Source organism: Ochotona princeps, chromosome 3 (genome assembly GCF_030435755.1).
Source record: "Ochotona princeps isolate mOchPri1 chromosome 3, mOchPri1.hap1, whole genome shotgun sequence".
In the NCBI taxonomy this organism is placed as follows: domain Eukaryota; kingdom Metazoa; phylum Chordata; class Mammalia; order Lagomorpha; family Ochotonidae; genus Ochotona; species Ochotona princeps.
Window position 1 is genome coordinate 26,645,834 of NC_080834.1, and position 139,025 is coordinate 26,784,858.

The 139,025-nt window shown below is 56.7% G+C and overlaps 4 protein-coding genes and 1 non-coding gene across 10 annotated transcripts; 3 read left to right on the plus strand and 2 right to left on the minus strand.

The window, feature by feature from the left end:
• Window positions 1-14,167: 14,167 nt before the first annotated feature.
• On the plus strand, window positions 14,168-23,623 carry U2AF1 (U2 small nuclear RNA auxiliary factor 1). Of its 3 annotated transcripts, none has more exons than XM_058661575.1 (8): window positions 14,168-14,284; window positions 17,242-17,329; window positions 19,253-19,319; window positions 22,409-22,458; window positions 22,546-22,644; window positions 22,919-23,052; window positions 23,138-23,230; window positions 23,356-23,623. In XM_058661575.1, the coding sequence occupies exons 1-8, from the start codon at window positions 14,241-14,243 to the stop codon at window positions 23,498-23,500; spliced, it is 720 nt and encodes a 239-aa protein (XP_058517558.1). In that variant the 5' UTR covers window positions 14,168-14,240; the 3' UTR covers window positions 23,501-23,623. The 3 variants fall into 3 exon arrangements, with proteins under 3 accessions (XP_058517558.1, XP_058517557.1, XP_004594148.1); XM_058661574.1 differs by lacking the exon at window positions 19,253-19,319 and adding an exon at window positions 20,095-20,161; XM_004594091.2 differs by lacking the exon at window positions 14,168-14,284 and adding an exon at window positions 20,095-20,161 and having other exon boundaries at window positions 17,257-17,329.
• A 7,211-nt stretch (window positions 23,624-30,834) lies between these two features.
• Window positions 30,835-40,022, plus strand: CBS (cystathionine beta-synthase). 2 transcript variants are annotated; one of them, XM_058661571.1, is made up of 15 exons: window positions 30,835-30,939; window positions 33,843-33,949; window positions 34,426-34,560; window positions 34,815-34,894; window positions 35,012-35,146; window positions 35,267-35,336; window positions 35,986-36,077; window positions 36,190-36,315; window positions 36,437-36,521; window positions 36,590-36,695; window positions 37,324-37,401; window positions 37,482-37,616; window positions 37,865-37,973; window positions 38,969-39,053; window positions 39,818-40,022. In XM_058661571.1, the coding sequence occupies exons 2-15, from the start codon at window positions 33,898-33,900 to the stop codon at window positions 39,919-39,921; spliced, it is 1,392 nt and encodes a 463-aa protein (XP_058517554.1). In that variant the 5' UTR covers window positions 30,835-30,939; window positions 33,843-33,897; the 3' UTR covers window positions 39,922-40,022. The 2 variants fall into 2 exon arrangements, with proteins under 2 accessions (XP_058517554.1, XP_058517553.1); XM_058661570.1 differs by lacking the exon at window positions 39,818-40,022 and adding an exon at window positions 39,311-39,465.
• Window positions 33,001-33,107, plus strand: LOC131479943 (U6 spliceosomal RNA). The gene has a single exon (XR_009245190.1). It is a non-coding gene; the product is annotated as a U6 spliceosomal RNA (small nuclear RNA).
• Window positions 40,023-47,732: 7,710 nt separating the features above from the next.
• On the minus strand, window positions 47,733-120,325 carry PKNOX1 (PBX/knotted 1 homeobox 1). Of its 3 annotated transcripts, none has more exons than XM_058661580.1 (12): window positions 120,155-120,325; window positions 89,829-89,898; window positions 87,133-87,238; window positions 84,366-84,493; window positions 75,648-75,819; window positions 74,882-75,052; window positions 67,615-67,711; window positions 66,723-66,820; window positions 61,623-61,751; window positions 58,818-58,894; window positions 49,456-49,628; window positions 47,733-48,058 (listed from the first exon to the last, which is right to left on the minus strand). In XM_058661580.1, exons 3-12 carry the CDS (start codon window positions 87,181-87,183, stop codon window positions 47,847-47,849), a joined length of 1,308 nt encoding a protein of 435 aa, XP_058517563.1. In that variant the 5' UTR covers window positions 87,184-87,238; window positions 89,829-89,898; window positions 120,155-120,325; the 3' UTR covers window positions 47,733-47,846. The 3 variants fall into 3 exon arrangements, with proteins under 3 accessions (XP_058517563.1, XP_058517562.1, XP_058517564.1); XM_058661579.1 differs by having other exon boundaries at window positions 67,615-67,714; window positions 120,155-120,324; XM_058661581.1 differs by lacking the exons at window positions 87,133-87,238; window positions 89,829-89,898; window positions 120,155-120,325 and adding an exon at window positions 86,983-87,109 and having other exon boundaries at window positions 67,615-67,714.
• Window positions 92,648-93,633, minus strand: LOC105942291 (large ribosomal subunit protein uL10-like). Its single transcript, XM_058661586.1, has one exon. The coding sequence runs from the start codon at window positions 93,564-93,566 to the stop codon at window positions 92,727-92,729; it is 840 nt and encodes a 279-aa protein (XP_058517569.1). The 5' UTR covers window positions 93,567-93,633; the 3' UTR covers window positions 92,648-92,726.
• Window positions 120,326-139,025: the final 18,700 nt, after the last annotated feature.

Here is a 139,025-nt window from a genome sequence, read left to right on the forward strand (position 1 = left end):
CCTGGTTCCCAGCATCGGGTCGGCATGCACCAGCCGTTGCGGCTCACTTGGGGAGTGAATCATCGGATGGAAGATCTTCCTCTCTGTATATCCGGCTTTCCAATAATAATAAATCTTTAAAAAAAAAAGTCACGGGCTCGGCGGTGTGGCCTAGCGGCTAAAGTCCTCACCTTGAACAAGCCGGGATCCCATATGGGCTCCGGTTCTAATCCCGGCAGCTCCACTTCCCATCCAGCTCCCTGCTTGTGGCCTGGGAAAGCAGTCGAGGACGGCCCAAGGCTTTGGGACCCTGCACCCGCGTGGGAGACCTGGAAGAGGTTCCTGGTTCCCGGCTTTGGATCGGCTCAGCACCGGCCATTGTGGCTCACTTGGGGAGTGAATCATCGGACGGAAGATCTTCCTCTCTGTCTCTCCTCCTCTCTGTATATCTGACTTTGTAACAAAATAAATAAAATCTTTAAAAAAAATAAAAAGTCATGAGCCAGGAGCTTGTTTCTGGTCCCCCACATGGGTATAGGTGCCCAAGCACTTGGGCCATCTTCTGCTGCTTTCCCAGGCGCTTCGGCAGGGAGCTGACTGGGAACTGGAGCAGCCGGGACTCGAACCTTCGCCCATATGGGATGCTGGCCTTGCCGGCGACAGCTTTGGTGCAGCCCCAGCCTTGTAGAGGCATTTCAAATTGCACACCATTGGGAGTTGGCATGAGGACATCTCCCACCATCCCGCCAGCCCCTTGGAGTGCTGCCCATCCCCCACGTCCTGCCCATCCCCCACCGTCCTGCCCATCCCCCACGTCCTGCCCATCCCCTGGCATGCGCCCCAGGCCCTGGGCAATGTGTCTGTGTCCTAGATGCCCACAGCCAGCCACTGTCATGATTTTCCCATTTGTGGCTCCATGTCACACTGTCGCACAGTTCCCAGTAACCCCAGATCAGGGCACCAGAGCCGACGCCCAGAGGAAACGCCGTGGAGTGCTTCCTGTATGGGGCCAGGGACAGTCATCACAGACACGGGCTCTGCCAGCTTGATATAGTGGAGAGCGGAAAGCTCTGCATGCCCGTAGGCTGCCCCCAGCAGGGTCTCAGGTCAGGGGTGTCACTGGGCTTCGTGGCAGTGCCTGGACACTAACTCAGGTGGGAAACCAGGAGGCTGGGTGGCCTGGCTTCCCTGGCCTTATAACTAGTAACTGTTTATTTGAAAGGCAGTCAGAGAAAGGAAGAGACAGACAGAGAGCCCTTTCAGCTGCCTGTTCACTCCCCAACAGCCAGGACCAGGCAGGAGAAAGCCAGGAGCCAGGAGCTTCTTCCGGGTCTCCCACAAGGGCGCAGGGTCCCCTCTGGGCCGTCCTCCACTGCTTTCCCAGGCCACAGCACAGAGCTGGACGGGAGCGGAGCAGCCGGGGCTGTGCATGAGTTAACTCACAGGGAGGCCCCTGCAGTGGGTGTTGAGCCTCGTGGGCAAGGGCAGTACCCGCACACTGGAGCAGGCTTCCAGAAGCAACAAGAGCACATGGGAAGCGGAGTGGAAGCCACTTGAGGTGCCCATTTCACAGATGCAACTGAACACACACGGGTGTCACTCCTCCACGTGTACTGGCCATGCCAGCGTCCTCGGGTGTCGCTGCCTTTCAGGGCCTGGGACTCGGGTCCCTGCCTCTGCGGAGTGCGCAAAGGGATAGACAAGAGGCAAAGCTGACCAGACCGAGGGCAAGACCAGTACTTGGCCACTGCGTGAGCACTGCGTGACCACTGAGTGACCACTGAGTGAGCACTGTGTAATGACTATGATCACTGTTTGTGTGGTCACTGTGCGGTTGCCCAGGAAACACTCCTTTGTCAGGTGGAGTTGACCCCTCTGGGTGTCAAACGCCCCAGGCACCCTGCCCGCTGAGGGTTCCCTGCAGGAGGGAGCAGCCCTGAGCGCCCCACCCCAACAGGACCCCTGAGGCCTCTGCCTCCACGGGTCACGGGAAAGGGCAGCTACCTGCACCTGCCAGCAACACCTGTTCCACAGTCTCCCTGTCGGCGGCCTGACCTGCAGTGGGAGAGGAGGCACCCTGCTGGCTCTCATCCCTCTCGGGCAGACCTGAGACCTGGGCCAGGCCTGGGGCGTGTGTGTGCGCGTGCATGTGGCGGGTGGTGTTGCTGTGGGGTGTGTGTGTGTCTCTTCGCGGGACGACCGAGCTGGCCGTTTTCCCAGCGGCAGGAAGCGCCGTCGCCCCCGCTGCCCCTCGCAGCGTCCGGCCGGTTTCCCGTGCTCAGCAGTTTCCCGGGCGGCTGCCCTGGCTTATCTAGCAGATTCTCCCGGCGCGCCACAAAGCCGCCCCGATTTTGCACGCCAGGGCGCGGAGACTCACCCCAAACCCACCCTGCGTGGCCCGTGGCCATTGTTGGGGCCGCGCAGGAATGCGCCGTGCTAAGCCCTGGGCTGTGCCGGGTCAGCAGGTCGGTCAGCACCGGCGCGCTGGGGCCAGGCTGGCGCCCCAGGGTGCTGGGGGGGTTGGGGACTCAGGGCTCCCACAGCCGGCAGGACCAGCCCGTGCCTCGCCCCTCGCCAGCGTCAGGGGCCTGGAAGATTTTCGCTTTTCAAGGAAACTGTTGTTTTCGACGTTTTGTTTGACTGTTTAGGGCTAGACAGAGCCCCCATCCTCTGGCCCCCTCCCCAGACGCCTCCAATGGCCACGCAGGGCCTCTGCTGCCTACCATCCTTCCGCACGCCTCTTGTGGTGTCCTCCGTGAGCCTTGGGGACAAGCAGCGCTCGTGAGGAGCTGATCTTGCATCTCTGGACAGAAGGGGGTGAGACACGCTGGGAAGGGGCAGGTGTGTCATGCGACACCTCCTCTCCCGGACAGTGCTGGACCCCAGGGGCCAATGATGGATTTGACTGGGATCCCGTGGACAGACCTAGACCACATGCCTGTGTCCTGCCTTCCATGGGCGACTTCCCAGGACCCGGCCAGGGACACAGAGCACCGTGGCTCTGCTCGGTGCTCGTGAGGAGGGTGTGGTGGGACACACGGCCCAGCAGCCTGGGATCTGGTGGGATCTGGGATCTGCTGTGTGGGATCTGGGGTCAGGCAGGAAGGGCCTGTTAGGAGCTGGGGATCGGCACTGTCTTGGGAAGCAAAGGGGAGCCCTCACAGACCACTGCTTTCAGGAGTTAGGTATGACTTGACAGGCAGAATTCCAGAGGGAGAGACAGAGAGCAATCTCTTCCATCTGCTGATTCACTCCCCAGGTGGCCACAATGCTGGAGCTGAGCTGATCTGAAGCCAGGAGCCAGGAGCTTCCTCTGGGTCTCCCACGGCTTGGGGCCGTCCTCAAGTGCTTCCCCAGGCCACGGGCAGGGAGCTGGATGGGAAGTGGGGCAGCCAGGACTCGAACCGATGTCCATATGGACTTTGGCATGTGCAAGGAGAGAACTTTAACTACTAGGCACCAGCCCTTTTAATAATAATAATAATTGGGAGTGGCCCAGGGGGAAATAGTGGGCACCCCCCTCTTGGGTTATCACTCCCACTGGAGAGCATGAAAACCAGGACTGGGGCAGACCAGGCTGGACAGAGCGACACCTACCAGTATGTGTGTGGGCAGGATGATGGGCCTGGTTGGGTTGAACTGGGCCTCAATGCCTCTTGACATGTAGGAGAGCTGGATGGGATGTGGGACAGACTGGACAAGCCTGCGGTACATACTGGCAAGCACGGGAACCAGGGCAGGGGACGGGCCTGGTGGGGGTGATTGGGAGTTGCCCCGACTGGGCTGCAGCTCCTACTGGTTTGTGTGAGGGCTGAGGGTAAAGAGGACAGAGTCAGGCTGGACTGTAACACCCATTGGTTCCTGTGGAGAACAGGGCTGGAAACAATTGACCCAGCAATTGCAACCACCAGCATGTGCATAAGCTGATGGGGGTGACGAACTCTGCCAGACCCTGCACTGGCAAGCACACACAAGACTCTGGAACACCTCAGACAAGTTTCTTTAGGGATCTTCCTAATCGAACTGCTGGACTCGGAACCGTAACCATGGAGAGAAGTGCAGGTTCCACGGTCTGACCATGGAGTGCATGTCAGAGCCGGGCCTCCTCAGGGGCTCAGAGCAGTGGGCAGCATACCCAGGTGCACAGGGAGGGTATGGCTGTCCATCGGAACCTGCAGAGGACACCTGGTACCACAAGAGAGGACAGAGGACAGAACAAATCAGTAATCTACCCTAGCCATGTGTGGGCAGTGAAAATCTGGGCAAACGGAGATTATCAGGTGGACTGTGTCAGCCAGTGGATTCACACTTGAAGTGGCGAGATTGGCAGCAATTCAGAACTGTTGGACTATCCAAACCACCTGAGCAGGAGCCTCGGAGCGTGCCCCACGCTGGGGACCTGGGCTGGGTGGGAGGCTGCGTGGGGCTTCTCGCTTTATCTCACCCTTTATCCCAGAAAAAAAAGTAATAAATTGGAAACAATGGTCTTACCCACTTTTCTGTAACCCTTGACCCTTTGTGCCCTAATCAGTTATGTAAAGATTGTCAAAATAAAGCAAATTTAAAGAGAAATAATAATTATTATTATTTTAAATTGATTTATCTTAATTATTATTGTTGTTGTTACTGAGTTACCACAGCTGTGGCGGTGCTGTGCTCACCACGCAATGAGTGCGCCTTCAGTCTGTGTCGGGGTCCTACTGGCTGCTGTCCAGAGGGGATCCAGCCACTCCCCCAGGACAGAACCTGCCGCTCCTAGGCCTGCCTCTTCCTCTGGTACACCCTCAGACCCTCCACCACAGGATGCTGGCCCCAGACAGGAGCTGACGCCAGCCCGCCACCGGGAACAGAGGCACCCCATACCCTGTTCCCTCCAGGTTTGCGTGGAGACCACAGCCCCTTGTGGATCCACCTCCCTCCTGCAGAACCCCAGCCTGGCAAATGCCCTCTTCATCCCAGCTCCCCTGGGGGACCCATCTGTCCATTGCCAGGTGTGGGGTGCCCATGGTTGCTGCCCGGAGGGCTCCATGGGGTTAACCAGTGCCTGCCCACTGCGCCAATGGCAGCCTGGGTAAGGCCAGGAGAGTGTGGGAGCAGGGGCCTGGGCGGCTTCCTCAAACCTACTCGGGGTGGGCACTCCACCAACCTCCCCGGCCTGGCCTCCAGCCACCTCCCACTGCCCACCCTTGACCTGGCCTCTTCCAGCCTGGCTTCCAGCCACCACCCTTACCCTGCCACACCCTGGTCTGACCTACCCTAACACACAGCAGCCTGGTCTCCCCTGGCTTGGCCCCCCACCAGCCCCTCTCTACCCCTCTCCTGGGCTCCCATGCCTCTGGCATGGCCGATACCCACGGGTCACTCCATAGGCCCTGCTCCTCCTCCTCTGGCCTCCAACTGGGCCCCACCCTGTGGGCTCCCCCACTCTATCCAATGCCCATCCTCCTCCCAAGGGGCCCATGGGCCTTTCGAGGCTTTGCTGTGGGTATGGCCAGCCCCAGGTTCCTCCCCGGGAACTCCGCAACTCACCCATAGCTGGCCCCGTGGCCCTCCCCACGCTGGCCTCTGGTTTCACCCTGTGGTAGCAGCTGATGCCCTCCCAGTGACCACCCTCACCCTGCAGCCCTGCTGAACTTCCCCTCCTGACCACACCCCCACCCTCACCCTGCATTCCCTCCCACTCCTCCTTGTACTCTCAGCCGCCCCTCTTGGGGACACAAGCTCCGTGGCAACAGGGCCTGCACCTTCTCTGCCACCGTCTCCCCTAGGCCAGGCGGAAAAAAGGAGATGCTGAACAGATATTGTCAAAGGGTTGGTGGGGTTCGGGGTAGATGGATGGTGGATGAATAATGGGAGGGTGGATGGAGGGGTGCAGGTGGGGGGTGCACATGGAGGAGTACAGGCTGAATTAGCACAGAAATTTTTAATGGCTAGAGGCAGGTGATGCCCTTGGGACAGAGGGGACGTGTGGGACAGTGTGCCCAGGAGCAGAGGATGTCTCGCTGCCCACAGCACTGCACAGCTTCCTGCAGGCCGAGGTGGGAGCACGTAGCACAGGCACAGTGGGCTGTGCACCCGGGGTACCTGACCCGGAACCGACCCGCGAACAGAACAGAACAGAGAGCCACAGGCCAAGTGGCAGCACCTGCTGCTCTGTGACAGCGCAGCGGCCAACGCGTGCTCGCCTTTGCCCATTAAATGGTGCCCTCAGTGGCCGGCCGGGGTTGGGAGGCAGTAAGGCAGGTGCTGTGAGGTAAGCTCAGGAGTGGCCAGCTGATCAGGACAGGGACTGCCGGCAGGCGGCCAGGGACCGGCGTCATCCGATGGCTGAGGGCCACTGCTGCACACAACCAAACCAGAGGCCGCTATCTGGTTGCCAATTGCAAGTGGCAGTGCTCGAGTCCGGCTCTCACTGCCGAAGGGGGCCTGGCCCGCGCCGGGGTCCCTAGTGGGCCCTGTTGTCTCATCGCCGCCGGCGTCCCCGCGCTGGACACAGCCGCCCTCTGCTGGCCATTGCCGCAACGCGTGGGGCCACGAACCAGGCTGTAAGATGAACCCCCAAATCCTGACTCCAGCCAGGACTGTACATCGCAGTGAATGTGTGCGTCTGCACTGCTCCACAAGCCGCCTCCCTTGGGGCAGGCCCTGGGTGCATGGTGGAGACCCACGCGCGACACCCACATGCCGGACCCCAGTGCCCAGGCTGAAGCCCAGCTTCCTGCTCATACAGGTGACGGCTCAAGAACGTGGGTCCTATCGCTGGGGTGAGAGACCCCGATGGAGAGCAGGGCTCCTGCCCTCAATCTGGCCCAGCCATGGGTGTCGCAGGCATTTGGGACGTGACCCAACAGATGGGAGATCTCTGTGTCTGTCTCCGCACGAGAGGGCTGCCTTCACATCTCCACTGTGAGAGGAGGGTAGGAGCTGGTGTTACGGCTGTTTTTTATGGACTGGACTTTTAACAAGTTATTTATTTGAAAGAAGTACAGAGATAAAAGGAGAGAGAGTGTGTGTTTGTGGTGGTGGTGGGGGGATATCTTCCATCTGCTGGTTCACTTCCCAAATGGCCACAACGACTGGGACTGGGCTAGGAGCCAGGAGCTTCCGGGTCTCCCACGTGGGTGCAGAGCCAGCCACTTGGCCCATCCTCTGCTGCTTTCCCAGGTGGATCAGTAGGGAGCTGACTGGAAGTGGAGTGTAGGAGGACAATTGATTGGACATCATTAGAATGGGAACAACTGATTGGATATACAAAACAAAGAGATATACTTTCAGGCAAGGATAGACAGGTTTACATTACTAAGCAGAATCCTCAAAGCCTCCTCCCTTATCCTATGTGACTCGCAGCCTATAAAAGCGTGATAATGTAAAACTCCCGAGGCTGGCATGATGGCTCGGCTGGTTAATCTTCCACCTGCCAGCTGGCATTCCATATGGCTGCCAGTTCGAGTCCTGGATGCTCCATTTCCCATCCAGCTCCCTGCCTGTGGCCTGGGAGAGCAATTGAGTACAGCCCGAAGCTTTGGGACCCTGCACGGGCGTGGGAGACCTGGAAGAAGCTCCTGTCTCCTGGCTTTGGATCGGTGCAACTCCAACTGTTGCAGCCAGCCAATGGAAGATTTCTCTGTGTAAATGTGTCCACTAGAAATAAATCTTTTTTAAAAAAAAATAAGGTAAAATTTCCATTACATAAACAAAATCAGACTCACGGTGCAGTGCTCGGATAATGTTGGAAAGCCTCGGTCTCCATGTGGGCCCCCCTCTCCCCGGCCCCCAGCAGCCCTGCAAGAGGAGGGGCGGTGCCCGGGCAGCCCTGCCAGCGGCTGACACCTTGCTCCTGTCCGTTGTACTCTGGTCTGGCAGGGTGCCCCTGGCGAGGGAGAAGACACCGTCCCTGGAGACAGAGTGACAGTCATGCCTGAAGGAGCATGGGAACATTGAGGCTCCATGCACAAGCCCCGAGGAGCAGGAGCCCAGCTGACACTCAGCTCGGTTACCCCAGCTCACTGATGAGGGGCCTTCAAACGAGCACCGGCAGCGCCATGACGGGTCTTGCGGCCCCATGCCCACCGCCACCTGCTGACCACCTGCTAGTTCCACCCACGACGCCCTCTGATCCTGACAGTTTCAGTGGCATCGTAAGGACACCCAATGAGGTCAGGAAATGTGGCAGGACCCCGGAGGGGCTGCCACCCAAAGAACGTGAGGAAACGTAGGGGACCTGGTCTTGCGCCAGGTGACACCAGCATGCCACGTGGGCACTGATTCGAAGTGGTCCTGCAGTGATGGACTTGCTGCATACAGCCAATAACAACACGCGTGGACGACCGGCTGATGGTCAATGGTCGAAGTTTAGTAGTGGCATCAGGCTTAAATTTTTTTTTTTACTTATTTATTTAAAATTTATTTTTACTTTAGAAAAAAAGAATAAAAATGAAAAATGTATTTTAACTTTTAGATAATGTTTTAAAGATTTACTTATTTTTATTGCGAAGTCAGACATATACAGAGAGGAGGAGAGACAAAGAGAATTATCTTCCGTCGGTGATTCATTCCTCAAGTGGCCGCAACGGCCCGTGCTGTGCTGATCCGAAGCCAGGAGCCCAGATCCTCTTCCAGGTGTCCCATGTGGGTGCAGGGTCCCAAGGCTTTGGGCCGTCCTTGACTGCTTTCCCAGGCCACAGGCAGGGAGCTGGATGGGAAGTGCGGCTGCTGGGATTAGAACCGGCCCCCATATGGGATCCCGGCGCATTCAAGGCAAGGGCTTTAGCCGTTAGGCCACCACACTGGGCCCCAAAGATATGTATCTTAAAAAGACATTGTTGTCCTTGTCTCTTTCTGTGGGGGTCTCTGTCGGTCGCACTTTCTGCTTTCAAGTCCCTGTTCACGGGCAAGCTTGATGCATTGGAACAGTCATGCGTGTGGACTGCTGACTGCTGGTCAGTAGCTCGGCATCAGGCTTTTATAGGCTGCGGGTCACATAGGATAAGGGAGGAGGCTTTGAGGATTCTGCTTAGTAATGTAAACCTGTCTATCCTTGCCTGAAAGTATATCTCTTTGTTTTGTATATCCAATCAGTTGTTCCCATTCTAATGATGTCCAATCAATTGTCCTCCTACACTCCACTTCCAGTCAGCTCCCTGCTGATCCACCTGGGAAAGCAGCAGAGGATGGGCCAAGTGGCTGGCTCTGCACCCACGTGGGAGACCCGGAAGCTCCTGGCTCCTAGCCCAGTCCCAGTCGTTGTGGCCATTTGGGAAGTGAACCAGCAGATGGAAGATATCCCCTCCCCACCACCACCACAAACACACACTCTCTCTCCTTTTATCTCTGTACTTCTTTCAAATAAATAACTTGTTAAAAGTCCAGTCCATAAAAAACAGCCGTAACACCAGCTCCTACCCTCCTCTCACAGTGGAGATGTGAAGGCAGCCCCTCCTGGTAAAAATGTAGAATCGAAAACAAAATAGAGCAAACATGGCTCATTGCTACTAAGAAACTGTGAGCTTGCAGGCCAAACAGCCTATGTGACCTTTAGCACCGATGGGCTCCAATTCTCATGAACCAAGGCCTAAGTCTGGTCATCTCACAGGTGTCTCCAAGCAGTTAAGTGCGTGGTTACCATAACTGCAGGACCAGAGAAGAGCCAGGCCTGGGCTGTCCAGCTGAAGGTAGGGAATGTGTGGTATTCCCCTCACCTTACGGGCTATTGTGAACTGCCCCTTTCCAAGCTATTGTGCACTGCCCCTGTTAAACCCTGTGCTGTTCGGGGCCACACTCTGGTAAGGGCTGTTGGTCCCGGCTGGCTGGTCGGCAGGTCAGTTGGTTGCCTTGCCTCTCATTTATAATAAAACTTTGTTGTGACTGTCACTGGTGAATGTAACATTCTGTTTCAGCGGTCCAGTGGACACAACAGAAGTGATCCCATGGCACGCCTGCTTACGACACAGCCTGTGGACACCTTCCACGGAGGGTGCCATGCCGTTCCTCCTCCTCAGAACCCCCTCTCGGGGCAGGGAGCCCTTGCTGCGTGGGCAGGGCTGGGGCATCCATGGTGGCTCCTCCCTTATGGTATCCCAGCGCTTGCAAGGCGAGAACTTTAGCCACTTGGCTACTGTGCCAGACCCAGGACACTTCCACTTTTACAGCCCAGCCCATCTCCCTGCGACTCCAGCTGCACTCGGGACCAATCACTGCCAGGCACACGCTGGCTCTGCCCCAGCCAGCTGGAGGCTCTACACGCACCCACAATTTCCAGGCAGAAGTAAGAATCTCAAAATTAGAAAATATTTTCTGGGCCCGGCCGCGTGGCCTAGCGGCTCAAGCCCTCACCTTGAATGTGCCGGGATCCCATATGGCCGCCGGTTCTAATCCCGGCAGCTCCACTTCCCATCCAGCTCCCTGCTTGTGGCCTGGGAAAGCAGTTGAACACGGCCCGACGCTTCCGGATCCTCCTGCGTGGGAGACCTCGAGAAAGTTCCTGGCTCCTGGCTTTGGATCGGCACAGCACTGGCCGTTGCGCTTACTTGGGGAGTGAATCATCGGACGGAAGATCTTCCTCTCTGTCTCTTCTCTCTGTATATATCTGACTTTGTAATAAAAATAAATAAATCTTTAAAAAAAGAAAATATTTTCTGTCACTGGGGGAAACAAGCAAAAAGCTGGAAGCAGAGCTGGATCAGGCTGAAAAAAAGTATTCAAGAATTGAAAGACACTATTGAAAGGCCAAATATAAGAGTTATGGGAATCGCAGAAGGTGCAGTTAGAGAAGTTGGGATTAAAAATTTAATGAAATAATAAGGGAAAATTTCCATAATCTAGAGAAAGAATTGGGAAACAAGATCCAGGAGGGGCCCAGAACTCCCAACAGGCTTGACCAAAAGCGATCTTCACCAAGACGTGTGATAATCAAGCTCTCTTCAATTGAACATAAGGAAAAGACCCTTAAATATGCTCATGAAAAAAAAAACCTGACATATAAAGGAATGCCAATTAAACTCACAGGAGATCTCTCACAGGAAACTCTACAGGCCAGAAGAGAATGGAGTGACATATTCCAGACTCTAAAAACAGAAAATTACCAGCCCAGGATAACATACCCAGGAAAGCTTTCCTTTGTCTTTGAAAATGAAATAAAATTCTTCCACAGTCAAGAAAAGTTAAAAGAATATGCCTCTTTCAAACCTGCCCTACAAAAGATACTTCAAGATGTTCTCTTGACAGAGAAGAGGAATAGCACCCAACGAAACCAAAGGCAAATGTGAAGAACATCCCAGTAAAATGACAACAGAAGATAAACCAATGAACAACCCATTCCTAAAATGACAGGACCAAATTACTACCCATACATATTAACCCTGAATGTAAATGGCTTGAACTCAATCAATCATAACAGATTAGTAGACTGGATTAAAATACCAAACTCATCTATTTGTTGCCTACTGGAGACACAGCTCACCAGTAAAGATCAGTGGAAACTGTATCTCACAGATCTTGATTTTTGTTAGTTTCATCTCCTCAAAACTTTCTCCTCATTAAACTCTTCGATGACTCATAGATCATACAGTAGCATCATTTTCTTCAAAAAGGTTTCTGATTTTTTTTTCGTATTTTCAGCCACACATTAGTGATTTAGTAGTATGTTATTTAACCTCATGCTGTTGTAAATTTCTATTTTTCTCTCTGTTATTGATTTTGTTTTGTGGCTTTTAAGGGGAAGTAAAGTAACTGTGTAATGGAGACAATCATATCCAGATGTGAGGATACAATGCAGTATGCATCTCTATTTCCAGACAAAGATGGGCTCCCAATGAAACTGTTTACTATATCTTGACAATAGGATGCTAGACTCTCTGCCATTGTCCATGCCCGCAATGATGGACATATGACTGTGTATGAAGAACTATACTATAGTAATGATATAGGGGAACTCAGTGAGGGGGAGGGATTTGGGGAGGGGGTAAAGGAACTCCCAGGGCCTATGGAACTATGTCATAAAATGATGATAATAATATGAAGAAATAAAATTTTTAAAAAACTCTAAAAATAGGGCCCGGCGGCGTGGCCTAGCGGCTAAAGTCCTCGCCTTGAAAGCCCCGGGATCCCATATGGGCGCCGGTTCTAATCCTGGCAGCTACACTTCCCATCCAGCTCCCTGCTTGTGGCCTGGGAAAGCAGTCAAGGACAGCCCAAAGCTTTGGGACCCTGCACCCATGTGGGAGACCCGGAAGAGGTTCCTGGTTCCTGGCATCGGATTGGCGCGCACTGGCCCATTGCAGCTCACTTGGGGAGTGAAACATCAGATGGAAGATCTTCCTCTCTGTCTCTCCTCCTCTCTGTATATCCGGCTTTCCAATAATAATAAAATCTTAAAAAAAAAAAAAAAAACCTAAAAATAGATCCATCCTATGGTTAAAAAAAAAAACCCACAGTGGCCTGCGGAGAAGCCTCCACTCCAGAACACGTGCCCGCACCTCAGGAGCAGCCAGCTGTGGCAGCGCACCGATAGTCAGAAGCACAGGTTTCCAGAACGCTCCGGTTCAAGGGGTCTCTCCTGCCAGGGACCCTAAGGGCTGAGCTGGCCTGCTCCCAGTGCCTGGTGTGGCAAGGCATAAAGCCAGAGCACCCCTGGACGGTGGCTGTGGCGGCTATTGCCACCAGCGCCCACCAAACCCTGGCTGCCCAGGGACGAGAGGACAGAGGTGAGTGAAGAAAAACAGGACTGGTCAGTGGACGTGTTGTGCCCAGGCTTTGAGATCCCCAGAAATCACCAGGAGTCTGCGAGGCAAACACGCAAGGACATTAGGGCGGTTTGCTCAGGCTGGACGGGGCTCCCAGCCATCGCCCAGCCCAGTGGGCCTGGGGAAGGGCAGTACCTGAATTAGCAGCAGCAGAACAGGCAGAAGAGATTGAAGTTGGACAGCACAGGTTCTTACCTATTTCAGGCCAATTCCACACAATTATATAGTCATGATTGGCCAGTTTTAACTGTTAACTTTCAAACAGAGCAAGTTGGCAGGCTTCTATTGGCGGGGTTGAAGCAAGCAACTTTCAGAGTACAAACTGGTGGGCTATAGGGCGGTGAGGAGACTTATCCAACACCAGGGGCCTCCTCTCTGAAGAGTGCTCAGGTGTCACCTGCCAGGTGTCACGGAGACGGTCAGGTCTGGAGTTCACACAGCCCTAGCCAAGCAAGCAAGGCAGACTCACAAAAGCAGCAAACACTCGAGTTCTTCAGACATCAGGGGTCGGATGCCCACGGCATGCTGCAGCAGGGGCAGTGGACGGTCCGGCAGACCGCCAAGCAGAGGGCTCAGTTCCCAGTCTGCATGTGTGCACCTACCACCGGGTCCGCCCTGCCCAAACCACTGGATGGACAGATGGTTGGCCAGCCAGATGTGCAGACGGACATGTGGATGGATAGGTGGGTGGGTGGACAGACAGGGAAGTGGGGCCCTGGAAGGCATCTACCTGTTTTTATTTATTATTTTATTTTTTATTATTGGAAAGGCAGAGTTACAAACAGAAGAGAGACAGAATCTTCCGTCCACTGGTTCACTTCCCAAATGGCCGCACCGGCCAGGGGCTGTGCCAAGCCCAAGCCACAACCAGGAGCTAACTCCAGGTCTCCCACCTGAGTGGACAGGTGCAGGGTGCCAGGCACTGGGCCGTCCTCCACTGCCAGTCCGGGCGCATCAGCAGGGAGCTGGACAGTAAGTGGAGGGACCCACGCTTCCCACGGGATGGCCGTGTCCACCCTGCCCCCTCCCAGCTGAGACCCCACGGCCTGTGTGGACATCACACTGCAGGCAGGCCTGGCATCCTGCAAACAGGTGTGCAGCTCGGCCACACAGCCCTCGCCTGGGCGCGGCCAGGAGGGGGGACCTGGTCAGGAAGCCGGGCGCCGGGAAAGGGGACCTGGCCAATAAACGGGGCGCCGTGAAAGGGGCACCCTGCCGGGAAGGGGAACCCGGGAAGTGGGGATCCCGCCAGGAAGCGGACGCCAAGCCAGGAAGCGGGGACCCCGGAAGGCCGCCGCGTGGCGCGCAGTCACCTCGCCAGCGGGCACCAGCAGGGGGAGCTCGCGGCGTGCGCGGGGCGGGGCCTGGCGCGCGCTGCACGTCCCGCCCGCCGCGCGCCCTGCAGCGCGTCGTCCGATTGGGCAGCGTCGCCACGCCGGGGGCGGGCAGAGCGGGCGTCGTCGCGTGAGGGTGACGTCTCCCGCGGGCGTCTGCAGGGTCGGCGGCGGAGGCGGGTGGGAAATGGCGGAGTACTTGGCGTCCATCTTCGGGACCGAGAAAGACAAGTGAGTGAGGGCAGCCGGGCGGCGGCTCGGGGCGGCGGGCGGGAGCCGGGGGCGGCGGGGGACGGCTCCGGGCTGGCGGGGAGGCGAGCCCAGCACAGCCGGCGGGCTCCCGCCCGGCCCCGCGCCGACACGCGGGCTGCCTTCCCGAGGCGGGCCGCCTTGGCGCCCCGCGCCCGCCTGCGCCTCTTGCTGCCCCCGGTCATCTTGAGGGGTCCTCGGGGGTGGGAAGCGGGGTCGACGCAGCCCGGCCCTCTGGCGGCCAGCGGGGCACCTTGGACGGGATAGGAAAGAGTGCCGTAAAGGGTTTTTCTTTTTCCCTTTTTTTCTTAATTTCTCGGGGTGCGATTCCAGGGGAAGAGCGAGGCCGAGGTAGATTTCTTTGGGTTTTATTTATTGCGCGCCCCGCTCCTAGGCCGTGGTCATTTTAGACCCGCGGGGAGCTGGGATGTCGGGGCCTTTGGGGAACCTGCAGACCGAACGGGTTCACCTTGGCCTTAAGAAAAAAAAACCACAGGTCGACGCGGGGTTAATGATTAGCCCCCCGGGTGGAGCTTTAATGACAGCCGGCGGGGTGCGGGCGGCCATTCCGAGGGCCCGAGGGAGAAGGCACCCTAAACACACCCTGGGGTCCCTGGACTCCTCACTTAAGGTTCAAGCCTAGGAAAAAAAAAAACACCAGTCGTATTCAGGCCGGAAATACTGTTGAGGGCGGGAGAGGAGGAGCAGGTGGCTCCCATGGGCCGTGTGGGGCACCCCTGGGGTAGAGCGAGGCGCCCTGGGCCTGTGGGGCACCCCTGGGGTAGAGCGAGGCGCCCTGGGCCTGTGGGGCACCCCGGGGGTAGAGCGAGGCGCCCTGGGCCTGTGGGGCACCCCGGGGGTAGAGCGAGGCGCCCTGGGCCTGTGGGGCACCCCGGGGTGGAGCGAGGCGCCCTGGGCCTGTGGGGCACCCCTGGGGTAGAGCGAGGCGCCCTGGGCCTGTGGGGCACCCCGGGGTGGAGCGAGGTGCTCTGGGCCAGGGCGTGCTGCTAGCTGTGTATGTGTTCGGGACACCCATCCCCCTCTCTGGGTGCTGTATCCAGGAGTGTGCCCCCTGGTCACGACGCTGTGGCTTCAAGGACGTTTCCGCTGTCTGTGGAGCTGACCTGTGGGCTGAGGTTCCATCCAGTTGTTGCACGTTCATTTCCAGCACCATGTGGGCTTTACTTTCGGGAAACAAGAGCACCCTAAAAGCTGAAGGGCACGGGGTAACCCTTGAGTGGTTGGCTCCTGGGCTGGGCAGAGCCAGGCACTGCCAGGTGCAACATTCTTTTCTTTTTTTTTTTTTTTTTTTTTTTTTTGAAGATTTTTTTGTTGTTGCGAAGTCAGATATACAGAGAGGAGGAGAGACAGAGAGAAAGATCTTCCGTCCAATGATTCACTCCCCAAGTGACCACAACGGCCGGTGCTGAGCCGATCCAAAGCCGAAAACCAGGAAACTCTTCTGGGTCTCCCACGCGGGTGCAGGGTCCCAAGGCTTTGGGCCGTCCTCGACTGCTTTCCCAGGCCACAGGCAGGGAGCTGGGTGGGAAGTGGAGCTGCCAGGACTAGAACCAGCGCCCATATGGGATCCTGGCGTGTGTAAGGCGAGGACTTTAGCCGCTAGGCCACGCGGCCGGGCCCCAGGTGCAACATTCTCTAAGGAGGTTTCCCTCGTGGTTCAGGGGCACAGCACTCAGTGTGGCGCTGGAAACATTGTGCTTAGTTTGTGGAGCTGACCAGCAGGCCGTCCTGCTGAGTAGCTGCTGCTGGACTGGCTTTCGGGGGGAGTTGGTGGTGCTGTTGGGACAGGAGCCAGACTCCTTGGGCGACATCCTTTCTGGGCTCTGGGTCCTCGCTCCCTGTGACCATGTGGGAAAACAATGGGGTGGGGGGGTGGCTAGGCGTTGACCTGGCTGTTGACCACCTGGGGAGTAAAGGGTGGAAAGTGGACCTCTCTGAGTTTGAAACAACTCTGTTTAAAGAGATGTGCTTGGTGAGTTTAGTGCCTCAGTAGGCCGCTCTGCAGCCGGAGAGTGCGGCGGCTGGCCTGCTAGCTGGCGCGTGGGGAGAGTGCTGGCGCGTGGGGAGAGTGCGGCGGCTGGCCTGCTAGCTGGCGCGTGGGTCGTCACTTTCCCAGGTTTTTCTTCCAGGTTTTATTTATGTGAGAGTGATCTTCCACCTTCTAGTTCATTTCCCAGGTGGACAGACAGGCCAAGGCTGTTGTCCGCCATGCTCCCAGGGTGTTTCCACAAGGCTGAATCAGAAGCCGGGCACCTGGTGTCAGAACTTGGCTCCGTGTGGTTGGTGATGCCTGCTAGGAAGTGGGGTTACTGCGCTGCCGGTCAGTCCTGCCTCATCGGCATTCCTGCCCTGAGTCTGGTGGGCTGTTGGATAAACCGCTCTGCAGGCTGACCGTCCGTGACCTATGAGAGGACACTGGAATCATGTCCCTCTAGCAGTTTAGGCCTCCCCACCCCTGGGTGGCACGGTATGGTTGTCTTGAAGCTGACCACTGGTTTAGCCTGACGCTGGGAGGCAGAGGGACTCAGCCGTGGGGAGGGCTGTGGGGGTAGCAGCGGTTCCACCCCCATGGTTGGATTGCTCGTGGCCCAAGGTCCAGGACTGAAACCCGAGAGACTGATCCTTCAGGCCTGTGTGGAAACTTCCTGCTGGCCGGATGTTGCAAGGTTCCGGAACCCTGGTTCCTGTCTGCTGTGCCCTGCGCCCGCCTTGTGGTCCGAGCAATGGGGGTGGGGCGTGTCGCGATGCTGTGTGGGCATCGAGGGAAGAACGTTGAATCCCGGAAGGCTGAGCGCTGGCCAGGCAGAGGGCCGTGGTGCAGTGGTCCTAGCTAGCTCGGGCAGCAGGCAGCCTCCTGCCGGCAACACCGTGAGTACCGTGTGGCCAGCAACATCATCAGCTCTTCTTTTCCCTTGCAGGGTCAACTGCTCCTTTTATTTCAAAATTGGGGCATGTCGCCATGGAGACAGATGCTCTCGGTTGCACAATAAACCGACCTTTAGCCAGGTTTGTGTATTTTTTTTCTCTTTTGTGTTTTCATGTAAATTATCAGAACTTTATGTACTTTTCAGGGGCACTTAAACATTTCTGTGCCTTAATCATCAAGTGGGTTTCTTGTCTGGCTTTGCTTTCTTTTGTGTACTAAGGGTTGTGTTTCCTGAGAAGTGAGAGGGGCGAGCTGCCCCTGTGGGGAGATCTGGGGCCCCTTGCTGCTGCTCAGCAAAGTTTCCCGTTGGCCCTGTCCTGGTGATGCGGTGCACTGTGGCGTGTGGCGCCACTTGCAGAGGGTGCCGTGAGGTCGGGGGGCAGTGGAGCCTGCAGCAGGAGCTGGCCCGTGGCTGAGAGGCCTGTCAGGGCGGCCGCGCTCTGCTGTAAGCTTGCTTCAGCTCCGATCCCAGGTTCCTACAGCTGTCTCAGCTTCCTAAGGAGGCGAGGGGCCGCGCCCACGAGGAAGGCCTGAGAAAAGCGGGGCCGCCTGTCCAGGCCTGGGCTGCAGCTGCCACTGAATCCGCACCGGCATTGCTGGAGCTGCCTGCTGTCCCCGGCCTCTGTCCCATCGAGCCTCCTGCCTTTAGGGGTTTGAAGAGACTTGGCTTGTTGGTCTGCGAGAGCTGGGAGTGAGCCCACGGGAAACTCCGCAGGCTGCACTGGTTTTTAGCAAGAAAAACATTGGTTTAATGACCCTGAACATGTGTCTTTGTGAATTTCAGTAAACCGAGGACTTGGTTTAGTCTCTCTGTCTATGATAACCTGTTGAGAAGCGCTTTGAGGCCCAGTCTCCAGCTGAAGCGCAGTGGCAGGTGCACCTCCAGTGCAGGGCATCTACCCCAGCGGGCTGAGTATTGAGCTGAGAGACAGAGGGACTCTCCCAGCGGGGTGCTCGCTCTGCTTGTATCTGAATCCTGGGGTGTACTGGCAGGGTCGGCATGAGGTTTCGGGGGCACCCTAGGATAGGTTCCCTGCAGCCTCTCATTTTGTTGGCTGGGTGTCAGTAACCCAGGCACCCCGATCGCCCCTCAGAGCAGCAGGCAGCACCTGCCAGTTCGTCTGGGTGAGACGTGCAGTGGGCCCGTCAGTGGCTGCACGCCAGAGCTGGCCAGTACCCACTCAGGGACAGCTCCGAGGCCCGAAGGGAGGGTACCTGCCCAGCTGGCGCAGGCCTGCCCCGTGGTGCCCACCTCCTGGCCCTGGTTCATGAGGGGTGGCCGCAGGCCGGGCTGGCTCCTGGAGCCCTCCCGGGGACAGCTTGGGAGTCCAGCGGGACAGTGGGGGTTGGAATCAGCTGTCACAGTGGTGTGGACGTTACGATGCGTGTCATGTATTAGCCTACTAACTTAACCATGGTTTGTTTTTTCAGACAACTTGGTTTTCAGAAGAACGGTACAGTGTAAGGTTTCAAGTCTGCCTGATCCAGTTTAAAGCACAAGGGCTAAAAGGAGATTTTTTTTTTCCTTAATAGAAGGATTGGAAAAGAGCAAATGTGTTAAGCTATTGTATTATGCAAACAGAGATCTCCCCAAGAAAGTGTCAATGAGACGGGTGCCGGGCCGGTGCCGGGCTGGAGGGCTGCCCGCGCTGCCCACGGCCGAGCAGAGTGGCTGTGGGGAATGTGGTCTGGGAGCTGTCCCTGTTGTCTGCTACCTCCACGTGCGAGAAAGCCTTGGTGCTCTGTTCCCGGGCTCGGCTGGGCCTTCCCAGTGCGACCGTGGATTTGCCGTCTTGGTTGCTGGCTGACTTACCGAGTCACTGCTCAAGCTCTGTTTTCATAATATGATGGCTTCCTCTGGTGTCTCCCGGAGCCGGGGCCAGCGTGCGGCAGCAGGAGCAGCGGGCGTCTTAGCCATTTGCAAACAAGTTGTCTCTTTGCAGTTGTCTGATGTATGCGCAGCAGCCAGTAGAATTCCCCTTTTTATTTTTTTTTCCCCGCAGACCATCTTGATTCAAAACATCTATCGTAACCCCCAAAACAGTGCACAGACGGCTGACGGCTCACACTGTAAGTCCCACAGTCGGAGGAACTTTAACGCCATGGTGGGAAAGAGCCCACTCGTAACCTAGACACTCGGCCCCTCCGAGCTGCTGGCCTAGAGCTGTTGCAGACAGGGCAGCTGCCGGAATGGGGCGCACGGCCGCGCTCGGGAGGCCCGTCCCTCCTGGGGCAGGCCGCTGGGCAGGCCAGAGTGTCCGGCCACGTGAACCGCATGCCGACGTTGTTAGCCGAGCATCGGTCTTGACCGTGGCCGAACCCCTGGCCTCTCCTAAGCTCTTGGTGTAAAATTAAAACAAAACAAAACTGTAGGCATGTTGAGGAAAGCGGTAAGGTAAGTGGCCCCGTGAGCGTGGGCTTGGTTTCACTGTTCCCGTCTCTCCTTCAGGAAGTGGAGATGTCATGATGTGTGATCATTGTGTTTCTCAGCTGGAGAACGCTGGCAGGTGTTTAGAGGTCCCCTGTGTCTCGGGCATGCTGCGTGGCGCAGGCCGGCCCGGGCACGGGGAGTGGCCTTGCCAGCTGCTCGCACCGTCAGCTGGAGGGCGCAGAAATGCAATGGGAGCACGTCATGAGATCTCCTCGCCCCGCAGTTAGGGCGCGTCCAGGCAGCCGGCGCCCCCGCCGCGTGCGGCCGAGGGAAATAACCTGCTCTCTTTTCAGCGTGCGCCCGCCGGAGCACCGCCGGAGCAGCCGGTGAGGTGTCGCCACTGATTTCCGTCTGATTTCCATCTAATTTCCATCTGATTTCCATAATATAAAGTTGTTGCGTTTTGTATTTCAGACCATTGCCCTCTTGAACATTTACCGTAACCCTCAAAACTCTTCCCAGTCTGCTGACGGTTTGCGCTGTAAGTCATCCAAGTTCCTCCCTGTCCCCGGGCTGCGCGTCTAAGCTCAGTGTCCACGCCACTGGTCGGGGACTGTGTGTCCCACGGGGAGTGACCACCTGCCCGTTCACTGAGACCGTCACGGGGGGGACAGACTGCGACTAAGCTAGAGTCTTGCCCCCCCCACCCCGAGAACCCCAGGATTTGGACATTCTTTCACTTTCAGGAACTTAAAAAAGTAAAAGTGGTTTCGGAATGCTTTTCCTGTTTCCCACCAGCCTTGTTGCTGGAGGGCACATGGTGATGGGAGCCCGGCCGTGACCCAGCCACGCCCCAGCTAGGGCCTGGACAGGAAGGGCACCGCAGCAGGTAGCAGCGTGTGCTGGGGGGCCTGCACGGGCCATTGCCCAGTTCGGGAGTGTCCCTTGAGCTGTGAGCAGTCGCTGGCCGAGAATTCCCAAGCTAAGCTGTGTGCTCGCCGGTTTTCCGCCTGTCGACCTTCAGGAATTGAGTTGTAGATGGAGCAAGAACACTGCGTGAGCCGGGCATCCTGGCCAGAGTGGCTGTCACTTGGCTGGTGTAGAATGAACCCCATCTCTGGGGTGGCTGCATACCTAAGTGGAGTGCAGCCTTTGGGGCGACCCGCTCGCTGCCCCCCACCCCCGCTCGTAGGCAGGTGGGCTTTCCTGCCACGTGGCTCCTGAGCTGCGCGAGGTTTCTCCGAGCTGAGGCTGACCTCATGGTCGCGTCCTCTCCCTGGAAGGACTCACGTGTAACCCCGGCTTTATTTTCCGGAAGAACTAGGTGGAGGGAGATGTTGACGCACTAATGTTTGCCGACAAGTGCCCTTGGCTCCGAGTGGCTGAAGCAGCTGGTGTGACAGTGGGTCATCCTCTGGTGTGGCCAGGGGCTGGGAATGCCTCACGTGCTCTTAGTTCCCGTGTGTCTCTGATAACTCACAGTACTATTGTTCTGCGTGTGCTCTAAAATAAAGCTTAGCTGTTACTAAGTACTCAGATTCTGGGGTCCGGATTGCACAAATTAAATGAAATACTGATCCTGCCTTTGAAGAGGAAAATGAGATCATTAAATCACCGGTTCTTAACGTACCCTTTCCTATATAGAAAAGGAAGTTTTGTACATGTGGATGTAAGTTAAGCAAGCATCGCAGTTAAAGCTGCCCGTGTGGCCGAGGGGGTGTTTCCAAGGGCTGAGGGCCGGAGTCGGCTTACGGCTCCGCCTTGCCGATGGCGCGGTGCGGCCACCACAGCACCTCTGCAAAGTCGCTGGCCCTTTTGTTTCACAGCCCTCTTGCCGTGAGGAGGTCACTGTCCCATGTGGGCTCCTGCACTGTTGGCAGTGGGGCTGCTGCGGCCGGTCGCTCAGGACACAGCGTGGCTGGCAGCTGAGGAGCCTGGGCAGTCAACCCTGGGGGACATGGCACAGAGCAGGTCAGGGTAGGCTGTGTCCTCACAGGTGGAGGCTTGGGGTGTTGGGAGGCAGCCGCGTATGGTGGAGAGCCTGGGCCCGTGGAGAGCCTGGGCCCTGCCAGGAGCTGTGGGGCCTACAGCAGCTCGTCTGCTGCTTTCCCACGGGACCGTGGCTGGCAGTTAGGACAGAGGCAAAGCCAGCCAGCCCTGACCCCCAGTAGGCTGTGGCTGGCCCCCTGGACTGAGGGATTGAACGTGGGTTTCATGGCATACGGGCTTTGAAAAGGGCCCAGGTTTTTAGGTTAGGTCAGGCAGAATTGGGTCTGTGGAGTAAGGCAGAGTGGTGAGGGGGTCTGCGTCAGTGTAAGGTGGGGCCCGCGGGGGCTGGGGCTGGCCCCGAGCAGTGCACCGCGACCTTCCCTGTCCTGGGGGTTGCAGGAGAGGAGCCACCTGGTAACTGTCGTGCTCGCTTGGGATCAGACCACGGCAGACGGGTCCCAGCATGCGGTGGCTGGCAGTGTGAGACACGAGCGCCCCCAGTCACCCCTGGTGGGCTTCCGCCGCAGTGAGACGGGAAGGAGCTGTGGTGTAGTTTCCTGATCTGAGAGTCGACTTGGTTCTCACACTTTGTGAACATGTGGCCCTTTGGCTGCTGCTGAGAAGGCTTGTGGTTTCCACGTGTGGACGACTAGCCAGGACCGGGCCTGCCTGGGGACGCTGGCGGCCTCCTCCAGCGCTGGCCTGCTGCTCAGATGGCCTGTGTGTGTCCCCGTAGCGGTGTCTGAGTGTGGCGCAGAGGGCTGCCGCCCGGCCCTCACCAGCCAGCTCTCTCCCGCAGGTGCCGTGAGCGACGTGGAGATGCAGGAGCACTATGATGAGTTCTTCGAGGTGAGCGCCTGCGGGAGGGTGGGGGCGGGGGAGGGGACGTGCGGGGCCGCCGCGCCGCGTGCACCGCTCACACCCCGCATCTCGCAGGAGGTCTTCACCGAGATGGAGGAGAAGTACGGGGAGGTGGAGGAGATGAACGTGTGTGACAACCTGGGCGACCACCTCGTGGGGAACGTGTACGTGAAGGTAGGAGCCTGCGGGCTGCCCACCGCGGGCAGGGGCTTGGGTTCTTTGGGCATCACTTTCTCATGCCATTCAGTGGCCATCATCCAGTCGTGGTAGGAAGGAAGGGCAGCGTTGGGCCTGATGATTGTCAAAGAATCCCTCTAGTTGTGATTCAGTTGGTTGGTTTTAAAGGCTTCTGGACTGTGGCATGGTAGCTCTTCCCCAGGGAGCACATATGTGGTGGGCACTCGGGCCGCTGACTGGCAGGGTTGGCAACTGGTCTGTATCTTGGCAGTTTCGCCGGGAGGAAGATGCTGAAAAGGCTGTGATTGACTTGAATAACCGTTGGTTCAATGGGCAGCCCATCCATGCTGAGCTGTCCCCCGTGACCGACTTCCGGGAAGCCTGCTGCCGGCAGTACGAGATGGGGTGAGTGTGCGGGGCGGGCATGCCCTGACCGGCCGGCCAGCAGCGGAGGCTGCAGCCGAGTGACTGTGTCTGTCCCGACCCACAGGGAGTGCACACGGGGTGGCTTCTGCAACTTCATGCACCTGAAGCCCATCTCGAGGGAGCTGCGGCGAGAGCTGTACGGGCGCCGGCGCAAGAAGTGAGTGTAGTGGCCTGTCCCCCACCTGGCTCCGGCCGCTCCTGGAAGCCCATGGGGCAGCCCTTGGCTGGCGTGGCAGGGGTGCGGTGGGCTCTGACTGCAGCGTGTCTCTTCTCTCCGTGCAGGCATCGGTCCCGGTCCCGATCCCGGGAGCGCCGTTCTCGTTCCCGAGACCGTGGCCGTGGAGGCGGAGGCGGCGGCGGAGGCGGCGGGGGCCGGGAGCGTGACCGGAGGCGGTCCCGGGATCGGGAGCGCTCGGGCCGCTTCTAAGCCCGTCTGGGAGGAGGTGTTGTGGTGGGTCAGCCAAACCAGTTCATAATGGGGATTTTTTTAAAAAACAAAAAACAAAAAAACAAAGATGGGTTTCTGAATAAACTTTGTAGTGATACAATATTGTCAGTGTAACTTGTCTGCAGTCTGTGTGTGAAATCTTTCCAAGCTTTCCAGCCGTGAATTCTGTGGTGGAAGGCAGGGTGTCCTGTGGGTACTCCGTGCTTGGCCAGTGAGCCCACGTCAGGAGCCTAGCGTGGGTGGGAGACACCACGGCCTTTACACTTCATGACGGCACACGGGGGTAGGGTGCAGCCTGGCGGGGTGCTGGTGTCCCAACTGACAGCTCCCCCCACCAGCTGTGCCACAGCCCGTCCCATCCAGAGTGTCTTGTTGGCCAGAGACCCACCGTTCTGACCCTGAAGAGGTGGCTGCAACAGCCAGAGCTGAGCCGACCTGGGACCAGGGGACAGGAACTGTCTCCCGTCTCCCCGCATGGGTGCAGGCCCAAGGACCTTGGCCAGCGACTGCCAGCATCCCCGGAGCTGGCCATTTGTGGGTGGCTCCTGTCGCAGAGACAGGCTGCTACAGTGCCAGGGCACGGCCAGCACCGTCCACCTGTGGTGAGCAGGGACCAGCGTCCCAGGGCACAGCCAGCACCGTCCACCTGTGGTGAGCAGGGACCAGTGTGCCAGGGAACAGCTAGCACCGTCCGCCAGTGGTGAGCAGGGACCAGTGTGCCAGGCCACAGCCAGCACAGCCAGCACCGTCCGCCTGTGGTGAGCAGGGACCAGTGTGCGGTTGGGAGTTACCACTTATTTCCTGTCACGTTTAATTTTTTGTTTTTTTTAAGGATCCATTTTACTGGAAAGGCAGATACAGAGAGAGGAGGAGAGAGAGAGGAGGAGAGAGGAAGATCTTCCATCTGATGGTTCACTCCCCAAGTGGCCGCAAAGGTTGGAGCTGAGCCGATCCGAAGCCAGGAGCCTAGGGCTTCTTCCGGGTCTCCCATGTGGGTGCAGGGTCCTGAGGCTTTGGGCCGTCCTCGGCTGCTTTCCCAGGCCACAAGCAGGGAGCTGCATGGGAAGTGGAGCTGCCAGGACATGAACCGGCGCCCATGTGGCCGTGCCACTGCTGGGGTTTGCTGATCCCTTCAGTGGCCAGCAGTGCTGCAGTCTGTCCATCTCCTGGGTCCCTGATAGGGCTCCTTGCACAATAAGGCTCGGCCTGGGGAGGGTGGGGCAGGGCCCAGTGGACAGGGCCTGTGTTGAGGGAGGGCCTGGGCAGGGGCAGCCACACCCAGCACCCACCTCTGCTCTGCCCCTGAAGGCTTGCAGCAGGCAAAGCTGCCAGATTGGGACTGTTGCTGGGCAAGTAGGGTCGCCTCTGTTGGAATCACAAAAGGGGGAGTCCGGTCAGGAGAATGGGAAGAGTTTGTTGTCAGGCCCTGCGGTGGCTTTTCATGTCCTAGGTGGGCTTACAGCCGTGGCCTTGGGATGGGCTCAGCCAGCACCACTTTCCTTAGGCCCCCAAAAGATCCCTTGGGGTGCTGCAGTGGAAGGTCTGCCCTGCAATTTCTCCACATGGAAGGCCTTACCCGTGAGACAAGGACCAAGAGGGCGCGATGGTTCTGGCACTGTGGCTCAGGTGGGATTACACGGCCGCTGGGGCCCAGCTCAGTCTTGCTGGCCGGACGGACATGGTGGACAAGTGATGGCTCGCTCCATGCTCAGGACTTTCCAGGAGTGCTGGGGCCCTGAGGAGCCACTGGGGAGAATCTATTCCCACACCATTTTTAATCCCGTCAAGTGCCCAGTTGCCACCTTGGCTAGTGGCTGGGACTGGCGCCCTCTCAGCTGTAGCTCTAAACACCTTTGCTAAAGCTTCTTGCTGGAAAGTCTGCTGGCCAGTCAGGCCCAGGAAACTGGACTTGAGGTGCTGTTTAGACAGGACTTAAGATTGCTGTGCTGTTCCCTCAGGGCAGAGTGGTGAGACGCAGATATTTGACCAGGCAGTGGCCCAGGGTGCCCGTGGCCCTACGAGTCCCTCCTGGTACCTGTTCGTACTCTTTTTTAAAAAGATTTATTTATTGTTGATCGAAAAGGTAGATTTACAGAGAGATCCGCCCATCTGATTAGGAGCCAGAAACTTCTTCCACGCAGGTGCAGGGTCCCCAGGCTCTGGGCCGTCCTTTACTGCTTTTCCAGGCCATAAACAGGGAGCTGGTTAATGGACTGGTGCCCATGTGGGATCTTGGCGGTTGCAAGGCAAGGATTTAGTCATTGAGCCATCATGCCAGTCCCTTAAATCTTTTTAAAAATTCATTTCATTGGGCCCGGTGCAATAGCATAGTGGCTAAAGTTCCTGCTTTGCATGCAACAGGATCCCATATATATGGGCGCTGCTTCCCATCCAGCTCCCTGCCTGTGGCCTGGGGAAGCAGTTGAGGACGGCCCAAGGCCTTGGGACCCTGCACCATGTGGGAGACCTGGAAGAGGCTCCTGACTCTTGGCTTTGGATCAGCTCAGCTCTGTCGTTGCGGCCACTTGGGAGTGGACCAGCAGATGGAAGATATTTCTCTGTCTCTCCTCTGTAAATTAGATTTTCTAATAAAAATAAATATTTTAAAAAGTATTTATTTGAAAGGCAGAGTTAGGTATCTGTCCACTGGTTCACTTCCCAGTGGCTACAAAGGCTGGGGTTGGGCCAGGTTGACACCAGGAACCAGGAAATCGCCTGGGTGTCCCGTGTGGGTGCAGGGGCCCAAGCTCTTGGGCCATCGTCCGCTGCTTACCCAGCAGTAGGGAGCTGGACTGCACGCGGAGCAGATGCAACTAAAGGCAGACTCGCAAGCAGACAGGGTGGCTGGCTGTGCTCTGCGCCGGCCCCGATCCTGTTTACTGACAAAGCACTGATGCAAAGTTGCGCCACATTAATAGACATCCTTCATTCAAGAGCCAGATGACTTACTGCTCAGGTCAAAAGGGCAAACAGCCACTGGGAAAGTATTCTGGAAAGAACTTCAGCGAGGCCTAAAGGAATGGCATGACATCCCATGTTTATGGAGTGGGGGACTTTGCTGTCCAAGGCCAGTGTTCCCCAGGAAAACATCCTCCCAGGGCCGTGTCCCTGCAGTCCTAGCCACCTCCCAGTGGCCCGAGAACAGACCCTAAAGTTTACGCCAGCACTGCAGGGGGCCCCAGGTAACCAAGGACATTTGAAAAAGACCAAGGTGATGGGACTCAGGGCTCCAGCAGGCATGGCTCCATACCGGGGAACCTGCCCATGCTGCAGGGTGGACGGTCGACTGCTCCACTCCCTCCCACCCCCAGCTCATGGCTCAGCCAAAGCCAAGGGTGCAGGGGTGGGTGGGACAGCCCAGGGAGCCAAGCCAGCTCTTCCCCCCCCCCCCCCGTCTGCACAGGTGGTCGCCTTGCCTGCCGCGGCCCAGGTGGGGCACCAGTGCTGCTGGGACAGGCAGTGCTTCCCCAACCCTTGGCGCTCTGCACCTGTGCCCTGCTTCCTGCTTCAGCCTGGCACTGACTCCAGCACCTCCGTCTCCCTGGGATCTGTTCCTGCCCACCAGGCCCGCCCAGCTTCCCTCCCAGCCCCTTCCTGCAGTCAACCACAGCCCCCGCCCCTTCCTGTCTGCCCCTTGCTGGCCTCATTTCTGGGGTTCCCAGGGGGAGGGGATCCCCGCTCCTGCAAGCCCCAACCCCTCCCACCAGACCCAGCGACCAACCAACCTAGCTTGAGAGCGCCTCGCTTCCAGTTGGCCTCTCACATTTTGCAGTGTTAAACTGTTAAAAAGCAGACAGCGAAAGACCACAGAATATTTACACAGTAACTCAAAGCCTCGGCAGGAGGTAAGACATCCAGAGTGCAACAGCAGCCACCTGAGCCCCACAGCCAGCGTGGGCACTGGTAGGGGCTCGGGGGCCCATGTCCAAACCCCAGGCACTTCCCATTCACCCTGGGCTGCCACAGGGCGCCAGTTGGAGACCTAGGGTCCCTGACCCATGTGGAAGACTGGCCTGAGTTTGTGGCTCCTGGCTGCTTGGGCGGTGAGGCAGCCCACTGGAAGATCACGGGCTGTGCCACACACTCAGAGACTGCGAGGCCTTGGAGTGTGAGAGCAAGAGGGAGAAGCCAGGGCAGAGCGGCGGCAGCAGGCACCAGCTCTTCAGGGTGCTGTCTGGGGCTGGGGCAAGCTCGCAGCTGGGCATCAGGGGCCACTTCTGTTAGTTATTTAAAACAGTTTAAGTTCTAGTTCATACGATATTATTACGCGCAGCTAATTCCCGCAACCTGGTTCTTTACCGTGAGCTGAAACACCAGACGCAAAGAGGTATCTTAGGAGGTTTATTCCAGCGGGGCAGGAACGGGGTGGAGGTGGTGGAGAGGCGAGGAGGAAGAGGGGCAAGCGTGGACATCAGAGGAGACAGCCCAGGAGTACCAGGGAATGCTATTAGTTCCAGACTGTCGAAGGCGAACTTTGATGGCTAACAGGTGTTTAACATCTTGCTCAAGCACCCCTGATTCGTTGATGTAAAAGCAACGTTCCTCATGGAGGAACATGCAGGTGCCTCCCTCTTCTGCTGTAAGAAGGTCCAGGGCCCTTCTGTTCTGAGTTACCTGAGCCAAGGAGGCGAGTTGGCGCTGGAGAGGCTGGGAGAGCAGTGTTATCTTGGGCTGATTTGAGCTGCTCTGAGAGCTGCTGGATTGAGGTGACGGAGTATCCCAGGCTCCCTGCTGCTAACCCAAGAGAAGACAGGGAAGCAACTATGGGCGCCCACAAGTACTGGGAGAACTGCATCCATGGAGTCGTGCAACTTCCCTGCTGGGCCAGGTGAGTGTGGCAGTGGGAAACAAGCTGATCTTTCTGGAATGTGCACTGCACTCGGCTGAGGCCCTGGCTGGTAGAAACAGCGGCTCCTGCAGCACCTGCATCCCACAGGGCACTGCTGGAGTCGGGCTGCTCCACTTCCGCTCCAGCTCCCTGCTGGTGCTCCAAGTCCTTGGGCTCCTGCACCCTGCAGGGATTCCTGGAAGAAGCTCCTGCCTCCTGCCTGGCCCAGCCCTGGCTGTGTGACCATCTGGGGAGTGAAGCAGCATGAAGACTGTCTCTCTCGGTCTTTCAAATAAACAAATCTTAAACACAAACAAACAAAAAACAAGAAAACGACTGTGGCAGCTTCCAGACCCCACTGACTTCGGCCAAGCTCCAGAGCCGGCCTCGGCCTCCGGGCGGCAGCCACCTCTCCCAGGCCCTCCCGCCCCAGGCGGCCCAGTCCGGAACGTCTCGGTCTTGCCCGGGCTGCACGAGGCCACCGCCCTCCAACCGCTGCGTCCCGCGCCACCCCACCCCCATACACACCCCGGGAACCCTTCGATCGCTCGTGGCCGGTCAGGCCCAGCCTCCGCTTCCAAGGGGCTCCGCGAACGCGGGGGACACTTCGGCCCGAGGAGGTCGGGGACCATCGGAAGCCGGCGCCGGGCTCGCGCGACCCGGGGTGCGGGCAGGTCTCCCCGGGACCCCGGCAGGCGACGGGCGCACGGCGCAGGCGGGGCGGGGACCCAGCGGGGCGGCGCGCCCCGGGATTGGCGCCGCGGGCCTCCGCCCTCCGCCGGCAGCCTCCCGCCCACTCCGGCCGCCTGTCTCGGCCGCCATCCCGCGCGACGCCGTCCCGTTCTCCTCCGCAGCGCCTCGGAGCAGGTGAGCTCGGCCCCGCCGAACCCCGCGCCGAAGCCGCAGGAGTCCGCGCACCCGCGCTGCCGCGGCGAGTTGCATCAGCCGCTCCTGGCCTGCTCCCCGCTCGACCCTCCCCTCTCCTCGGCCCTGGGCTCCCCTCCGGCCAGCTGCCCCGCACCCCGCGCGGCCAGGCCGCCCCGACGTCCGCGGGAGCGCGCCCACGTGGCCCCTGGCCCCCGCACGCGCCGGGTCCCGGGGCGTCGGGTAGGGAGCGGATGGGACGGTGGAGCCGCCCGGGGACCTCCCAGGACCCGGCGTTCCCGCCCCGCGCTGCGCCGCGGGGTCCCTCGGAGCCCGGTGCGGGAGCGGAGCCTCGTCCCCGCGGCGCGGAACGGCCTGAGCAGGGCCGGGGGCGCCTCCAGTGTCCGGGGGCGGCGGGGGGCGCCTCTGGAGACCCCGCCTCGGGGCGCACCTGCCCGCGGGCCGATCCTCACTCACGCCGGAGTGCCTGCGGAGGGTCGCCGACTGCGGGCCTCTCCTGTGATCGGCTGGGGCACCCCTGCGTGGCTTCAGGAGGGGCGTTACGTGCCCCGGGGCCCTAAGGGGGTCATGTGGTGACCCGCCAAGATGCCAGAAGGGCTGGGAGGTCCCAGGGACAAGGTGTAGAAGGGGCCTCGGGAGGGGAGCGGCTGGGCCAGTCCCAGCGAGATCCTCCTCAAGGCCCCGGATGAGGGGCCATCCAGCAGCCGGTTGGTTTGTGTGTTTAGATGTGCCTGAGGAAGGGAAGGAGGGAGAGAACGCAGGAGGAATTCCCTTTTCGCATCCATTTCCTAACTGGGGCCAGGCTGAAGCCAGGAACACCCTGGGGTCTCCACACGTGGGCGGCAGGGGCCCAGGTGCCTCCCAGGCGAGGCCCGAAAGCACAGGGACTTTCGGGCGTGGGGCGCCAGGCACCTGCAGAGAGGGGTGGGCTGGCCAAGTTCATGGCTGATTCCTTCCTCTGGCTCACACATCTGCTTTGTCCCGCCTCCCGCAGCCATCCTCGCCATGTCCACCTGTGGCTTGGCCATTGGTGGCTGGGCATGGTCCACGCCCAGGCCTGGCCTGCCTGAAGCTGGGGGTGGGGTGTCCACTGAGCCAAGGGGATTTTGCCCTTGGAGCTTTCGCTGACACACCTGTGTGGGCACCCCTTCCCAGCTACCCCGCCCCTGTGCTCACCGGTGTGACCACAGGTGTGCTGAGGCCAGGCCTTTGATGCTGCTCAGTATCCCCTGAGCCACCTCCGCCTGGGTGGCTGCCAGCAGCAGCTTCGGCCCCATGGCCATTGTGGATGTCGTATCCAGGCACGAGGGTGTGCCGCTGCCTAACCGCTCATTCCTGGCTCCGAGCCTGGAGAAGAATGCTGGGTCACGTGCTCTTCTGTGTTTAACGTTTTGAGACGCGGCCAAACTCGATATCCCGGGCAGCCAGAGCCTATGTTCTTGTGCCTGCTTGTTCTGGGGGGGTACCCCCTACCTGACCCACATCTGCCCCTGCCTCAGGTCCCATCAGTGCCCTCTGAGATGGCCCCAGCAGGAGAGGAGCCCGCAGGTTGCCCTCACCTCATGAAGACCCACTCTGGAAAAGAAGGCTTGGACAAGGACCAAGAGGCCTCCGAACGCCTCTGGATCCGGCCGGATGCCCCAAGCAGGTGTACCTGGCAGCTGGGCCGGCCCATCGCCGACTCCCCGCACCACCACACGGCCTTGTAAGTCCCTGCTGTTGGCTGTGACACAGCTACTCTGTGGCCCCAGGCTGGGGAGACAGGGTGGTGGGCAGTGAGGACCCCTAGGTGTAAGCACCCCCATTGTCTGGGCCCAGGGGTGCTGGGGTTCACAAGCCAAGGGCTGTGCATGCTGCTGGTACCTGCATCAGCGAGCCCCAGGCAGTGGACACTCCAGGTCAGTATTTGCTGAGCAAACAGGTGTGGGTGTTCGCCTCATCCTCTTGGGGTTTCGGGGGGGGGGAACTTCTGGCCGACTGGCCAGGCACAGGGAGATGGACACTAGGGAGCGTGGGTCAGGCGCCCACCACTTCTCCCTGGCCAAACACGAGGCAGCACAGGCTAATGCCGTCTGAGCCCTGTACAGGGCGTGGCTCTGGCTACAGTGTTGCCTCAGGTGAGGCCTTGAGTCCGAGGAGTCATTCAGCAGCCAGCCAGTCCCCTTCTGGGCATGGAAGATTGATCTGGGGAAGGAAACAGCTTAAAAGCTGCCTGCTCACCGGGGCCGGCCCGGCCAAGCACGGGGCTCGACTGTTCCGTTAGCGTGGGCCCCTCAGAGTGGACACAGTGCACTTGGTTTTTTTTGTCATCAAGTCTGGAACCGGGCAGCGCATTAAGTGTTGTTACTACTGCTTGCACGCGGCGGATGCCCGTGTCCTTGTTGACGATCAGGAGTCAGCCAGTGAGCTGGGTGGAATGCTGCCAGTGGCAGCAGAAAGGAGCAGGGCTGCGAGCCCAGGAGCTCCAAGTGCGGCTGGGTCTCAGATCTGGGCTGCCCGCCAGGTGGACAACAAACCCTGACTGCCCAGGCTGACCAGAGCCAGTGGTGGGGCTACGGGAGCTGGGTGTGGGGAGGAGCGCCGCAGGTCCCTGGAGGGGGTGGAAAGCCAGGTCAGTGCCAAAGCACTGCTCCCTGTCCCGGGTCCCAGCTCACGCACGCGCTCCAGGAGCGTCACCAGCACAGGGACCACAGTCTGTTGGAGGGGACATAGTCAGCAGGGTGTTCTGGGGTGGGGCCACGGGCGCTGGGGTTCTAAAGCCAGAGGGTGTGATGGGACCTGCAGAGGCGCTTGGCACCTGCAGGTACCAGCTGTGACCAGTAGAGTGTCCAGGGGAGCTGAGGCAGTCTTGGAAGAGGGCAGCGGGCCCACCCCTGCTAAGGTTGGGTGAGTGTTGGGCATTTGCCCTTCCCTTCCGCCCACTTGGCCCGTAGCTTCTGCCTTTTGGTACGCTCAGCGTTCCGACCGCTGCCAGCTCCTCAGGTGACCATGAGGCCTTCCATTTGCGTGCTGACCCCGCAGCCTGCATTCTGCCTCCAGTGTGGCCAGGGCTGGACTCCAGCCCAGCCTACACCTGGGCTATGGGCAGGAGCTCTCTGCCCACACTTCCCATTGCCAGCCTGGATGCCCCGACCTGGTTCAGCTGGAGGGCAGGACGACGTCTCAGCCCCACCACGGGGCTGGGGCTTCTGACCCGGCCTGCAACCTGCTGTGGCCTGCCTGGGCCCTGGGGCAGCTTCTGCCTCCACCCTGGCAGGCACGTGCCTGCCGCGCCTCCTCAGGGTTGAGGTCATCCCCTGCCCGCAGCCAGGAGAGGCAGAGGTGTGCAATCCAAGTGGTGGCTTTACCTACTGTCCCCTCACTTTTTGTTTCATATTTTATTATTTAAAGATTTATCCAGGGGCTGGCGTCGTGGTATAGAGCCATCAGTTGTGATGTTGGAGTACCTTATGATCAGTGTAGATCCCGGCTGCCCCACTTCTGACCGGCCCCCTGCTGGTGCGCCTGCGTGGGAAGGCAGGGAGGACGGCCCAGTGCAGGGGCCCTGCACCTGCGTGGGAAGGCAGGGAGGACGGCCCAGTGCCGGGGCCCTGCACCTGCGTGGGAGGCCCAGATGGAACTGCAAGCGCCTGGCAGCCACTGGGAGAGAAGCAGCAGATGGAAGATGTGTTGCTCTCTGCTGTGTAACTCTTGCTTTCAGATACATGAAATAGATCCTCAGAAGAAATATATATATATATGTATATATTTAAAAAGTATAGTGCTGGTGCTCGCTTCGGCAGCACATATACTAAAATTGGAACGATACAGAGAAGATTAGCATGGCCCCTGCACAAGGATGACACGCAAATTCGTGAAGCGTTCCATATTTTTGAAGGAATTCATGATGGGGGAAGGGTTTGGGGTGAAGGGGGGGGAATCCCAGTACCTATGAAATTGTGTCATGTAATACAATGTACTTAATGAATAAATGAATATTAAAAAAAAAAAAAAAAGTATAGTGCTGGCACAGGAGGTGAGAGATGACAGGGAGATCTCTGACAGTGCACTTCCCAAATGCTTGCGACAACTGAAGCCCGGAGCCCAGAGTTCCATCCAGGTCTCCCCAGGGAGTGGCCGGAGCCGTCGCCCATTGCCTTCTGGGGTGCAGTGTAGCAGGAGGCTGGGGCGGAAGTGGGGAGCCGGGCCTCGAGCTGGACCGGGTGTCCTGGGCTGCAGTGCTGCCAGGTGGCACCGTGGCCCTGGGCCCTCCCTGCCATGCTTGCTGTGCCTTCTTCATTGGGAAATAATTGGATGCTCGTGGAGCCGGCCCCTTCACCCCTCGCCCAGCTGCCACCCTCTAGTGTCCTTTGCAGGTGACCCAAGTTCACCTCCAAACCCAGGAAATAGGGGCATGAGTTAGTTTGTGTAGGTTTCCACGGGTGAACACGTGTGTCACTAACTTCCACGTGTGGGTCGATGTGGGCTCCCAGGTCCCACCTTGCTGCCGGCTCTCAGCTCTGGGTCCGTCTCCAGCAGCACACGCAGGCTACGTGGGGCTGTTCTGCTTCGTGTATCGCCTTTTCCATGTGACTGTGGGCTCCCCTCCCCTGTCTCTCTCTGCCTTAGGACAGAATCGCCAAAAATCTTGCCAGACATTCTGAAGAAAATCGGTAATACCCCCATGGTCCGCATCAATAAGATTGGGAAGATCCACGGCCTGAAGTGTGAGCTGTGTGAGTTCCCAGGGGAGTAGGGGGACAGGCTCGGTGGGCCCAGGATGAGGCTGGGAGCTGGCTTCTGCAGGGTCGAGGTCCTGCCCCAAGGTGGGGTGGGGGGACGTGCAGCCGTGTGCTATGAAGGGTGGAAGACCCAGGGTCAGGGGTCAGGGCAGGTGCGGAGAGCCAGCTAGGTCTTTAGTCGGGAACAAGTGTGGGAGTTTGCTGTGGACTCAGCCGGGGAGGCGTGGTCGGGTGTCCGTGGGGCCAGCATCTCTGCTGTGGGCTGGATAGCAAGCGGCTGTCCCAGGCAGGTACTTGGCCGGCCGGGCATCCCAGGCCATCTCCAAGCCCAGTGCTTGGCATAGAGCTGGTGCAAGTGCCTAGGTCAGACGGTCATGCGCTGTGCCCGGGTGGAGGTGTGGGGGTATCCCGGATGACTGCCTGGGGCGGGGTGGGCCTCCTCACTCCCAGTGGCTTGTGCTGGCTTGCAGTGGCCAAGTGCGAGTTCTTCAATGCGGGCGGGAGCGTCAAGGACCGCATCGGCCTGCGCATGATCGAGGATGCAGAGAGGGCTGGGACCCTGCGGCCTGGGGACACCATCATCGAGCCCACGTCAGGCAACACGGGTGGGTGCTGGCCTGAGCCCCAGGTCTGTATGTCCCCACCCAGCTGAGGGCCCCCGGGGGCAGCCAGGCCAAGGCCTGGTAGGACGGGGGGGGACGTCCGCTCTGTGCACCTGCTTGCCCCTCTTGGTGTTGCTGTGTCCCCATCCGTCACTCATCCGCTGGGAGAGGGCAGAGAGGAGACCAGTCCTGGGGCTGGACAAGGGCAGGGGTTAGGCTGGAGGCCCTGGCCACCCTCATGCCCCTGCCACCTGCAGGCATTGGGCTGGCGCTGGCTGCTGCCGTGAAGGGCTACCGCTGTATCATTGTGATGCCAGAGAAGATGAGCTTGGAGAAGGTGTGGGGTAGGGAGAGGTCGGGAGGGGTGGGTGGCCCTTGAGGGAAGAGGTGGGCGTCTCTGGGCCCTGGGTGGCTGGTAGGCAGGTGGCGACTACGTCTCCCCACGTGCACACAGGTGGACGTCCTGCGGGCCCTGGGCGCTGAGATTGTCAGGACGCCCACCAGCGCCAGGTTCGACTCCCCTGAGTCCCACGTTGGGGTAGCATGGCGGCTTAAGAATGAAATCCCCAACTCACACATCCTGGACCAGGTGAGACTGGGTGGTCCGGGTAGGCTGGGTTAACCCAGGTCGGGGCTGGGGCAAGCTGGCCGCTGGGCTTGGAGAAGGGTGCTCCCCACCTTGGGTTCACAGCTCTGCCCTCACCCACAGTACCGCAACGCCAGCAACCCGCTAGCTCACTACGACACCACGGCAGAGGAGATCCTGCAGCAGTGTGACGGTGTGTGTCCAGCCCCGTGCCAGCCACCACGCCCTGCCTGGCCTGTGCCCGCTCTGGAGTTGTAGACGTGCAGTGCCAGGTGCTCGGCCTGTCTCCTGTTCCTGTTCAGGCTGAGCTGGGCTCCTGGCTGGCGCTGCAGGCTTTTGGGTGGCAGCCTGGGCCTCGGGCTCAGCCCTAGGTTTGCTGAGTCCAAGGTGGGGGAACTGGCTCCTGGGAAATGCCCCTACCCCAGGTGCCAAGGCTGGGGGAGGGGTGCTGCTGCAAGGACTGTGCCCTAGGCTTCCTGTTGGGGCTCTGGTGTCTACTTTGGCTTGGCACAGCCCCATGCCATTCCTCATGGGCAGGGCAAGAATGTGTAGGTGTAGCCTGGTTGGCCCTCTGCCTGGCACCTGGGTGCCCGCTCCAGCCCAGGCATGTCTGCTCTGGAGCCCGAGGCTGGGTGATGGGTTAGTTCCCAATTCCATTGCTGTTCTTATTGTCTAAGACTCTTGAGAGCCTGGGAACGAACCCCACAGAAACCCCACCTGTGCCAAGAGCCTCCTGCTGGCATTGGTCCCCATGGACCCTGCCGGACACTGGGTGCTGTGCAGAGCCTTTGCTGGCAGGATGGGGTGGGTGGGGCCTGAGGCTGGTCTCTTTCCGCCCCCAGGGAAGCTGGACATGCTGGTGGCCTCTGCAGGTACAGGCGGCACTATCACGGGCATCGCCAGGAAACTGAAGGAGAAGTGTCCTGGCTGCAGGGTAAGAGGGTGCCCCTGCCCAGGTCTGGAAGGGTTGGTAGGGGGAGTTGCTCCTGGCACAGGTGGCCCTCACAGAGCCTGAGGCCACCCACCCTGTCCCACCGCACCTGCAGATCATCGGTGTAGACCCCGAGGGCTCTATCCTGGCGGAGCCGGAAGAGCTCAACCAGACGGATGTGACAACCTATGAGGTGGAAGGGATCGGCTACGACTTCATCCCCACGGTGCTGGACAGGATGGTGGGTGTGGCCGGCACCTGGCCAGGGCAGGGAGGGGGCGGTGGTGGAGCCCAGGTGGCCGTGGCCCTGGCATGGACGGGGCCAGAGCCTCTGAGGTGACAGCCGGCCACGCCCGCCACAGGTGGTGGACAAGTGGTACAAGACCAGCGATGAAGAGGCCTTCGCCTTTGCCCGCATGCTGATCGCCCAGGAGGGGCTGCTGTGCGGTGAGTGTGTGCACAGGGCGTGCAGGCGCCCTCCCGCTGCCGGGGGTCTGACCTGCTCTCCTCGGCAGGTGGCAGTGCCGGCAGTGCTGTGGCCGTGGCTGTGAAGGCAGCACAGGAGTTGCAGGAGGGTCAGCGCTGCGTGGTCATCCTGCCCGACTCCGTGCGCAACTACATGTGAGTTACGTGGAACTACCCTGAGGCCGGCGGGGAGGGGAACCCAGCCCCTGCCCTCAGTTTTGGGGCCCCGTGTCTTAGGGTCGCGTCTTCCCACCTGCTTTGGGTGTTGGATTGGAGACACATTTCCATGGTGACTGCGCCGCCAAGCGGAGTCACAGGGCACGCCACTGGCCCCTCGGGGCGCCTCTTGTCCCGCTCCCTACTTGCTGATTCACGGTTCCCCGAGAAGGGAGAGCCAGGACAGCCTGGCTGGTGGCTTGGAGCAGGAGCCGGCCCTGGGAACGCCTCCCTGCCAAGCTCAGTCTGGCCCAGCATGCAGGAGCTAAGCCCACCCTGCCCCAAATCAGCTGCCTTTGGCAGAGGCAGCTCGGGGCCTGAAGCCCCCTGCTGGGTGGCCTGAGCCGGGCTCCCATCCCCCGCTCCCTGTGCACTGGGCTGGTCTGCTGTGTGTGCCACGGGCAGTGTGTGCGTCCGTGCCTGCACGAGGGTCGGGCCAGGTGCCTGTGTGCAAGGTGTGCGGGCACGTCTGCTCCCGGCTTCGCCGGCCTTGCCTTTTTGGGCAGATCCCACAGCCCCTGAGGTGAGGGGCCAGGCAGGTGGCTGCTTAGCAAGCCTTCCCATGCAGGTCCAAGTTCCTGAGTGACAAGTGGATGCTCCAGAAGGGCTTCCTGAAGGAGGAGGTGCTGTCTGAGAAGAGGCCTTGGTGAGGATTCTGGGGTGGGGTGCCCGGCTGGGCCTGGCTGTGGACGCACCCGCTAAGCTTGCCCGGCCCGCCCTGCCCAGGTGGTGGCCTCTCCGGGTACAGGAGTTGAGCCTGGCGGCCCCGCTGACCGTGCTGCCCAGCGTCACTTGCAAGCATACCATCGATATCCTCCGTGAGAAGGGCTTCGACCAGGCGCCCGTCGTGGATGAGGCAGGGTCAGTGCAATGGCTGTCCTTGGCCACTGCCCGCTGTGCCCAGGGCCCACTGAGCTGGTGCCCGGGCTTCAAGCAGGCCGCTCTGGGCCTCGGAGGCAGGTGCCTTCAAGCAGGCCGCTCTGGGCACTAGGGGAGGGTGGCCCCTGCCACAGGGAGGGGCTCTGCCAAAGCCCAAGTGTGAGGGGAGCAGGGCGGCAGGGTGCGCAGCCCCAGGGCCCGTCCCCCAGCCTGCGTCTGCCTGCCCGCAGGGAGATCCTAGGCATGGTGACGCTCGGGAACATGCTGTCATCCCTGCTGGCCGGGAAGGTGCGGCCGTGGCAGCCCGTCTGCAAGGTCCTGTACAAGCAGTTCAAGCAGGTGCGTCTGCCCACCTTGGGGTGAGGGCCTTGACCTAAGATCTGCTCCCCACCTGGGAGCCAGCCAGATGAGGGTCGTGGCACATGCCAAGCACAGGAGTGAGGACATACTGGGGTCTCATCGCAGTCCTCTGCCGCCCACCATGGGGGTTCCCACCACCTATGTTGAACCCCCATCTGTTCTGGGAATGCAGCCTCCACTGCCCAGGGCAGCACAGCCAGGATTTGGAACCTGCTGTGCCCATTGGGACTTGGTCACCGTGGCTGTGCCCTGGTCCCCACCACGTGCCCAGGATGGAGTGCAGCCCGAGGGTGGCCCTGGAGGGCACTGAGCCCAGGTGGAGCTGGGTTCCTCGGCCCTGTGGGGCCTCGCAGGGGCCCTGGAAGCTGCCCAGGGACTGACTGATTTGAGGAGCAGAATTGCGGTAAAGAAGTGCCTGGCACTGTGGGGCAGCGGGATGAACTGTCGCCTGCAGCACCAGCATCTCCTGTGGACGCTGGTTCCAGTCCCGGCTGCTCCACTTCCAATCCAGCTCCCTGCTGGTGCACCTGGGAAAGCAGCGGCCCAAGTGCCTGGGTCCCTGCAGCCACTCGAGAGACCCAGATGGAGCTCCTGGCTTTGGCGCAGCCCAGGCCCGGTGAAGGCCATTGTGGGAGGTGAAGCAGTGGATGGGAGAGCTTTCGCTTTCCTCCCCCTTTCTGTAGCTCTGTTTTTCAAAAAAAAAAAAGGATGATTGAATAGATAGCTCTGGGTCTCCCACATGGGTCCCAGGTGTATCAGCAGGGAGCTGAATGGAGGTGAAACAGCCTGTGCGCGAACCAGTGTTGAGGTGTGATGCTGGCGGCACAGGCAGCAGCTTTACGCGCTATGCTGCAGCATCCGCCCAGAGTGTCACCACGAGAAGGGCACCCCCCACGCACCCTCCCTGACCCAGCCCAGGAGTAGTGGCCAGGCGGCAGCCCTCAGCCTGGCGCTGACGTAGCTCCCCTCCGCAGATCCAGCTGACGGACACGCTGGGCAAGCTCTCGAGCATCCTGGAGACGGACCACTTCGCCGTGGTGCTGCATGAGCCCACCCAGTGTGAGTGGGGTGCTTGCAGCCCTCTGCCTCACCCCGGGACTCCCAGGCCAGAGGCTGTGCCCGCCTGCAGTGCCTGGGCGAGGAGGCAGTCTTGGGGAATGTGTCCTGTATGCCCTCCGAGGGACTGCTGTCGGGGAAGCCCAGGGCCCATAGGCAGTGCGGGATCCTGGTCCGCCCCCATCTGCCTAGCCTGGCCTGGCTCAGCCCGGGGCCAGCGCGAGGGCCCTGCAGCCTCTCTCCCGTCCTTGGCTCTGCAGCACAGGACCAGGCCTGGCCAGGAGTGGGGGGGCCTGCAGGTAGGTACGCCCCGCCCGGGGCCCAGGAGCTGCCAGGGTCTGAACCCAAGCTCAGGGCGGGGGTCCCTCCTGGCGGTCCCATGCTTAGTTTGAGTTTGTAAAGGTCTCGGTCCCAGATTCAGAGCCCCAGCTGTGTGATAGGCTCGTCCCCCAGGCCCTCGGGGACAAGAGTTTGGGGGGCATGGGCTGAGCCACACCTGAGAAGTTTGGGGTCACAAATGCATGCAGAACGCCTGGTTTCAGAGTCGCACACAGGAGGCTCCAGCTCTGCACTGTCCTCTCGGGTGTCCCATCCTGGAAGTCACAGGTGGCCGGGCCAGCGCTGTGACTGCACCTGGCCTGTGAGGGTTGCTGTTGTCCCACTTGCTGCCCTTGGCTCTGGGAGGCCAGGCGACACCCTGACACCTTCCCTACCACTGCCTCGGCTCTGGCGGCCTTCCAACCCACTGCCCACTTCCCCCCCTGCAGACCATGGCGCTGGGCAGCCCAGTAGGCGGCAGGCAGTATTTGGCATCGTCACAGCCATCGACCTGCTCAACTTCGTGGCCTCCCGGGAGAGTGACCACCAGTGACCCGCCCCCATGCCTTCGCTCCCTGCCTGGCCCTTGGTCTGACGCTCTGGGCCTTGTCTTGGTTACACTAATGCTCAGCTGTCCTGTCCAGATGAATCTATGGCTTCTGGATTAAAGGTTTTCTTTAAAATAAACTGTGCTGTCTTTCTGAGGAGCTGTTCCTGGCAGGGTAAGGAGCAGGAGCTGGGGACGAGGGAACTGGGGAGCGCAGCATCCAGGCTCAGTAGGCTGGGTCACCACTGTGCTCGCAGTCCTGGGTCACCACTGTGGCAGCATGCGAGGTCCCACACTGGGCCAGGACAGTTTTCCCATCCTTGGGCCACCTGTAGGCTACTTCCTGCCTGGGCACTCCCACGTCTAGCCTTCCGCCCTGCGCAAGACTGGGCCTACAAGTGGCAGTACAGTGGGTCTCTGTGGCTGAATCCCACCCACTGCCTGGGGATGCCGGGCCCTGCCCACTCCCCGTAGCTCCTGTGACACCGGCATCTTGAAGGGTTCATGGAAAATGCAACTGGTGTTGGGCCCAGCTTGGTGACCTAGTGGCTAAGGTCCTCGGCTTGAAAGCGCTGGGATCCCATATGGGCACCGGTTCTAATGCCAGCAGCCCCGCTGCCCATCCAGCTCCCTGCTTGTAGCCTGGGAAAGCAGTCGAGGACGGCCCAAAGCCTTGGGCCCCTGCACCTGCATGGGAGACCTGGAAGAAGTTCCTGGCTCCTGGCTTCGGATCGGCACAGTGCTGGCCATTGCAGTCACGTGAGGAGTGAACCATTGGACGGAAGGTCTTCCTCTCTGTCTCTCCTCCTCTCTGTGTATCTGACTTTATGATAAAAAAAATGTTTAAAAAGAAAAGAAAATGTAACTGGTGTCATTAGCAGGGACCTGAGATGCCCCTGGCTTGCTTCTCGGCCATCCTGCACACATGGCTCCCACCTCATGTTTCATGGTGGCTGTGTGAGCACCAGCCTTTGTATCCAGTGGGAAGGGCGACAGAAGGGAACACTCAGTGCCCACAGGTGAAATAGAAAAAGCTAGGTAGGCATGGCCAGACATGGGTATCTCATATGGGCACTGGGTTCTATACTTCCTATCCAGCTCCCTGCTAAAACCCCTGGGGAAGGAGGGCCGGCTGGGGTGGGAGGCCCTGACCATTGCGACCACACTCACAAGTGAGCGCTGTGACATCACTCCCGAGCACATGCCGTGGCATCCCCATGCAGCAGGCTTGGGCCCGGCCTCAGCAGGAAGGGCTCCACAGGGTGCTCCCAGGGAGTGAGCTGTAGAGACCAGCCACTGTGCAAGGCCACTCCCGAGGTGTCCAGAGGACGCCCGCCCACAGAGGGCAGGGGAGGAGGTGGTGGGGGTCCTGTGTGGAGTGGGGAAAGGCAGCTCTAAGGATGGCTGCATGCTGGGCTGGTGCTCCAGTGTCAGGCCTGCCTGTGTCCCACAGGGACCTGTGTCATGGGACTCCGGCTGGGTGTCTGGGTTTGCATCTGGGTTCAGCTGCCATCTGTAGCTTCTTGCTGTTCTGCACCTCGGTAGGCGGCAGGTGGTGGCTCCACTGGTTGGTTGGTCCCCGGCCACTCCCGCGGGGAACCTGGGTGGAGTTCTGGGCTCCTGACTCTGGCCTGGGCCACGGAGGGCTGTGGGGAGTGGATCTGTGGCCAGAGTTCTCTGTATTTCTGCCTTTCAGATGAATGGGGTCACCCTGCATGACCTGGGGGAGCCTGCCAGCCGTCAGCGCAGACTCCAGCTGGTGCTCCATTTCCCATGCGGACCCCTGGTGGCTTGCACCTGCTGCACCGGCCTTGGGGGACGCCCGTTCTTACTGTCGGCCTGCTGAGATCCAGCAGGCATCAGGCTCCCTGGGCACCAGCTGTGCGTCATGCATGGGCCCATGGGCACAGTCAGTGCCCAGCGCCAAGCCGAAATGTCCCGTTGTTGGCTTAGAAATGCCGGCTGAGCAACTGTCATACCAACAGTTATACAAGAGACATGTCGCCTGCTCAGTGGACAAATGGCTGCCTAGCTGGGACACCACTGGACAGGGCTGACCCAGGAGCCCCTCAGGGACTCAGCCCCAGAACCACGTGCAGCCCCAACAAAGCTTGTGTGGAGGCGGAGCCAGCCAAAAGGGCCTGGGAAATTGGGGCAGGGAGGGGAAGAAGGCAGGTGCCTCCCAAGCATCAGCTGGGCAGAGGTCTCCTGACGGCCCAGCATGGTGGAGGCAACAGGCTCACCCCCAGGCGGGCACAGCCATGCAGACCTGGGTCAGCCTCACCTCACCCAGGCGGGCACAGCCACGCAGACCTGGGTCAGCCTCACCTCACCCAGGCGGGCACAGCCATGCAGACCTGGGTCAGCCTCACCTCACCCAGGCAGGCACAGCCACGCAGACCTGGGTCAGCCTCTGTAGCAGCATCCTAAACAAGGTCCCCAAGTGTGCTACCCACGCATCAGCACTGGGAGCCGGAGTCTGTGCTCCACCGCCAGAGGGGAGAGCTCTGAGTCTGGGCAAGAAGCACGCGGGCTGGGCCGCCTGTGCCAGGCTCTCTTTCCCTGTGCCCTGGGCTGCCATCCAACACAGAGACTGGGAGCCCAGATGAGCGCGCTTCAAGCAGTGGCATGTCCTGGCACCATGTCCAGGGTTGGTGGTAAGGAAGGTTAATTTGGCATCAAGAGGTCCACAGGGCACAGAGCCCACAGGCCACGAGATCCTCACTGCTCCTGGAGACTGCTCACCACCCAGGACCAGGACCAGCAGGCAGAGGCCTTGAACCTGACTCCACTCGGTGCCCGGACCCAGAGCATTGCTTCGCGCCCACTCCCATTTCTGTTCAGCTCATAGCCCTGAGATGAGACCCCTCTCATCACATACATTCCTGCAACCCAGCCAGGTTCCCTGACCACGCGGGCCTCAGCGCCCTTGTGGGTGGCACCCTGTGGGCCTTCCCAGAAGTGTGTCCTCAGCCTCCAGGGCCAGGGAGCGTCTGGCATGTTCCCGCTGCCCCTTGCCCCACACAGTCCTGGTTCAAGGTCTCCTACCTGTGCCCATCAGCATGCAGAGGGCATCTGAGGCCCCCACCTTGCCAGGCAAGGAGGAAGGTGGCTCATCCCGTCACCCACCCAGAGGCAGGGGCACATTCAGTGACCCTCGGGGGCCGCTGCTGGAGGAAGCTGAAGCCACACACACCCCAGCCTGCCACTGCAGGGCCCACTTCACCCTGGCGGCCCTAGCATTCTACGCAGCCAGCATCCAATCAGAGAAACTGCCTCCACTGTTGGGGACAAAGCCGCCACCGACCCAGAGCAGGGCTACCTGGTGTGACACCTTCCCCAGCAGTGCCCTCCACCAAGGGGCCCGCAGGGCTCTCCCTGGGGCCTCCACCATGCCCAGGGCCGCAGGGGAGCCTGTGGAGCCCAGGGTAAGGACAGTGTTGGCCCTTCCACGACACACTCACTTCATTTGGCACTGCCTGCACTCGCCAGATGCCTGTGCCAGGTCCCTGTACTCCTCCCAGCAGGGCATAGATACGCACTCCCCCACACACAGGGCCACAGCTCTAACCACTGCCTGCCAGCTGGGTCCATCCCCTGTGCTCCCTGGCTACAGCGGAGCTACACACCCCCTGCTACCCCTCTACTCGCCCTGACTCCCTCCCTCTCCTCCCCAGGGTGGCAGACCCAGCTCCCACACTGTAGCTCCTCAGGCCTCCTCCCATTAGGTCAGCCCAGTCCCATGGCTTCCCAGCAGCCCGTGCAGCCAGGCCTCTCGCCCTGATGGAAGAAGCCGTGGTGCTGAGACCTGGGGTCTTCGCAATGCACAGGGGCATTCCTGAGCAGTTCAGTGGGTGTGGACTGCTGTGTTCTCAAAATACGAAAAATCTGATTCTTCCTCGAGCCGTCTTGCACACGTGTCTGAGCAGCCAGCAGCGTCACTCTCCGGAGAAAGGCCAATTCCATCCTGCTGGGACCCGACTGCTCCGTGCTCACATTCACGCTTGCTGGTTCTCAAGGGCCGCCTCCTGTGTTCCCTCGAGTAGCAGGACGGAGAACAGAGAGCTGACCAAGGCAGCAGCCGGGAAACACGGCTGGGGTTGGGCACACTGACTCAGCTGGTGGCAGCGTCCTGTGTGGACCGGAGAGGCTGAGCTGCAGGACAGGCCTGGCCGCAGTGGGGTGCATGGGCGCAGCACCCACTGGGCTGAGGCACGCATATCTTGCCCAAGGCGCCCCGAGCACTGGCCGCAGGTGTGCGCTTTCCAGAATTCTCAATTCTTTTTTCTAAATAATAAACTCATGTTTTTTATACTAACATATTTTTTCAGTAGTGACTTTTTTAATGTGTTTCTGTAATGTTTTCTTGTCAGTGTGTCTTCAATTATCCCCAGCCCTGGTAACAACGGTATCTTCCAACAGAAGCACTTTGGACAACGTACCTGTGAACTGTCACCTTCCACTGCCCTGTCCCAGTGCGGCCCAGTCCCAACCCCCACTGGTAAGTGCTGCAGCCTAGTCCTGCCCAGCCTCCAGCTGTCCCTGGCCTTCACACAAACCAGTAGGTGATAGCCTAGCCTAGCCCTGCATGGCCCACACCCCATCCTGGCTCCTGTGCGTGCCGGTGTGCCACAGTTTGGCCTAGCCCTGTCCAGTCCATGCCCCGCCCGAAAGCCACAGTCCACGCCTCCACAGTCAACCCACTCACTTGCCAGGTCCTGCCTGGCCTGACCAACACCCAACCTATTCACATGCTCAACAGTGAGAACAACGGCCCACCGGGGGGGTTCCCCAAGTTCCCCGACCAGGCCCACTCCCAGAACCATGTCACGCATGCCAGTGGGTATGAGGCACTTACCTGGCATGAGCTGTCCCCCATCGGCAGCCTGTGTGTGTGCTGGTGGATGTTGTGGCCTGGCCCACCCCATATCCAATTCTTGGGTGCACCTGTGGGTGCTTCAGCCTGGATCAGCCCAGCCTGTTCCCCACCCCAGCACCCATGAGTGTTGGTGAGTTCCACGGTCATGCCTAGCTCTGCTCATCACCACTCCCAGCCCTCAAGCATACCAGCTGGTACTGGAGTCACACAGGGGTGAGCCCACGATCCCCCACAGGATCTGTTCCCAGACCCGGTTCTCTTGCATGCTGGTAGTGTCATGACCCAGCCTGGTGTATTCTACCCCCTGCCCCGACACTCTCTGACGAGTACTGTGGTTGAGCCCTGCCAGGCAGCGCCCCCACTCCCCGCCAGCACGGCTTTAATGCCAGTAGGCAGTGGCTGATACCCCGAAAGATCCTCTGGTTTCCCTCCTCCAAGCCCGCCCCCCCCGCCACCGGTCTCAGCCCCCTCGTTTCCCTGCAAGTGCAGCAGCCTGGTTGGGGAAGTCCCTCAGAAGTCACCCCTCACCTGTCACGTTCTCCCTCAGCAGTCCTCCCTGCCACACATCCCCAGACCTGCCTCCCCGAGCACTCCACAGCCCCCACGCCTGTGAGTGCACAGATCCCCACACCCAGTCCTCCAGCACGGGGCCCACTCGTGGAAATGTGAGTTGAGCTGAAGGTGCCAGGCGAGGGCCACCTCTTACTGCCACACAGCAGGCAGGCTTCAGACACACACGGAGCAGGTTTACATTTTTTAATGTTTTTGATTTGATAAATCAATTGCTTCGCAAAAATCCTTTTAAAGACAACAATCCAAGAAACATTGTTACAGTATTCACATTTTAAAGATTGTCAGTTTCAAAGACCAAATGTGACGCCATCAGTGGGAGATCGCTGCCTTAGATCTCCGTCAGAGGGCCTAGCGCCGGCCACGCACCCAGCGGCTGCCCTGTGGCTGCTCACGGGCACGATGGGGCCCTCCGCTGGCCACATGCAATGCCCCAGCGTCCTGGGTTGTAAGGGGTTACCTAGCATTCTGGGTAAACACGTCTACACATCTGACTAAGTGGAACTGGACCACAGGGAGCAGAGTCAGCTGCCGCCAGTGTCCTCTTGTCCACCTGCTTGGCTGCCACGCACCGATCCAGGCCTCAAGACACACCCACAGGGGTCCTTTGTAAGGAAGAACAGAGCGGGGTCACAGCAGGGGCAGGTGGCAGGAGCTGTTACCAGAGACCACCGCCACCAGAGCCGCTTCTGGTGTCCATGGGAGGGGAGAGGGGCACAGGAAACCCAGGCTGATCCCTCAGCTCTGGCTTTCCAAACCTGCTCCATCCTGCCAGAAGTCAACACGTGCACCCAGGAGAGCCGGGCTCAGCCGGGGAGAGGCCCCGGCGCAGGTGCTGGGAGAGCCGGGCTCAGCCGGGCAGAGGCCCCGGCGCAGGTGCTGGCGTCTCGGGTCAACGGCCATCTGCCACACTGACAGGACAGCAGCCCGGGCAGGAGGGGGGAGGGATGAGAAGTGCCAGCAAATGGAAGTAAAATTGGTGGAATACAGCTTAAGTCATCTTTTAGTTTTGTCTAGACCTGACTTAAAATGTTAAAACCTACTCATAAATAAGGAAGCCAATGGCTGCTTCGAAAGGCGGCTTGCCCTGACGCAGGTGCTGTCACCACCCGCCCCGGGTTGGCGCTCCGGAGCTGCTGCACAGCTCTGCGTTTCTCGCCGACTTCGAAGTCAATCAGGAGACGCTCTGCTCTTCTTCAATCGATTGACTGAAATCAGCACTGATTTCTTCAAGAAAAAAGTTCCAGCAAAAAGCAGATCTACACCAGCTAAAACAGTCGCTCACCCACACCTCACACCTGGCTCTGCAGGTGGCCCCACGCTGAGTCTCAGCACAGGACCAGCTCGCCACCCGACCACCCCACTCGGGGCAGCCCACGGGGATGACACACAGCCGAAGCTATTCCTGGGGCTTGTCTTCGTCCCTCGATGGTCTCCAGCCTCAGTGGTCCAGGGCGGCGGGGGTGGCGAAGCGATGGAGGCTTCGCAAGGTAGGAAGCCCCCACCACCCCGAGACAGCCTGTGGCCTGCTGCCCACCGCCACCCTGGCTCTGAGCCAACGGGGAGAAGCGTGTCATGCTAGTTTACAACAAACATCTTATGCATAACATACGGTGACTAAAAAAAAGTTCTAGAACAATACAGTTAATGTGGTGAAGGAACCGTAACTGTGGTTGGGCCACACAGGCCAGGGCCAGTGCCGGGGAGAGCGTGGAGCACAGCCCCGGCGGTTGTCCCCCCTCGCTCACCTGGGCCCGGCCTGGGCGTGGGACACAGCACAGCACACAGCAGCAAGCCTGCAGAGCCCACGGCGCCGACTCGCTGCGAGGCCCAGGGTGGCCCGTCTGAGGGCAGCGCCCTGCAGGCTGCTGAGTCCCCACGCTCCAACGGGAAGACGGAGCATGGACGGGGTCGTCTCTAGAATTTTCATCCTCAATATAGTCATAATCCAATTCATAATGAATTTATAAAAATAGCTTTTTATCCAATAATTCCAGCAAGGTAAAAATAGGAGTTTCTTTTTTATATATATAGCAAACCAAACAGGCTCCCTGGAGGCGAGGGCACCCCAGCTTGGTGGAGCCGCCAGCCACGCACCAGGGCACCAGGCAGTCTGTTCTGGTGCTGCCATCACCTCGCACGGGCAATGCTGGCCGCAGAAGCTTCGCGTGGAACGGGGCCACCTGCCCAGCCCGTGGGGGCCTGCAGCAAGCCGCAGCCTGGAGCTCAGACTGCACCACCTTAGGGAAAGCAGCAGCACTGTTTCCTAATCAGGTCGGGGACGACTTGGACGGGGGCCACTCGGCACGTTCCTGCCAGCGACTGCTTTAAAAACCCACACGCAAACCCCGAGGAAGCTGTGGCGCTCCCTGGGCTTACTAGGCAATACAAAAGTGCACTCTTCTATAGCTACATATAAAACATACTAGAAAGAAACTGTAAGATGTTTGCTGTGCAAACTGGAAGTCCCGGAGCAGCCCGTCTAGGGCAGGGGCCCACTGTTGTCAAGCACCAGCCCGCCGAGGTGGCCTGCGGCCAGTGCACCCCCGTCCTCCTCGGCGCTGTCCACAGACTCGTCCTCGCTCTGCCCCGCCATCAGCACCTGTTGCACGGCGAGGGTGGCCCCGTCGGACGAAAGTGACTGCAGGCTGTCCACGTTCATGTTCACAGGCGTGGTGATGGTCACAACGGCTCCTGCGGCACAGCACCGGGCATGGCCTCAGCCAGGGCGCCCCCTCCGCTCCAGGGACCCGTGTTTGTCCTCCCGGAGACCAGAGCCTGGCTCTGCCAGGGCTGATTGAGAACCCAGATCAACACGGGCCAAGAGTGGGTGGGTGAGCGAGATGAGGAGGCCGAGGAGACGCAGAGGGAGACGGGAACCATGCAGCCCGGGGAACATGCCTGCCCCCACTCCACAGGCTAACACTGAGGTGGTCGCAGGTCACCCAACAGTACCCCCAGACCAGATTAGAGGTGTGGCCTGGGGACCTGGGCCCTACTGAGCTGGCCCAAAGCCCAACCCAAGGAGCCTACAAGACAGACAGCGAGTGTGGGAGATGTGGCGGGGGGGTTGTGGCACGCTGGGGCAGACTGATCAGGGGGAGACAGACTCCTGGGTTCCTGGGCCACATCAGACTAGGGGTACTAGGGCACATGTGGGAGGCAGAATGAGGGACGTGGGGAAGTCAGGATGGAGGCAAGATGTGCCTTCCACTGGCCATGCGTGTCCGTCATTCAACACCCAGAAAAGGGAATGCCTAACTAACACCCAGATTAAAAGAGGAAAGAAACATGAGGGGCCAGTGTTGTGGCATAGCGTGTTAGGTCTCTGCCCATGGTGCTCCACTTCTGATCCAGCTCCCTACTAATGTGCTTGCAAAGGCAGGGGAGGATAGTCCAAGTGCTTGGGGACCCTGAGGATGCTCCTGGCTGTTGGTTTCTGCCTGGCCCACACGTGGCTACATGGAGAATGAACCAGATGCTTCTCTCTCCATAACTCTACCTTCCAAATAAGACAAATCAATATGAAACGTGAGCATGAGGTCACCCCAGGTCAAAGGCCGAGTGAGGAGGACAGAGCAGTCCTTGGGGACACGAGCACAGCTCACAGGAAGCTAAACAGAGACCGGCAGTGTGACCCACAGCCCACACTAACCGCAGGACATTCATCACCATGGCGAGTGTCCCTGCGGCAGCCAGCGGTGCCAGCAGCTGCATGTCCCAGCAGGTCAGGGGCCACATGTTCCGGGCTCCCCCCAGCTCCCACAGCCACTGCAGGTTCGGGCCTGTGCTGCAAGCATGGGCAGCTGACGCCGCACTGCTGTGCGCCACCCAGCAAGTCGGCAAGGCCAAGACACCTGACGCAGCCCAGGGCACACCTGGGTCCAAAGCCCTGCAGGCTGGCCAGACAGCAGACTCGTGCCCGCCTTCCAGAAACAGCCACCGCCGGGGAAAAGCAGGGCTGTCCAGCACCCAGCACCGAGCAGGAGGGCAGTCCAACGGCCCTTTGGTGCATCAGGTGCCCCAAGCTGCTTGAGCTCACAGCCGAGGCCAGCACCCACCCGCCGCTGCGTGTGGCCCAGCCCTCCTACCTTCGGGCATGGTGAGCTCACTCGGTGGAGGCTGTGAGGCCCCTGCCGCGATGGAGTCGGGCCAGAACCTCTGCACCGGCCTGTGCTGGGCAGTTTTCTTCTTGGCCTTGGGGGTCTCTGAGCAGCTGGAGTCCAGCATGGGCTGGAGAATCCGTCTTCTGGCGTTGATGAACCTGTCGGGCAGGTGGAGTAAGCTGGGTCAGAGGGGAGCCACAGGTCCAGAAATGCTGGGTGGGCTGAGAGGGCGCCCCCTCCAGGGTGCCTTCCAGAACCACAGCCAGCAGACACCTTACTGCAGGGACCCTGATGCCCCTTGCTGTAGCGCAGGTCAACCCGAAGCAGCCAGACCCCACCAGGCCCAGCACTGAGAAGCTGCCTGTGTGTGGGTCAAGGCGGGCTGCCATGCGCCACTGCCAGCTCTGGTCCTGGGTCTCCTCAAGCTGGACGGCAGGGGGCAGCATCCGGCTCCAAACCATGCGCTCAGACGGCTGAGCCTGGTCCCTGAGCCGCCCCCACCCCCTGGCACCCTGCCCCTGTCCTGGCCACAAGAATCTCCTGGGCTCGCAGCTGTTGCGTGGGGCTGATGCCAGCACCTGGGCTGTGAGCGCATACGTGAGTGCCTGCACGCAGGCTGGCTTGGCAGTCGCACAGGGTCTCCCACTAACTGACAGAGCACTCTCTTCAGCCGCCAGCCGCTGCCTTTCAATAAGAGCTGCTCAGAGTGGGCGGGGGGGCAGCGTGCACACGGGACCCCGGTCCTCCCAGGCACGGGCTTCCCTTCAGCAGCACTGAGAGTATACACGCCCAACACAGGCTCCTTGCTATAGGACACGTGGCCGTGGCAGGAGAGCTAGCCACCACCCACAGAAGCCTGGCTCCCGTAAGAGCCCACGCAGCACCGGCCAGGGCCCTGTGTGATGGGGTCCATGCAGTAGGTGTGAATAACACGAAGGTGTGAAGAGAACAGCTCCCTGACTGGCAGGGCCCGGGGAGCTACCAGCTGCTTAGCAGGGCTAAGTGGATTCATCTCTGACCACCTTGACGCAGTTTTCACCCCCCTTTCGCATGGGCACTCAACCAACCCACTATGTAATCTATTGAGGCATTGTCTGCCCCTGTGAGATGGCTTTTACAACCAATGTGAGCTTAAGAGTTAATGTTACTGAGGATGTCCTGGTGAGTGGGCCTTTAACTACACACAGGAGTATAATTAAGTCTGTGCTGTTTACCCATTGCCAGAAAATCTGGCCCAGATATTTAGCATGCTTTCCGGGGAATGGCTTGATAAGAGGAACCCTAAAAGTTATCCTGTTACTGTGACCCTAAAGGTCATTCTGCTATGACAAAGAATATAGTTACTGTGACCCTGAAGGCCATACTGCTATGACGAAGAATATAGCTACTGTAACCCTGAAGCCTATCCTGCTAAGGCAAAAAAATAGTTACTGTGGTCTTAAAGGTTAGCCTGTCCTTGCAATTCTTTAGAATATAGAAAATGTAGTTGCTTTAGTTGTTTTCATAAATTTTTAGCTAGAGGAAATACAGGGTGATTTCACTAACAGCATAAAGTATATTTTTGATTATTGTTTGATCACTTATGAAGTTGTAGAGCCTGCAGTTGTAGAGGAATGTAATGTTTATAACTTTTTGTCTTAGATCTTCATGTTTTTTCTCTCTTGATGTATTTCTCCCATTTAGTGATACATAAGTTGTAGAATAAGAATTGTAGTAGGAGTGTATTACTGAATAAGATGTGTTGTCTACAGAGAAACTCTTGGTTGCAACGTTGGAATGGATAATGCCTTGTCTAATAGTGAAACAATTTGTAGAATTGTCTTTGGAAACACTCACTCATCCATTGTAGAGTTGAAACTTAAATAGAGTAACTTAGCTCATTGCTAACTGCAATTCTTTCCACCGTTATTACCCTTGCTTTAACAAACTGTGTGAGCTTACAGACCTATGGCCAACTAATGTCAATAACCCCGATCCCCACAGACCAAGGCCCCAGACCTTTTAACTCATACAACATAGGGGTCTGGTTGACACAGGCGGTGCCTAGGTTATAGTCCAGACCTGAGGAGAGCAGATAAAGACTGACAAGCCAAGATAAGCAAGGAATACGGAATCCTTCCTCAATCATTTCTCAAGAAGTTGTAAATTGTGCCCCCCTGAAGCTATGTCAAAATGCCCCTAAGAAAAAACTTTGTACTGCTTCTGTATAAATAAAGCGGACAGCTTTCTCGCTTTGTCCACTACATCAAGGAATCCTGGTGGTCCGTCGCCTTTCTTTCTCTCTTAATGCCTCATCCACGCACCCTTCTCGAGCTCTGAACTCTCGGCTGGAGCTGGTCTCCGGCAAGTGGTGCCCAACGTGAGTGCTCAATGAAGGTAGGTCTTTTCTTTCTCTTTGCGGCGTGGATAGGACTTCACCCAGGGCGCTGCAGGCTCGCTGACAGAAGGTCAGGTTAGGAGGGGTGAATAGTCAGAACAGTTTTTGAGAAGTCTTGTACCCTCTGTGCTGTAAAAATGGGCCAGAGTGATTCTAGTGAAAGAAGTTTATATGCTGATATTATTAAACATACCTTACATAGGAAGAGCATTAAAGTTAGCAGAAAGCAACTATTAGAATTTTTACAATTTGTGCAAAAAGTTAGCCCGTGGTTTATTGAGCAGGGCACTTTAGACTTACACACATGGGATCAGGTAGGGAATGATATGAAAAGGTGGTATCGGAGTAATGGAAGAGTGGGCATGCCATCCTCTGCATATGCCATCTGGAATGTTTTACGGCAGGCATTAGATGTGGGACTCGAGCCTTATCCCGCACCTTCAGCTCAGCGGAGAGAACATACTCCCCTTATTGATCCTGAGAAGGGAGGCTTAGGCCTTGGTTATGGCTCAATAGAAAGTGTCTGTCCTGAAGATAATGTAAAATATTGTAAAACTGACCAGGAAGGTTTAACAGATGAGGAAGATTTTTTTAAACCAGAAATATTTAGACCAGGAGTTAGAGATTGTGAAAAGGGGCAAATGGCTGAATTACATGATAAAAGGTCTCCTGCTGTTAATCACAAGCCTTCAAGGAATTCGGCTAAGCATTCCAAGCCGTTTCCAGATAGACTAGATATAGCAAAGATTGGTTTTAAAGGAGCAATGCAGCAAGTTCATAAGGAAGGCGATTTTTTCTGTTTTCCTGTGATTTACGAATGGGATGAACCTGAATGGGAACCGTTGCCTTATAAGCTTATTAAAGAACTAAAGCATGCTGTTTCAGACTACGGGCCAAACTCCCCGTACACTATGGCAATGGTGGAGAGCTTGGGAGCAAAGTGGATGACTCCTTACGATTGGTTTCAGACTGCCAAGGCTTGCCTCACAGAAGGAGACTTCCTTGTGTGGAAAGTGGAATATGAGGAATTAGCTAAGGCAGAAGAAAAGTCTCAGGGATCTGTGAGGCATGGCAAGTCTCTGACCTTAGACATGCTTTTGGGACAGGGCACTCATCTTGGCGTTTCAGAACAACTTAATCTGCCTAAGGAGACATTGCAGCTTGTCTCTTCTATGGCAATAGGAGCATGGAAACGCCTGCCGTCTCTAGTTCAAAAGTCTTCAGGTTTTTTAAATATTAAACAGAAGCCTGAGGAGCCTTTTGAAGATTTTGTAGCTCGACTCACAGAAGCGGTGAGCCGGACAGTAATTAACAGTACAGCTACAGATCTTATAGTTAAACAGTTAGCTTTTGAAAATGCTACTCCAACTTGCCAAACCTTAATTCAGCCAGTGAGGAGGAAAGGAAGGTTGTCAGACTATGTTCGAGCTTGTGCCGAGGTAACTCCGTCTTACGTTCAAGGGTGAACTATTGCTGCAGCTCTTCAAGGTCAAACTGCGATTCAGATTTTAAAGAACATAAGAGGCAATCAAAGACATAAAAAAAGAAACAATTGCTATTCTTGTGGTGGAGTAGGGCATTTTAGCCACAGTTGTCCTGCCAGAAACTCATCTCAAAATTTCAAACAGGAAGAAACTTACAAGGACACTGCTAGACCCAATTTAAATATTCCTCGCACTGTCTGTCCACGGTGTGAGAAGGGATTTCATTGGCAGAAGGCTTGTCAGTCTAAATTCCACAAGAATGGAACAGTTCTATTGCCTCGCAGTCGATCTAAATTGAGTAATCAGTCTGTACAGGGTCAGAAGCAGGGAAGCGGGAGGGCCCAGTCCTGGGCCCCCCAAGTAATGGGGTCATGTATGGATATTGTCTCTGAAAGGCACAAAACTAAAATGTTGAGTGCTGCCTTAAGCAATGGGTTAAAGCAAAACAGACTTAAATGTCATAATTGTGGCAAATTGGGACATACGTGGGAGGATTGTAGGAAATCAAAGGCCCAGAAGTCTGGTGAACAAGTTGTGGGCTATCTAACCTGTGGTAGCAGGGGGTGTTTCAGGCATCCTGCTCACCTTGCAGGGTTTCAAGCCACTGTTATTCAGAAGCAAATGAATGCTAAGAGTTTTAATTGTGGGAAACCCAGCCACCTTCCAAAACAATGCGGAACAGCGTCTCCTTTAGCTCAAAATTGTGGCACCAATACTGCTAAGGATCAATGCCCTAAGATAAGTCCTAAATGTCATAGAGGTATACATTGGGCAAAAGTATGTAAATGTAAATCTAAAATTGATCAGGATGGCCAGTGCCTGTGGTCAGGAAACTCCTGGCGGGGCCAGTCTCGGGCCTTGAACAATCAGAGGTTTAAAAGACAGCATTATCTTACCCAAGCTGTGCCTATAGAAGAGTAACAGACTTAAAACCTGATATTAATTGTGAAAATGATAATTAAAAGTTTGCATTTTCCTTTGCAATTAATTATACTACCTACTGTTCATACGCCACCTGGATGCTTGTGGCAACAAGGGTCTTCAGAGCGGTTATATCTCCTCTCCATGTATGAAAAGAGGTTATTACTCCTTATTGTGCTTTGAGCTCCACCTTTTACAAAGAGATGTCATAAGAATACGGAGCTTTTTTGGCAAAGATGTAAATAATTATTCCTTATAGCTCTAAACAGCTTACTTTTTTTAATATCTGAGGTTGACATAAGACAAATAGCACTCTAAACCCTCGTAGATACAATTTCAAACCAGTTAGCAAAAAATCCCATTTTACATTTTGTTAAAAGTCATTTGGTTATATTTCAAAAGATTTGTTCCTTAACTCCTTTGTTTTTAACCCTTTTTGTTTCCTCAGACTGTTTCTTTAGTCTTTACAGATGGTCATCTAACAAAACAGCTTCTTTAATCATAGATTTTGAAAATGTCCTTACGGGCCAATGGAAAGGACACGGTTTCCTCTTAACATTTGGAGGAGGAGAATGCCTTCATTTTCCCACAGGGCTTGGACTCGCTGACTTGGATCCCAGATCTTATCCAATTTATATTTCCACCCCCCTGCCGTTTCACAGCAGCAAGCGTCCTCTATAGAAGTTCCTCCTGCCCAACAACTTCAGGGTTAAATTCTCTTCTCTCCAGCAGGTACAATAACTCCTCTGACCCCCTCCCCTTCCTCTTTGTTAGGATACTCATCCCACAGGTGCAGTTTCTCCAGGATGCTTTACTTTTTTTTTCCTTTGTCAAGCCTCACACACCCAACCTTTTTTAGCACAAAGCGGGAGGGTAGGAGATAAACTAACTGGGCCCACAGAAAAATATCTAGCATCTTGTCCTTTATAAATAATGTTTGTACAAAATTAACATCTCTTTTAACTCTACTGAATTTTTATCTTGAATTTTTGAATCTTACGAATATAACTCTTAAGGCATTGTTTAAGGCATTGCTTTAAAAGTGTAACATTTACACCAAATATAAACTGGTATAAAAGTAACATTTAATTCACTGTTAAAAATTTTTCCAGGTATGGGATGCATCCATGTACTTTTATCTGCTAGTCTTTAATTTAGATATATAGTATTTAAAATATGATTTCCAACATTTTCTAAAACATTCATCATCGATTCATGGAATTAAAATCTGATCCTCTGTTATAACAACAAAATTTTAAAACCAAATATTATAACATCTCCTCTTAATTGTTTTTATCTAATTAATGATTAAATTTTTCTGGTTAGCTTCAGTGAACTCCAGACGTGACTTTGCTGAAGTGTCTCGGAATATAAAATTCTATATTAAAGTGATCTTTGTGTTCACATTGCTTAAGATTGATAAAAGTTATGTACTTATTTTATAGGTATTTAAAGTGATTACTTAATGCCAATAATTACATCTCATCTATATTGTGTTATATAAAGAGATTCTATTTCAACCAGATGTTATAAATCTTGATATCCTTGATATGCATTTTAAAAACTCGAAAGTTTCATTTTGCAGATACAACAAATGAGTAGGCTTTTGGATTATATTAAAAATACTGCCAGATGCTAAGTAGAGCAGAATTTTGTCATATCAAAATACTACTAATTTTTTTTACAGACGTCTAATTCAAATTTGTGTGTTTTCCAATGTTCCAGGACAAGTAGTGCTTAATAACAGAATGCAGGCCAAAAAGCCAAAAAAGGATAAATGTTTACAGTTTTGTATATATGTCCAGGCTATTAACTGCATGTCTCTTGGGCTAATTTATATTGTTGGGATAACTGAAACCAATGTCTTCAATAATGACCAATTTTTTTTTCCTCTCAGGGTTTCTATTCAGACTAAATTATCATTGTTGACTCTTCATTTATTAATTTTGAATGGGTACTGCTATCACCAAGCTTGGTTTATAAAGGCGCCTTAGTAAATCCTGAATTTGTCTGACATGATCTCTCATGCACTTTGTAACATTTTGGAGGCCTCAGTCAGAGGATAGTAGCCGTCCTGGGTTCTGGAGCCTGGCTTGGTATTCTGGGGAGGCCACCGCGATGATTAACACGGCCCCACTGCCAGTCCTGGCTTCCTAGCTCGCAGGATTTGCACTGACCTCTGCCTATATACAGATATCTTATCATCTATAATTGCTTGTTTTGAGTACTCATTTGGGACTCAGGAGAGCTTGATGCAACACAACTTCTTGAGTCAGGGTCCATACAAGACGTCTTTATGACCCATTAGCTTTTAAAATTGAGTGAGTGTGGTGGCCACCTATGTCTGTCTTGCTGTATGTCTTTCTGTTAAAATTGTTTGAAATTCTACTTTTACAGTCCTCTATTAAAAAAAAAAAGAAGAAGAAGAAGAAGGAAGTGTGTGTCTGGGTGTGTGTGTTTGTTGTTTTACTGTTCTGTTTGGCCTCAATGTTCCTTGAGATCAAATGAGAAATGGGCACATGACAGATCTTAGTTTTATGGCACTTTTTACCAGCTAGAGTTATTGCACAAAATTGTTTTAATTGTTATCATACATTACTGTTTGTGTTTGCTAGTTAGGAAATGCTATTTTTTAACTGACTTTTGCTGTTTTTGTAATAACAGGAAAATTATTTCAAAAACAGCTGTACGTGTCTGATATCTTCCCTAAGTCATCTTGGTAAAATCTTTATCATAATCCACTTTGTATTCTCTTCCATCTGTATTTGTAAACCAGCTGAACAACCATGGCAAACCTATGTTAGTACGAACAACAGGTAATTCTAGCCAACTTATAATTTTAAAATGTCTAAATATCTTAGGTCATTACTGAAACTACTTTATTGTTCTGTCCTAAACTAAGATTGTTCTCTGGCTCACATATTTACATCTCAGACTATCATTGAAAATGTTTCAAGTCATCCATATACTTGTGCTCAAGTTTACTTAATAATCAGGTTACTCAGGTTATAGTCTTGTCTCCTCATTCTATGTACTATTTAAGGTTGTACCTTCATTTTAAATTCATAGCAAACGTTAGACCTTTGGGTAAACATTTCCTAAAGCTGTTAATTAATAGTTCTCACCTAATATTGTGACTGAGCGTGATCTTTATAATTATTTTTTAACTTTTCTTCACTTCTCTTCTACTTCCTCTCTAAAACTCCAAAAGGCCTCTCAGAATATACAGTTAGATCTCCAGCATTTATATAGGTATGGCTAACTTATAAACCTGACATCCCAAAGAGTGCCTCTACACCTCACTTTCCCAGAGGCCCAGAGAAAGAATAGTGAGCTAGGTACCAGGGTGCTATCTCTCCTTCTTGCCTCCCTCTGGCCAAAACAACAGAGTTTCTCTAGCCTTAGTACTGCACTTGCTGAGATCAACAGACACTTTCACCCGGAACTGTCTTAAAGGCCGAGTGTTGGGAGCACTGCACGAGTGCCCTGCCCTAAAATAATGACTGGTTCAAGGCCAGGAGGCAGCAGGAAGACAGGAGGTTACAGGTGAGGCAGATCTGCCTCCTTTCCAGGGCCTGGCCAGTCAGGTAGCACCCAGTGGACCCACGGGAATGCAAGTGATGGGAGTGAGAGCTGAAATTGCTATGGCAATAAGTATAGTTATTGTTATTTTATAGGCTAGCCTGTTTTTGCAATTTTTTGGAGGGCCTCGCTCAGCCCTTGCTGGCCAGCCACAGCAAAAGAGTCTCCTCAAGCCGAGACCATAGGAAAATCACTAAGCAGGCGTACTTCGCCACCAATGCCACAATGTACCTGACACCCTGACACACTTCAGTATGCTGTTTAAAATAGTAGTAAATAATTCACATAGCATGGTCTACTATTAGCTACCCACGCAAAAAAAATCACTCAACTGTGAAATCACAGACATCAAAGCTCTCAGGTAACAATCACATCACCAGGGGATCTTGATTGTTTTTATCAGGATGTCAATAATTCCATCCTTGGGCACAGTGTTTGTGAGTGGGAGAACGGGAGCTGCTTCCTGCATCCCAACACGAGCGAATCAGAACAAGCTGAGTGAGCTCCCGCGGGACGGGACTGGGCCCCGAACCTAGGGCTGCTCAGAGGACGCTTGGCCAGGGCCCCCATGGCGTGAGGCCACAGCTGGGGCCAGCCCCTCCTCCACACCCACTCCCTTCTGTCCTGCGCCACATCCCGGCCTGTCGCACCGCAGGATCAGCGGCCGGGGCGAGGGGTCCATGAGGGGCCACACTGCCAGCCTGCCCATCCACCGATGCACAGCCCCTAAAACATCGCTGTAAATGAGAATGGGGTAGTAGCACAGGAGGGAGCCACTTCCAGCCAGTCAGTGGGTGAGTGGGACGTGGGTGTGAGGGAGCGGCCGGCCACTGACATTCGGGCGGAGGGTACTAGCCCAGCACTGGGCGGCAGAGCGTTGCCAGGCCCCTGGCCTCTGCTGCCTCCAAGGGGCAGACCGCTCAGCAGCCCAGGGAGCCTGAGCAGTGCTGGCAAGACCATGGCTGGGGAGGGGCGCGTCTTACCAGTTGTTGACCTGGAGCAGTGTCAGACTAGTCTGAGCCGCGATCTGTTTTTTCTCATCCTCCGTTGGGTAGGGATGCTAAAACACAAAGGAGGGCTGTCAGGGCTGCCTGCCACTCCACAAAGAGAAGCAAGACAGTACAAGCACCGCAAAAGCACGAAATGATTACCAGCAAAAAACAAAACCCAAACCTTGCAGAGGCTCCACAGCTTTCTCCAAAGCCCGACTGGGTGTGGGCGGCCACAGGTGAAGAGCAAGCACTCCTCCCAGCCCCGAGGCCGCCCCAGCGGAGTGTGCTGCAGCTGGGCGCTGCCCCAGGCCACCCTGGCAGAGGAGTGTGCTGCAGCTGGGCGCTGCCCCAGGCCGCCCTGGCAGAGGAGGGTGCTGCAGCTGGGCGCTGCCCCAGGCCGCCCTGGCAGAGGAGGGTGCTGCAGCTGGGCACTGCCGGGGAGGGTATCCCTGATGGTGGGAACTGTGGTATGGCACAGTGCAGGAGGGCTGCGCCAGGGCTGCTGCAAGCACTGCAGACCAGCTCCACATGTACCCACAGTGGAGGAGCAGGGCCCCGGGCCCCTGCACAGTTCACAGCCGCACCCCTGCTCACTCCCAGCGACTCTGAGCCCTTGGAGACAGACTTAGCCAATGCTTTCAGTTTTCCTGGTTTTTAACGTTCATTTATTTTTAATGGAAAAGTAGATTTACAGAGGGAAGGAGAGACAAGAGACAGAGAGAAAGCCATCTGCTGGCTTACTCCCCAGTCAAAGCAACAGAGCTGCGCTGGGCTGAAGCCAGCAGCCAGCAGCTTCCTCTGCGTCTCCCACGGGGGTGCAGGGACCCAAACACTTGAGTCATCTACCACTGCCTTCCCAGGCCATAAACAGGAGCTGGATAGGAACCAGCACCCTGGGGACACAGCACAGGCAGAGTGTTCGCGAGCTGCCCCTGCCAGGGCCTTTGTCTACCAGCCAAGAGACTGAGGCATTCATGAGTCCTGCCAGCCACGGCTGATGGGCGTGTGAGGTGACGGGCGTGTGAGGTGATGGGGGTATGAGGTGACAGGGTGTGAAGATTTGGGCGTGTGAGGTGATGGGCGTGTGAGGTGATGGGCGTGTGAGGTGATGGGCGTGTGAGGTGATGGGGTGAGGTGACGGGCATGTGGAGCTGACGGGCGTGTGAGGTGACGGGGTGTGAGGTAACGGGCATGTGGAAGTGATGGGCATGAGAACTGACAGGCGTGTGAGGTCACAGGTGTGTGGAAGTGATGGGCGTGTGAGATGACGCGGTGTGAGGTGACGCGGTGTGAGGTGACGGGTGTGTGAGGTGACGGGTGTGTGAGGTGACGGGTGTGAGGTGACGGGTGTGAGGTGACATGCCGCCCAGAGGCACTGCAGGAGGCCCTGCGCTTTCACAGGACTGAGCCTCTGTTGGATTCACCTGTGCTGCCGGGGAAGCGCTGGACCAGGGGCAGCAGACAGCAGCATCTGTTCCAATAGCTGTTTTACACACGACTGAAAACACTTCAAAAATACAGGGTCCAAGGGCTCGCTGTGAGGCGCAGTGACGAGCTGCTGCCCGCACTGCCAGTGGGTGGCCCAAGCGGTGCTGGTTTATGACCTGGCCACTCCGCTTCCCAACCAGCTCCCTGCTAACATGCCTAGGAAAACAGCAGAGGCCGAACTAAGTGTTCGGGCCCCGACACCCTTGCGGGAGGCCTGAATGGAGTTCCAGGTCCCTGACTTCAGCCCAGCTGGGTCTGGGCCACTGTAACCATTTGTGGAAGTGAGAAAAGACTCTTTTTATTTTAGAACCCTTCAAGGCCTTTTGCCATCCTAGGACTGGGTGGTACCTCACTCCTGGCCTCCATCAAGAGCCCAGTGGTAGTCAGGGCAGAGGGCAGGCACCGGATGACAGCGGATCCTTCATCCCTGCAGGAATCCGAGATAACCAAGATAGGGCACTGGGCTCAGGAGCCCACAGTTAGGAAGAAGCCACACCACCGCTGGGCAGGTGCAGGTCCAGCTGGGCCGGCAGGGCCTGGAAGTGCTGAGAAGGAACGGGGGTGGGATAAGCTCAGGGACGCTCTAGGCGCCAGGCCCTAGCCCGGGGCAGTGACACAGCTGGGAAGAGGGCCGACCTGGGCCTCTGCTCCAGGAGACCCAGCAGCGCCCAGGACTGCAGGCCTTCCTGCCGGGTTCCCAGAGCACCAAGGGCCAGTCCTGATGTGTCAGCCAAAGGCTGTAGGAGCGGCCCGAGGGCTCCCACTGTGTCTTCCCCAGGCACCTTGGCCCTGGTCACAGGACAGAGGCTGTTCAGCAAGACCTGCTGGGGATGGGGCACACCAGTCCTGTCCCCACTGCCCTGCAGCTGAGAAGGGGCTGCTCCTGCCAGGACACAGGAGCATGGGTGCTGGCCATGGACATGGGCTGGACAAGCCCACGGGGACACTCACGGCATCCCCACTTTCCCCCTCACTGTGCCGTCCCATCGAGCATCACACAGAACCTGGCCCGAGACCCCTCATGGTGGGGCAGACACCGGGAATTGAGCTCCCCCGTGCGCGGGAGCGTGGCGAACCCTGCAGCCAGGGGAGTGCTGTCTGCAGCCCCTCCTGCCTGTGGGAGCCGGATGCCCGGGGGAGGGGGTCAGTTTCTTGGTCAATTTCCACACCTGCACATCTGGCTGCCCTCCCTCCGTGCCCTGCTCAGCACACTGCAGACACTTAAGCTAACAGATAATTCTGTGGCTTGGCCCTGGCAGCCCAGCCTGATCCCACCCCCTGGTGGGGAGCAGCACCCTGGGGTCTTACCCCGATGTGCTGGAAGAGCCAGGAGCGCATGACGTTGGTGGCATGTTTGGGCAGGACACCCCGCTTGTTCTTGGAGGAGCCATCATCTTGATGCAAGATGCTCAGGTCCTGGTTTAACTGCAGCTGGAGCTGTCACAGACAGGAAGCAATGTCAGGGCCAGAGACGGGGCACCCGACTGCCACCTCGGATGCCCCACGGGAGACACTCAGGAACCCAGGACCACTCGGCCGGAAGGGGTCACCCTCGCGTGCCCTTCCGCCGGCACGGGGCGCCTTGTGCCGCCCGCAGCACCACCTCGCCGCCAGCACTTGCTGAGGAAGAAAGCGGTACTCCCTGTCTCAGCCTACAAGCTTCATGCAAGCAGAGACAGACAGGAAGGCTCCAAGTGCCACCACGTGGAGAAGAGCAGGAGGACCGGGGCCAGGACAAAGCCTGCGGCCCCGGCCACAGTCCCTCAGGGGGCACCCCCAGACCACAGAGGGAAACAGGTAAGTTACATTCTCTCAACCCAATTTTAAAAGCAAAGGCGGCTAAAAAAAAAAATGTGAAGGGGAGGGGAGCTGGTGCTGCTCTGTGGCGAGGCAGGGAAAGCCACCACCACCCCACGTGGGCACCGGCCCAAGTCCAGCTGTGCCTTCCCGCTCCCCACTTGCGCACCTGGAGGAGCAGGAGACCCACGTGCAAGGCCCGGATGCAGACAGGTGTCTGCATGGAGACAGCAGCCCCAGGTGCTGTGGTCATGAGGGGAGCGGACCAGCAGGAGGAAGATCTCACTCAGTCCCTCCCTGTCACTCTGCCTTTCAGATAAACAAAGCTTAAACAGCATCTGTAAACATCTAAACTGCGGACAGCAACTGAGTCTCAGAACCACGCACAATGAAGGTCACTCATGTATTTATAATTCCTTCACATTTACAACTGCTACTAAGGGAATAGCTATTTCTATGATTAAAGACCAAGGCCAACAGCTCCTAAAGCTGCCTTATGCACAGAGCAGGCGCAGTAAATGCCGCCGCCGAGCTGGGTCGCCTGCACCCCCTCAGCCCCACCTGCGGCCCTGAGACAGGTCAGCACGGGCAGCTTGGGTTTGTGGCTGAGTCCTTGAGGGTTCCTACAGACCTGAGAGGCACAGCACAAGGACCAGGCCGGTGAGAGGGCCGGCCAGGAACCCCCAACTCCAGATAACCTGAGGACAGGTCCCAAAGCACAGGGAACTGGGCCCAAGTTCCTGGAAGCTGCAAGGCCCCAAACTCCCAGCCGCCACCACAGAGCAGACCTGAAGGTGTGGACTCCATGGCAGCTGGTGTTCAGACTCGCTAAGGGGGAAGGAAAGTCTCTTCATGTGGAACAGGTGCCTGCTGCCCTGGCGTGATGAGCACGGAGGCAGTTGGTGCTCCTGGACCCTGGGCCAGGGGACACAGTGGACACGGACTAGGAGAGCAGGAGACCTCCCAGTGTCCCCACACTCCAGAGCATACAAGCCGGAGAGGCAAGGGAGTGAAGCGTAAGTGGCAGAGGAGGGAAAGCTAAGGCAAGTCCCAGCCAGCGTCGGCCACAACAGCGCCCGTCTGGAAGGCAGGGGCCGAGGGAGAGTCAGCTCCTCCCTGGCCAGCCCCGGGCAAGGCAGCAGCAAGTGACCAAGTCCTTGGTCCCTGCTAACCCCGGGCAGACCTGGAGGGGTTCCTGGCTCCTGCACTCAACCGGCGCAGCCTCGACCAGTGCAGCACTGGGGGAGGAAATCGGCAAGCGCCAGATTCTCTCTCTCCCTATCAGTCCTCCAAACAAAGCCTCTTTAAAAAGGAAAAAACCCACAGAAATTACAGTAATTAAGTGAACTGGCAAGAGCCTAGCTCCATTCAGAAGATGAGCAGAGCCGCAGGAAGCACATGTCCACTTCCAGCAAAGAACACCCTGCTCCCAGGGCCTGCGCCAAACCCGCCTCCTGAGAAGCCGGAAGTCCAATCCAGTCTGGCTGACCAGGTGCTCAGCCCAGGCCTAGGATGTGAGGACATGCCCCAGGGAGCCCACAGGCATGGTGGCAGCAGCACTGAGGGCACAGCACCACCAGGACCGAGGAGGGGCGAGGCGCCCCAGGAAGGAGGGAGCCCTACAGACGGTGGCACAAATGATAGGCGCGCATGGACGGCAGGCCACACAGGCACTGCGCGGGGACGGCGGGCCACACGGGCACTGCGCGGGGACGGCGGGCCACACAGGCACTGCGCAGGGATGGCGGGCCACACGGGCACTGCGCGGGGATGGCTTGCCACACGGGCACTGCCTGGGGACAGCAGGGCGGCCTCAGATGCTCACACGCTCACATGAGGCTGCTCAGTGACGTGAACCACCTCCCCGTTAGGCAAAGCATAACGCAGGCCACTTTGTTTACAGGACATCCTGTTAAACAACAGGACAAAAAAACCTCACTTTAAAAAAATGTATTTTTATTGGAAAGGCAGATACACAGAGAGGAAGAGAGAGAGGAAGATCCTCTGTCTGTTGACTCACTCCCCAAGTGGCTGCAATGGCTGGAACTGAGCCGATCCAAAGCCAGGAGCCTAGAGCCTCTTCCGGATCTCCCACACAGGTGCAGGGTCTCAAGGCTTCGGGCCGTCCTCGACTGGCAATACCGTGACCCGTTATGGGGATGCTGGCTTGAGTCTCATCTACCCCACCTCCAACCCAGCTTCCTGCCAATGTACCTGGAAAGGCAGTGGAGGAGGGCCCGAGCTCCTGAGGTCTCTGGCGTTGGCCTGGCCTGTGGCAGCATGGACAGAGTCCCGCCTCCGGCATCGGCCTGGCCAGCCCCGTTCAGGAAGTGAGCCAGCTGATGGGAGGCTGTTTGGGAGCTCTTTCTTTCTCTTGCTCCCTTTGGTGCTTTTATGATACATAAAAGTGCCCAGCGTGGTGGCCGAGCGGCCAAAGTCCTCGCCTTGCACACGCTAGGATCCCATATGGGCGCCGGTTCTAATCCCGGCAGCCCCTCTTCTCATCCAACTCCCTGCTTGTGGCCTGGGAAAGCAGTTGAGGGTGACCCAAAGCTTTTGGGATCCTGCACCTGCATGGGAGACCCGAGAGGCTCCAGGCTGCTGGCTTCGGATCGGCGCAGCTCCAGCCGTTGTGGTCACTTGGGGAGTGAATCAGTGAATGGAAGGAAGATCTTCCTCTCTGTCTCTCCTCCTCTCTGTCTATCTCACCTTCCAATAAAAATAAACCTTTAAAAAAACATACATAAACGTGTCAAATCGACACACGGCCTTTCCTTTGTTATAGTGCAGGCTCGCACCAGGACACTGCACTGCCTTTGCTCACAGACACCAGGTGGGAAAGACCTGGCAAGCAGGCTGGCCCCAGGCCTGAGGACCACCGAGGCCCTCTCCTCTCTCTGCTCCTGGGTCCTGGGGGGCATGAGGGCCCAGATGCCTGGGAGGTCCCCAAGTCCCATCAAAGTCCTCGACCTTGTTACCCTGCAGCCCGTGGCTCTCCCAGACTCAACCGTGATCAAAGGAGAAAACCACAGGCGGCCTGTGCTCCCCCTAGCTGCTCCCCCAGCCCCATAGCTGCTCCTGCCTGCCACACTCCCCCAGCTGCACCCTCCAGCCCCACAGCTGCTCCTGCCTGCCACACTCCCCCAGCTGCACCCTCCAGCCCCACAGCTGCTCCTGCCTGCCACACTCTCCCAAGCAGCTCCCTCCAGCTACTCCCCCAGCCGCTCCCTCAAGCCCCACAGCTGCTCTTGCCTGCCACACTCCCCCAAGCAGCTCCCTCCAGTTCCCAGCTGGTAACAGCTCAGCAAGACACAGAGAGCCCTCAGGCTGCAGAATCCAGTTCAAACACAAAGAACTAAGAAGGACCCCAGCAGCCCAGGACACAGAGCTGGAGCCAGGGACACAGTACCATCCTCCTGAGTGAGCGGGACAGGGTTTCCAGAGGGACAAGAGAAAAGGGACGGTGTGGGCTGTGGTGTGTGTGTGAGTGGTCTAGGTGTGGACTAGGTGTGTAACGTGTGAGTGGACTAGGTGTATAACATGTGAGTGGTCTAGGTGTGTAACGTGTGAGTGGTCTAGGTGAGTAACGTGTGAGTGGTCTAGGTGTGTAACATGTGAGTGGACTAGGTGCGGTCTAGGTGTGTAACGTATGAGTGGTCTAGGTGAGTAATCTGTGAGTGGACTAGGTGTGTAACGTGTGAGTGGTTTAGGTGCGGTCTAGGTGCGGTCTAGGTGTGTAACGTGTGAGTGGACTAGGTGTAGTCTAGGTGTGTAACGTGTGAGTGGTCTAGGTGTGTAACGTGTGAGTGGTCTAGGTGTGTAACGTGTGAGTGGTCTAGGTGTGTAACATGTGAGTGGTCTAGGTGTATAACGTGTGAGTGGACTAGGTGTGTAACGTGTGAGTGGTCTAGGTGTGTAATCTGTGAGTGGTCTAGGTGTGTAACATGTGAGTGGTCTAGGTGTGTAATGTGTGAGTGGACCAGTTGTGGTCTAGGTGTGTAACGTGTGAGTGGTCTACGTCTCTGGTGTGTGTGTGAGTGATGTATGTATGTGTGGTATGTCTAGACAGCCTGTGGTATCTATGAGTGACACGTGTACGTGTGGTGTGTCAGTGTAGCGTGTGAGTTACGTACATTTGTGTGACAAGTGGTGTGCATGTGAGTGGTATAAACTGTGTGTGTAGTATGTGGTATGCATGTGAAGAGTGTATGTGTGAATTTGTGTGTGTGAATAGTATGTGTATGGATGGTGTGTGTGTGTGTGTGCGCCTCTACACTATGTGCTGTGTGTGTGGTGTGTGTGAGTGTGTGTGTGCTGTGTGTGGCTATGCAGCATGCAGTGTGTGTGAGTGGTGTGTAAGTGTGGCTCTGGCGCGTATGCTGTGTGTGGCGCGTGTGGAGGACACACGCGAGGAGCAGCAGATGCAGGGAAGCTGACACCCACGGAGGGTCCCTGCCTGAGAAGGGAGGCCAGCTCACAGGTGGCGGGAAGGGGCCCTTGGACCCCAGCCCTGCATGGACAAGGGGCGGACCAGAGGGCGACTGCAGCCTGTTCTGCTTGTGTCCCTGCGGGCAGCTCACTCACTCCCACCCTTGCAGGATGCACACGTACCTGGGAGTTCTGGATCCTAATGGTTCCAGGCGACAGTGCCTGCGTGACCACCTGGCCCTGTGGAGTGACGACCGTGACAGGCTGATAAACCGTGCCGCCTCAAAAGGAGAAGGAGCAAGTTAATCGACTAGCGAGTCTTGGTGAGCTAAACTGCTTTGGCAACCTCGGCACCCTCACGCAGAAGCCAGCCTCCAGCCTGACAACTTCCCAGTCCCCTCAAATGCTCCACAGTGCTGCGCCCACCCTGCTCCCACGCAGCACCCCTGGGGGGTGGACGAGGGTGCTGCTGGAGCCTGGCTGCTCCCTGGCTTGCCCCTATTCCCTGCAGTTGGCACCTGTCCCAGGTCTGGCCCAAGGTTCAAGGCGACCAAGTTTCACTCTTCCTGGACCTCAGGCATAAGCCTGTTTTCTTTCCCTGCGGGGCTCCCCTGGTGCTGACATGACCAGCAGCATCTCCCTCACGTGAGGTCTCCTGTCGACCAGACTCTCTGTCAGCTCCAGAGCAAGGTCCACCCGAGTGCTGCCCCAGGACCCGGCGCTGCCCCGGGACCCAGGCGCCCCAGATCCCAGCCCGCTGTCTCACTGGGTTGTCACTGTCAGTCAATGACACGACTCAGGACCTTCCACGTACCGGGAAAACATGACTGACCACCGAGGTACTAGATATCACAGCTTTTCTTTTTTTTCTGTATATTTCTAGAAAATCACCCTTTTCTTTGCATTTTTTGTTTTTGCATAAAAGTTGCATAAAATGCATGTGAGAATGAATGTGACAGGCACTCCCACAGTTCTGGGCTCTAATGCTGCTGTTGCAGGCACTGACTAACCAGGACACTACCACGTTCACCCCACATGAGCACGTGGGGCAGGGGCCTGCCTCCGGGGGCCCTACCTGCCACTGTCGCCATGGTTACGTTCCCCTGCTGCAGAGCGGAGGCGGGCACCACGATGCCTTGAGGGCTGAGGGTCCCCGTGATGGCACCTTGAATCTGCTGGGGGTCAGAACACACATTGAAGGGACAGTCAGAACATGGACACTCAGGGTCACAGTTTAGAGCAAGAGGTGGAGATAGCCCACACTCAGACGCATGGGGGGCAGTCCACACCTGGATGCACGGGGGACAACCCACACCCAGATGGGCAGCCCACACCGGGATGGAGGGAGCCCACACCGGGATGGAGCGAGCCCACACCCAGATGGGCAGCCCACACCGGGATGGAGGCAGCCCACACCGGGATGGAGGGAGCCCACGCCTGGATGGAGGCAGCCCACACCGGGATGGAGGGAGCTCACACCGGGATGGAGGGAGCCCACGCCTGGATGCATGGGGAGCCCACACCGGGATGGAGGGAGCCCACACCGGGATGGAGGCAGCCCACACCGGGATGGAGGGAGCCCACACCGGGATGGAGGGAGCCCACGCCTGGATGCATGGGGAGCCCACACCGGGATGCATGGGGAGCCCACACCGGGATGGAGGGAGCCCACACCGGGATGGAGGGAGCCCACACCCAGATGGGCAGCCCACACCGGGATGGAGGCAGCCCACACCGGGATGGAGGGAGCCCACACCGGGATGGAGGGAGCCCACACCGGGTTGGAGGGAGCCCACGCCGGGATGGAGGCAGCCCACGCCTGGATGCATGGGGAGCCCACACCGGGATGGAGGGAGCCCAAACTGGGATGGAGGGAGCCCACGCCTGGATGCATGGGGAACCCACACCTAGATGGGGGGCAGCCTAAACCCAGATGCACGGGGAGCTCACACCCAAACAAGAGGCAGTCCACACAAGAAAGGGAGGGAGCATGCACCCAGATGGGGAGCAGCCCACACCGGACAGGAGGGCTTTGGGACCGCTTCAAGCAATGGGCAACCCAGGCACAGACACCAACCAGGGATTAAACACGACGGTCACTTCACGGGGTGGCTTCCAAAAGATTATTTTTCTTTTCTTTTTTTTTTTAATGTATTTATTTGAGGGCCCGGCACGCTAGCATAGCGGCTAAAGTCCTTGCCTTGAACTCGCCAGGATTCCATGTGGGTACCAGTTCTAGTCCCGGCTGCCCTGCTTCCCATCCAGCTCCCTGCCTGTGGTTTGGGAAAGCAGTCGAGGATGGACCAAAGCCTTGGGACCCTGCACCAGTGTGGGAGACCCAAGAAGCTCCTGGCATCGAATTGGTTCAGCTCCAGCTGTTGTGGCTGCTTAGGGAGTGAACCATCAGACAGAAGAACTTCCTCTCTGTCTCTCCTCCTCTCTGTATATCTGCCTTTCCAATAAAATAAAAAAATCTTTAAAAAAATTTTTTTGAGGGCTCAGCAGCGTGGCCTAGTGGCTAAGGTCCTCGCCTTGATCCCATATGGCCGCTGGTTCTAATCCTGGCAGCTCCACTTCCTCTCTATCTCTCCTCCTCTCAGTATATCTGACTTTGTAATAAAAATAAAATAAATCTTTAAGAAAAAGAAAATCAGGGGACTGCTCCTGCCCCGTGAGCAGCAGGCCTGTAGGCCAAAGTCCCCTCCTGCTGCCGAAGGGTCTGGCTGCAGCTTAAGAAAAAAAAAAAAAAAAAAAAAAAAAAAAAATTTTTTTGAAAATAAAATGTATTTATTTGAAACATAGAGTGGTCGGGTTGGGGCTGGGGTCAGCAGAAGGAAGGGGAAGACACCCTACTGGTTGACTCCCCATGGCTGGGGGCAGCTGAAGCCAGGAGCCCCGCCCTATTGTCCCACACAGGTGGCAAAGCCCAAGCACCTGGGCCGCCTGCATTGCCAGGGGGCTGCCGGCCTCACACTGACACTGATAAGAGAGGCCAGTGCTGGGAGAGGAAGCTTAACGTGCTACGCCTCCACGCTGGCTCCCGTAGGTGCTGCCTGTCTCCTGCCCCCTCCACATGCCTCGGCCACAGAGCTGTGACCAGCGGATGTGGCTTTCTGCCCCCAAAGCTCTGTCCACTCCCACACAGCTGAGACGCCATGCACCAAGCCCTCCTCAGCCAGAGGAGCCTAAACAAAGACCCGGATGTGGCGGGGCAGAGGGGCAGCGGCCCCGACGGCTGCCCGGCCCACAGCACTGACCCCTCACCGCCCTGCTACCTGTGTGTCGAGCACCTCTGGTTAGATCCACTGGCAGCAAGTGCCCCAGTGCCTGTGAGCACCTCACTGGAGACCCTGCCCATGGATGCTGGCTCCACACGGCTCTGCAAGGGCAGGCAGCTGGCAGGGGAGGTTCCGAGGGGCCCCATCTGCCCTCAGGCCTGTGTCATCACACAGCATACGTGTGCTGGCCTGAGGGCCACAGCCGCTGTGGGTGTTTGACAGGACTTCGCTGAACATCTGCCATGCTAAGTTGGTCAAAACACAAGTTCAGGGCCCGCACGATAGCATAGTGGTTAAAGTTCTAGCCTTGCACATGCCAGGATCCCATATGGTTGCCCGTTCTAATCCCGGCGGACCTGCTTCCCATCCAGCTCCCTGCTTGTGGCCTGGAAAGCAGCAGAGGACAGCCCAAAGCCTTGGGACCCTGCACCCACGTGCGAGACCTGGAAGAGCTCCCGGCTCCTGGTTTTGGATTGGCTCAGCTCCAGCCGTTGCAGTCACTTGGGGAGTGAACCATCGGTTGGAAGATCTTCCTCTCTGTCTCTCCTCCTCTCTGTATATCTGACTTTTTAATAAGAATGAATCTTGGGCCCGGCGGCGTGGCCTAGCGGCTAAATTCCTTGCCTTAAACATGCCGGGATCCCATATGGGCGCGGTTCTAATCCCGGCAGCTCCACTTCCCATCCAGCTCCCTGCTTGTGGCCTGGGAAAAGCAGTTGAGGACGGCCCAATGCATTGGGACCCTGTACCCGCGTGGGAGACCCGGAAGAGGTTCCTGGTTCCCGGCATAGGATCGGCGCGCATCAGCCCGTTGCGGCTCACTTGAGGAGTGAATCATCAGACGGAAGATCTTCCTCTCTGTCTCTCCTCCTCTGTATATCTGACTTTGTAATAAAATGAATAAATCTTTAAAAAAAAAAGAATAAATCTTAAAATAAATAAATAAATTAAAAGAAACACAAGTTCAGACATTTAAATCGATCACCTTCTAAACTGCCACCCTAAGATCCCAGAGAAAGGGGAATAGAATGAACCCACAGCAAGAGGGCAGATGGAAACAGTGACAGCAGAGCAGAAACCAAAAAACTAAATTAGAAAAATTACTGAAACAGAATGCTTGTGTCTTCGAAAAAAATCCATGCATAAATAAGCCTCCAACAAGACTGAAAGGAAAAGAAAAAAGCAAAAAGAGACCAGAAGACAGGTCAGCAGTCTAAGGAACGGAAACAGCAGCGGGACCGTGACAGACCCTGAAGGCAGCCAAGGGGGCCAGCCAACCAGGGGACGGGCCAGGCGCCAGCTCCCCGGGGCTCACTGCCACACACGCAGCCCGCCCGACACGCAAGGCCAGCTCCAGCAGCCGTGCAGCCAGCGGGAAGTGGGCTTCTAACGGCAGAACTCCTGAGAACCTATACTAACAGCGAATCTCTTCCAGAAAACACTGGGGGTCAGCTCCCCAGGCCGTCGGCTGCGGCTCATGTCGGCCAGACCCCGTTCAGGCCAAGACAGTACAAAAGCCAACCCACACCTGGCACCCCTTATGAATGAACCCAAGTCAGCTTAGCATCTTAGCAAACAGAATTCAGACAACACATTAAAAAACAATCACGTGGGCCCGGCGGCGTGGCCTAGCAGCTAAAGTCCTCGCCTTGAACGCGCCGGGATCCCATATGGTTGCCCGTTCTAATCCCGGCAGCTCCACTTCCCATCCAGCTCCCTGCTTGTGGCCTGGGAAAGCAGTCGAGGACAGCCCAATGCATTGGGACCCTGCACCCGCGTGGGAGACCTGGAAGAGGTTCCTGGTTCCAGGCATTGGATCGGTGTGCATCAGCCCGTTGCAGTCACTTGGGGAGTGAATCATCGGACGGAAGATCTTCCTCTCTGTCTCTCCTCCTCTCTGTATATCTGGCTGTAATAAAATTAATAAATCTTAAAAAAAAAAAGAAACAATCACGTGTCATGGTCACGTGGAGTTTATTCCACCAATGCTCGGCTCATCCAACACTGAAAAATGGTGAATAATCCAGCACACTCTCCAACAAGAGGGCCACGCAATCTCCCGTGTCAGTGTAGGGAAAGCGCCTAATCCAGGACGATAAAACCCTTCAGAACAACGGCAATCCACGGTGGGAAGTCCCTCACCACGACACAGAGTATCTGGGGAAATAAAACCCTTACAACCAGGATCACTAGTGCAGGAAGACTGCAAGGTGCCCCTGGAGCCCCTGGAGCCAGGCAAGGACACCTGCTCTCAGGGCCAACAGGTAGCAGAGCAGGCCAATCCTCCTGCAAGCACTAGCCTTCCATCTGGGCACCGGTTTGTGTCCTGGTTGCTTCACTTCCCATCCAGCCCCTGGGCAAGCTGCAGAGGATGGTCTGAGGCCTGGGCCCCGGCACCTTCACAGGCAGTTTGGAAAGATGCTCCTGGCTTCAGGTCAGCTCAGCTCTGGTCACTGCGGCCGTTTGGGAGAGAACCAGGGATGAAAGAGCTCTTTCTCTCCTCCTCTCTCTGAAAAATTCGCCTTTCAAGCAAATTATAGGATTTATTTGTTTTTTATGGAAACTCAGATTTACACAGAGGAGAGACAGAGAGAAAGATCTTCCATCTGCTGGTTCACTTCCTAAGTGGCCGCAATGGCCAGAACTGAGCTGACCGCAAACCAGGAGCCAGGAGCTTCTTCCAGGTCTCCCATGCGGATGCAGGGCCCCAAGGATTTGGGCCATCTTGTACTGCTTTCCCAGGCCACAGGCAGAGAGCTGGATGGGAAGTGGAGCAGCTGGGACATGAACCGGCACCCATATGGGTCCTGGCACATACAAGGCGAGGACTTTAGCCACTAGACTATTGCACTGGGCTCAAAAATAAATAAATCTTTAAAAAAAAAAAAAGCAAAAGACAGGACTGCGTGTTTTAGCCAATGCAATAAAGCAAGAAAAAGAAATAAAAGGTATATTAGATCCGAAGGGGAAAGAAATGCAACTGCCCCTATTCGCAGGTGACACGACTGGTAGAAAACACACCTAGCCATGTAAGGTCATGGGATACAAGTTCAATTCAGATGGCAGCTGTTGTGGCAGAGCCAGTTAAGCCACTGCATGTAATACCCACAAGCCACACGGGAGGGCCAGCTCAACCTGGGCACTGCTTCCAGCACAGCTCCCTCTAAAATGCCTGCGAAGCGGCATGTAACAGCTCGGACCTTCAAGTCCTTGCCACCCGCCCATGGATGAGACGGCCCTGCAGGCTTCTGCTTCGGCCTGGCCTGGCCCTGGCCTCTGGCCACGTCTGAAGCAAACCAGCAGATGGACGCGTGCTGCCCACTCTCCTCTCTCTACTCTTACCCCCGTCACTCTCAAACACACGACCTTTTTTTTTAAAAGAAGATGACAAATACATTACAAAAAACCAATGGTATTTCAGTCTAGTAACATGAACATGCAGACAGCATCACTGGATAGAACCCATGCCTGACATCGCAGGAGGCCTGCACCCCACACCGCAGGGCCTGGGCCAAGCCTGGCTCCACTGAGGATCAGCTTCCTATGGACACGAACCCTGGGACGCAGCAGATGGTGGCTCAAGGGCCTGGGAGGCCTCTCCTGAGCTCCCAGCTCCCACTCTGAGCTGGCCAGCCCTGCTTGCTGTGAGCACCAGGGCAGCGAGCCAGCAGACAGAGCTGTCTGATTCTCTATCACTTGGCTTTTGAAATAAAAATAAGTTCCTAAAAGAAACAAAAATGTAATGAAAGCACACACACAGAACTTGGATGTCAAGCACTGCTAAGCCCAGAGGACAGGAGACGCAAGCCTGTAGGGAAGTGGGCCAGGCTAGGAATTAGAAGACTCCACACAACCAGGACAAGTCCACCCAAACTGACAGATAGGGACTGCATGGGATTCCGGTCAAAATTACAAGATACTCCTACAGACAAGATGGGTACGGGCGTAGCGCAGCCAGTGCTGACTGGCCCAGAGCACAGGGGCTGGGCAGAAGGCGGCACCGAAGGCCCCGGTGATGCCCACAGGGGTCCTCTGGGGTGCAGGGCCTGCTTCCTGTACGAAGAATGGCTTCCCCAGCACATGGCACTGGGATGACTGGCCATTGCACACCAGAAACCAAGTCAATTCAAAACAGATCCCGGATTATAATGCAACACATGCAACAAGCACTCTCCAACAAGTCACCTTCAGGCTCAGCTAAGGGGCTTTACATGTGGGTCCCCAAGAAGCAGAGCTGACAAACAGCTGCAGCAATGTTACAGGTGCCTGTGACACAGCACAGAAACATGAGCTAGCTTCTAGAACAGGCCAAGAACTCTCCAAGCTTAACAGTGAACAAATGACTCAGTTAGAACGAGATGAGCCACCCAAGAGGCCAGCACCCGTAACGACAAGGTCTGGGTTCCAGTCCCGCCTCTGCTTCCCACCCAGCTTCCTGCCAACGCACTGTCTGGAAGGAAGCAGACAAGAGCTCAGGGGTCTGTGTCACCCACACGGGAGGCCCAGGAGTGCCTGGCTTCGGCTTGGCAACCGGGGGTGCATCACTAGATGGAAAGTACTTTGTAAATAAATAAGCAGTTGGGAAAGCAGCAGGCTTGGGCAGATGCTGGCCAGAGGGACCCGCAGCTTGGGCACCAAGCACAGGGGGACGCTGGCACCACCAACTGCTGGGAACATGCCAGGGCCACGAGGAGGGGCAAACGCCTCATCACGGGTGGCTCTGCCAACACAGGGACAGCGGTTGTACGACCCCACGGCCACAGGATGGCGTTCAGCGGAGACAAAGGGCTGCGCGGGAGGTGACGCAGCTCCCACTCAGACACGGCTAGGACAATGCACTGAAAGTGGGACACGGGGGTCTACAGATGCATGAAGTGCTGCGAGCTTTCCCCTCTCGGAGGAAACAGACCAACACTACTGTCCACGGCCCGCACGAGGCCCAGACACCTGGCAGGCCAACCCCACACCAGGCCGGGCCAGGTTCTGAGGGTCCTTGAGGCAAGGTGGTCAGGCAGCTGTGATGCAGGCCCAGGGCCCGGTGGACACTCAGCGGCCTGTGGGTACCTGGGATGGCACGGGCGAGTAGGGGCTCCCCGGCTCCGCGCTCAGCAGCGTCTCGCTGTTCATCTTGGTCTTGAGACACGCGATGTAGCGGCTGCAGAAGTCCTTGCACAGCTCGTTCACTTTCTCCAGCTCCAGCAGGTGGATGCGCAGCACCTGGATGGCCTTGACCATCTAGAGGCGAGGGGATGGGACATCAGCGCCACCCACACCACCTAGCAAGCATGGGGGTCTGGCCACACCCCTCACGCGAGGGACCCAGTACCAAGCTTCGAGGGCAGAGCTCAGGGTGGCAGCCTCTGCCTGCAGACAGCTGGCTGCAGCTGGGCCGGTCTCCCACCCTCGCTCAGCCCAGGCTCGGTACCTGTAGCTGGGGTAAAGCCGGCTTACAAGCAAGCAGAGGGGAGGGGGCGCTCCAGGCCACGGCGGCTCCTGTCACACAGGCACTGCTCGCGATCAGCACATAACTGATGCTGACTCCAGGAATCCTCCACTTCCGTGGGAGAGCTCCAGGAGCCCTGGGCCTGGAGCCCTTTGGAGCCGCAAAGCCACCCCAAGAGGGCTGTGGAGCAGCCTCTGGGGAAGGCGGGCGCAGTAACGGCTCCGTGATCATGCCCAAGTCAGCAACGGCAGTGTGTGCCCAACACTCAGCAGACGGGTCTCTCGGTGCCCTGCCTCAACCCGTCTGGATCAGGCCGGGGTCTCGGGGACTCTCGAAGGACCCCCGCGTGTGCCCTTGATGTTGCTGCACACAGGCGGTGGCACTCACCAGGTTGTCTGTCTCTGGGTCCTCACAGAAGAACGGCCTCCCCTCCTTTTCCTGCTTTCTGACGAAGTTCTCGATGTCCACGTCGAAGCTGGCCGACGTGGTGCCCTCGGAGCCCTGTGTGGACTGCTCGCACTTCTCAAAGAGCAGAGCCAACAGCGGGAACAGCGGGTGCCTGCGGGGACGAAGGACAAGCGTGTTGCTCCCTGGAGGCCGTGGCCTGTCTGTCCTGAGCTAGGACACACACGGCAGACTCAGCCACGTGGAGTACTCAGATCTGGGCGACCACTGTCACAGTCACGTGCTGGTCACTGTCATCCCATCCCCCAGATGGCCTTCCAGACCCCAGCCCAGCACCAACCACGTCCCCTCCCCACTGCAGCCGAGAGGAATCTGTCACATGTAAGCTTACTTCACTAGGTATGTTTTCAAGGCTGCCAATACTGTAAAATGTATCAGATTTTTGTTTTGATTTTGGGGGGGGAGATTATTTTACTTATAAGAGTTATGAGTTGGCGGTGGTAATGGTGTGTGTGTGTGTGCGCGCTGTGCAGGGGGGTAGGGGAACAGAATCTTCCATCTGCTTGTTCACTCCCTAAATGGCTGCAACAGTCAGAGCTGAGCTGGTCCAAAGCCAGGAGCCAGGAGCTTCTCCCAGGTCTCCCACACGGGTGCAGGGTCCCAAAGCTTTTTGGGCCGTCCTCAACTGCTTTCCCAGGCCACAAGCAGGGAGCTGGATGGGAAGTGGAGCAGCCAGGACAAAACTGACTCCCACATGGGGTGCCAGTGCCGAGGCAGGAGCTTAGCCCAGCACACCACGGTGCTGGCCCTGCTTCTTTGTTTTTGAAAATTTATTTTATTTCAAAGGCAGAGGAAGAGATGAACGCCTCCCACCTGCTGGCAGAAGCCAGGAGCCATGATGAAGCCTGTCCCCCACACCGTGGCAGGAACCCGAGCACCGGGCTGGCACCTGCTGCCTCCCAGGCACACGGCAGGAAGCAGGACGGGAGGCGGAGCACCGGGACACGGCCAGCACTGAGCGCAGGATCTCGGAGCATGGACAGGGCCTCTGGACTCACGTTCGTTTCCCCTGGGTGCACGCAGAGCAGTGCGGCTGCTGAGCCAAACACTGACTCTAGGGTTAAAGTTCGGGATGCAGCCAGCACACTTGACAGAGTGGACACAAGGAAAATCAATCTTTTATTGCCACTGCCACATACATGGAGTCTAATTTCTTCCTATCAACACTTTATTTACATATTTTTAATTATAGTCATCTTAGTCGGTGTGAAGTGGTGCATCTCTGGTATCCATTCATTCATTTATTTTTAAGATTTAGTCATTTTTATTTGAAATGCAGATTTGAGAGAGAGAAGGTGTTCTCTTTTTTAAAAGATTTTATTTTAATTACAAAGTCAGATATAGAAACAGGAGAGACAGAGAGGAAGATCTTCCGTCCGATGATTCACTCCTCAAGTGAGCGCAATGGCTGGAGCTGAGCCAATCCAAAGCCAGGAGCCAGGAGTCTCTTCCGGGTCTCCCACATGGGTGCAGGGTCCTAAGACCTTGGGCCGTCCTCGACTGCTTTCCCAAGCCACAAGCAGGGAGCTGGATGGGAAGTGGAGCTGCCGGGTTTAGAATGGGCAACCATATGGGATCCTGGCGCATTCAAGGCAAGGACTTTAGCTGCTAGGCTACTGCGCCGGGCCCGAAGGTCTTCTGTCTACTGATTCATTCCCCATGTGGCCACAAAGTCCAGGCTAAGCCAATCCAAAGCCAGGAACCAAGAGATTCTTCCGGGTCTCCCACAAGGGTGCAGGAACCCAAGGCTTTCAGCCGTCCTCTACCGCTTTCCCAGGCCACAAGCAGGGAGCTGGATGGGAAGTGGAGCATTTGGGACGTGAACTGGCACCCATATGAAATGCTGGCATTACAGGATGAAGGATTATCCTGCTGTACCACTGTGTGGCCCCTGGCATTTGTTTTAATTGCACAATGTATGAGTATATCCCTCTTGGGAAAGCACTGGCCAGACCTAAGTCCTCCCAGACCTCACACTGCAGTGTCTCATGTCCCTCCCCTGTGGCGATGACCACTCTTACTGTCACGCAGCATCCTTTTCCAGAGGACACGTGTCCAAGTGTGCTACAACGTGGGGTCCTGCAAATGGGCAGGTGAACGGCCATCTGCTCTAATCCTGAAACAGGAATTTCTGTGTTTCCCATTTGCAGTGGGCCCCAAGGGCCACGTGGCTTGTGCCACTTGAGAGTAAGTCTGCCGCTCTAGCACGGAACCTCCTACAGTGGGGCAGCTTGCCTCAGTGACCTGCTCAGGATGGCTGCCGGAAGCCGGCCAGGGAGCTGCGCCCGCGGTGCAGAAGCTGGCTGTGGCGTGTGAAGTAAAGCCGCCATCTGTGATGTTCGCTCATCCTGCCTGCTAGAATTCCCACGCGGCCCCGTGCTGACAGACGGATCGCCACCCGCCCACACGGGAGACGTGCCGAAGCTCCCCCGACTCGGCCTGCTCTGGGGTTGGCTGCTGTGCTCATCGGGGGAGAGAATTAATGGATGGAAGCTTGCTCTCTCTAATGAATAATTCTATATAAGAAACTCAAAAAAGTTAGTAGGGCCATATGACACAACAGGGTTAAGCCTTAGGAAATTATGTTAAGTCATAAAAAAAAATAATAATGTTATACAGTGTATGTCAAAAAGTTCTTGGAAAGGGGAATTTGAAAAAGTTTATTGGAGTGCCAAAATTTTACTGAAACTTACGCACATGAAGGGTTTTTTAAAAGTTGGAGTACTCCGATACTTTGCATTTTGTGAGTATCTGGGTCATATCATTGTATGTCCTTTTCTTTTTAAAAAAATACTTATTTCTATTGGAAAGGTAGATTAGATTCATGGAGAGGAAAATCTTCAATCTGCTGGTTTACTCCCCAAGCGGCTGCAAAGGCCAGAGCTGAGCCCATCCAAAGCCAGGAGCCAGGACCTCTTGTGGATCTCCATGCGGGTCCCAGGGCTGTGAGCCGTCCTCCGCTGCCTTCCCAGGCCACAGGCACAGAGCTGGATGGGAAGCGGAGCAGCCAGGACATGAACAGGCGCCCATTCGCGATCCCAGCACTTGCAAGGTTGAGTATTTAGCCAACTGAGCCACTGCACTGGGCCACTCCTTTTTTTCTCTCTCTTCTTCTTTTTTAAATTATTTTTTAAAATCTTTTCTTTTTTTTTAAAGATGGAAACTTATCATTAACAGATGAACAGATAAAAAATGTACATACAGTGGAGTATCAGTCAAGATTAAAAGGAATGCAATCTGATATGCTACGATGGGAACGAGCTTTCAGGACAGTGTGCCATGTGAAGCAAGCCAGAAACGAAAAGACAAACACCACTTTGTGATCCCATTTGTACGAGAGATCTAGGAAAATCGAATCAGAGGCTGGGGCAGTAGTGTCCAGAACAGAGTCCCATTTTGGGGGTGGTGACCAATAAGGTTCCAGAGACACACAGTGCTGCTGACTGTATGCTCTTCACACTGAGCTGTGCAGCCGGAGACGGAGACAATGTTGAAGTTTTAATCAAATAGCTCTAAACAGTTACACACACACACACACACACACACACACACACACACACAAGACTGTGCACGTATGCGCTCACTCCTCAGGGAGCACCTGCACTGGGCTGTGTGTTCATGTATGTGCTCACTCCTCAGGGAGCACCTGCACTGGGCTGTGTGTTCATGTATGTGCTCACTCCTCAGGGAGCACCTGCACTGGGCTGTGTGTTCATGTATGTGCTCACTCCTCAGGGAGCACCTGCACTGGGCTGTGTGTTCATGTATGCGCTCACTCCTCAGGGAGCACCTGCACTGGGCTGTGTGTTCATGTATGCGCTCACTCCTCAGGGAGCACCTGCACTGGGCTGTGTGTTCATGTATGTGCTCACTCCTCAGGGAGCACCTGCACTGGGCTGTGTGTTCATGTATGCGCTCACTCCTCAGGGAGCACCTGCACTGGGCTGTGTGTTCATGTATGTGCTCACTCCTCCAGGGAGCACCTGCACTGGGCTGTGTGTTCATGTATGCGCTCACTCCTCCAGGGAGCACCTGCACTGGGCTGTGTGTTCATGTATGCGCTCACTCCTCAGGGAGCACCTGCACTGGGCTGTGTGTTCATGTATGTGCTCACTCCTCAGGGAGCACCTGCACTGGGCTGTGTGTTCATGTATGTGCTCACTCCTCAGGGAGCACCTGCACTGGGCTGTGTGTTCATGTATGCGCTCACTCCTCCAGGGAGCACCTGCACTGGGCTGTGTGTTCATGTATGTGCTCACTCCTCAGGGAGCACCTGCACTGGGCTGTGCTCATGTATGTGCTCACTCCTCAGGGAGCACCTGCACTGGGCTGTGTGTTCATGTATGTGCTCACTCCTCAGGGAGCACCTGCACTGGGCTGTGTGTTCATGTATGTGCTCACTCCTCAGGGAGCACCTGCACTGGGCTGTGCTCATGTATGTGCTCACTCCTCCAGGGAGCACCTGCACTGGGCTGTGTGTTCATGTATGTGCTCACTCCTCAGGGAGCACCTGCACTGGGCTGTGTGTTCATGTATGTGCTCACTCCTCAGGGAGCACCTGCACTGGGCTGTGTGTTCATGTATGTGCTCACTCCTCAGGGAGCACCTGCACTGGGCTGTGTGTTCATGTATGTGCTCACTCCTCAGGGAGCACCTGCACTGGGCTGTGTGTTCATGTATGTGCTCACTCCTCAGGGAGCACCTGCACTGGGCTGTGTGTTCATGTATGCGCTCACTCCTCAGGGAGCACCTGCACTGGGCTGTGTGTTCATGTATGCGCTCACTCCTCAGGGAGCACCTGCACTGGGCTGTGTGTTCATGTATGTGCTCACTCCTCAGGGAGCACCTGCACTGGGCTGTGTGTTCATGTATGCGCTCACTCCTCAGGGAGCACCTGCACTGGGCTGTGTGTTCATGTATGTGCTCACTCCTCCAGGGAGCACCTGCACTGGGCTGTGTGTTCATGTATGCGCTCACTCCTCCAGGGAGCACCTGCACTGGGCTGTGTGTTCATGTATGCGCTCACTCCTCAGGGAGCACCTGCACTGGGCTGTGTGTTCATGTATGTGCTCACTCCTCAGGGAGCACCTGCACTGGGCTGTGTGTTCATGTATGTGCTCACTCCTCAGGGAGCACCTGCACTGGGCTGTGTGTTCATGTATGCGCTCACTCCTCCAGGGAGCACCTGCACTGGGCTGTGTGTTCATGTATGTGCTCACTCCTCAGGGAGCACCTGCACTGGGCTGTGCTCATGTATGTGCTCACTCCTCCAGGGAGCACCTGCACTGGGCTGTGTGTTCATGTATGTGCTCACTCCTCAGGGAGCACCTGCACTGGGCTGTGTGTTCATGTATGTGCTCACTCCTCAGGGAGCACCTGCACTGGGCTGTGCTCATGTATGTGCTCACTCCTCCAGGGAGCACCTGCACTGGGCTGTGTGTTCATGTATGTGCTCACTCCTCAGGGAGCACCTGCACTGGGCTGTGTGTTCATGTATGTGCTCACTCCTCAGGGAGCACCTGCACTGGGCTGTGTGTTCATGTATGTGCTCACTCCTCAGGGAGCACCTGCACTGGGCTGTGTGTTCATGTATGCGCTCACTCCTCCAGGGAGCACCTGCACTGGGCTGTGTGTTCATGTATGCGCTCACTCCTCAGGGAGCACCTGCACTGGGCTGTGCTCATGTATGTGCTCACTCCTCAGGGAGCACCTGCACTGGGCTGTGCTCATGTATGTGCTCACTCCTCCAGGGAGCACCTGCACTGGGCTGTGTGTTCATGTATGCGCTCACTCCTCAGGGAGCACCTGCACTGGGCTGTGCTCATGTATGTGCTCACTCCTCCAGGGAGCACCTGCACTGGGCTGTGTGTTCATGTATGTGCTCACTCCTCAGGGAGCACCTGCACTGGGCTGTGCTCATGTATGTGCTCACTCCTCCAGGGAGCACCTGCACTGGGCTGTGCTCATGTATGCGCTCACTCCTCAGGGAGCACCTGCACTGGGCTGTGTGCTCATGTATGTGCTCACTCCTCAGGGAGCACCTGCACTGGGCTGTGTGTTCATGTATGCGCTCACTCCTCAGGGAGCACCTGCACTGGGCTGTGTGTTCATGTATGCGCTCACTCCTCAGGGAGCACCTGCACTGGGCTGTGTGCTCATGTATGTGCTCACTCCTCCAGGGAGCACCTGCACTGGGCTGTGTGTTCATGTATGTGCTCACTCCTCAGGGAGCACCTGCACTGGGCTGTGCTCATGTATGTGCTCACTCCTCAGGGAGCACCTGCACTGGGCTGTGTGTTCATGTATGTGCTCACTCCTCAGGGAGCACCTGCACTGGGCTGTGTGCTCATGTATGTGCTCACTCCTCCAGGGAGCACCTGCACTGGGCTGTGCTCATGTATGCGCTCACTCCTCAGGGAGCACCTGCACTGGGCTGTGCTCATGTATGTGCTCACTCCTCAGGGAGCACCTGCACTGGGCTGTGTGTTCATGTATGTGCTCACTCCTCAGGGAGCACCTGCACTGGGCTGTGTGTTCATGTATGTGCTCACTCCTCAGGGAGCACCTGCACTGGGCTGTGCTCATGTATGTGCTCACTCCTCCAGGGAGCACCTGCACTGGGCTGTGTGTTCATGTATGTGCTCACTCCTCAGGGAGCACCTGCACTGGGCTGTGTGTTCATGTATGTGCTCACTCCTCAGGGAGCACCTGCACTGGGCTGTGTGTTCATGTATGTGCTCACTCCTCAGGGAGCACCTGCACTGGGCTGTGTGTTCATGTATGCGCTCACTCCTCCAGGGAGCACCTGCACTGGGCTGTGTGTTCATGTATGCGCTCACTCCTCAGGGAGCACCTGCACTGGGCTGTGCTCATGTATGTGCTCACTCCTCCAGGGAGCACCTGCACTGGGCTGTGTGTTCATGTATGTGCTCACTCCTCAGGGAGCACCTGCACTGGGCTGTGTGTTCATGTATGTGCTCACTCCTCCAGGGAGCACCTGCACTGGGCTGTGCTCATGTATGCGCTCACTCCTCAGGGAGCACCTGCACTGGGCTGTGTGCTCATGTATGTGCTCACTCCTCAGGGAGCACCTGCACTGGGCTGTGTGTTCATGTATGCGCTCACTCCTCAGGGAGCACCTGCACTGGGCTGTGTGCTCATGTATGTGCTCACTCCTCCAGGGAGCACCTGCACTGGGCTGTGTGTTCATGTATGTGCTCACTCCTCAGGGAGCACCTGCACTGGGCTGTGCTCATGTATGTGCTCACTCCTCAGGGAGCACCTGCACTGGGCTGTGTGTTCATGTATGTGCTCACTCCTCAGGGAGCACCTGCACTGGGCTGTGTGTTCATGTATGTGCTCACTCCTCAGGGAGCACCTGCACTGGGCTGTGTGTTCATGTATGCGCTCACTCCTCAGGGAGCACCTGCACTGGGCTGTGTGCTCATGTATGTGCTCACTCCTCAGGGAGCACCTGCACTGGGCTGTGTGTTCATGTATGTGCTCACTCCTCCAGGGAGCACCTGCACTGGGCTGTGTGTTCATGTATGCGCTCACTCCTCAGGGAGCACCTGCACTGGGCTGTGCTCATGTATGTGCTCACTCCTCAGGGAGCACCTGCACTGGGCTGTGTGTTCATGTAAGCGCTCACTCCTCAGGGAGCACCTGCACTGGGCTGTGCTCATGTATGTGCTCACTCCTCCAGGGAGCACCTGCACTGGGGGTTACTGAGCCACAGGAAGAGGTGACAGGTCCAGGAGGCTGAAGACCTGGCTCTCAGGTCCCAGGTGGGTCTCAGGCCACGGCTTCCCCACCACGCCAGGCTTGGGGCTCGTGCCCTGCCTTGGCTGTCACATGCATCTCCTTCATGGCTGGCGATACTGGACTCAGGTTTTCACGTGATTTTTGCCATCTGGGAATCATTTTGGGGAAGTATTTGTTTTGGTTTTAGCTGTGGTACTTTCTTATTGCTGAGTTACAGGAGTTTTTCAGGCATTGTAGATACAGTTCCTGGGCTGAACATTTAACTCTCATGATTTCCATCCCCCCTCCACACTGGTCTTTTCATTCTCATAACATATTACAGCAAAAGTTTTAAATTTAAATAGATGCAATTTATCAATATTTCTGGTAACTAAGTACCCTTTGCCTCCTCCCTTCGCTACAGAGACACAGTTTGGAATGTGGCATCTGGAAGCAGGCAAGTGGCAGAGAGGTTCCACTGCTGTCTGGGGGACTGGATCCCAGCTGGGAATGGGAGTCCATCCCAGCTCGTGCCCCTGCTTCTGGCCGTGGCCCCGAGAGGCAGCAGGCAGCAAGTCCCACCACCCACAAGCGGCCTCGATGGATTCTGGGATCCAGGGTACGGCCGAGTCCAGTCCTGACTGGAGCAGACACTTGGGGAAAGAACCAGCAGATAAATGATTTCTTTCTTGTTCTTTTAAAAGCAGGGAACATAAAATAGCTTTAAATTTAAATAAAACCCCACATCCGACTTAGAATATGTGTGAAGTAACCTCGGTGTAAGAGCGGGCTGGCTGCGGCTCTTATCCCACTCAGCCTAGCTGACAGCTCCACTGGCCACCCAGCTCCCCACACCACAGCCCTTCTGCAAGGCTTGGCCTTTAGCCCAAGCACTACCTGTAAATGGCCTGCTTGTCTGCATCCATGGGGGTCTGGGGCTCCACCGCAGGGGAGCTCACCCCTTCCGCATCTGGCTCAGAGCAGGCGGGTTCTTGCTCAGTTTTTAACTCTGTCACTACTTGCACCTGTAAAAAAAGTAAAAAGGATAATTCCTATCACCAAACACAAAATGTCAGCCGTTCTGTATCACATCCTCCCCAAGGACATGGCTACCGTGTGTCCTGTACTCCAAGAAGCACAGATCACAACGGCAACCTGCCAGAAGGATGGACAGCGACACCAAACTGCTTTACTGGAACATATTTTCTTTTTTTTTTTTTTTTTAAAGATTTATTATTATTGGAAAGCTGGATATACAGAGAGGAGGAGAGACAGAGAGGAAGATCTTCCATCTGATGATTCACTCCCCAAGTGAGCTGCAACGGGCCGCTGCTGCGCCGATCCTATGCCGGGAACCAGGAACCTCTTCCAGGTCTCCCACACAGGTGCAGGGTCCCAATGCATTGGGCCGTCCTCAACTGCTTTCCCAGGCCACAAGCAGGGAGCTGGATGGGAAGTGGAGCTGCCGGGATTAGAACCGGCGCCCATATGGGATCCCGGCTTGTTCAAGGCGAGGACTTTAGCCGCTAGGCCACGCCGCCGGGTCCGGAACATACTTTCTAAATAGACAAAATAAAAATCAAACTTCCAGACTGTTCAGGAAACAGGATGATGACTGATGTATGTGTGGTGTCTCTTTCTCAACTCCTAACAACTACTGGCCATAAAGATAACTGTACAAATACCATCTGGTCTCCTCTCTCTCCCTGCTACATGTCACCACATTAATAATACTGCAGTAGAACAGGAATAAACAAATAGGCCCAGCTCTTCATACTGGATACAAACAACTCAGGCCCACTGTGCTAACATTCAAGACGGGACCCAAACCAAACTCCCACAGCACGCAGCCTCCGCCCGGGGGGCACCGAGAGCTGGGACACACTGAGCAGTGTCCCCACCACCACAGAGAGCAGCTGTGTGCACACAACACCTGCAACATGTTCTCGGAGCCACCTCCAAAAAGCTGAGTGCTTGTCCCTTACATTAAAGGCACGGAAATCCTTACGCAAAAAACAAGAAAGAGAGAGAGAGAGAGAAAGAAAGAGAAAAGAAAAGGAAGAAAGGAAGAAAAGAGAAGAGAGGAGAGGAGAGGAGAGAAGAGGAGAGGAGAGGAGAGGAGAGGAGAGGAGAGGAGAGGAGAGGACAGAAAGCTGAAGACAACCTATAGTTATAAAGGGCCGAGCGGACTGGCAGCTTCTCCAGGGTCAAGTTCTGCCTCGTGCGGCAGAGCTGGCCAGCCACGTGTCCTTCAAGGATGGGGCTGGGGGAGCTTAGCAGGTGCCTGCCCCACCCTCTGCTCGCCTCCCCCCGTGTGCATCATCCTCACGCAGGCCCATGCTCGTCTCTGTACCACTGCAACTGTAACATGCATGCTGCCAACTGAGCACTCTCCTCTTTCCAACAGAAGCAGCAGGACGATTCCCGCCAGGCCTGCAGACGGCACAACATCCGTGGGACATTACTTTTTCTGCTGAACACAACAAGCCCAAGACACAAAAGCACAGATGGCATCTTTGTAGCGGGCAATCTGGCACGGCGTGTAAGAAGGCCATCATGGTGTCTCTCGTCGCCTTCTCAATGACTGAGACAGACCTCAGTGCTGGAGGAAGGGCTGTGTGGGGTACATCTCACCACAGCCTGCACCGCTCAGCAATGCTGCCCAGGCTCTGGGCAGGAATCACTATGGGAGAGACCTGGGGCACAGCCTGGGCCACAGCTGCCCGCACTGCTCCTTCAGAGAACCCTCGATGCCAGCAAGCCTGGCACCGGGGTGGCAGCAGAGGGAGGAGGCCCCAGGAAGGGCCAGTGACCCCCAGCAGGCAGAGGCCCCAGGAGGGTCCAGGCCCTACAGGCCCAGGGCCCCCAGGACTTGGGAGAGATCAGGCAGTGGGGGGTGCGGGAAGCGGGGAGGGAACCATTAGATTTGCATTTTAAAGAGGGGAAAAATCAGTAATTCCAGAGGCAAAGGAAGCAGAAAGCACAGAATTCCCCCTCCCAGCTGTAACAAAGAACAAAGCCTTCTTCCAACCCGTGTGTCAACAAAGCACCAGCTACAATAGGAAGCAGACAGGACTGGTGCCAAGGCGACCCCTAAGCGGAGGGAACAGCAGCCCCCAGGGTTGTGGCCCCCGGCTCCAGTCCTGAGAGATGTGACCCCACATTCCACCAGCACCCCTAGCACCCTGTGCTTAGAGAACACACCCAGCTGGGCCCACTCCTGCCAGTGAGTATCACAGCACACAGGGGATGCTCTCAGTGGCTGGGGCGGGCTCAACAATCCCTTCAGGTCACAGGGCCCAACGCCCTCAGAAGACAATGCTGCAGCAGGAGGACGGGCAGGACAGGCCACCGCACTGTCACGGCACAGCTGTGCATGCCCACCCAGGGACAAGTCCCTGCTCCAGCATGTCGCGTCAAGGTCACCAAGGGAGATGCTGAGAGCCGTCTCTGGGCACCACAGAACCGCCTCAGCTTCAAAAGCAACAAAACCAATTCCCCCCAACGTGCAAACCTGGGGCTGCTGCCAGCCTCAGTGCCACTCGAGGAAGTAAGCAGAAAGCTTTGACAGGGAATTACTTCTGAACAGCAACACAACACAACATGCTTAAACTGAAATGCGCGTGCTAAGCAGGCGCCCGGCTCCATGAGGCCCGGCTCTCACTTGCTGCCCGTCTTGATAGCTGTCTATGCTCAGCGTCTGCGTGGCCATCATGGTTCCTCAGCGCTACTGAACGCGTCACATCATCTTGAGGCAGAAGCAAAGGCGTCTGGGAAGACACAAGAAGACCATCAGCCTGGGGCCACAGAGGCACCCCCTCCCCCGGCACCCCTTCCCCCGGCACCCCCTCTCCCGGCACCCCCTCCCCCGGCACCCCCTCTCCCGGCACCCCCTCTCCCGGCACCCCCTCCCCCGGCACCCCCTCCCCCGGCACCCCCTCTCCCGGCACCCCCTCCCCCGGCACCCCCTCCCCCGGCACTCCCTCCCCCGGCACCCCCTCCCCCGGCACCCCCTCCCCCGGCACCCCACAGGCTGCGTCCCCTCTGCTCTATCCAAGCTGTGATTCACTTGAAATGTAGACACACGGAGACCTTCCTTCTGCTGGCCCACTCCCCAAATGCCTGCACCGGGGGCTCAGCCGGGGCTGAGCAAGGTCAAAGCCAGGAGCCAGAAACTCCATACACATGTCCCACGAGGGTGGCAGAGACCCCGCTCCTTGGGGTCATCAACGCTGCTTCCCAGGCTGTGTGTCAGCAAAAGGCCAGAACGAAGGGCTGGGACCCTAATGCCATGGCCACATCATGTGTTCAAAACCCCAGCTCCATGGAGACAGGGAGACATCCTCAACAGCACGTGACGCAGAGTGAGCCTGTCTGACGGTCAGGGCCCGGCTTGCTGCTGCCATTCTGTCATGCGCACTCCACACCCACCCAATACTCACAAATGCTTCCACACGCAGGACACAGAGCAAAAATACAGGACAAAGGATGCAGGACACAGGACGCAGACACAGGACACAGGATGCAGACACAGGACAGACACAGGACGCAGACACAGGACACACACAGGACGCAGACACAGGACACAGGATGCAGACACAGGACAGACACAGGACGCAGACACAGGACACACACAGGACGCAGACACAGGACAGACACAGGACGCAGACACAGGACACACACAGGACACAGACACAGGACACAGGACACAGGATGCTGTTCTGGGCCGGGAAGGCCTCTGCTTTCCAGCAGCGAAGGTGAAGAGGCAATCCTGAGGACGGACTGTAGGGGGCACTGCAGAGCATGGCAGCAGAAGGGGAAGCAGACCGGCCTAGGCAGCTGCCCATGACCTGGTCTGGGCAGGGCTCCTGGGATGAGGCACTGAAGCAGGGACGTTCAGGCAGTGGCCCAGACAGGAGCAAGAAAGGTGTGCTGGAGGAGGCCAGCTGTGTGTGGCGCGTGGATGTCAACAGTGCCCAACTGCTTTGTGGCACCCACAAACCTCAAAAGCCCCTGAGCAAGCTAGCGTGGCAGGCCCAGGACCACAAGCACCTGCCGTGTGGAAGCAGGAGGCGAGAACAGAGCGGCACATGCAGTCGGCTGCCCTGGGGACGTGAGGCTGTGGTGGAGTCCCAGACTCAGCAGGTGGGGGCTGCATGGACAAGGTCATGTGCAGGTCAAGAACACCAGATCCTCCAGCCGCGCAGTGGAGCCACCAAAGGCCAGGGAGCAGCACCTTTGGGATTGAGCTTGACAGCCCATACAAGCCCAGGTCACACAAGATGGGGAGGCAATTAAAGCGAAGGGAGTCCAGACCACTCCCTAGCAGGTGACTTGCCTATTCAATCAACTCACCCAGGACACACACCCACGAGGTCCTCCTGGGGTACCCCTCTCTAAATCAGCAGCTTGCCTAACTGGCCACAGGAATGCTGGGACCACAGTCATGGAGCTGAGTCTCTGAGAACCAGGAATGCAGGGCAGCAGACAAACAAGGCACTCCTGTGTTCAGCAAGCACCTGTTCTGGGACCCGGCATACTGGCTCAATTGGCTAATCCTTCCTTTCAAGTGCCAGCATTCCATATGGAGGCTGATTTGTGTCCCGGCTGCTCCACTTCCCATCCAGCTCCCTTCTTGCGGCCTGGGAAAGCAGTAGAGCACGACCCAAATCCTCGGGACCTTGCACCTGCCTGGGAGACCTGGAAGAAGCTCCTGGTTTTAGATCAGCTCAGTTCCTGCCATTGCAACCATTTGAGGATTGAACCAGCAGATGGAAGATCTTTCTGTCTCTCCTCTATATAAAAACTGTCGTCCCAATAAAAATAAATAAATAAATAATAATAAAAAAGTATCTATTCTGTATCAAGCACAGGTCTGTTCTAACAGTCACACCGCCCGAAAAGGATGCAGATGAACGGCAGGGGTGAAAAGCAGAGGGGAATCAGACAGGGCAGGGCATGGGGAAGGCAGCGCGGGCATGGGGTGTGAGCCCCAGGAACAGACAGGGCGGAGCATGGGGAAGGCAGCGCGGGCATGGGGTGTGAGCCCCAGGAACAGACAGGGCGGAGCATGGGGAAGGCGGCGCGGGCATGGGGTGTGAGCCCCAGGAACAGCTGGTGGCAGGGACAGCAGAGGTGTCACCGAGCAACAGAGCGGGTAGATGGCAGGGAGGAGGGAAGTATGGGAGCTGCTGGCTCAACTGCAGTCCCACTTACAGCCAGCAACCACTGTGTGGCCTAAGCAGCACTACAGCCACGGGGGGATGTGAGCATGGGGACGCAGCTTAGGCTCGGCGAGTCAGTCAAGGGGAGCCCAGACGTCTGCGGCTAAGTCACCGTGGGCAGGTCCGAGTGTCCTACCTGAACCCCTGCAGGGGTGGAGCCGTGGGTCCCAGGAGGCAGCAGGCTGGCAGGCAGCAGCTCCCACAGCCTGCAAGAAAGCAAGCAGCAGTTAGGGCCGGGTGCTCCTCCATCAGGCCCAGAACAGACCCACGTGTGCCCGCATGTGGCTGGTGCCCGAGGAGACCAGGCATGCCCCTGAAGCCACATGCAGAGGACCTGGGAGCCAGAGTGCCAGTCAAGTCATGGCATGAGGATCAAGGAAGTGGCTGGACACGAGGGGCAGGAGTGACCCCAGGGGCTGGGAGCAAGGGTGGATGCCACTGTCCACAGAAGCCTGGGGCAGCAGAGTGCAGTGACCCACCACGCGGACATGAGGAGACCCTGTCATGTGTGGGCTGCCCATCAGCACACACCCCTGCCGATCTGCCTGACCCCTGCTAAGACCCGCCCTTCTCTCCCTTGGCCCTGCCCCTCTGTCCCAGCACAGGGACCCCACCAGCCTGCATGGGCACCTCGTGCAACCCTGGGAAGGGGAAGGGGCAGCCCCTCAGGTGCACCCACCCACTCGTGCATGAAGCAACAGCCACTCCACCTCACCAGGAAGGCGGCCCACGCTGGGAAGCCCAGCACAGAGCCTGGGAAACAGGTCTCTACCCGCAGCTACATGGACGTGCAAGCTGACAGAAGACGGAGACTGTTCGCGACGGAGAAGAACCACTGCTGGGGAAAGTGCCATTCGAAATGGCTCTACTGAACTAACCCCCAACTGTCAGGGAGGGAGCCCCCCCAGCCTGTCACTGCCCCCGTCTCCTGTGGTGACAGCCCCCCCAGCCTGTCACTGCCCCCGTCTCCTGTGGTGACAGCCCCCGTCTCCTGTGGTGAGAGCCCCCCAGCCTGTCACTGCCCCCGTCTCCTGTGGTGACAGCCCCCCCAGCCTGTCACTGCCCCCGTCTCCTGTGGTGACAGCCCCCCCAGCCTGTCACTGCCCCCGTCTCCTGTGGTGAGAGCCCCCCAGCCTGTCACTGTCCCTGTCTCCTGTGGTGAGAGCACCCCCAGCCTGTCACTGCCCCCGTCTGCTGTGGTGACAGCCCCCCAGCCTGTCACTGCCCCCGTCTCCTGTGGTGAGAGCCCCCCCAGCCTGTCACTGCCCCCGTCTCCTGTGGTGACAGCCCCCCCAGCCTGTCACTGGTACCCATCTCCTGTGGTGAGAGCCCCCCCAGCCTGTCACTGGTACCCATTTCCTGTGGTGAGAGCCCCCCCCAGCCTGTCACTGCCCCCGTCTCCTGTGGTGAGAGCCTCCCCAGACATGCGTTCCTCCCATCACTGGTACCTGTCTCCTGAGATGGGATGCACTGCTGAACCAAGGCTAAAGGGACAGCACCTCGACAAAAGTCCCCTCACTCTAAGGACATTGGGGCTCTAAGAGCCAAATCTGTACATTTACTGCTTTCAATACACATACCCTGGCCGTGTGTGCAGTCCACAGCTCCAACCCAATCGAGCACGCAGCTGGGCGAGCCTGGTGAGGATGGGGCCACACACCTGGCCACTGCCGGGCGCTTCCGACCAAGGAAGGGTGCCTACAGGGTGATAGACCAACGGGTGTGCCTGGGAGGCCAGGGGCAGGGTCTTACTCAGCCAGGGTTGGAGTGACACAAGTGTTTGTTTTCAGGAGCCCCACTCACATCTGCTCACACCCACGGTGCAGGGCACACACACTCCCCTACTGTGCCCATCACACAACATGCCGGCTGGCCCTCGTACGTCCTATACTCCTGTGCACACACCACACTCGTGTGCACCCACACCTCCACTCATGTATAAACCACACCCCATATTCATGTATATCCCACACATGTGCACACCACACCCACACCTGTGTATATACCACACCTTACCCCACATGTGTGTTCACACCACATTCCACATCTATGTACACAGCATCTTTTTTTTTTTTTGTAAGATTTTATTATTATTGGAAAGCCGGATATACAGAGAGGAGGAGAGACAGAGAGGAAGATCTTCCATCCGATGTTTCACTCCCCAAGTGAGCCGCAACGGGCCGCTGCTGCGCCGATCCTATGCCGGGAACCAGGAACCTCTTCCAGGTCTCCCACACAGGTGCAGGGTCCCAAAGCTTTGGGCCGTCCTCGACTGCTTTCCCAGGCCACAAGCAGGGAGCTGGATGGGAAGTGGAGCTGCCGGGATTAGAACCGGTGCCCATATGGGATCCCGGGGCTTTCAAGGCGAGGGCTTTAGCCGCTAGGCCACGCCGCCGGGCCCATGTACACAGCATCAAGTTCACACACTCCCCACATTTGCACACGCCTCACACAGACGCGCAGAGGTGACACCAAGCTCCACTTCACTCTAGCACGCGGAGCACCTGATGAGGCTCGGGGTAACAGGCACAGGTTCATCTTAACCACTCAGAACATTCTGGCAAGAATATCCATAAAGAGCTTCCTCTAACAGCCCAATGCCATTCAGATGCAAAGGGTGTGCCTTTTTTGGGCTCCGTCAATGTATGTTAGTTACAGGTACACACACAGGGCTTCTTAAAGGATTTATCTGATTATTTGAAATGGGGAGGGCAGCGGGCAGCGCTGTCAGGCACCAACACTCCAACAGGGGTGCTAGAGGTGCCTGCTCCTCCCAGGCGCATCAGCAGGAAGTGGATAAAAGCAGAGCAGCCAGAGGCCCAGTGGCATGGCCTAGAGGCTAAAGTCCTCGCCTTGAACTCCCCGAGATCCCATATGGGCGCCAGTTCTAATCCTGGCAGCTCCACTTCCCATCCAGCTTGTAGCCTGGGAAGGCAGTCGAGGATGGCCCAAGGCTTTTTTTTTTTTTTTAGAGAAGTAAGCCTTTATTTCTTCGTTTCGTAAATAAAGCTGGCTGAGCTGGTTGCTTTTCGGCTTAGTCAAAGAGACCGAAGCCCATATCCTCATCCGACTCTTCCGACTCCTCCTTGGCCTCCACCTTGGCTGGGGCTGCGGCTGCAGCAGCAGGAGCAGCAGAGGTGGCGGCAGCAGCAGGAGCAGCAGCCACAAAGGCAGATGGATCAGCCAGGAAGGCCTTGACCTTTTCAGCAAGTGGGAAGGTGTAATCTGTCTCCACAGACAGAGCCAGGACCCGCTTGTACCCGTTGATGATGGGATGGGGCACAGAAGCAACAGTCGGGTAGCCAATCTGCAGAGACACACTGGCCACATTGCGCACACCCTCCAGGAAGCGGGAGTGCAGGGTCTCCTCGGTGATGTCCAGCACCTCGGGGTTGTAGATGCTGCCGTTGTCGAACACCTGCTGGATGATCAGCCCGAAGGAGAAGGGCGAGATGTTCAGCATGTTGAGCAGCGTGGCCTCGCTGGCCCCCACCTTGTCTCCAGTCTTTATCAGCTGCACGTCACTCAGGATTTCGATGGTACCCCTGGAGATCTTGGTGGTGATACCCAAAGCCTGGAAGAAGGAGGTCTTCTCGGGGCCCAGGCCGGTGTTTTGAGCTGGCACAGTGACCTCACAGGGAGCAATGGCCCCAGCATGGGCAGCAGCGGGCACCTTGTTGGCCAGAAGCATGTCCCTGATCTCAGTGAGGTCCTCCTTGGTGAACACAAAGCCCACATTGCCCCGGATATGTGGCAGGAGTTTCTCGAGGGCCGGGTTGTTCTCCAGGTGGCCCCGGATGGCCTTGTGCGTCATGGTGTTCTTGCCCATCAGCACCACAGCCTTGCCCCGCAGGGACATGCGGATCTGCTGCATCTGCTTGGAGCCCACATTGTCTGCTCCCACGATGAAGCATTTTGGGTAATTGTCCAGGAGTTGGATGATCTTTTTTTTTGTTTTTTAAAGATTTATTTTATTCTTATTACAAAGTCAGATATACTGAGAGGAGGAGAGATAGAGAGGAAATGGAGCTGCCGGGATTAGAACCAGCGGCCATATGGGATCAAGGCAAGGACCTTAGCCACTAGGCCACGCTGCCGAGCCCGAGTTGGATGATCTTAAGGAAGTAGTTGGACTTCCAGGTTGCCCTGTCTTCCCTGGGCATCACGACGGTACGTCAGGGATTGCTTTACTTTGTATTAAAAAAAAAAAATCAAGGGAGCTGTGCTAGCCCCAGAAGGCACAGACCTACATGATGGCTGCCCAGAGCCCAGGCAGTCCGAGATGGAGAGGGGCGTAACAAAGAGCAAGCAGGAAAAGCCCGGGAGCACCCATGGGGCTGCAGGAAGCGAGGTGTCGGCGCGGCTGAGCGCGGCCCGCGGGTCTTACTACAGAACTAGACAGGCTACAGATGAGTGCATCTCACACAGGTGAGTGTGTCTGGTGTGGCTTCGCTCTGCGTGCTGTAAGACCCTACAGGTCACAGCACGGCCACAGCAGAGAGCACACGGCCCACTCCGGGCGGGCGGATCTTGTCTCGAACAAGGTGGGCCAAGGCTGCTCTGGGAGGAGGCTGACTTGGGACAAGTACAACATGGGCCTAGAACTTGCTGTGCTGGACAAACAACAGGCAGACAATGAAGGGGGCCATCTTACAGTTCTCCTTGGCCAAATTGGGGATAATCCGAGCACCAAAACACCAGAACAACGGGGTATAGGGGACAAAACCAGACCCCCCAGGACCACGCTGAGGAAGATAGTCTTCACGCTGCAGCCTGGATTCAGTATTAGTGCATCCTGAAGTTCATGTACCAGAAGCCAGGTCCCCACTGTGGCTATAAGATTAAAGTCATGTGAGGCTCAGACACCCTCCTCTGCTATAACGATGGGCACAGCTCAGGCACCCTCCTCTGCTATGATGGTGGGCACAGCTCAGGGCACCCTCCTATTATGATGGTGGGCACAGTTTAGGGCACCCTCCTCTGCTATGATGGTGGGCACAGCTCAGGGCGCCCTCCTATTATGATGGTGGGCACAGTTCAGGGCACCCTCCTATGCTATGACGGTGAGGCTGAGCACCCAGGGCCACATGAGTCCTCAACTTCCAGCCTCCAGCACAGGCTTCTAAGTGCATCTCCCCTCGTTAAAGACTTGGCAGCTTGGAGCAGCCAGCCGGGGCAGAAGGAAACGCAGACACACCCTGCTTGCCTGACTGGCCTGCTGCTGAGTCCTCAACCTTCACACATCCGTCTGTGCATGTCCCAACTGCAGTAAGAGCCTGGGTCAGGCTGGCACAGCTGTAGTACCATCTTTATCAATGACCACATCAGTACCTTACCACCCTCCTCACCCATGCCAGGGCACCAGGACTACTCTTCTCAGCATGGGCTGCACCCCCTTACCACGGACAGCACCCCGACAGGCGACTGGCCAGGCTCTTCCAAATGTCACACAAGGCGAACAGCACACCGGTGCAGGTCAGAAGTGAGCGTGCACCCACCGAGTCCAGGACCCCAAACTCTCTGACACCCTCCCGAGCTCCTCCCTTTGCCACAGTGCTGCACTGAGACCAATGACAAGCTCCACGTGAACCCAAGGCCAGGGTCTGCCTGCAGATTCGTCCCTGGCTCTGATACCCACCGTGTGTCACAAAACGCACTCACAGTGCAGTCCGCAGGGGGTGGCAGCTCTGATATACATACTTTTTAAATTTATTTTTATTGGAAAGGCAGATATACACAGAGGAGGAGACATAGGAAGATCTGTCCAATGATTCACTCCCCAAATGGCCACAATGGCCGCTGCTGCGCCGATCCGTTGCCAGGAGCCAGGATTTTCTTTCCAGGTCTCCCACGCGGGTGCAGGGTCCCAATGCTCTGGGCCGTCCTCGACTGCTTTCCCAGGCCACAAGCAGGGAGCTGGATGGGAAGTGGAGCTGCTGGGATTAGAACTGGCGCCCATATGGGATCCCGGCATGTTCAATGCAAGGACTTTAGCCTCTAGGCCACCATGCCGGCCCACTTTCTCTGATTTTTAATTTGTATCGTTTTAAGATTTATTTATTTTTAGTGGAAATTCAGATTTACACAGAGAGGAGCAGAGACAGAGAGGAAGATCCTCCATCGATGGTTCACTCCCCAAGTGGCCGCTACGGCCAGTGCTGTGCCGATCCTAAGGCAGGAGCCAGGAGCTTCTGGACTCAGGCCATGAGTCATTGCATTGGCCCGTCTACATGCATCTCTTAGGAACCCACTCTCCGGCCGTGGAGGACAGCTTAAGCCACACGCTGACATCGACAGCCCACAGAGCGTGAGTCTGAGTCCCAGCTGCTTCCCCCGCACGCCAGGAAAGCAGAGCAGATGATACACAGGCCGGGGCCCCAGCTGCCATGTGCAGAGCTGCACAGCCCCCGCTCCCGGCTGCTGCGGCCATCGGGGAACGAACCAACAGACAAGTACCTCTTTGTCTCTGCCTCTTTCTGTAACTCTGCCTCCCACTAAATAAATAAATAAATAAATACTTTTTAAAAATCTGCTCTCTTTATAGCAGAATACAACTTAGAAACACTGGCACATTGAAAACATATACAGACTGCTTAATTTCAAGAGTTCTCACCCCTGCAGCGAGTAAATAAAATCATTACTTCTTAGAACGTAAACTTGAAAAGACCAGGCGCCATACTTTAAAAACTCCTATCTGTCCTACCTGGCTTTATAAATTTGATTTTCTAAAATGTGAACTAGCTATACAATAATCAACATTTCTGGGCCTGGCATGGTAGCGTAATGGCTAAAGTCCTCGCCTTGAACGCCCCGGGATCCCATATGGGTGCCTGTTCATGTCCTGGCAGCTCCACTTCCCATCCAGCTCCCTGCTTGTTGCCTGGGAAAGCAGTCAAGGACGGCCCACAGCCTTGGAACCCTGCACCCCCGGGGGAGACCTGGAGGAAGTTCCTGGCTCCTGGCTTCAGAATGGCTCAGCTCCGGCCACTGCAGCCACCTGGGGGATGAAGCAGCGTATGGAAGATCTTTCTGTCTCTCCTTCTCTCAGTAAATCTGACTTTCCAATAAATGAATAAATAAATAAATCTTAACAAAAAAAGAACATTTCCTTTGCACATCTGTAAAGAGCCAACACCCAAAAAGCAAAAGTACCTACCAGGTGACAAACTGTTCACTGTTTAAGATGCAAACCTGGTTTGGTTTTCCTTTGTAATTTTCTCTTGCACTTTATTCCTGCTGCTTATGAAAACTCTACAGAAGCACAACTCCAGGACAAAGAAGTGGGTCCGCACTTTGAGATAATGGCGCTGTCCCACACACAGACCAGGGTAACTTAACAATGGACTGTGTGAAACCCTAACAGCTTCCACCCCTAAAGCCCCCTGTTGCATACTGTGGCCAAAGGGTTTGACACCAACTGCTGGGCATCAGTCTCTCTCTCTCTCTCTCTCTCTCTCTCTCTCTCTCTCACACACACACACAGAGCCCCGTATGAGAAGAAATTAGAGCAACAACTAGAAAATAAAAAACAAAAACAAAAACAAAAACAAAAAACCAGAAATGCCTGCAGGATGAAGCCTGGTGAGTGATGTTTCCAGAAAAGATGCTGGTGTTACGATGGAGTCATTGGTTTCAACTGTGAACAAGCATAGGTAACTAACAGCTTAGGCTGGTTAGGAGTCACTGTATGATCATGACTACAGACAGACCAGTCATTGCAGACCTCACCAGACACCCACAGGGAAGCTCACTCCTGGTGCTGGAATCCACTCCCAGTACCCGCGCTGTGCTGGGTCTCACTCCTGGTGCTGGAATCCACTCCCAGTACCCACGCTGTGCTGGGTCTCACTCCTGGTGCTGGAATCCACTCCCAGTACCCACGCTGTGCTGGGTATCCTCACTGCCAATGCTAGTGTTTATACTCAGGGCCCACAGTTGGCTGCATGCCTGGGAAAGTCCCTTCTCTTCTGTACACAGGAGGTGATGTTCAGACCCACACGGACACCTGGGAAAGCAACCTCTCTGCTGCAAAATTCTCCAAGCCCCTGGAGAGCGTCACCAGGCTGACAGGCACCTTGGAATGGCCACAGCACCAGGGGCACTCCGAGGCAGCAGCATGGCTCAGCAGGGGCTGCGTCCTGCGGTGATAGGGCTGTCAGCAACTGACCTGTGCAAGCACCATGCCACCCTGCCCCACGAGCTAAGGTCTCCTGAAAACCCTACTGGGGCCAGGATTCTGGCCCAGTGGATGCGACTTCGGCCTGCAACACCAGCACCCAAGTCAGAGTGTGGCTTCAAGCCCTGGCTGCTCCCCTGCCAAGCCAGCTCCCTGCTCATGAGCCTGTGTGAGAGCCAATGGAGATCCACGCTCCTGGACCCGACCTGGCCCACTCCTGGCTTTGCTACTCACAGGGAGTCAACCCCAAGACCTCTCTTGGTTTCCCTTTTCCTTTACAAACAAGAAATAAAGTCCAGCCATCTTGCTCATTTTGAGATCCCTCTAGGGAACCCACAGATGTGTAAAGCTTGGATGTCTTTATTAATTTATCTCAAACGCTGGGCTACACAAAGTGCGAGCCAGGGTGGCGAAGGGGCAGGTCTTCCGTGTAGTGGTTCACTCCCCACACAGCCACAGAGCAAGGGCTGGCCCAGGCAGACGGAAGGAGGCTGGAACTCCTTCCAGGTTTCCCACATGGGTGGCAGGGGCCCATGGACTCCCGCTGTCTTGCCCAGCTTTCCCAGGCGCATTAGCAGGGAGCTAAATGGAAAGCGGAGCAACGGAAACATGCTGGCGCTGCAGGTGGTGGTTTAGCCCTCTCTGCCCAACAACAGCCCTTGCTGAGAGGTAACTCCTGCAGGGAAATCCCAGAGAGTATGTCTCAACAGGGACTGGGAAGGCTGGGCCTGCAGCAACAGCTAGCTCAAGGTCTTCCGAAGGCACAGGCATGGCCACTGGGCCCCTTGAACCGGATGCGAACTCAGAGCCCTCACAAGTGCCGGGCTCCTCGGAAAAGGCCAGGAGGTGGTGACTGCCGCAGACTCACGGTGCTCCGTTGTGGGGTGCGGGCATCTCAGAGGAAGCGAGGCTCCTCTCTGGTAAGCACCGACCAGAGGGCAGCCCTGCCAGCCCAGAGGGGGTCAGGCCCTCTGAGACACGGTGCACAGCCCCGGAGCTTTGGGGACACATCTCCAGCTCTCCTAGATGCAGGCTGCTGAGCCCCAGTCTTCACCCACGGCTCCACTCCAGGGGTGAGGACACAGTCCCTGGTGCCAAAGCGCTAGCGGCCCTGGCTGGCAGTTTAAGTACAGGAGCTGCTCCTGCAGTAACATACAATGTGCCCCGAGGGAGATCCCGCACAACCTGGCCATCATGCTGCAGGATGTCCTCGACTGGAGAGCCGGGAGAAACCGCCTGTGGCCTCCTGCCCTCCTCTCCTCTCCTCTCCAGCTGCACAGCCTCAGGCCTGCGGCGGAGGCCCTGGCTAATGCCCTGGATGAGGACTGCCATGGCTCCGGTCACACTCCAGCAGTGTGCAGTTCCCGTGTCTCCACAGGGTTACAGTCCACCTGCTTACCCAAGATCCATTCATGAAAGTAAAGCCTGGCACGAGGGTCAGGGCCACTCTGCGGGACTGCAGGCTGTGACTGCAGGACCACTGACGGCCTGGGCAGCTCCCTCCAGCCAGTTCCAGGGAATCAGAAACAGCTCATTGCAAGAATTTCTAAGCAGCAAAGAAGTCAAACTGCGGTGTGGCTACTGTCAGAGAATCAGAAAGGGGACGGCAGAGGAAGAGATAGATGGGCAGCACCCCGACCCGACACGGGAACCGGGCACGAGTCAGCAGTCAGTGAGCTCGGGGATTTTCCCACAACTTCTGCCTCCAACTCCGTCCCCAACATGCCAATCCAGCAGGTCCACCTTCCCACCTGCGTCCTGTGCAGGGCTGGGAAGGGACAGACACCATCACAGACACGTGGCAGCTGAACCCCACTGTGGTGAGGCAGGAAACTCCCAGAAGACTGACCCCGGCCCCAAGAAGGGTGCCGCTGCCCACCCGAGGTCCTTCCTCTCCGCTCCCTCCCAGCGGTGCTCACACACGAGTATTTCCACTCTCTAAATAAATCCTGCTCTCATGTGGGAATATTGCGTCTCTGCTTTCAGTTCTCACCTGTGAGGGCAAGAATTTGGAATACAAGGCAAGAAATGAAGTCCCAGAACCGAGCATGGGAGGCAGCCAGGAGGCCAGGGGAGATCTGGCAGCGGGGTGCCCTGGCAGCTAAACCTCCTGGCCTTGTCTCTTGCCACCGTCCTGCAGGCCACACACACACGCTGCCTCCAGAAACTGCCAGTATTTTTCTCTTCACTACGATGGCTCCAGGGTGGCGCCTCTGAAAGGCTAATCTGGGCATTGCTTTGTTTTGCACTGTAGGCTGAAAGCTCTGTGCAGGGGCGGGGGGGAGAGGGACCCCTCCCCAGGAGGCTGGGTGCTGCCCCTGTCAGACTTCCCCAGGAACTCCTCAAATACTTCCTTGAAACGCAAAAAGATTCTTAAATTGGCGCTTTTGTTACACCAAAGCTGCTGCATATTCTAGCAGGCATGGTTTACCTGTTTCTCATTCTCTCTGAAAACTGTCACTAATGGAAAAACTCCCTGGGGAGCTCTTGGCCCATAACGCGGGAGGCACCGTGCCTGACACCTCCAACAGCTCGACTCAGGCTACCCACCAGTCCCAGAGCAGCTACCCAAGTCTGTGGACTCCCTGGGAAAGGCCCCGGACAACCAGCCCGTCCAGAGCATCTACTCACAGCATCATGGAATAAGTACACAACTCACATTTACTTTAAAAGCAGCATGTTTATAGGAAAAAGTTATCACGAGGATTTTTTTTTAAAGATTTATTTTTATTGCAAAGTCAGATATACAGAAGAAGGAGAGACAGAGAGGAAGATCTTCCGTCCGATGATTCACTCCCCAAGTGACCACAACGGCCGATGCTGTGTCAGTCTGAAGCCAGGAGCTTCTTCCAGGTCACCCACGCAGATGCAGGGTCCAAGGCATTGGGATGTCCTCGACTGCTTTCCCAGGCCACAGGCAGGGAGCTGGATGGGAGTGGAGCAGCCAGGACATGAACCGGCGCCCATATGGGATCTTGGCGCGTTCAAGACGAGGACTTCAGCCGCTAGGCCACGCCGCTGGGCCCGGTCACGAGGATTTATATTCGAACTAAATGGTTTGTAATCTTCCTAAGGACCGGAGGCAACCGAGAGACAACTTCCTTTCCTAGAGGACTGGCACTGTGGCACAGCATGCCAGGCACCAGGATCCCGTATGGTGCTGGTTCAAGCCCCCGTTGCTCCACTTGTGATCCAGCTTCTTACTAATGTGCCAGGGAGAGCAGCAGAGGACGGTCCAAGTGCCTGGTCCCTGAACCACGTGGGAGACCCAGAGGAGGTTCAGAAGGGCCCAGCTCTGGCTTTTGGGGACCTGGCCATTTAGAGAGTGAATCTCTTCAAAGGGGTTAGGGAGCATTCTACCCTTGACCATTTTCTAGTTACGCTCACCTTAACTCTCAGCTCTCTGGGAATTTGAGTTTCTCAAGGCAATGATGACCACACAGGCAGCCCAGCCACTGGCGGGGTTTCATAAGAACCCCCCCACCCCCTGCCATGAGATTTCCATTCCCTGGACAGGCAAGCACAATGCCACAACTCAGCACGGAGCAGGTGGCTGGAAGATGGACCTTCCTCCTACTTCCTATAGACTGAGGGACGAAAACATGAGGTGGGAATGATACAGGGGAACTAGGCAGGAAGTCAGAAGTATACGGGCCGGGGGATCCCCCACCGCCCCGTCTCTGCACGTCAGTCAGGCACACCAGCTTCCCAGGACACACCTGCGTCTTTCCCGCCCTAGACTGGGAAGGAGGTGGTGCCAAAGCTGAACTCCACGTGACAGTGCCTCCAAGCACACTAAACCCGGGCCAAGCTCCACCCACTTCACGCTAGGGCCTCATCTCCCCATATAGGGAGCCGCCGCCTGTGGGAACAGCCCTTCAGCACTGCTCCTGGTTGCTCCGCGCCAGCTCTCTGGCCCTCTCAGTACAGCATCGCTCCTCGTGCGTCACCCACCGTAGGACTGAATGCGTCCTCTCTCTTTAAAGAACTCCTGACTTCATTTCGCACACTATCTGTGCCTTCACTTGGAACTCTTACCTCACACAAAGGGCAAGAACTTGACGGGGGAAAAAACACCAGGAAACATACGCCCATAACACGTCCATCGACTGGCTCACCCCCCAAGCTGGAGGTGGTGCAGGCTGAAGCCAGGACCCAAGGACGCCACTCCTAAGGACGTGTGTGCTCTTCCACTGCCTCCATCAGCACACAGCTGGACCAGAAGCAGAGCAGCCATGAGCGAGGACTCAAATGTCTCTCCCAGGGGTACGCCAGCACCACAAGCACCGCGCCAAGGCCCCTACCCACGCGACGACTTTCCCCAGCGGCTGGTGACATCACAACAACGAGATGACAGAACACTGCCACAAGAGAAACAGCTCAGGCAGTGTGGGCCAGCTGTCAGCCTGTGGGCGGAGCAGGCCACTGGGCACTGCCAGGAGGGAGCCAGGAGAGGAGGGGTACCCAGGAGCATAGGAGAAAGCCCTCCCTCACCTCACAGCCCAGGGCCCAGAGAGCAGAGCGGCTCCAGGGCACGCATCAGGCCACCCTCCAAGGCTGCTCAACCAGGGCCCCCGAGGTTCCGCTGCCCTCACTGCCACATTAGGGCATGTGTCGGGCCACCCTCCAAGGTTGGCTGACTAGGACCCCAGGACCCCACTGCCCTCACTGTTGCTTTAGGACCCCAGGCTCTCACTCCCTTTAGGGCACGTATGGGGCCACCCTCCAAGGCTGGCCAACCAGGACCCCTGACACCCCGCAGCCTCACTGTCACCCTATGTTGGGCACTGCGGTGAGTCTCAGGGGTCAAGCTGGTGTTAACCACACAGGTCACAGGATGCCAGAGCTGTGGGGACTCAGACCTGCTTTCTGCACCTCCAGTGCCTTCTCCCTGGGGTGCAGTCACCACACAACCCCCGCTAGCTCCACGCCCACAGAACCAAGATGAGGGGGAAGGACTGTGGCCAAGAGCCCAGAACTGCAGAGCGGGAGGCAGCAGCACAGCCTGGCACAGCTGTGGGCACCAGACATCCAGCCTGAGAGCCGCCAGGTGGGCTGCTCAAGGCCTGGGGGCCCAGCCCCCACCCGGCTCACACTGGGCTCCCTACCAGGCTCCTGTTACTCCTCTGCCATGTCTCAGTGTGGAGTGGGAAGGCACCACCCCACCGCCGTACTCTGCGAGCACATGCCTGCCTTGATCTGCCAGGCTTACAGCTAGAGTGAAGTCACAAGCAAGGCTGCCCGTCACCGGCTCATTCCCACGCAGCTTCGGCCTTTACGGCCCTAAGCCGAGAGGAGACTGCGCTGTGCGGTAGTTCTGACTTGATGCTGCAATGACTTAGGGACTTTATCGGGATAAAATAAATGTATCTTGCACATGAGGACACACTTTGAGGGTCAAAGGCAGAACAATACAGTTAGATCATGTTCCCAAGAGCTTGGAAACTTAATCCCCAAATTCCTGTGTTAATAGTGGGGTCTCTTAGCTGCTTTACATGGGCAAGGCAGACGGGAACTAACATGCCTGCCAGAACGCCACAGGACCGCCTCTGAGCAAGGCCCGCGCCAGATGCCAAGAAATGCCAGCCCAGGGCAGGTGTTCATGGGCACCCCACCCTGGAGGGCCTGGGTTCGATACTCAGCTCCAGCTGCTGACAAAGCTCAGAGCAGCAAATGATGCCAGCAACCCCCAGGTCCCATGCAGCAGGCCTGGGTGAGCGCCTGGCTCCAGCTGCAGCCCCCGGGTCCCACGCAGTAGGCCTGGGTGAGCGCCTAGCTCCAGCTGCAGCCCCCGGGTCCCACGCAGCAGGCCTGGGTGAGCGCCTGGCTCCGGCTGCAGCCCCCGGGTCCCACACAGCAGGCCTGGGTGAGCGCCTGGCTCCAGGCAGCCCCCAGGTCCCACGCAGCAGCCCGCCTCACCCACCTGTGGCTGCTGCAGGCTTGGGGTAGGGAGCCTGTGAGGGGAGTCGCCAGCTTTCTGCTCTTCAAGTCAGTAAAATCAATGTTTAAAAACGTCAAAATACGAATTCTTGAGTAGTGTCTTGCTTTCAGGCAGAACGAGACACTCCAGGCCCCCCGCCCCCGCGTTCCTCCGGCAGGCTGCTGCTCCAGGCCAGCGGTACGCGGCGGCTGTGCGGAGGCCTTGTCCGCGAACCGGTAAGAAATGCATACTCACACAAATTATTTTAAAATAAATTAACACTACAATCACCAATCCAAACATGAGGTTTCAGGAATTCAATTGATTTTTAAAGAAGATTTTATTTGATTGATTGATTGAAAGGCATGGCGGTAGGAAGAGGAAACACACAGAGACAGAGACAATCTTCCATCAGCTGCTTGTTCCCCCAGGGTCCTGCCTCGCGAGCAGCCCTGTGCGGAGCACCCGCCGAGGCCGGCAGAGGAAGCGTGGGGCTCCGTGTCGGGCACTGCAGCGGTACAGGTGCATGCCCCAGCCACGGCCAGGTCTGCTGTCCGTCACAGCTGCCCCGTCACTGCTTCAGGGTCATGCTGTACACCTCTGACCCTGAGAACCTTGTTTCTTAGGAGAGTGACATAATGACCTATCGTAGACACATGTAAAACAGCATCCCAAGAGCCAGGATGGCGCTGCGGCATAGCACACAGTAAGCCACCACTGGGACATCCCAAGCAGGTGCCAGTTCACACCCTGGCTGCTCCTCTTCCAATGAAGCTCCCTGCTAACGAGCTGGGAGAGCAGAGGAGGACAGGCCACAACCTTGGGCCCCTGCACCCACGTGGGAGAGTCACGTGGCGCTGCCGGCTCAGCCTGGCCCGGCTCTATTACAGCCATTTGGAGGAGTGAACAGTGGATGGAAGAAAACATTATGACTAACCACCTAACTACTAAAAACTGTAAGGTCTTTGGTAGTTGCCTTGATCTTATGATGGAACCAAGCAGGCTGCGCGTACATTCTAACATCCGAAGGACCTCCTCTCAGTGCTAAGCCAGCACCCAGGCTCACTGGGGCCTTTGCACTCGGACACACTGCTCTTCCCCACTTAGTGTAAGGCAGAAACTACGTGGAGACATTCATGCGGCTCACTAGAGGTCAGGACATGCTACCACAAATACGGCACTTTACATACTGAGTACTGCAAGCCAAAACAATTTTTAAAAATATTTCATTTATGGGCCCGGCGGCGTGGCCTAGTGGCTAAAGTCCTCGCCTTGAAAGCCCCGAGATCCCATATGGGCGCCGGTTCTAATTCCAGCAGCTCCACTTCCCATCCAGCTCCCTGCTTGTGGCCTGGGAAAGCAGTCGAGGACGGCCCAAGGCTTTGGGACCCTGCACCCGTGTGGGAGACCTGGAAGAGGTTCCAGGTTCCTGGCAACGGATCGGCACGCACCGGCCCGTTGCGGCTCACTTGGGGAGTGAATCATCGGACGGAAGATCTTCCTCTCTGTCTCTCCTCCTCTCTGTATATCTGGCTGTAATAAAATTAGTAAATCTTTAAATATATATATATATATTTTATTTATTTGGAAGGCAGAGTTGGAGGAGGAGACACATCAGAGAGAGAGATCTTCCATCCGCTGGTTCACACCACCAACTGCCAGTGTCAGGATGGCCACTCAGGCCATCTCCCATTGCCCTCCCAAGAGCATCGGCAGTGACTGGTCGGAAGCGGAGCAGCCAGGATCCTAACAGCCCTCGTACGGGACACTGACACTGCCAGCAGCGGCGTAACCTGTGACACCACGGCACTGGCCCAAAGCTGAAAGAACTGGACAAACACGAGTGCAGGGGGGCCTTGGGCGGCCCAGCCCTCTTCTGAAGGAATTCATTGGGCCTCGTCACAGATGCCCTCCTGGTCAGGGAGGAAGGGAACCTCCTCGCCTGCAGAGAAGAGACACTGAGGAAGCTGTGATGCAAGACCCATAGGTCACACTTCCTCAGGAGAGCTCACAGTAACTGAGTGTGCCTTCCCAAGTAAGGCAGTTGGCTTAGTGGGGAATGGGGAGACATACCATGCCCCCAGGCCCACGCTCACAGCCCTACAGGGTAACACCCCACACAGGCCCACGCTCACAGCCCTACAGGGTACCACCCCACACACAGGCCCACGCTCACAGCCCTACAGGGTACCACCCCACACACAGGCCCACGCTCACAGCCCTACAAGGTACCATCCCACACACACAGGCCCACGCTCACAGCCCTACAGGGTACTATCCCACACACACAGGCCCACGCTCATAGCCCTACAGGGTACCACCCCACACACAGGCCCACGCTCACAGCCCTACAGGGTACTATCCCACACACAGGCCCACGCTCACAGCCCTACAGGGTACCACCCCACACACAGGCCCACGGTCACAGCCCTACAAGGTACCACCCTACACACAGGCCCACACTCACAGCCCTACAGGGTACCACCCCACACACAGGTCTACGCTCACAGCCCTACAGGGTACCACCCCACACACAGGCCCACGCTCACAGCCCTACAGGGTACCACCCCACACACAGGTCTACGCTCACAGCCCTACAGGGTACCACCCCTCACAGGCCCACGCTCACAGCCCTACAGGGTACCACCCCACACACAGGCCCACGCTCACAGCCCTACAGGGTACCACCCCACACACAGGCCCACACTCACAGCCCTATAGGGTACCATCCCACACACAGGCCCACGCCCACAGCCCTACAGGGTACCACCCCACACACAGGCCCACGCTCACAGCCTCTTCCTTCCATGGGTCTCACTTTCCTTTTTAATAAAAACTTAGTTTAATTGTTTTTTTATTTTCTTTTTTTCCCCATTATTTACTTATTTTTTATTGTAAAGTCAGATATACAGAGAGGAGGAGAGACAAAGAGAAAGATCTTCCATCCAGTGATTCACTCCCCAAGTAGCCTCATGGTCGGAGCTGTGCCGATCCGAAGCCAGGAGCCCGGAGTTTTTCCAGGTCTCCCACGCCAGTGCAGGATCCCAAGGCTTTGGGCCATCCTTGACTGCCTTCCCAGACCACGAGGAGGGAGTTGGACGGGAAGTGGAACCACTTGGATTAGAACCAGTGCCCATATGGCATCCTGACATGTATGAGGCAAGGACTTTTGCCACTAGGCTACCGCACCAGACCCAGTTTAATTGTTCGTTTATTTTCATACGCTGGCAAGACACAGTGACAAAGAGATAGCTTCTCATCACTGGTTCACTCCTGAAATATCCACATGAGCCTGAGCTGGGAGTCTGGAAGCCTTTCTGAGTCTCTTGCACATAGCAGGACCCGGAAATCTGAGGCCCGTCCGCTGCCTCCCAGCCTGCACTCGCAGCGAAGAGGCAGCATTCGGGGGTCCTAATGGGCAGCTGAACCCGGCAGGGTCTCCTCCTCTAAGCCCCCAGCCCTTGCTGAGGCTGCAGGCTCACGCTGCAGGCGGTCTCAGTGTCTCCTGGAGATGGCCTACTCCTGTGGATGCAACGGCCGACTCCATCGTCGAGACTGGTTACACTGACCTGGCCCTGCTGTGGACGCAGCTCCCAGCCTGCCACCAGAGCTTCTAGAAACTTCAGCCTGCTCAAAAGTGCAGGGCATTCCCATCAGGGAAGACACAAGACTTCACACAGCTAGTGTCTCTGAGCACGGTGGCCTTTCTGTCACCATCAGCTGCCTCCTCCTCCACCTGCAGTCCCCCAGCCCCTCCCAGGCTCCCAAGTCCCACACTCTCTGGGCACACAGCCCTGCTTCCGTTCACATCGGTATGACCACTCCTGCCCCTCGACAGCTCCCGTCAGCCATCTGGGCTTCAGGAGGGACTGTTCTTCCACAGGCCCACACCTGCAGCGCACCCAGGGCCCCAGCAGGCTCTGGCATGGCTGTCTGATCATTCTGGGGTGCCCTCCACTCCCCCCTGCAGGCCCTGGCATGGCTGTCTGATCATTCTGGGGTGCCCTCCACTCCCCCCTGCAGGCCCTGGCACGGCTGTCCACTCATTCCAAGGTCTGGTCCAATCCCCCTGCAGGCCCTGGCACAGCTGTCCACTCGTTCTGGGGTGCCCTCTGCTGCCCAGCAGGCCCTGGCACGGCTGTCCGCTCATTCTGGGGTTCCCTCCACTCCCCCCAGGAGGCCCTGGCACAGCTATGTGCTCATTCTGAGGTGCCCTCCGCTGCCCAGCAGGCCCTGCCATAGCTGTCCGCTCGTTCTGGGGTGCCCTCCGCTGCCCAGCAGGCCCTGGCACAGCTGTCCACTCGTTCTGGGGTGCCCTCCGCTGCCCAGCAGGCCCTGGCACAGCTGTCCACTCGTTCTGGGGTGCCCTCCGCTGCCCAGCAGGCCCTGGCACAGCTGTCCGCTTGTTCTGGGGTGCCCTCCGCTGCCCAGCAGGCCCTGGCACAGCTGTCCGCTTGTTCTGGGGTGCCCTCCGCTGCCCAGCAGGCCCTGGCACAGCTGTCCGCTTGTTCTGGGGTGCCCTCCGCTGCCCAGCAGGCCCTGGCACAGCTGTCCGCTTGTTCTGGGGTGCCCTCCGCTGCCCAGCAGGCCCTGGCACAGCTGTCCACTCGTTCTGGGGTGCCCTCCGCTGCCCAGCAGGCCCTGGCACAGCTGTCCGCTTGTTCTGGGGTGCCCTCCGCTGCCCAGCAGGCCCTGGCACAGCTGTCCGCTTGTTCTGGGGTGCCCTCCGCTGCCCAGCAGGCCCTGGCACAGCTGTCCGCTTGTTCTGGGGTGCCCTCCGCTGCCCAGCAGGCCCTGGCACAGCTGTCCGCTTGTTCTGGGGTGCCCTCCGCTGCCCAGCAGGCCCTGGCACAGCTGTCCGCTTGTTCCGGGGTGCCCTCCGCTGCCCCAGGCAGGTGAGCAGGAACGCTCCAGTCTCTCTCAGCACCATGCTCTCACTCTCCTGATGCCTAGTCCACAGCACGTGCTCATGACCCCAAGTTTGACCTGACCCCACCATGCCCAGGCCTCTGCAAGGAGACGCAGCCGTCAGGGTCTTCTCAACCCTGTCCCAGGATTCTGCTCTAAACCACATGCCACCTCACAGCCACTCCTGATCCCCGATATCTTCGGCCCACACACCTTACACGTGGCACCATCGGGCTCCGTACAGCCGGCTCCTACCTGTAGGGCCTCCATGTGTGACACACACACATTGAGCTCTCAGGGCAGCCTTTAGGGTGCCAGTTACAATGCCCAAATCCCACCGGACCAAAGAAGCATGTCTCTCCCACCTTTCCTCTCCTGGCCAAAGGGTCTCTGATCTCACCTTGTAAATAAATGCTATTAAAGCCATTACTTTAAAGGAAAAGAAAGTAGTGATTTATGATACAACATGATTGAACCTTAAAAAAAAGCTACCCCCAGCTGTAGGCAACTGCTTAGTTGCCTGTTACCTAGGCAAGTGTTGCACTGCTGGGAGAGAAGCAGTTAACAGCTGGCGGGCATCCTGGGCCTGGTTAATGCCAGATTTATTAACTATACCAGTGTGCCAGCACAGTTACCTTTTTTTTTTTTTTTGAAGCTATGTGGAAGACAGACACCAGCACGCAGGCAGAGGAGTTCTGGGGACCTGTGCGCAGTGCGCTTGGGCCCGGGTTGGCAGGCAGAGCCCTGTGCTGGAGGACTGGGTGTGGGGATCTGTGCACTCACAGGCGTGGGGGCTGTGGAGTGCTCGGGGAGGCAGGTCTGGGGATGTGTGGCAGGGAGGACTGCTGAGGGAGAAAGTGACAGGTGAGGGGTGACTTCTGAGGGAATTCCCCAACCAGGCTGCTGCACTTGCAGGGAAACGAGGGGGCTGAGACCGGTGGCGGGGGGGGGGGGGGGCTTGGAGGAGGGAAACCAGAGGATCTTTCGGGGTATCAGCCACTGCCTACTGGCATTAAAGCCGTGCTGGCGGGGGGTGGGGGCGCTGCCTGGCAGGGCTCAACCACAGTACTCGTCAGAGAGTGTCGGGGCAGGGGGTAGAATACACCAGGCTGGGTCATGACACTACCAGCATGCAAGAGAACCGGGTCTGGGAACAGATCCTGTGGGGGATCGTGGGCTCACCCCTGTGTGACTCCAGTACCAGCTGGTATGCTTGAGGGCTGGGAGTGGTGATGAGCAGAGCTAGGCATGACCGTGGAACTCACCAACACTCATGGGTGCTGGGGTGGGGAACAGGCTGGGCTGATCCAGGCTGAAGCACCCACAGGTGCACCCAAGAATTGGATATGGGGTGGGCCAGGCCACAACATCCACCAGCACACACACAGGCTGCCGATGGGGGACAGCTCATGCCAGGTAAGTGCCTCATACCCACTGGCATGCGTGACATGGTTCTGGGAGTGGGCCTGGTCGGGGAACTTGGGGAACCCCCCCGGTGGGCCGTTGTTCTCACTGGTGAGCATGTGAATAGGTTGGGTGTTGGTCAGGCCAGGCAGGACCTGGCAAGTGAGTGGGTTGACTGTGGAGGCGTGGACTGTGGCTTTGGGGCGGGGCATGGACTGGACAGGGCTAGGCCAAACTGTGGCACACCGGCACGCACAGGAGCCAGGATGGGGTGTGGGCCATGCAGGGCTAGGCTAGGCTATCACCTACTGGTTTGTGTGAAGGCCAGGGACAGCTGGAGGCTGGGCAGGGCGAGCACCAGCACGCACAGCATCTCTGGCTGAGGGCAGGCCTGGTCAGGAGCCAAGGGAACACCCCAACTGGGCTGCAGCTCCCATTAGTGAGCACAAGAGCTGGAAGGGTGCCAGTGAACTGGGCTGGACATGGCTGCAGCGTCTTCAGCAAGGGTGTGGACTGGCTCTGGGTGTGCAGACTAGGCTGGGCTCCAGCACCCATTGGAGCTGCAGGAGCCAGGGTGGCTGCAGGACAGGCTGGGCTTGGTCACTGCATCCACGGAACCACAAGAGAGCTGTGTCTGGGAGGGGACCAGGCATGGCTGGGCTGTAGCACTGGACAGTAAGAGTCAGAATGAGTGTGAGCTGGTCGGGCAAGGATACTGTTCCTGCCAGAACAGGAGGTGGGCAACTCAGGCTAGGCCAGGAATCCACCAATATGCATAAGATCTGCCACTGGGAGGTGAGCTGATAGGTGAGCTTGGGGAACTCCTGTCAGGACGCAGTCCTTGCAGGTGAGCACAAGAACCAAGGCTGAAGCAGCCCAGGCCAGGTTACAGTGTGCATCAGCATAGGTGTGGGTCAGGCCTGGGGGTGTACCAGGCCAGGGCAGCTCACAGCACCCACTGTCAGATGGGAGAACCAGGATGGGGTACAGGCCAGGCCAGGTCAGGCCTCAACACCAGCCAGTTCACATTAGGGCGAGGACTGGGAGCAGACCAGACTGGGGAGGTTACAAAGCCCACTGGCCTGTATGTGAGCTGGGTTAGGGAGAGAGCCAGGCAGGGTTAAGCAACCATATCCACTGAAACTGAGCCAGAGTAAATGCGGGCTGGCCAGGCTTTGTCACAGCATCAGCTAGCAGGTGCTAGGACTGGGGGCAAGTCCTGTCACGCTAGACCACAGAACCACCTGGAAATACAAGATCCAGGGCTAGGAGCAGGCCTTCAGGGAAAGTGTGAGCACCCCTCTGATGGGCTGCAGCTCCCACTGATGAGCAGGGGAACCAGGGCTGGGGACAGGCCTGGCTGGACAGGCAGTGGCAGCTGTCAGCACGAGTGTGGACTAGATAGTGGGGTTGTTCAGGCTGATGTGTACAAGAGCTGAACGGGATCTGGGACAGACTGGACCAGTCTGCTGCACATAATGGTATGCACAGGAACTAGGGCTGGGGGCGGACCTGGTGGGAGTTTCTGGAGGTCACTCCCACTAGGCTGTAGTACCTGCTGGTGAGAGCTATGTGCATTGAGCAGGGATGGACTGGGCCACAGCATCCATTGGTTTGCATATGGGATGGGGCTGGGGACAGAACTGACCAGGTGACTGTAACTACCAATGTGTGTATAGGCTGATGTGGGTGAGGGACTGAGCCAGGCACCATACTGGCTGGCACACACAGGAGTCAGGTTGGGGTTGCCTCTGGTGAAGTTTCTTTAGGAATTCCCCCAAATGGACTACTGGACTTAGAACTCCAAGTATATTGTGAGTCGGGCCAGGTTCGGTCGCGACAAAAACCAGTGCACAATACGAAATGCCAAGGTGAAGTTGCCTGTACCGGATGTAACCACAGCACCCAACCAGGACGCGTGAGAACCAGGAAGGGAGGGGGCAGAGCCGGCGGGGGAATAAGGGGTGGTTCCCTTGCTGGACAGCTACTCCCACTGGAGAGCATGAGCTGGAATGGGGCAGACCAGACTAAGCAGGGCTACAACACCTGTGTGCCTCATGTGGACTAGATCAGGGAAAAGCCAGGTTGGCCTATTATTCCTACTGGTGCAAACAAATTCAGAGTGGGTGAGGGTTGTTTGGGTTTACTGCAGCATCAGCTGGCAGAAGCTGGCACTGGGGGCTAATTCTGTCAAACCACAGAACCACCTGGAGAGTGCATAATCCGGGAACGGGAGTGGCCTAGAAGGGAAATAGTGGGTTCCTCCCATGGGAGGGCATGAAAATTAGGACAGGGGCTGGGGTGGCTAGACAGAGAGGCACTCAACAACATCCGGGAGGGCTGGATAGTTGATTAGATGGAACTGAGCTTCAATACCCATCAACATGTACAAGAGCCAAATGGGATGTGGGACAGATTAGACTAGTCTGTTACACATACTGGCAAACCAGGGTAGGGGGCGGGCCTGGTGGGGGTTACTGTGGGTCGCCCCGACAAGGCTGCAGCTCCCACTGGTTTATGTGAGGGCCGAGTATGTGCTGGGCAGAACCAGACTGGACTGCAACACCCATTGGTTCCAGCGGAAGTCGGGGCTGAAAACAGAACCAACCCAGCGATTGCAACCACCAGCTAATTGGGGCAATGGACTATGCCGGGCCCTGTGCTTGCTAGAACATACAAGAATCTGGTCTGGGAACACCTCAAAGTTTCTTTGGAGATCTCCCCAATCGAACTGCTGGACTCAGAACCGTAACCAAGAGAAGACAGAAGACAGAACCACCTCAGCTATATGCTGGCAGAGAAATACTGGGCAAATGGAGACTCTAAGATGGACTATGTCAATCAGTGGATTCTTTAACGACCTCATCATGCTTGGAGTGGCGAGACTTGCAGCGATTCATAACTGGTGAACTATCAAAACCACCTGAGCAAATATCTCAGAGCATGCCCCACATCAGGGACCTGGGGTGGGTGGGAAACCGGGTGGGGCTTCTCCCTTAATATCCCCCTTCACCTCAGACACATGAAGGAAACAATATGGAAATAATAGTCTTACCCACTTTCCTATAGCCCTTGAACCTTTTTACCCTAATTAACTATGTAAAGATTGTCAAAAATTTAATAACAAAAAAAAAAAAGAACTCCAAGCATAGTGAAAACCACACGCTCTGTGGTCTGACCATGGAGTGCATGTGTCAGAACTGGGTCTCCTCGGTTGTTGAAGCCTGTGCCGTGGACGGCATGCCCAGAAGCACACAAGGGACCTGACAACCAGTTCATTGAGGCCTACCGAGGACATCCGTGCCATGGAGGGCAGGATGAATTAGACAGCTCTCGCAACCAAGCTTCAACAGCGAGTGTCTGGGCGAGTGGAGACCCTTAGGTGGACTCTCAGTCAATGGACCTTGGAAGGGTTTCCTCAACCTTGGAGTAATGAACAGCATCTCAGAGCTATCAAAACCACTTAAGCAGTGTCCTCCGAACAGGCTGGGATGACATCAGGTGGCCGTCCTCCATCCCCGGGTACTGAGGTGGTTGGGCTGCTGGGAGCGGTCCTCTTCCCTCCTTTGCCCCCTTCCCCAGACACAGGAAGAAAAAAAATGATGCCAACCAGAACTGGGGATGGGTCAGGACAAAGCCAGGAGCCAGGCACACGACCCAGGTCGCCTCTGTAGGTGGCAGGGAGGCAGAGACCCACGGAGCCATCATCTGCTTTCTACAAGTTCATGGCAAGTGTGCATGAAGACAAACACACGCATACATGTCACATCTGTTTGTACCAAAGGCTTCCCCCTTAATCTCTTAGGAAAAGTTATTATTGGGGTACATGTTGACCTAGCAGGTAAGAGTGCCCACACTCCTTGCCAGGGTGCTTGGGCGACATTAAATCCCAGCTCTGCCTCCCACTCCAGGTTCCTACCGTCGAGGCTCTGGGAGGCAGCAGTAATGGCTCAGGCAGTGGGACCTGCACCACCCACGGGGGGGATGTCCCAGCACCAACCTGTCCCAGCCCTGATCGTGCCGGCACCTGAGGGCTAAACCACTACAGAGAGATGATCTTTCTTCTTTTCCCTCTCAAATAATTTTAGAGAGAGTGAGAACCATGAAAATGTTTAGGCAGAATTTCAGCCAAGCTAGGAAGATGGTCCAGCAGACCTAATCTCAAGGCCAAGGAAAACAAATCTAGACAGAGATCCCTGGAATATTCTGTAAAAACCAACTCCGATGAATTCTGAAATATAATTCACCTAAGGTAATTTATATAAGGGAACATGCAAGTGTACAAGCAGAGTGGTGTCCTTAGGATATACCAGACCGACATTGAACCTGAAAGAGGCCGTTCAGGAACAAGGCCCTCCCCCAGCCAGGCAGCAGGTCCGCAGGCGAGCACAGAAGTGCCCGACCATCCAGGTGAAGCCGTCTCCCTTCTACTAAAGAAACTCTGAGACATCAGCACAAAAGAGGGATTCTAGAAAGAAAGAAGCCCCAAGAAGCGACAGAACATCAACCGAACCCCTGAAGCTGTCCCTTCCTGCCCCCCAGGCCTGTGGGCACTGACCACCCACCCAAGGCCTCCCTCACTCACCCTCCAGCTGAGTCAGCCCTAGGAGCCCTCTCAGCTCTCCCAGCACCCTGGGAAAAGGACAGTCCAGTGAGCGCTCCCAGCTGCTTCCACAGTGGCCGTGCACAGCACCCACAGCACAGCTCTGGTGACCTGCTCCTGCTGCCTGGGCAGGCTGCTCAAATCCACGCAGATCCACTTCCGTTAGGAGCTGAGGCAGGGAAGGGGCAGTGAGCTCCTTGCAAGGCCATGGGACTGTGATGCAGCACAGTGGGGAACACTGGACCCCATGGAGGTGTTCTACTCAGCACCTGGGCAGCAGGGGACGGGCCACGCGCTTGAGGACTGTCCCACATGGGAGAAGCAGAACAAGCTCCCGGCGCCTGGCTTGTCCAGCCCTGGCTGCTGCAGCCACACGTGACATGAACCAGCCTCTCAAATAAATAAATTCTATAATAATAATAATAATAAAGGCCAGTGGAATATACTGACAGACCTGTGGGTCACCAACTCTGAGACATGTTTTATACAACTTATTAAGATCACCTGATGCATGCATGCATCTGAGAAGCAGAAAGCAGAGAGAGCTGTCACCTGTGAGGGCAGGGACACTGACCCAGGGTCCTCTGTCACCCGTGAGGGCAGGGACGCTGACCCAGGGTCCTCTGTCACCCGTGAGGGCAGGGACGCTGACCCAGGGTCCTCTGTCACCCGTGAGGGCAGGGGCGCTGACCCAGGGTCCTCCGTCACCTGTGAGGGCAGGAACACACCCACCAAGTAGCACGTGGCGTCTCGGCTGCCACACCTGGCCCAGAGCCCTTCCCAGCAGCAAGCATGGTGGCTGGGCTTGCATGCTCCCAGCTGCACGGGAACTCCGCGGCAACAGCGAGGCTGCTGCAGGTACAGGAGCCACAGGCCAGAGCCCACCGGGAGTGTTGTCACTGAGCAGTCACTGGATTGCCCTTTCCGCAAAGCCACGCAAGCCATGAAGGTCACGGTTACACTCAGAAACACTGTCCCCTGAGACCCCAAGCCTGCACGAGCTCAGGGAGGACTGGTTGTGAGGTGAATGGGAAGCAATGCAGCCCGAGAGCCCAGCCAGGCAGCCAGCCACCGGTCGCCAACCAGCTCTCACCCCCAGCCCAGAGAAATGCCCAAGTAACTCATTCTGAGGAAAGCGCTGGCCAGGAAGCATTTTATTTCTCAAATGGGTTTGTGGAGATGCCACTTGAATTCACATGATATTCACACCAAATCACATATATTCTGCTGAAATAAAATCTGTGCAAAAAATTGTTTCCAACCTCAAGTCCACATGTCTGCAAGGCACGACGGCACGATCCTAACAAAGGCACTTGAGTGCTTTAGAATGGCACAAACATACAGAGCCAGGCTGGCTTCACCAGGCAGACCAAAACACACGGCAGACTTGGCACTAAGAGCCGGGAACCACACCTGATGGAAATGGGGCACCCTCACTCCGGCCGGGTCCCTTCCCACAGCCCAGCCATAGTCAGGTGCAAGCCAGCGCGCCGCGGGCACAAGCAGTGCCCACTGCTGGCCCAAGTAGGAAAGCAGAGTGTGAGGCAAGGCAGAGCCTGAAGCAAACCCACCAACCCGCTCACTGTGAGTGCGTGACCACGCAACAGATACACCCAACTCCATGAACCAATACAGGACACACACGCGCCCAACCGGGTACAACACTCACACACACTACGGGGTATGTCAGGCTGCAGGGAGGGGGCTCCAGCACAGGCCCTACCGGCTGGTTTTGCTTCCATGGGGCCCCTGGAGGAGTCACACCCATGGGTATGCAGGACAGCCGACCATAGAGGGGAGACGGCCGTCAGCATTTCGTGGGGACACAGCTCCCCTGTCACACAATGGGGAAGCTAAGGGGGCAGATGCTTGTGACGACTGCACAACATGAATGAGCCAAACACCATGGAACTGGGTACCTGAAAGCTGCCTCGTGCCACGCCAGCATCCCACAAAGGCACAGGCTCCCATCCCAGCTGCCTCGTGCCACGCCAGCATCCCACAAAGGCACAGGCTCCCATCCCAGCTGCCTCGTGCCACGCCAGCATCCCACAAAGGCACAGGCTCCCATCCCAGCTGCCTCGTGCCACGCCAGCATCCCACACGGGCACAGACTCCCATCCCAGCTGCCTCGTGCCACGCCAGCATCCCACACGGGCACAGACTCCCATCCCAGCTGCCTCGTGCCACGCCAGCATCCCACACGGGCACAGACTCCCATCCCAGCTGCCTCGTGCCACGCCAGCATCCCACAAAGGCACAGGCTCCCATCCCAGCTGCCTCGTGCCACGCCAGCATCCCACAAAGGCACAGGCTCCCATCCCAGCTGCCTCGTGCCACGCCAGCATCCCACACGGGCACAGACTCCCATCCCAGCTGCCTCGTGCCACGCCAGCATCCCACACGGGCACAGACTCCCATCCCAGCTGCCTCGTGCCACGCCAGCATCCCACAAAGACACAGGCTCCCATCCCAGCTGCCTCGTGCCACGCCAGCATCCCACAAAGGCACAGGCTCCCATCCCAGCTGCCTCGTGCCACGCCAGCATCCCACAAAGGCACAGGCTCCCATCCCAGCTGCCTCGTGCCACGCCAGCATCCCACAAAGACACAGGCTCCCATCCCAGCTGCTCCACTGTCAATTCTCCCTCCAATGCATCTGGAAGGCAGATGGTCACCAGGCCCTTGGTGCTACAGCCACACGGGCGTCCCAGATGAAGCTCTTGACTTCAGCGTGGCCCAGCTCTGGCCCCTGTGGCTGTTCAGGGATTAAACCAGCAGAGGGAAGATGTATCTTGCCCTCTTTGTAATTCCGCCTCTCACATAAACAATGTATTTTATATGACACATATTTTTCAATGAACATGTGTAACTACATAATTAAGAAGAATATAAAAGTTAGTAACTTAATACAAACCCCTTCATTCTGTCAAGCTGTATTCCTACTTTTTTCTATGCAAAACAAATAAACCTTGTCATAACTTCTTAGACAACACATAACAGTACACGGAGAGCTGACCAGTTTCATACACCAGCATCATTTTTGCACAAGCCTGACCAGACCATCCACGCCCAAGTGACCAGGCCACAGCCCTGTGTTACACAGGTGGCAAAGACCTGCTTGTCCCGAGGGGCTCTCCAAGCCAAGCCTCAGCCGGTACATTGGGGCGGGGTACAGGGCAGCAGTGGGGAGGGCCACAGCTGCGGGACACTGTGTGGGAACAGGCAGTGCTGCAGGGGGGAATCCCATCAGAGCCCCACCCCACTGGGCTCCTGTCCCCCACACCTGAAGGCAGCCTGCTTCATGGCTCCACTCTGCAGCAGGTAGGCAGGTCCCAAGGGGCACTGGCAAGCCCTCCTGCCCACCGGCCATTTCACACAGACACGGAGCACTACAATGAGTCCAAAACATTTACCTACTCACAAAGGACCCCAACTCCAGCCTCAACATGGCAGATGCGTGGTTTCCAGACCGACAAAGCCATGGAGGCTTTGCCCAAGGAAGCCTTGGCTGTCTGTTGCTGTCCCCAGTCCCCGCCCATGTCCCTGCTCCCACAGAGCTGCGGGGACACAAGGGCTGGGCACCACCAGGCAGACAACACACCTGACAACACCAAATGCCTTCGGGGTGAACTTTCCAGCACCAACCACTACACAGCCAGGACTGATCAGCACCAGCAACAAGCGTGGCGCCCGCTTTGCTCAGCACCTGCCAGCTGCTGGTGGGCCACCTGAGCCCTGCCGGAAAGCACGTCCCTGCCCCGCAGCTGGCCTCTCTCACCCTCAGCCTAATGCCACCAAACCAAAGGCCCTCCGGGATGTGTCCCCCCCGGCTCTCACCATCAACACAGGGGAGACAGCAGGACACACACACTGCCCCCACCCCAGATGGCCTGAGAAGGAACCCCCACCTGAAGCCTGCCTTCCCCGACCAGGCTGGCAAGGCCGCACTGGGGGACACAGCACAAGCCCCAAAGGGGTTACCACAGCCACAGCTGCCCCAGCAACACAGCACGCCGCTGCCGTCGAAGCAGCCCCCTTTTGGCGCTATTTCATTTATAACATCCTGGCCAGAGACCAGGTGGCCCTGACTGAAGTGCCAGCCACTGGGGGCTACCCCCTGCACCCCACTAGTGGTTTTCTGCGCTGCGACAGTTTGTAGCACCAGTAAAGATGTGACCCCCCAGTGCACCTGCCCACCACGTGGGGTGGCCAAGAGGGCGGGCCTTTCCACGCGGGGGTTCTGCTGCACAATAGTGGCATCTCAGAGTCTGGCCACGGTGGCAGCCAGGACAGCCTCACCCGCCCTCTCCAGGCCAGACAGCCCAGGGGAGACGAGCCACATGCGGCGGAGAGGGGCACCCCACGCGGGAAAGTGTCCACTCTCCATACACACAGGCTCCTTTCCTGAAACACTAACTCTTGTCACCTGCAGACACACAAGTCCTCGCCCCAGCCTCGCCAACGGTCTTCACAAAGAGGCCCCCACCACGAGCCCCCATGGCCAGGCCGCCCCCGCGTGCTCGGGGCCGCGCGCGCGCACCACTCGGGCTCTGAAATGATTCCTCTCAAAGGAATGCGCGGGCCCCATCGAGCGGCCAGCCACTTCTAGAGGCCCCTTTCGGCTGGCCACGGGGCGACCCCCGGCCAACACCATCACCCCTCACCCCGAGACGCGCGCCTTCCCGTCCCGGGCCAGCGGCGCCCGCCATCTTCACGGCCCCCGCGCGCCCGGCGGCGCCCCGACCCGCTGAGCACCCCGCCCTGCGCGCGTCCCCGCCCCACAACACCCCGCCCCACGTCAGCCCCTTCGCCCCCACCCCGTGCGCGCCCCCGCACCCTGTCACCCCACCTCCGCACCCCATCCCGCGCGCGTCCCCGCCCCACAGCGGACCCATCGCCCCCGCCCCGTGCGCGCCCCTGCACCCCGTCACCCCGCCTCGCGCGCGCCCCCGCACCCCATCCCGCACGCGTCCCCGCCCCACAGCAGCCCCGTCACCCCCGCCCCGTGCGCGCCCCCGCCACCCCGTCACCCCCCCACACACACACACCCCGGCCCGTCACCCCCGCCCCCGCCCCGCGCAGGGGCGCGCGCCGCGCTCCGAAAGGGACGGTTAGGAGCGCGCGCCTCGAGCGGGCCCAGCGCCGCGGCGGCGGCCGCGCCTTCCAGAAATTTCCGCGTCCCTCAGCCCCCGACCCAGGAAACATGGCCCGGCGCGTCCCCGCTCGGCCGGCGGACGGCGCCCCCTGCCTCCCCGGCCCCGCGGCCGCCCCCCGCCCCGGGCGACGGGTCCCCAGCGGGCCCTCCGGGGCGCCGCCCGACCCCGCGGAGCCTCAGCGCGGCGGCCGGCGGGCGGGCGGTCGGCGGGCGGCGGCCGCGGGCCGGTGTGATTGATAGGGACGGCGGCGGGAGCGGCGGCGGCGGCGGCGGAGCGGTTGAGTGACAGCTTACCTGGGTGCCAATCTTCATCACACTGACAAGCGGCTGCAGCAATCGGGACCCGCAGGGCCGCGCCCGCGTCCAACCGTCACGCCGACGCTGGGCCACGCGACACAGCCTCGCTCAATGGGAGGAGGGCGACGCCGACGCGCGCCGCATCCATATTCAGGACGGGGCGGGGCCTGCGCGCCGGGGGTGGGGCCCGCTCGCCGGGGGCGGGGCCTGGCGCCTCATGCCTATGCATAGAGAGGCGTGGCCCGGAGCGCGCGCTCCGCGGCCGAAACCAACCGCGGCGGGCGGGGACGGCGGATTGTACCACCCGCACGTCCGTACGGCGCGCCCTGACGCCGCAGCCCCTCCGCCTCCCTCCCGGGGTTCGCAGGACGCGGGCTGGGGCTGCGCAGTGGGTGCCTCCCGGGCGGTGCAAACGGAGGCTGCGGCGGCGGCGGCGGGGGCAGCAGGTGTGCAGAGCGCCTGGATGCCGACTCCCCGCGATGTGAAGGTCCACTGGCTGGACACCGGCGCTCTCACCCTCCGGGCAGGTGAACCTAGCCCCAGGTGTGGTCTCTGCTTTGGGCCTAGGCCGAACTTCCGAGGCAGCGTTGTCCCTCTCCTCCCGCGGCTGTCCGGTGTTGGACTGGGCAGCGCGTGCTCTCAGTGGCCACGGCCCAGCTTGTGGTGGCGGCCGAGACCCACACGCCCAACCTGAAGGGGACTAGCGCTGCCGGCCCCCCAGCGGGGCGCCTCCTGGGGTAGGTCGGCCCTCCTGTGTCTTCCCGGGAGCTGCAGGAAGGGCATGCAGGGACACACTCACCTGGACAGGACATCCAGGTGCACGCGGAACCTGGGGCTTGTACTGGCAGGACCTGCTACAGGTACCCTCGGCCAGGAGCCTGGCCTGTCTCCAGGCACCCTGGGGCGCATCATTCAAAATCAGAGAGCTCAGGGGCTTTGGAGGGAGCAAAGCTGCTTTCCCAGGCAGTGAACAAGGAGCTGAATAGGAAGTGGAGTTGCCAGGACTCAAACCAGTGACCCTATGGACTGCCGGCGCCACTGGTGGAGGTCTAAGCTACTATGCCACGATGCCAGCCCCCAGACAGGTGACTTTTTCAAGAATTAAATATACAGGCCGATGTTAAAGTACAGCTTGACACCGCCATCCCATATGGATGCCACTCCCCCCCCCACCCGGTTGTGCTGGAGTGGAACCGCTGCTTTTCAGCCAGAGAAGTGTACAAACCTTGTGCAGCCGGGACAGGCAGGGGGTGCGCCACGCTGGCCCTCCACCACCCAGGTTGGCATCTGACTGCTGCTCTGTGGGGCCTGTAAGGCTTTGCCAGCATGAACACGGGCAACATTGGAGGGACGGGGCCCCTGGCAGGACTAGTTCAGCCTGTGGCCCCTGGCTGGCTGTTAGGGTCCGGTCTCCCAAGGGTTAACTCCACAGCTTAGCTTGTTTCTCTAGGGGTAACAGGATGGGCAATCTTGGCCTGATACATTTAGCCCCTGGCTGGACCGCAAGTTCCCCCTTCCCTGCTTCCCCTTTTTCAAGATGCCCCCGGAGAAGCTTAGGAGCTGCTTGAGCATTGGGAAAATACTGAGAGGAACTAGGCAGACTATAAAAAGGCAGGCCAAGTTAAAATAAATGGCATTTTCTTTACTGTGTGTTGTCTTTTTTGTAACCCTAGTCCCTCCACACGGCTAGGGGTACACCGGCAATTGCCGACAGATGGAGGTTCCAACGAGATCGAGAAAGAGAGGATACAACGTTAAGGTAAGTGGGACGTATTGTAAGCCTTTCCTAAACTGGTAGGAGAGGGAGTTTTATTTTGAAATAGTTAGGTTTTAGATTTATTTTGAAGTATGGTTAGGTCTTGGAGGATAATTTATCCTGTGAAAAGGACGATAAAATGGATTCAGCCTTCTCCCAGGATAAATTGGTCACCGAACTTGAAGAACTACATCAAATGGGGGACGCTGTTGGTCAGAACAGGCTGACAGGAAAATTAAGCAATTCAAGCAAGGTTGATTAAAAAATTAAAGAAGAAGAAAGTAAGAAAGAAACATAACTTAATTTAACAAAAATAATCTGATATAGAGTGGTCCAAATTCACGGTTAAATTAACCTAAAGCATGAGATGAACCTAAGTACTTGTTTTATAAAATACCTCCAGGTTAAAGTGTGTTGAAGAAGAAGTTGGAAATCGCAAAGGCTTTAAGAGTTATGTCTGTTCTGACGTGTTTGGTGATTGTGCATATGTGTGTTTAGTCGTTATTGTAGGTGTTCTATCATTTTTGTCTGGACAAAAACTAGACTTTGTTTTAATACTCTTTCTCCAGTTGTGTCTTTGTCTTGAATTGTTAAATTGTTGTTCTCATTCTGAATTGGATGCATGTGTGACTGACAGACGAGATGGGACAGACCATGACTGACCCGCTTTCTCTCCTGGTAAATTATTTTAGAGAGATCTAACAAATTTAACAGGCCCTGGCCAGACCAGACTCCCCACTCCACTGGGGAAAGGTTCGTATGATGTTTTCTTGCTTTTTGATCTTAGCTTACAGTGTTGTCTTGGCATTGATCAGGTCTAGCATACAGTATTCGTTAACATGTTCAGTTAAATGCTAAAGGTACTTTTTGTTTAACTCATTGAGACCTCTAAATTCTTCAGAGTTCTGAACCAAGTCTCATAACTTTGGGGGTTCTAGTAGGATCCCTGGAACTCTCAAAGATTGAGACAAAAATTTGAATAATATAATTGTCATTCAAAATAATTTGGATTATAATATTATAAAATCATGCTAAATTAGTTGCATCACATACTATTAAATAGATGAGTATTTATGCTCATTGGTTCAAATGTTTCCTGCTCATGAAATTAATCCAGATTGTAAATTACTTGTGTTCTTTCTTACAAGGAAGTATGTGGGATTTTTGCCTTACAGGAAAACAACAAATTCTTTTAAATTGTATAGTGAAATTGGTTATGATGTGTCTAATTTCTGAATTTTGCCTTTAAGACAATGGAGTTGGAGTCTGATTCCTTGTGAGAAACAACAGTGTTTTAACATCTCTTTTTAAGTTATTTTCATCTTATTGATAACTAAACCTGTTAACTAACTTCAGTAAGTTCCTAGGTAATCTCCCAAGACAACAGCCAAATTGAAGTTTTTTTCTGGCTCTCTTGACTTCAATAAAACAGAAGCTAAGGAGGAGCTCCAGGTCCTCCAGCCATGAAACAAGGGAGGGGCATGCATGGAGTCTGCCCTTCAAAGAGTTTGGGACCTTGACCTAGTCCCTGTAGTGATTCTTACCTGCCGTCATTTGTAAAGCGGTAAATTCCCAAATCAGCTAGAAGAAGGTTGTTTGAAAAAACTGTCTTTCCTGGTTTTGAGGTACATGGTGACGCGGGTGTTACCGACACTGGGCCAGGGTCTGTCCTCCCCAGCCGAGGCCTGCACCCCGCCCATCCATGGGCTGCTTTTGAGAAATAAACATCTCTTCACAAACTGCCTGGCTTGAGGTATTCTGTTATAGCAGCAACGGACAGGAGGAGGACCCGACAGCCGGGACCAGGTGAGCTGGGTGGTGCTGGTGCCTGGGTGCCAGTGAGGGCATCCCTGGTGGAGATAGCCGTGATTCCTGAAGTGGCCCCAGGGCTCTGCTGAGCCCTCTCTGGGGAAGGGGCAGGATGTGACCCCCTACCTGCATTTGCACATACAGCCAGGACCCGGTGTCCTCCGGTGCTGTGGCCCAACAGCCAGGAGCCACATGGCCAGTGTGTCTGTGGTCCCGGCAGTCCAGCTGGATTTGCAGAGGAGAAGCCAGCTGGCCCTCCTGTCCCCTTGTCTGACTTCTGCCACTCTAGACCCACCTGGGATCCAAGTGCTCAACTTGGTCTCTCTCCTGCTGCCTGTCGGCTGTGGACAGCTGGTGGACAGTGTGTGAAATGCTCCCCACCCTCCCACACCAAGGTCTGTTCCTACAATGTCACCAGTGCACCCCAACACCCCCACACACATACTAGCTTGCTCGCTGTCTTGCTCTCTCTTTGTTGTCAGACTCTCCCCAAGTGGCTGTTCAGCCAGATAAGCTGAGCTCGTCTGAAGCCAGGAGCTTCTTCTGGGTCTCCTACGAGGGTGCAGGGGTCCAAGCCCTTGGACCATCCTCTGCTGACTTCTGACTTCTCAGGCGCATCAGCAGGGAGCTGGCTCAGAAATGGAGCAGCTAGACTGAAGCTGGCAGCCATGTGAAGTGCTGGGGCCACAGGCAGAGGCCCAGTGTGCATACCCTGTGCTGGCTGCAGGCCTTGGCTTTTCATCTCAGGGCTTCGGGACTGTAACGGCAAGAGCCCCGGCATTCGCAGCTGTCAGATGGCCCACGTTTCTGGAAGTGGTGTCAGCCACCTCGAGGTCCCCGACAGAAGGACATCAATGACCTCAGCACAGAACTCAGCTTCCACGCAATGGGAAAGAAGACAGGGCCATACTGCCCATAGCCACACCACGTGCGCCGAGGGCACCCAGGCATGCTTGCTTCCTCCCTGACGCGGCCATCTAGAAGGGGTCTCTTGGTGACAGGTGACATTTCTTGGGTGGACATTCCAGCGGAAGGCTCAGAAAGCCAGGCCAGACCTCGGAAGGGATGACATGACTTTCCGTTGCACACAGGGCCTTTGACCCAGTCACAGCAGTTCCACACAGGGAGTTCAGACCGGCAGGCAGAGGAAGCGGGGAGCCATGGAAACCACAGCTGGGATCCTGAGTCGAATTAGGGGGTGTCTTAATAATGTAATAGGGGCCCAGCGGCGTGGCCTAGCGGCTAAAAGTCCTGGCCTTGAATGTGCCGGGATCCCATATGGACGCCGGTTCTAATCCCGGCATCTCCACTTCCCATCCAGCTCCCTGCCTGTGGCCTGGGAAAGCAGTCAAGGACAGCCCAAAGCCTTGGGACCCTGCACCCGTGTGGGAGACCCGGAAGAGGTTCCTGGTTCCCGGCTTTGGATCGGCGCGCATCGGCTGTTGAGCTCAATTGGGGAGTGAATCATCGGATGGAAGATCTTTCTCACTGTCTCTCCTCCTCTCTGTATATCTGACTTTACAATACATATAAATAATTCTTTAAAAAAAATAATGTAATAGAGCGATTAATTTGAAAAAAAAAAACACTTGGCAGAGTTGAGTGGAGCAGTGACATTTTTTAAAATAAATTTATTTTAAATAATGCTTACATAGTTGAGAAGGATGTCTGTGGACCACTGATTAGGGTGGGGAGGGTCGAGGAATTGGGGAAAGTGAGTGATATAACTGTTGCCAATACCCTTCTTCCTTCCTGTGTCTGGGGAAGGGGGCAAAGGAGGGGAGAGGGCCGCTCCCAGCAGCCCAACCGCATCAGGCCCCGGGGATGGAGGACGGCCACCCGCTGTCACCCAGAGCCCCAGTGTGGGGCATGTTCTGAGGGTTCTGCTCAAGTGGTTTCAGTAGTTCTGAGATATTGTTGATTTCATTGCTCCAGGGTTGAAGATTTCATTCCTTCCAAGGTCCACTGGTTGATATACCGGTCTTAGCATCTCCGTTTATCCAGACACTGCTGTCAAAGCTTGGCGGGGGCGCTGTCCAGTTTGTTCTGCCCTCTGTGGTACTAAATGTCCTCTCAGGCCTCAGAGAGCTGTCATGTCCCCTGTGTGCATCTGACCAGGCTCACAGGGACATTTTCAAAGGCCTCACCTCCCACTCATGCCCACTGCCCCTGCCCTCATGCCCTCCTAGGAAACCCCAAACAACTTTACATTTGCTCTTAGCCAAAAGGAAGAGGGAGGGAGCGGAAAGTGAGGGAGACGACCTCTGCCCTCAGCGTGGCGCTGGGCTGGATGGCCAGGCTCCCGGGACTGGCGTGTGTCCCTGTCACATGTGGGACCTGCCACTGTGTCAGGACATAGGCTCAGGGCACATGGTGGCAGGGATCCAGGCGGGGACGGGAGGCAGAGCGGGCACTCGGGTGGCACCCAAGGCCTTCAGTCTCGGCTTCCAGCTGAGACCGGCAGAGTCAGCTGGGCAGAGACCTGTCTGTCAGCTGGTCTCTCCCTGAGGCCTCCTGAGGGCCACAGACCTCCAGGGCCAGCCGAGCCCACCTTCGCTCACTTCCTTGGCGGTGGCCTCGCCCTCTCCCTGCCTCCCCTGAAGACACTCACCATGTGCTGTGTGTTGGACCAGAAGCTCTGCCAGACGGGGTTCACTGTCTGCTCCAGCTCCCCTCAGCATGGCACTGGGCCGGGCACGGAGCTGTGCTGCTTCTGTCCATCTGCTGTGATGGCAGGTGATTCTGTCCTACCTGTGGCTTCCTTCTCCCTGTTCCTCCAAATTCCGCCTGCACCTGCCTGCCCACCTTCCCACTGTCAGGCTGCCCGCCCTCAGCCTCACCTGTTCATCCACCCACCCTCCCTGCACCTGCCGGCCTCTGCCATCGTCTCAAGGCCACGCTCTGTGGCTGTGGTTAACCCAGCAGTAGGATCGCGGTCCTCTCTGTTTAATTTTTTTGTTATTTTATTTTTTATGACGTTTACATAGTTGATCAGGGTGAGAAGGGTTGAGAATGAAGGGATAGTGGATGAGACCATTGTTTACACATTTTCTTTTTCTTCTTCCTATATATCGGGTACAGGGAGATACAAGAGGAGAAACCACGCCCAGGCTCCCAGCCGCCGCGTTCCCCCGGGGATGAGGAACTGTGACCGATGTCACCCGGGGTCCCCACTGTGGAGCGTGTCCTGAGGGTTCTGCTCATGGGGATTCCATAGTTCTGAGCTGCTGCTGCTATTGCCGCTCCACGGATGAGCAAATCCTTCCAAGGCCGATGGGCTGTCGTCTGCCTGTGAGTCACCATTGGCCCAGAGGTTTGCTGTCTTCACTGGGCGCTTGATCAGTTTGTTCTGCCCACCATTCTCAGCAAGCCAGTGGGGGCTGCGGCCCAACAAACGCTTGACCTCGCGTGCTACAGGGGGAGCTGCAGCCCAGAGCAGCCCATAATAACCCCACTGGACTGGCCCACAGCCCTGGGTCCTGTGCTTGCCAGCATGTGCAGTGGACTGGTCTGCCCCACATCCCATTGAGATCTCCTGTACATCACTAAGCATTGAAGCCTAACTCAGCCCAACTACTCCACCCTCCAGCCCACACTCATGCCAGCGGATGCCACCACCTGTCCATCTGGCCCACCCCCAGTCCTGTTTATCATACTTACCAGTGGGAGTTGCCCATCAGAGAGGAGCCCGCAACCTGCCCCCCCATCCTCCTCCCCCAGTGGACCCACTCCCCACCCCAGAGCTTGCACTCTGCAGGTGATTCTGCAGGCTAGCTCGACAGGACTTGCCCCCAGTCGCAGCACTTGCCAGCTGATGCTGCAGCAAAGCCCAGCCCACCTGCCCTTATTCTGGCTCATGCCTGTACCAGTGGATATAAGCAGCTATCCCAACCTAGTTCCTGGCTCTCCCCCAACCCAACTCATGTGTAAGCCAACCGGTGTAGTCCTGCTCAGCCCTGTCTGTCCCCAGTTCTAGCTCCCATGCTTGCCAGCATGAGCAGTGGCCTAGCAGTGGAGGTCCCACTACTCCCCTACTAGGTTCACACCCCTGGCCAGGTCTCGCATGTGCTGCGGCCCAGTCTGACATGATCCGTCTCACCTCGGCATTTGCCAGTGGTTGCTGTAATCTGGCCCAGCCTGGTCTGTCCCCATTCCAGCTTGCACTGGCTGGAACTGCTGCCCAACCCAGCACAGTCAGCCCCCAGTCCCGGCCCTGTTGTGAACTGGCTGGTACTGCGGCCAGACCCAGCCATCCTGCACCCATGCTGGTTCTCAGATCTGCCAGTGGGTGCCATGAACTGGCCCAGCTGGTACACCTCCAGACCTGAGCCACACGTATGTCAGCAGGTGCGCTAACCTGGTGTACCAGGGGCTGCTCCTTGCTTTGGTTCTTGCGCTGACCTGCAGGGACTGCACCCCGATAAAGGAGCTTCCCAAGCTCCTCTATTGGGTTTCCTCTTAGTGGCACATCTTGTGCACACTGCTAGATGCCCGAGCACTCGGGAGCACAAACCAAGGGTTGGCAAGGATGCAGACACATCAGGGCCCTGAGGCACTGTCGATGGGAGGGCAGAAATCATGGCAACTCCCCACTTTTTATTCTAAGATTTATTTATTTTTGGTCCTGCTGGCTAATCCTCCATCACCAAGTGCTGGGACCCCATATGGGCATTGGTTCATGTCCTGGCTGTTCCACTTCCCTCCAGCTCCCTGCCAGTGGCCTGGGAAAGCAGTCAAGCCTTGGACCCCTGCACCCATGTGGGAGACTTGAAAGAGGCTTCAGGCTCCTGGCTTCATACCAGCTCAGCCTAGCTCATTGTGGTCACGTGGGGAGTGAGCCAGTGGAAGACAAATCTTTCTGTCTCTCTCTCTCTGGAAAGCTGCCTATTAAAAATAAATCTCTTAAAAAATGACTTAGTTTATTATTATTTATTTGAAAAGCAGAGAGAGAAAGATATTTTCCATTTGTAGGTTTACTCCCCAGATGGCTGCAATTGCCAAGGCTCAGACAAGTTGAAACTGGGAGCCGGGAAGTCCATCTGGGTCTCCCATGTGGGCAAGGGGCCCAAGCCCTTGGGCCGTCCTCTGCTGCTTTCCCAGGTGCACCAGCAGGGAGCTGGGTGGGAAGCAGAACCACCAGGACTGACAGGTGTTCTGATGTTGGCTGCAGTGCTTGAGCTGGGGGATTAACCTGAGCCATTGCACCAGCTCCTGATTTTTTTTTTTTAGATTTATTTATTTTTCTTGCAAAGGCAGATTTAGAGAGGAGACAGAAAGATCCGTCTGGTGGTTCACTCCGCAAGTGGCCACAGTGGCCGGCGCTGAGCCAATCTGAAACCAGGAGCCAGGAGCATCTTCTGGGGCTCCCATGTGGGTGCAGGGTCCCAAGCAGTTGGGCCATCCTCGGCTGCTTTCCCAGGCCAGAAGAAGTGAACTTGGAAGGAAGTGGAGCAGCTGGGATATGAACCAGTGCCCACACAGGTTCCTGGCACCTGGAGGGTGAGGATCCTGTCACTACGCTATTGTCCCAGGCCCTTTTTTGAAGATTACATTTATTTATATGAAAGTGAGAGAGTGGTAAGAGAGACAGAAAACAGCGATGGGCAGGGCTAGGCCAGGTGAGAGCCAGGCGCTTCGGGAGTCTGTTCCTTAAACTCTGTGTGCAATGGCTGCGACCTCTGGCAGGCTGGCTCGCTGCGTCTCAGGAACACAGCTGTAGCTGCAGGTGCAGCCGCAGCAGGCCCCGCTGACCCTGGCGTCACCACACTGGGACTCTTAGCTTCACAGAGGGTTGGACTTACTCAGAAAAAAATGTATTCTTAACACCCAGCCGTGCTGTGGTATGGCATTGCACTGTCTGGGAGTTGTTTTATTTACTTGTTTTTATGATTTCTTTTTATTTAAAAAGCAGATTTTGCAGAGAGAGACGGAAGGAGAGGTAGAGAGGGAGGGTTCCCCATCTACTGTCTCACTCCCTAAATGACTATAATGGCCGGAGCTGAGCTGAGCTGCAGCCAGGGGCTTCTTCCACGTCTCCTAGGTGGGTGTCAGGGCCTAACGACTTGGACCATCTTCCACTGCTTCCCCAGATGCAATTCTGGGAGCTGGATCAAAAGTGGAACAGCTGGGGCACAAATTGTCACCCCTATAAAATGCTGGCGCCACAGGGGAGAGTTAGCTTGCTGTACCACTGTGCCAGCCCCATGGGATTTGCTTCTTTTGTTTTTTAAGATTTTTTTTTTTTAATTAGAAAGGCAGATATACAGAGAGAGAGGTCTGTCCATTGACTCACTCCGAAAATGGTCGCAACAGCTGGAGCTGAACCAATCCGAAGCCAGGAGCCCGGAGCCTCTTCCAGGTCTCCCATGTGGGTGCAGGGTCCCAAGACTTTGGGCCGTCCTTGACTGCTTTCCCAGGCCACAAGCAGGGAGCTGGAGGGAAGCGGGCCCGCTGGGACATGAACCGGGGCCAATATGGCATCTTGGTGCATGCAGGGTGAGAGTTTAGCCACTAGGTCACCATGCTGGGTCAGGGATTTGCTTTTTAAAAAAGACATAAGGAGGGCTCGGCAGCGTGGCCTAGTGGCTAAGGTCCTCGCCTTGATCCCATATGGCCGCTGGTTCTAATCCCGGCATCTCCACTTCCTCTCTGTCTCTCCTCCTCTCAGTGTATCTGACTTTGTAATGAAAATAAAATAAATCATTAAAAAAAAAAAAAAGACATAAGGAGAGGAGAATCAAGATGGCGGAATAGGCTAAGGACATGTTTAGACAGAACAACAGCAGAGGGTTACCTGGAGACTGACAGACACAGGAAAGCAGCGGACAACGGGGTGGTGTTGCAGTGACTGATACCCCAGCAGCATTCAGCGAACAGCAATCTGAACACCACCAGCAGCCGGAACTCCACCAGCAACCAGGTAGGAAGGGACTTTCACTGGGAGCTTGGGAGGTGAACCCAGACAAAGAACTGTCCATCCTGCTGATCTATTTGATTTGACCAGGGGCAGAGACAGAGCAGCAGATCCCAGACGGGCAGTGTGAGAACAGGGTGGACTTCACAGCCTGGTCAGCCCCCTAGAGCTGAACTGGGCGCCATTTTGCTTACGGAGGCAAAGGCAAGGGAAAGGACTGAGCATACGCTGAGCTGGGAGTGAGCTCATTTCTGACTCAGTGAACAGCAGCAACGTGGCATTCTACAGTTTCCACCCAAGACAGGTCTGGGTAGCCCTCAGGCCTGACGGCCAGCAGATCAAGAACTGTAGTGGTACATCAGGTGCCATTTTGTACACTGTGGCAATAGCTTTAGGACTGCAGGGGAAACAGTGAACTGAGCATGTGCTGAGCTTGCGAGAACTTGCTGAGCTCAGTGAATTGCACTGGTCCCACAGGAAAATAATACTGACTGCGGCACCGTACAGGTCAAAATAGGTCCGTGTGGCACCCAGACCTAATGTCCAACAGGTTCCGACAAGATCAGTGCCACCAACAACCTAACTACATAGGACACCTGTGTCTCTCTAATCCTGGACCTGCTCCAACCGAAAGTGGGGGAAAGGTTGCAGAGACAATGGTGCAGCCTCAGCATGGTATCACAGAGGGTGGAGAGTGGTGAGGCAGGAGCTGGGGCTGTGGAGACCACGGGGGAAATCTAACATAAGAACCCAGACCTGGAACTCACTGGAGGGAGTGGCACAAGTGGCTGCAAGCAAAAAGTTGTGTACCAACTGCAATAAGTAAAATCTCATTGTAGACCTGTGGGTGACACAGCTTAGAAACCTGCCCCAAGGAAAAGACTCTGCTAACCAGAAGTGCAATAAGCAAATACAAAAGAAGAGACAAAGGCACAATGAATATTACTGAAAACTCCCCTGCAAAGGAGCAAAATCCTATGCCAATCTCAGAGTTCACTGAGGAAGACATCGAGAAAATGGGGGACACAGAACCCATAAAATTCATTTTAAAGATTCTGATAAAAAATGAGAAGCTCATGCAAGAGTTCAAAGAATTTAAGGAAGCAATAAAGCAAATCAAGGCTGATATATCAGAAATTAAGAACACAGTAGAGCAAATTAAAAGTACGGTGGAGAGTCTCCAAAATAGAATGAAGCAAGCAGAAGAATCTCAGAATTGGAAGGTATTTCCTGTCATCAGGGAGAAGCAAACAAAAAGCTGGAAGCAGAGCTGGATCAGGCCAAAAACAGTATTCAAGAATTGAAAGACACTATTAAGAGGCCAAATATAAGAGTTATGGGAGCCCCAGAAGGTGCAGAAAGAGAAGCTGAGTTTGCAAATGTATTTAATGAAATAATAAAGGAAAATTTCCCTACTCTAGAGAAAGAATTGGGAAAAAAGATCCAGGAGGGGCACAGAACTCCCAACAGGCTTGACCAAAAGCGATCTTCACCACGACATATGATAATCAAGCTCTCTTCAATTGTACATAAGGAAAAGATCCTTAAATGTGCATGTGAAAAAAATCAATTGACATATAAAGGAATGCCAATTAAGCTCACAGGAGATCTCTCACAGGAAACTCTACAGGCAAGAAGAGAATGGAGTGACATATTCCAGATTCTAAAAGAAAAAAATTGTCGGCCCAGGATAACATATCCAGCAAAGCTTTCTTTTGTCTTTGAAAATGAAATAAAATTCTTCCACAGTAAAGAAAAGCTAAAAGAATTTGCCTCTTCCAAACCTGCCCTACAAATGATCCTTCAAGATGTTCTCTTGACAGAGAAGAGGAATAGCACCCACCAAAACCAAAGGCAAATGGCAAGAACATCCCAGTCAAATGACAACAGAAGACTAAACCAGTGAACAACATTCCTAAAATGACAGGACCAAAGTACCGTCCATACATACTAAACTCTGAATGTAAATGGCTTAAGCTCAATCAAACATCCTAGATTAGTAGACTGGAGTAAAAAATAAAATAACATCTATTTATTGTCTAGAAGAGACACACTTCAACAAAGATCAGCAGAAACTATATCGCATGGGTTTTGTTGTTTTCTGTTGGTTTCATCTCTTCAAAATACTTTCTTCTGATTAAATCATTCAATGACTCGTAGATCATGCAGTGGCATCATTTTGTTCAAGAAGGTTCTTGATTTTCATTTCTTCAGCTACATGTTAGTCATTTAGTAGCATGTTATTTAACTTCATGGTGTTGTTAATTTCTTTTTTCTCCCAGATGTTGATTTTGTTTTGTGGCTTTTCATTTAAGGGGATGTATAGTAGCTGTGTAATGGAGACTGTCATATCTAGTAACATATCATTTAATTTCATGGCATTATAAATTTCTATTTTTCTTTTTATTGTTGATTTTGTATTATGACTTTTCATGTAAGGGGAAGTACAGTAGCTGTGAAATGGAGACTAACATCCAGATGTGAGGATACAATGCAGTATGCATTTCTGCTTCCAGACAAAGATGGACTTACAATGAAACTGTTCACTATATCTTGACAATAGGATGCTGGACTCTCTGCCATTGTCCATGCCCGCAATGATGGACATTTGACTATGTATGAAGAACTATATGTTAGTAATGATATAGAGGAACTAGGTGGGGGGAGGGAATTGGGGAGGGGATAAGGGACATGCCAGGAGCCTATGGAACTGTATCATAAACTGATAATAATAATAATAAAATATTTTTAAAAAGTTTTAAAAGACATAAGGAATGGGGAGGAAGGGTAGAAAATACATGAAAGAAAAGGGACACAATGTTGATAGTTTCCTTGGGAAGCCGAGCCTATAGCAGCTCACGCTTTGTTCTTCACCTGCCACAGTGCAGAAGCTCCCTCCACCGGGGAGGTGAGCGCAGAGCAGAGCGTGGCCCTCCCAGCGCACAAGGCCCCTTGCGGTCAGTGCTGTCCTCGGGAACACAGCTCCACCTGCTCTCCCGTGCCCCACGTGGCTGCATTGCACCAAGGAGCCAGGAAACAGATGAGAACCCGCGCAGAAGGAAAGCTACCAAGGGCAGAGCTGTGACTTTGAAGACCTGGGCTGCTCTGTGCGATGAGGCACGCTGGTGTGCAGAACGAGCCGCGCCGAGCCCACCGGAACTGTGGAAACAAATCTGTCATTGCTCAAGCGCACGGTGCCCAGCCACTAGCAGTCGGCCTGTGGAACAGCCCTGCTTTCACAAATGGCGGGTGGGAAATATGTATTCCTACATCGCTTGTTTCCTGAGCTCCCTCCTGCGGGAGCTGCTCAGTTCTCCTTACCTGCCTGGCTCGCAAGGTACACTGGAGCTTGCTGGGCGGAAGGGGGCCTGTCGCAGCACAGGCTCAGCCTGTGGAACATGTGGCACAGGTCACAGGCAATGACGGATGGGGCATTAACTTGAAGGCATCTCTCACTGCTGTGGCCACACTGGGGACAATGCCTCTGGCACTCTTGAACCCTTGAGGGCCGCACTGGGACCACATCTAAACCCCAGCAGCCAACCCCCATTCCTGCCCGCAGGGAAGGAGCTGGGCTAATGGGCAGCTGAGCATGGAGCCTGCTCCAGGTAACCGCCCCCAGCCACCTGCTGCCCTCCCATGGCCGCTTAGCTGGGTACAGCATGTGGTGTGTGTGAGTGTGTAGTGTAGTGTGTGTTGTGTGTATGGATACATCGTGTGTGAGTATGTAGTGTAGTGTGTGCTCTGTGTGTAGGGGTACATTGTGTGTGTAGTGTGTAGTGTGTGCAGTGTAGTGTGATGTGTGTAGGGGTACATCCTGTGTGTGTGTAGTGTAGTGTGTGTTGTGTGTATGGATACATCGTATGTGTGTGAGTATGTAGTGTAGTGTGTGCTCTGTGTGTAGGGGTACATCCTGTGTGTGTGTGGTGTTCAGTGTAGTGTGATGTGTGTATAGGGGTATTCGTGTGTGTGTGTGGTGTGCAGTGTAGTGTAGTGTGTGCTCTGTATGTAGGGGTACATCGTGTGTGTGTAGTGTGTAGTGTAGTGTGCTCTGTGTGTAGGGGTACATCGTGTGTGTGTGGTGTTCAGTGTAGTGTAGTGTGTGCTCTGTGTGTAGGGGTACATCGTGTGTGTACTGTGCAGTATCGTATGTGTGTTGTGTGCTATGTTGTATGGTGTATATCATGTGTGTTTGTGTGTAAGTGTAGTTGTTGTGGGATGGCAGAGTGATCACGCCAGGCAAGTCTAAGGTGTGTTAGCGAGTTTTTATTAACCAAGCCTGACAATGGCAGTGACGACTAGAAATTAGCAAATGAAAATTCAGTCCAGTCTGAATGAACACCCTGAGAGGAACCATGACGTCTTGTGTCCGTTATCCTAAGAGACATGCAGCGAACAGCCTGGGCACACTTCCAAAGCTGCGGACAGTCCTCTCCCTGGCCTCTCTGCCCACACTCCGCCACGGCAGCCTCCCCTCTCCTGGAGCTCCTGAAAGTATGCGCGTTAGAGACACAAGCATCCACACTCCGCCACGGCGGCCTCCCCTCTCCTGGAGCTCCTGAAAGTATGCACGATAGAGACACAAGCATCCTATTGCGTGCATCTTCTGTGTCCCGCCAAGCGGCGAGCAGAGGGTGAGGAATATAGACTCAAAGGGGCCATGCTCACGGGCTCCCTGTCCTTGCGGTTTGTCCACCGGAAGCCCGAGAGTGAGCAGGTACTGGAGGGCCAAGAGTCGGAGTGCCAGAGCGCCAGCATGTGATCAAGAGCGTGAGCCGCTCCCCCTCATGGGCCTTCAGAGCAGCGCGGTTACACACCACAGGTTCCAGGTGGGCAGAAAGGATTCCACAGGTGGGGAGGTGTGGCTTCCAGGCTGGGGACTCCGAACTAGCTGCCTAAGACCATAACGCGATGTGTATGATGTGCTGTGGGTTTGTGTGTGTCTCCTGGTGGGTATATGGTGTATGCGTGTATGCATAGATTGTGGTCTGTATGTGTGTTTATGTGCTGTGTGCTTTGTGGTGTGAGTTGTGCATGTGTGTGTTGTGTTTGCATTGTGGTAATGTATGCAGTGTGTGTGTTTATGCACTGTGGTGTGTAGTGTGCATGTTGTGTGTTTATGTGATGTGTGCATTGTGGTGTGTAGTGTGTAAGGTGTGTGTGTGGTCTATGCATATGGTGTACCTGTGCTGTGGATGTAAGGGGGTGGCTCAGGGCCTTTGGGAGCAGCTGTCACCTTCCCAGGATTTGTAGGGATCATGGCTATGCCCAACTTGGTTCTGGTGAGATCAATGCCCAGGCAGAGGGGCCGGGAAGGTGCCTAAGGCAGGCAGTGCTGGGGTGTGATTCCTGTGAGGGGTCAAGTCCGAGCAGCACGGGGCAGGAAGCCAGGGCCCTCTCGGGATGTCCCAGGGCTGCAGGGCTGCCTCAGGCATGCCCTCTCCGGAACAGGCTTTGTGGCCCGGGGCTCAGCTGTGAGCCCACAGCAGAACAGGGCTGGAGTCCCAGCTGCTCTGCTTCTGACCCCACTTCCTGCTGAGGCATCCTGGCTCCCGCCAACCTCAGGGGGAACCCATACCGAAGTGCCAGCCCCTGGCCTCCCAAGAGCTGGCAAAACCCCAGGCTGGCACAGGCTTCTTGGCTGCACCACAGCTGTAAGCCTGCCCAGGGAGGGACAGCTGTGGGGGGTGGACAGAAACAGCATCCCACCCGCTCAAGCTTCATCCATCCTCGCCCCCCGTGGCTCACGGGTTCGTGGGCTCACAGGCACCCTTCTCATGCCACAATCACGCACCTGGCATCCGCAGAGAGGAGGGACCAGGGGAGACGCGTCCCGCAGGCCAGCAGCAGGCGTGTGCAGGAGAGCCACTCCTTGCGGGGTCACTAGCTGAAAGGTTAGGAGGGGCGGGCACACCATGACAAGATGCGCCCCCATTCACAGGCACCTCGGCTCCCAGCTCCTAGGGGCCTTCAGAGAACACGTGGTACCAAGGGGAGGGAGGAAGGACAGAGCCAGAAGCCACGGGAGGAGGCACTGCTCCGGCAACCACGTGGCCTGGCCAGAGGCCAGCGTGTCCAGGACCGTGTCTTAGTGTGCCCCACCTCAGGCAGGGGCGTTCACATGGCCTGCTGCTGGGCAGGGCTTCGTCTGGCCCTCCCTCTCTGCCTCTGAAAACACTTCCATAAAAGTGATGTCTTAGGGCAGATTCGCCAAGGGTCCGGGTGTCTCCCAGGATGTCACCCCCATTCCAGCAGCATTCCAGAGAAGACACAGTCCGGCTTCCCCTCCTCTGGTCAGACCCGAGGATGGTGTTGGAACTCTTTGGCAGCAAGTCTCCGACAAATGAGAAACTTCGGGATACACTTGTTAACCTGCGGTCCCCATTGGTTTGGGTTTCAAGATTTCAAAACCAGCACTTGATAAAAAAGAAGAGAAAGGAAGGGAAGGAGGGGTTCAAAGCGAGTGAGCGCTGGGGAAGGATCCCATCAGCGGGTTCCCGCCCCCAGTGCCCACAGTGGCAAGACTGGGAGCTGGGAGCTCCATCCAGGTCCCCAGGGGCAGGGACCCCGCTGCCTCCCAGGACTGTAAGAGCAGGAAGTGGGGCTCAGGAGCCAGAGCTGGGACCTGAACGCAGGAGAGGCTGATGGGAACAGGGGTTGGGGTCCAAGGTGGCCAGCCACCTGGGGAGGGGACGGAGGACACAGCGAGGGAGCGAGACCGACCAGGCAAGGCGCCCACCCCACAGTGCTGCGGGGAGGCAGACCCAGGCGGGTGACCCCGGCGGTGAGCGCAGTTCTCTCGGCTGACCTACCCACTCTTTCCGGGGAAGCCGTGGTGGGCGGCTGCCAGGGCTACCTCCTTATCCTGGCCCCCCCGTGAGCGCACCCCGACTTGGGTGCACAGGTCCGGCCGTGTGAAAATCCCAGGTCCCCAAGCGTAGCGGTCTGGAGCGATGCTGTGGACACGCACACGGCGCCTGGTAAAGGGAGCTGGGTCGCACCTGTGCAGCCGGGCTGCTGGGGCGCGAGGCCATTAACGGGGTGTTCTATAAACAATGAAAATGTACCCGGGGCGGGATGCTGGGGCGCACCATGCGGCCAACTCAGCCTGACCAGCCGTTTCTCTGGCGGTTTAAGGATGAAAACAAGAAAAGGGATCGCACAGGCTACTGCGTGTCTTTCGGCTCAGGGCACCGCTGGACGGGCAAGTCCAGCTGCGCCATCAGCTGGACGCAGGCCCTGATGGATGTCAGGGCCAACGACAACTTGAGGCGCTTCCTCGCGCCGGCCCTCAGCGAGACGACGGGGACCACGCACCCGAGACCAGGCCAGACGCAGGAAGCAGCTTGCAACCCCGCAGCCCGGAGCAGCGCTGGGAGGGGTGGAGCCTGTTAGCTGCCACTCAACGTAGTGGGAGGGGCCGGGCCGCCCTGGGAGACGTCACGTGGTGGGAGGGGCCGGGCCGCCCTGGGAGACGTCACGTGGTGGGAGGGGCCGGGCCGCCCTGGGAGACGTCATGGGGCCAGGCTGTGGGCCGGCCGACCGTCTCCCCTCCACCCGGGGCGCGCTGGGAGGGAGTCGGGAGGTCCGGTCCGCAAGGCCGTTTGGATGCCTGCCAGCCGCCCAGGACCGGGGCAGGGGCGTCCGGGGGTGCAGGGGCCCAGGCGCGCTGCCCCGGCTAGGTCGGCCTGAGGCGTCCAGACCCCCCTCAGCTCTTGACCTGCCTGGCCAGTCCCGACCTGGAGTTTTCCCCAGGTTCCAGTCCAGAGGAGGGGTCGGGGGGCGGCACTTCCCTAGAGCTCCCGGCTCCTGGCTTCGGACTGGCTCGGCACCGGCAGTTGTGGCCACTAGGGGAGAACAGCGGATGGAGGGTCTTTCTTTCTCTCTGTAAATCTGACATTCCAATTTTAAAAAAATCTGGAAAAAAAAAAAAATCCTGCAGCCTACCGTACACTAATGGGTTCTCTGACGGGAAGTGACGCCGGGACTGTGACTTGTAGGGTTCAGTAACTAACTCAGTTCCCCCCCCTTTTTTTTTTTTAAGATTTTTATTGAAAAGTCAGATTTACAGAGACACAAAGATCTTCCTTCTGCTGATTCATTCCTCAAGTGGCTGCCACGACCACAGCCGAGCTGATCCGAAGCCAGGAGCCAGGAGCTTCTTCCAGGTCTCCCACGTGGGTGCAGGGGCCCAAGGCTTTGGGCCGTCCTTGACTGCTTTCCCAGGCCACAGGCAGGGAGCTGGATGGGCAGCGGGGCTGCTGGGATTAGAACCAGCGCCCCTATGGGATCCATCCTGTGCAAGGGGAGGACTGTAGCCACTGGGCTACTGCGCAAGACCCTGTGGCTTTATTATAATGAACATAGGTAACTGGCTGACCAGCTAAGCC

Bases quoted from the DNA above. Each gene is read 5' to 3' on its own strand.
- PKNOX1 (XM_058661579.1), bottom strand. From the start codon at position 87,183: ATGATGGCCACGCAGACGCTGAGCATAGACAGCTATCAAGACGGGCAG. The intron at 75,820-84,365 runs GTAGTGCTTGGG...TCGTCCCCGCAG, and splicing joins GACAAGCAGGCCATTTACAG to GCACCCGCTGTTCCCGCTGT. The intron at 75,053-75,647 runs GTGAGTGCCACC...CCTCGCCTCTAG, and splicing joins ACCCAGAGACAGACAACCTG to ATGGTCAAGGCCATCCAGGT.
- U2AF1 (XM_058661575.1), top strand. From the start codon at position 14,241: ATGGCGGAGTACTTGGCGTCCATCTTCGGGACCGAGAAAGACAA. The intron at 22,459-22,545 runs GTGAGCGCCTGC...CGCATCTCGCAG, and splicing joins ACTATGATGAGTTCTTCGAG to GAGGTCTTCACCGAGATGGA. The intron at 23,053-23,137 runs GTGAGTGTGCGG...CCCGACCCACAG, and splicing joins TGCCGGCAGTACGAGATGGG to GGAGTGCACACGGGGTGGCT.
- CBS (XM_058661570.1), top strand. From the start codon at position 33,898: ATGGTCCGCATCAATAAGATTGGGAAGATCCACGGCCTGAAGTGTGAG. The intron at 37,402-37,481 runs GTGAGGATTCTG...CGCCCTGCCCAG, and splicing joins CTGTCTGAGAAGAGGCCTTG to GTGGTGGCCTCTCCGGGTAC. The intron at 37,974-38,968 runs GTGCGTCTGCCC...TCCCCTCCGCAG, and splicing joins TGTACAAGCAGTTCAAGCAG to ATCCAGCTGACGGACACGCT.
- LOC105942291 (XM_058661586.1), bottom strand. From the start codon at position 93,566: ATGCAGCAGATCCGCATGTCCCTGCGGGGCAAGGCTGTGGTGCTGATG.